Source organism: Patiria miniata, unplaced genomic scaffold (assembly GCF_015706575.1).
Source record: "Patiria miniata isolate m_02_andy unplaced genomic scaffold, ASM1570657v1 HiC_scaffold_7, whole genome shotgun sequence".
Lineage (NCBI taxonomy): Eukaryota > Metazoa > Echinodermata > Asteroidea > Valvatida > Asterinidae > Patiria > Patiria miniata.
The window spans coordinates 39,557,154-39,679,062 of NW_024037074.1; the positions used below are offsets into that span (position 1 = coordinate 39,557,154).

A 121,909-nucleotide genomic window follows, 5' to 3' on the forward strand; every position below is an offset into this window, starting at 1 on the left:
AAGGCTGGCGAGTGGAGATGGAAGACGCCCACACCGCTGTCATAGGCTTGCCCTTTGGCCTGAAAGACTGGTCATTCTTTGCCGTCTACGATGGCCACGCAGGCTCCAAAGTCGCCAAATACTGCGCCAAAAATTTGCTGGAGGAAATCACTTCAAATAAGGAGTTTAAAGGCTCGGACAAGCCGGGTCCTGGTTTCCATCCGACGGAAGACAATGTTAAAATGGGATTGCGGACTGGTTTCCTCAACATAGATAAGAAGATGAGAGACATACTGGCGAGAGATAACGACAAGAGTGGATCCACGGCTGTTGGGTGTATCATCTCACCAAAGCACATTTTCTTTGCTAATTGTGGGGATTCTCGCGCCGTGTTAAGTCGCAGCGGGGGCGTGTGCTTCTCCACGGAGGACCACAAGCCCAGTAAGCAGAATGAAAAGAATCGCATCGAGAAAGCCGGCGGAACTGTCATGATCCAGCGAGTCAACGGATCACTAGCGGTGTCCAGGGCCTTAGGAGACTATGAATACAAGAGTAATTTTGGAATGGGTTCGACAGAGCAACTTGTCTCGCCGGAGCCCGACATTAAAGTAATACCCCGGCAAGCCGATGATGAATTCATTGTTCTTGCTTGCGATGGAGTCTGGGACGTCATGAGTAACGATGAGGTGTGTCACTTCATACGGTCACGGCTAGAACTCACCGACAATCTGAAGGAGGTCTGTAACATGGTGGTGGACACCTGCCTATGCAAGGTTGGTAAAAAACAGGTTTACTGTCCGACTATTCTTCCAAATTTTACAGATGATATTATATTTCCTTTGTTTTCTGCTTTGTGGGTAACAAACATTTCATTCGTATTTTAAGCTTATAAGATTTTTGCTTGAAGAGCATCCATGTAAGTTTTTAATTCAGAAAATGCAGAGGGTATCTCTGAAGGATAATTTGTTTTAATACTATTAGTGTCTTCAACTTTTGGTTGAAATTTGCCTCTTTTTGACAGGTATTTTTTAGATACCCTTACTTTTATGGTTTTTTTTTTTGGTGGGGGGGAGGGGAGTTCAAACCACAGTGATTTTAAGATAGGTACTAGCATTACTGTGTGTGCAGCAATAAACTGTTCTGACCCAATTCCATTTTGTGTTTTCTATTCCTGTCCTGCAGGGGAGCCGCGATAACATGAGTATTATAATCGTCACGTTTGAGAACGCACCCAAGGTGTCGGACCAGGCCCTGTCCAAGGAGGCAGAGTTAGATCAACTATTGGAAGCCAAAACAAAAGGTACACTCACTGACAGATCCGGCCCGCAAAATGAGAAGCTATTACTGTTACTGTTAAAGTCGAGGCTTGGATTTATTCTGATAATCTTATTGGCCGAGTGAGCATAGTCCCCTTGCATCTGAGGTCACATCCGAGGACAGCGCTGTTTTTCCTCTTTGATAGGCAGAGTTGACACTTTTTATACTCGGAGATTTTAATCGGAATTCTGACATTTTCAAATTTCTTTTCCCAAATTACGATTTTCTAAAATCTTTCCCCTGCAAAGTCTGATTGTTTAAGTTAAAAGTTCAACAAATTGAATGAAAACGGCATGTCTGTTTTGTGAGCAATTTTAAATCTCTTCAACAGGTCTCCAGTGCACAGTTAGTTTGGTATAAGCACAAAAGCAAACTCTGACTGGGATTAACGGCTGGAGATAAGTTTAAGGATTAGCCTATGACGTCCAAAACTACATTGTATTGAGCTTCAAGGCTGTTTCCATGTGGAGATCGACTGCAGTAAAATCCTGCACTGCGTTATTTTTGGAGTTTTCAGATTTAGTAGTACAAAATGCAATGCTTTAAAAATCATGAGGATAATCTTGGGGATGGTGAAGAGGCATAAAATATTAATTTGAGTGGCAGTGGCCGGAAGAAAAACATGATTAACTCACTTGAAACTTTGAAACCATGAACATTATACAATTTGTATATAATAAAGAAGGTGGTGTCTGGAAATCAAAATTGGGCGTGAAGTTTATTGTACATATATGTACATTATAACTGAGGCATGTCCAAGTTTCGGACACATATTTTTGTTCCAACCCCCAGCCTATTTCCCCTCTCCCCCAAAAATAAAAGTCACAAAGAGTTTAATTCAGTGACCTGGGAGGTCATTCCACAGCATGATTGAGTGAGATTACTTTGTCCCCCAAAAGTTCCTGAAAGCAATTCCTGACAGCAATGAGTAGGCCTGCGGGTGGGTGTGTATGTGGGCTGGGGACTTCACCATGTGGAACAAGATCATCAATTGATGGAACTCCGGTTTTGTTCGTGTTTTCTTCAATATCCCTTAAAGCTACTTGTCTTATGTCTGGCTGTGTTCACACTTTTTTACTTAAACTGTTCCAAGACATTTTGTACATACCATTTTCAAAACACTGGAACTCGGTGATGCATGATCATTGGTATGCATCCAAGATATCAATGGAAAGCTTACTGCCAATGATAAAACCATACTATGTTCATAGTTTGATCATAATATCACTTTGTTTGTGGGTCACCTTTTTGGGGGAACAACCTGTATAACTCAATAATATTACTATTATTATTATGATTAATAAATTCAGCATGGTGCATTCAACCATCAGTCACATTTTTTGAACTTGAAAAATGAGGACATTAAGCCTTATTTAAAACCTATCTTGTCCATCATGACACAATTTGTTGTAGTGGTGCGGTGTTGTTTGCCGTGAATTAAGTGAATATACACCTACATTCAGCGAATAGGCAGCAGTTTTACAGCCAGTGTTCATAACAAACACATTGTAAATATCCATGATGAATTAGCCCAAAAATTGATATGCATGATATCCGAAATACCATTTTCATAAGTAAAGCCCTGATTTGTAAAAAAATTGAATTCAAAGTATACTGGTGTACTCATTTCCAATTTCTCCCTTTTTTTGATTGTAGAGATAATGGACAGTTTTGGTGAGCGGGTCGGCATTGATTTGGTGATGCATGTCATGACCACAACAGAAATTGAGGGGCTACCACCGGGCGGAGGGATACAAGCAAAGTGAGTAAACAGGCAGTTTGCAAAAACCATACAGTGTTTGCTTAAAGGTGCCTACACTTGGGCATTGATGCAGGTTCTAAATGTGTTCTATTCCATCCAGGAAAAGAATGGAAAAACGGGTGGGGTGGCAATGACTCCTTAAAAACATAAAACAAAAAAATGTTTTTCCGGACAACTGAGGGCGCTGTTGCTGGGTGTCATTTCAGAAAGACGCTCAGCTTATTGGTGCTGAAATAGCTGTAACATTGAAGTTTTTGCATGAAATGACATTACACTTTTACCATGAATATGGAAGTTGGCATTAGCATAAAAACAAAAAAAGGTGCCAAAATACCCTTTGTTAAGTCGCTGTTCAGGGGTACTTGTTCAAGGTTTAAAACAGTTCAGAGAGTGCATTCTGAATTACTACATAATGAGAAAAGTATTTCAGCGAGACAAGCAGCCCAAATAACGGAAGAATTACCACATCATTATTTGGCATATCATTACCAGGCAGTGGAATTAAAAATGAAATGTTTTTCCTCTAAACAGGAAATCCACCATTGAAGCTATTGTGAACAGACTAAATTCCGACCAAAAGCAGGACGAGGTAGGTTGTGAAGGCACCTTGCAGTTCTAGATAGCTAGAAGAGTAACATGTTCAATTAATTAACCCTAACCTCAAATCCTCCAAAATCCTCTTTGCAAAATTGAGGATTTTGCAGGATTGAGGCTATATGGCAAAAATGTGCTGCTGATTTTGGAGGATGCACTGTGTCAAGTTTGTTTATGCTCAGCCGTGCATAAATCTATGCGTATATTATACCTGAAGTCCTCCGCACTGCTCCAGGATGTCACTGGCTCTGCCTCAACATATTGACAGTGATTGCTGGAGGATTGTGCAGGATCGAGGCAGCGGTCACTCCTCCAAGAACCACATTCAAGAAATGAGGCTGTATGCAATTTTTACATGGAGGCAGTTGGAGGATTTTGCAGGATTGAGGTTGCGTCCTAGTAAAAACGCCTAGGGAGTTAAGGTTAATGATGCTTGAATGGCAAATTACAGTGTTCAGATGTAACAGGGCAGGAAACAAATTTCACTCTTTGGACCCTAACTTTATAGAATGAACCTAATGCACTTTGTGTAGTTCATGTTAACTACTTAAAATTCATGTTATTACTTAAAATTGGCTAAAGCCATTTCTAAACTTGCCATTTAATTTTGTTTTGTTTTTAAAAAAAACTGCAAAGTTGAACAAAGAAATTGACTGGAGTGGGATTTGAACTTGCGACCTCCGGATCGCCGTTCTGGTGCTCTACCAACTGAGCTATCTAGCCCTGTGTTGGCGATTCCCCAGGTTCAAACCCAACTCCAGTGTCAATTTCGTTGTTCAGTTTTGAAAAATTATTATAATTTGTTTTGTTTTGCATTTTTTTCCTTTTAGGAGGCCTCAGATGATGCATGGTAGGCCGCCTAATCGGTAGCTGGCAGACAAGCATGTAGATTTATAACGACTTGAGGAATTAGCGTAATGTCCAGCCCATATGATACTGATGGGTCAAGATTTATTCTGTAACGTGGAACTGGTGAGCATTGAGTTTCAAGTAACTTCACCTCTCCATGCAGAAACTCTGAAGAACCAATGTGATGTTTCTCAGTTGCACCCAGGCCTGTTGGAGCACCACTTGGCGAACGTGTGAATGAAAGTTGTCAAGACGTATTGACCTCTGGGCTACCTTCCAGACGTCAAGAAGACTGGGATGAAAACGGACAGCGTTGTTTTGTTGTCACTGCATTCTGTGAGTACATGTACAAGCAAAGAATGAGACATCTCCGCTGACCCACATAAACTTGTATACCTAACCACAAGAAAACCTAGATGGTTTTCGTGTGGTAGCAATGGTCGTGCTCATCACGAGAGTTACCACAAGAGTGGCTTGAGACTTGTACATATTTTGATCTGGGCCACACCTAGATGACGTATACTTAGTTTGCACCGTTTATTCTATTATAGTGTCGAGCATTGTGAGAATACGAGCATGTGCACTGTAATGAGCCATACGCCTGCTGTGTTTATCCACTTGTGTAGAAAAAATGTGTTTTTTTTAATACTAACAAGCATGTGTGAATAAAATTCAAACATTAAAAAAATTGTTTTTATAAAGTTAAGGGCAAATGTTTGTAGTGAAAATATAGGAAGTTTTTTTTTTGGTTTGATTTATCCCTCCCTTGCATAAGGAAAAAAATGGTAAAAAGTTGAATTTTAATGCGCAATATTTTGTTAATACGCCTTAAAGGTAAGAAAGATTGTTTTAATCTAAACAAATTGAATTTAAAAAGAAATAATGAAGTGACCCATTTCTGTACAATAGTAGTATTGTTAGGGTGTATCTACATGTATGTACATGATGAACTTCGTTATACAGTCATTAGTGTGATTGTCATCACACAACAGGCACCAGACCGTTATTGGTATCAGTCTCGGACTGTGTTTGACTGGTTCATATATACCTGCGCACCATTGTTATTTATACTAAAGCTTCATCCAAAAAGATTTAAAAAAAAAATAAAAAAATAAAAGATGGAAAAAAACCCAGTTTAACCAGTTCACGTCGGATGACGTGTATACATGTACACGCAAAGATTTTGCGGTATTCGGAACAGATGACAGATAAACACGCAAAGAGCAAGGCCTGAAATATCTGTCAGTGACCCGCTCGCAGCGAGCGAGGCCGGAAATGTCAGGGTGTGCTACCGGCAGATGACCGCCTGAACCCGTCTGGCATCGAGGTTCGTGAAAAACAATCCCGCGCCTGGGTCCAGTCAATGTCAAAATAATCCTGGCGTGAACTGGTTAAAGCTACAGTCCATCATTTGCAGCTATCCAAAAAGTAACTGACGTAATTATTGTTGAAAAACATATTGCTTGAAAGATAGTAAGGGGACTAAACTCCCTGTGAAATTATTCTTTATGGAAAGCTGTCATTTTGAAGAAATCAACGTAAGGCCTTTCCGTCTTAAAACGCACTGTTGGAAATTTCCGTTAGTAGTTCGTTTTTTAAGTTCGGCGAATTGCGCGCAAGCGTTGGCACGACGCACTCGCAAGCGCGGTTGCTAAAATTCGTCGGATCAGTGCGCGACATGATCACATCACGTAGCTGCAAACAGCTCGGTGAGAACGTGTCTCGGACGCTGAATTCAGGCCCAATTCAAAACATGATTCAGCAACTTTTGATTTGAAATCGAGATCCTAGAATGTTGTTTTTCTCGAAATATACAGCTGAAGCTGAGCTGAAACTTTTCTCAGGTTAGTTGTTCAGCACCCTTCTTTAGATTTTGAGCACGTTTGTTGCTTCGAACGAACAAAATGCACAAATTACAAATGATGGACTGTTCCTTTTGAACTTGTGATGGATCACAAGTAAAACACAAGTCTTAAACTCTAAAAGTCCAGTCACAAGTAGCACGATGAACTGTGACGAAGGAATGCCTTTGTCATAGTTCATTTGAATAGCTTGCGAGTTCTTAACTTGGGACTGGAGGTCTTGTGATGACTTGTGATGGACTCGACTTGATATCCATCACAAGTATTTTGACAACACCGGAAAATCCCTCAAGACAACAAGTTGCTGAAAGAATATCCTTTTGCTCAGCAATGTGATACTGGCTTTCTCCTTCGTCAATGGAAGTCTGCAAATTGATACTAATATTACCACATTCAGACTACAACATGACGGAATGTTACATCGAGACATATTATTTGAAGGGGTTGAAATTGTCATTCAGGTATTTGAAATGAACATTCCTTTACTAATTAAAAAGCAAAAGTGTTATTTACAGTAACATGTGTAATCGTCCTGACAATTCATAATACTAGATAATCTTTTGTGTGTGTGTAATGCAGCCTTGACTAGAAAGCTTAACACATCGGTACAGTTTCATTACTGCTTGCATGTCATGTGCCCTCCACAGCGTATGAACTACAATTTCCTCCACGTGGGCTAGCCCCGTGTCATGTGAATAACACTGGCCTGTGACTCATTTGTTTTGATTTTGCGTACATGTAAAACGAAAGTGAAGATTGAACATTTATTAAATTGTTCAACCAAACTTCCCTCAGCCTTATTATTTTTTTATTGTCCACGACACATGAAATTGCCCACATGTAGCATTTATACATGTACTTTGTGATGCAGCGGTACATACTCTTACCGTGACATATTTTTGTTCCGTGTGATTTGTTGAATACTCTTTTGAATACTGCTACTTTTTGTGTATTTTTTTTAGATCTTGTGTTTGGTTGTGGGTTACTAATCTTACTATAAAGACAAGCACATTCTGCAAGAATCCGACTTGATTTACATAAGCTTTTTTTCATTTAAACCCCCTACTGTAACAAAATAAGGGCACGAGATTTTCCAAACTTTTTGTCTGAAATCAGACTTTTTGAATCTGAGAGAGAGACATTATCAGTATAGAAAGAAATGCATCTTTCAGACCTATCACCCAATTTTCACACCATTTTGTTTGCATTGACAATCTCATGCCTAAACTTGGACCACACTAAAAGCATGTCCAAATTTTTGTACGTAATCATATTTCATTAGCTGAGAGATGTTTAACATTTCTGCTGAAATGTGAGTACGAGTACCTTGTCATGAGTATAAGTACAAGTACATTCAGATGAGTATAGTACAAATACAAAATTTGTACTGGAGTATGAGGACCAGTACGAGTACTTGTACTACAACGCTGTTTTTTTAATGCATCTGTGTTTACGTGTTAATATGCGTAAACAGTAAAGCAAGGATTATTAACTGTAGAACAACATACGTAAGCAGGAAATTGATCGTTAACTTGAAAAAATGGCCCGATTTGAACTGCTTGCATACAACATGTAGATAGGTGCGTATATCTTGCTTATTGGTTCGTTTACATCAACTACCGTAACCGAGTATAAAATGCCTAGTGTAAATAGAAGTGATAAACTGCTTGAATTTGTTCAGTCACTGACTCTGAAATTTATGCCTTTTTAAAATGACCTGATTAAAAAAAAAAAAAAAATGACTGGATCATTATTTTTATTGAAAGTTGACAAAAGTGTTTGAGGATTTAATCATACTCTGTATATTATTGATCGTTGGAAATATTTGTCACATGTATGTAAATGTAAAGTTCCAAGTAAAAAAAAAAATTATATTTTTTTTTTTTTTAAAGAAAATTACAGCGATTTGTCTTAATTCAAGACTGTATTTTGATTTTGTTCCCCTAATAAATGAGATCCCTGACAAGCGTGGTAAAGTTTGCCATTAAGATGAATCAGATCCAGTCTTGGGAACGCTTGCACCTGAAAAATTCTTAGTACACACCACACCAAGTTTAAGTTAATGTGTACGCTCGGAATTGAGGTATACATGTGAGGTACGCTTGGAATTTCGAGGGTCTTGAGTGCCAAAGTTCTGAAGAATTTGATTTGCTTCATCTTGGTATTAGCGACCTCTGTTGCTGCAGAGGCACGTTTGCCAGGGATTGAGGGCCGGGGAACAAAAATACAAACCCAGTCGTGAAGTAAGACTACAGATTGATCCGACCAGTCGTAAGCATTTGGCATCTAGGAAGCATTGGTCATTTGTCATATAAACAGTTCATGTATTGTGCATAACGCAGCAATGATAGTTACCTGCAAAACATACACGCACGATCCTGTGAAAATAAAAAAAATTTGGCAAACAGGAGCTCAGTGCTCGACATGGGTTTGCTTGACAATTATCTGGGACTAAACATTCACAATGAATGGATCACTTTAAAGGAACATATGCTGACAAAGGTCCAGCATCTATTCAAAGGATCATATTCTCCTCTTGAACATTTTAAGATATTGGCTCTGATCAAAAATTGTACACTGCTTTAACTATGTACATACAAGGCTAACAGTTCAACTGTTTTTTACCCATTTGCTTTCCATAGCATGAAACCATCTCCAAAGAAAGCAAAGTAAAAGTGCATTTTATAGTTTAACAGATTGCAAATGTGATTGTTAAAGCTACCAAGTTATCGCCTGTAAAATCCTGCTCAGTCCTGTCATGTACATAGAATTAGATCACTCAATATGCAACTGTAATCTGCTGACATAGATTGGAATGTGTACCATTGATGCATTAACGTCACTCTATACGGTCTTTCAAGCACATATTTGACGTTTAAAAAAAAAAGAATTTAATTTTGGTTATGAAAGGAAAGCTTTGTGCCCTGATGTTTGGAATTTTATCACTTTAGTTTTTACACATTTTTCGTACAACTGTATTGTATGTTGTAGATGGTAAAAGGTAGCTAAAATCGTAAAAGGAAGAATTCTGTTTGAGTTGAGACGCATCCAGCTTCTCATGAATAACAAACTGAAGTAATTAATAGCAAAAAAGAACCTCACAAAAATGATGAAAACACAGTTTTTGGGCCTGGTTCTGTGAGAAATCAACAACTGACAGAAATTTATAGAAAGATGTAAATGTTAACCGCTTTGAGGAAATATATTGTAGCATTTAGTAATAACGTTGGGAAAATACCTTTAAAAAAACACAAAAAACTTAACAACACGGGTTACGGTTTGGTTGATAATTTAATTTTCAGGAAAGGTATTTTCAGTTGGTTGAGATGTATCTAGAAATACCTTGTAGTGTCAATTGATTGTGATAGAGTAGAAACTATACACAAGTTACTAGCTCAGATGAGGGTTGTTTCAGATTCGTTATAATTCGAGAATCCAAAAAAGAAGAAGCCAATATTTCAATAGTCTATTAATGTGTACAAATCATATGAACACATTATGATTGCCATATAGTAACAGGGCAGAGAAAAAGAATGGGATCTGAATGTACAGTATTATAAAATGACGAAGAATTAATCTTAACATTTCTTAAGTGTAAAGGGTTTAAGTGTTGCTATGAACTACATGAATTTGTAGACTTGTTGGGATCCTTGCAAGGAAACTTTTCATGGTAAAAAAAAAAAAAAAAAAAGGAGGTTAATTTTTGCTTAATCTTGGCTGTTAGGGTTGTCGCCTTGCTCAACACCACCATGTTGAACTTTGTGTACTGGGTTGCTGTTGCTTCTGGACTGGTACATTTTTAAGACTTCAACAACACGACACATTGTTCATCGTGGAAATACATGTACTGCCCATCTCAGAAATAATATTGCCCTCTGAAGCCAACCCAAATGCAGTATATGTCTGTGTTGTAAAAAATAAAACACATTAAATGTATGTTGTACTTGCAGCTACATGTATACTGTCAACTTGCTTCAGGAATTGATCGATTGCGTTTAGCAGACATCTTGAAGGTGTGTTTTGTTATGTTAATTCGTTAACAATGAAGGCACAATAGGTTTGCTCATGCACACACCACCAAGATTGCCGCAGTGCAAACTGTCCATAGATCTACTGGCTACAAATCAGTATACATTGTATATACATGTATAAGTTTTATTGCCTTCTTAAATTGAACTTCAAAACGCCCGTTTCCAACAATGGTTAGAACTTGGTATTAATGTGCTTTGATGTTCAAGAATTCTTCAGAATATATTGAGTAATCTGTAGATAATGTACAATGATGAGAAATTGAAATCCACAGCGTTTTTTTTTTGTTTTGTTTCGGAAATTATAATGTATCTATTAACTGTACATGTAATGGTTACAAATTTCTGAAGTCAGGATTTTTTTTTGCTAAAAGCTGTCGACATTGTATTGGCAGTTTTATGATTGTGTTTTGAACAGTTTGGAAGATTTAATTGAAAATTAAAGGAAAAAAAATAGTGTGATTGCAATACTAATGTTGAAAAAATTGGCTTCTTTCTGTGTTGGATTGGTATTTTTATAAAGAGCCCAATAATATATATCTCTCATCCTATTCCAAGATGTGTAATGAATACCCCAAAACTGCAAGAAAACGACAGTACACAAACAGTCCTAGCCGCCTGTGAGCCAAAATTATACAGGGTGGATAAAAAAAAAAGAAACCGAGATATTATTGCTATTTGGAACAGCAGTAGGGCACATGTGAATCAAAGGGAGATATCCTCTGTTAGGGTTGAATCTCCTCTTTAAAATGACACCCTGATCATGTCATTACATTCATGGTTGACTGAGCAGTGACCAATTTTATGAAAGTGTCTTATTTTTGTGTTGTCATTTGTTAGAGTGAAAGGCTATGGTTGCCAATCAAGGCAGGTGGGGGAAAAAGAGATTTCACCATGAAAAGTGGAGCAAGCAACCGTGAATGTAAGGACATGACCAGGGTGTCATTTTAAAGAGGAGATTCAACCCTAACAGAGGATATTTCCCTTTGATTCACATGTGTCCTACTTCTGTTACAATTAGCAATAATATCTCGTTTTTTTTATTTTTTATCCATCCTGTATTTTACCTCTGGTGAAATCGTTTGGCCCTAAAGCTGTTCGCTTTTGAGTTAACTACATTTTTTTTTGTAACTCAAAGTTAACTGAGAGTTAACTGGGGGGAATGTTCATGTAGGCGTTTTGTCCTACTTATATAGTCAGTTGGATTATGGTGAAAAATCATCTCCCATATGCAATTTTGAGTACATTCTTTAAACATTTCTGGGATTATTAATGAAATACTATCAAACCCACATCCACTTGATGCCATTTTTATTCCTATCGCAGATAAGTGTTTTTCATGGTAATGGTTTGAGCCGAAATGAAAAATGTACAATTGAATACATGTACATGTACTGATTTTTCACTACTTCTTTGTGGGAGGGCGTCCATTTGTAAAACTTGGCAAAATAAACTCAAAGGAAGGGTCTTTTATCAAGACTTTTTGCAGCAGATGAAAACTTTGAATTGAGAATAACATGTTGAAACACAATTTTGGACAAACTTTCTCTTTAGGGGGCGGGGACACCTTTCATAATTTAGGGGTGAAAAAAATGAAATTACAAGAGGCTACAACATTAATCCAAACTCGTGTCAATTTCGTTTCTTCGAAGTTTTGCCTTATAAGACAAATTTCAATTTCGCTTTTACGAAGAAGTACAATTTTTTTTAAAAATATAAATGGGGAATGGTAAAAAATGTACAGTTTTGTCCTTCAAATCAATTTTGTTTTACTAAAATTAGAAAACTGAGCTGCACATATATATGTTGGAGCAATCGAGCACATAAATGAGAAATGTTGGGGTGGATTAAAAAAAAAAAGGAAGAGAAGGGACCAAAAAACAAACAAAAACAGAACACAAGTAAAGTCGATGTAGCAATCAAATTTAAATGTCAATTGTCAAATGAACATATATAGCAATTTCAGATACATTTACAAAGTACATTCAGGTGTACAGTAATATAAACTTATATTTTGCTGATTTCAGGGGTTTAAGAGGTTTCAGAGGTTTAAGGTGGCTAAAAACAGTGTTTCTAAAAGAATATGTCGGTCAAGGTCAAAACCAATATAAAAAAATTAACTCTCAGTTTATTTGGAGGCTCAGCATGTGTTGATTTCAACAACTCGGATACACTCCATCAACAAAATCGTGGATAAAAAAACCTGGATCCACATCTGAACACCCTATTACAATCATCCGTTGGGAGTTCACACTGTTCTCCTGTAGCGAACCGACCGATTCCCTATTTTATTTTCAAATTGCCCAATCCCAATATCAACTCTTCCCAAACAGTTTCATCTTCAGTGTCTTGGGCACGTATCTGATGGTGAGTGAAATGCGGCACGACCGCTCCAACCCGTCACCGAGCGCCCGGCCAGTCCGGTCGAGATTGGCGACTTTTTCCGTGACGACGTCGTCCGTTCTCTCTGCAATGCCATGGAGGCAAGACGTGTACATGTCATCCTTGAGGATCAGGAGACTGCGGGGTTGAAGGAGGAGTGAGAAGACAGGTTGCTGGACTGAAGCCTCGGATGGCATATCATGGTCCTATGGATGTGGGGTGGAATAAGGTTGAGATTTGAAGGTTTACATGGTGGAAAGATACTAAGACAAGATAAGTGGTTCTGAAAAGAGATTTATTCACATGGTGCTACCGCAAACTTAACTTGTCTTGGAATAAGGATGACAAAAAATAACGCTGACCCAAATCATAGATTCTTGCATCGAGGAGGTATAAATTTTAATGTTGTTTTTTTTCACGTAAGAAAAAATTCACAAGCTTGACCGAGTGGGGCTAAACCAATGGCCGTTTGTCCCTGTGCTTGGTTTTATGGGTTCTTCAAGAAATAAATACAATGTAATACAGAGTAATACAGTTTAATACAAGTACTAATGGGTTATAATGAACTCTATCCCATGTAAAGTTTTGGTTAGAAACTCACCTGGCACAGTTGTACTTAAAGAGTTCATTTGCATTTATCCCAATTTATCGGATTATTATCGAAAAGTTTACTTGGATTAAAGATCATACTGGTATTAAACAACCTGTACAATTATTCCATCTGGCTTGCTGTCATTTAGAAGAAATCAAGCAATGTAGGTGATTTTCAACTATCGGTCAACTGACTGAATTTTGGAATAAAGAGTGCAATTGACCAAATCGTGTTTCATGATCAAAAGGTTGTACATGGTTTTTCGCTGTTTTCTCAAATAGTGTAATATCCACTGAGCTGAAACTTCAACAGGTTAGGTTTTGAACTGTCTACTTTGAATTTTAAGAGGTGTTACTATTGAAACAAACGAAATGCATTAAAACCATAATTGATCCTATATGTCTTTAATCTTTGAAGAGGCATTAAGCCCCCAATATTAAGCAATATAGAGGCTGGGCTCTTCTTTCTTCCAATCCTACCAAGTCCTCATGTTAGATTTGAATAATAATTATGAATTTAAAAATGATGCCGCTTAAAAAAGCAAAGAATCAACACCTGTGCTGATTGAGTGATAGCGTCTCCGGCCTCGCTTGCGTCTCTGCGGTGTTGGTAGAAATCGAGGAATGTGTGGGAACCCAGACTGATCGTTGTGACTACTGGATGGAAGAGCGGGCCGTCCTCATGAGGCTGGAACCAAACCATGAAATGAGACACACAAAGGGAGAACAACAGATCCTTTCAGTCCTCGGGAGTTGGGTCTTTTGTTCAAAACGGTCCTCTGTAGTAGGTTCGTGTGCTTAGTCTATGGGAGAGTGTTATATTACAGGGACAAAGGAAAACACAAAGCATTGTCCTCGGGAGTATAGTAATTCAAGAGTGTGTGTTTATGGTGTAAATCGAGGATTTTTTATTAGTCCTCTTCCCTTTTCCTTTGTTTATACTCTTAACTTTTTTGCAACAGCTCTCATTGGTTTTGTACATGTTTTCCAACTGAGGAGTCCTCGATTCGGTTCCTGTCTTCGATTCATCGATGATGTTGCACGTGTGTGTCCTCGATTTACACCATAAACACGCACAGTCGTACATATTGGGTTTATGGGATACCACTATTGTCCACCTATGGGTACCAACTATTGTCCACCAACGCTATGGGTTTTCTGCTGTGGAGTACCAAGATATCTAAAGACCAAATATTATTGCACCATTATATACACAGAAAGAAAAAAAACCCCACAATCCTCATACCATAATGCCTTGGCCTGGTTGATACTCATTCACTAAGACGTGATTGGGAACCAGATCTCCGAATATTCTGAGCTCAGCAATTTTTTGACTGTACACTTCAAGCCACTGAAGAAAAAAAGAACGAAAAAAAATAACACTATTCGTTATTTTCATTCCACATCCAGTTAATGTTAAGATTCACTTCATCCTTTTTTGCCTGCACAGTAATAAATCTCCCCCCCCCCCAAAAAATGAATAAATGCAAACTAAAAATCCAAGCAATATCTATAGAAAGTGTATCTCCTTGTGATTAGGTAAAGACTGGTCTTATTGAAAGGTTCTACACATGCTGCACGTACACAATAATAATTTGCAATAATTTGATTTGGAAGTTGCCCATTTCAATATCAATGAGTTGGTTAGATACCTTAGGAAGCTTCTCTGCTATCATGCCTTTAGGGTGCGGTAGCCCTCCTGAAAATAAATTTACCGAAAATAATATTACCTTCCTTGTAGTAGTTATACTTTAGTCACTTCATTTCAAGGGATCTTCTGTGAGAAAAATCCACCCTCAATGCTTTGACTTTATAGAATAACAGCACAAAGTTGACAGAAGGCCCCTCCAAATGTAATGTGAGTTACGGTGGAATTGCCCATATACACGCACATACATGCACTTGTCCTCCTTCTGGGTCTCAAGAGTAGACCGCGTAGTTTCCATTTTGGTTTGAGTCAAGTGAAAAGCTAAAATGAAATATACTGACATTCCTTTGTCACTTCTTTGTTTTGTTGTTGTTGGTTTTTTTGGGGGGGGGGGGGGGAGAGGAGAGATGATACAGTGTCTTGTGTTGTCTCTCAGTAAATCTCAAGCTAGAGAAGGATAGTGTACTCCCCCAGTCTTGGTCCAATTTGGATGTTATTCCCTTCCTGCAGCTGTCTCCATCCTCTGCAAGCGCAATCAAGCCGCTGTGGTGGTAAATGGCACTATCAATAAAATAATCAATTTCAATCTTGGAAATGTTAGCACATGGGACCAGAGATATTCTTAGCATTCCTCATGTGTGCAATATTCAAGCTCAACTGTGTGTGTGTCAGCTTTTTCTCTGGTCAGAGTGCCAAAGTTCCCAAGACTGCATTTGAATCATCTTGTTGACAGCGCCCTCTTGGTTGCTTGACCGCACTTGTCAGGGACTGGTTCGCTCGCACCCCCTGCCCTGCAAACAGGACGCTGGGAAGGGCGGATCTCTTTGAGCTCTCATTGGATAGATTTTGCGTGACCTGTGATGTAGCATGCAGCACACGTAGCGTGCGCTAGCTGCATGCGAAGGTCATGATAAGTTACCCACAATGCTACCCCCACTTCCTTCACAAGATTCTGTGAAGCGGCATCAGCCCTTCCCAGCGCCCTGTTTGCAGGGCGGGGGTTACGAGCGAAAGGGACTTGCTGCAGTAAGGGAAAACACAATCCAATTCCAGCCTTGATCCAAGTCTATACTTACCCCAGTTTTGCAACCTTCTATTCGATAGTTGTTTCCATTTTGGTTTGGGTGCAGCATACACCTAAGACAAAAAGAAACCCAACCAGTACAAAATTTAAGTTTGAAGTTCAAACCTATTTATCAAAACACTTATGTTTTATTGTATTGTTTGTGAAGAATACACAGTGGTAAGGACTACAGTATCTCCACTGTTTTCCCCACTTTTTATTTTGCTGGTATGCTCATCAAAACACTTATGATTTCAGAATGCTGTAACCTGATGCTACTATAGTGATACGTCTTTGCAAATGGGTTGAAAAATAAAACGTTGGGACTGAGAAACATTTCCAATTTTGTTAGAAAATACTTTTAAAATGTTCATAATTCTTGTAGTCATGGACTTTGTAAACCACCACCAATGTGGCATCGGGATACTCCTCCATTCTTTTTGACAATTTATACGGAAAGAAATCCACACACGAACCTCATTATTTTTTCCCTGCAGTGACCTATCAGCCATCAGAAAGCGATAACATGTCCTCAAAAGTCAAATTTAGCAGGAAAAATATTGAAGCATTTACTGAGACAACGTTTTTCAGACCAGTTTCATAGGGTTTGTGCTTAGTGTGTCAAGTGATGTCCAGGTATGGTACTCTTTCCATTTATACTTTACATCAGATTTAGGCAACAATACAGAAAACTTATAAAATTGCTGATGCTAAAACTGCTTATCTGCTGCTTTGAAATGAGAAAAGCAGGGCCCAATTTCACGGCGCTGCTTAACAGTTAGCCGAAAAGTTGTGCTTATCATAGCAGAAAAATTTGCGAACCTTAAGCACTATTTCACGGCGTGGACGTGCTAACAGACGCGTGTGCATGGAGATTTTTACTGTTACGTCACTAAGTTAAGCAAACTTTTCCTGTGAAGTGAGCGTGCCTTTTGCTGTGCTTATGCTTACGGTCTCCATAAAATAGACGGAGGCTCTGTAAGCAGAAAATCATGTGCTTAGCAGCGCCGTGAAATTGGGCCCAGATGGCCAGTGAATCAAAACCTTGAAAATGTTCGATTTTCTGATTTTCTGCTGCTCTGACAAAAGATGCCCATTTTTTTTTCATCTGCCAGCTGAAGGAGAAAAAGTAAAATCTTCTTTTCAGGTACAAGAAAGCAGATATGCAGATTTTATTTAAATATCCAATCTGTTTTCTGGTAGCAGAAAACAGAAAAGTTGAAAAATGCTCTGACAAAAGATGCCCATTTTTTCATCTGCAAGCTGAAGTAGGAAAAGTAAAATCTTCTTTTCAGATACAAGACAAGCAGATGAGTAGATTTAGCTTAAAATATCCAATCTGTTTTTTGGTAGCAGAAAACAGAAAAGTTGAAAATTGGAAATATTGAAAATGTTCCAATGGCTTTTCTGCTATTTTGACAGCAGAAAAGCCGACACATGTCCTCTTTTTGTCCTCCATTAATATACCTGTTCTGTAAGGTATGTTTCTTCATCTTTGCTAATAAAATCTGGGATGTAGTATGCTGTAGCTGGAACCTGCGGGGAATTTAAAAAAAGAAAAGTGAAAGTACAGCTTAGGACATTCTAGAATGGAAAGGCAGCGTTTATCGGACTCAACAGCCCGCAATGTTTAAAAGTAAAAGGATTGTCTTGGAAGATGGTAGGATTTCGAATTGAGAGGGAGCTTATGGGGCAAAAAAGGACAACACAAAAACTAAGATGGTAATAAAGTGCAAGGTAAGGCCAAAAAGAAAAAAAAAAAGTTCTGCTTCCGATTACATGGCATTTGAAAATAGGGTAGGTAGGTAGGGAAATAATTTTTTTTTTCGACGGAGCCAAATTTTGATTTTCACATTTAGGCTTAGTTTGTAGGTTTTTTTTGCTTAAGCATACTCACCCTCTTTATAGGCTAATCAGACAGTGCTGCTTTTTTCAGATGTCTAATTTTTGTGAAATTTCATGTTGAAATTTTGATACGCAAACGTGTAAAAATGAATCAGGAAATTTCACGAAAAATATACATCTGAAAAAGGCAGCACTTTCTGATTAGCCTATAAAGAGGTTGAGTATGCTTCTAAAGCAAAAAAAACGTACAAACTAAGCCTAAATGCGAAAATCAAAATTTGGCTCCGTCGACACGATTTTTGTACATGTGGCTGTGTGGCCTATGTTTACGGAGGCAGTCCAGTAAATAGGCCACATTTATGGGGCTATCCCTGACCATGCACCTTATTCCTCCATGGACATACATATGGGGCACACTAGACCCGTGAACGTGGCGTTGTAGCCACGTTCACGGGTCTAGGGGCGCACTAGTGATTGCCTTTAATGATGTAGTACGCCAATGGTAACACCGTAATTTGAATGACCAAAATCCCCACCCTGGGGCATGAAAAACGTGACCAAATCCCGACATCGGACCTGGGGGGGGGGGGCATTTTATAGGCGCATTAGTGATGGCCAGATCATGCACGACATGCAGATGTGAGAATCTTTCCGATACTATAGGCAGGATAGGCTAGCTGTTTTATACATCCATGTATAGAGAAGGAGTACAGTTTACGTTCACTAGTAGTAGAACCATCAACCCACCATCTCTCCTACGTCACACCCCCGTCAAAAAATGAAAATCATCATTGAGTGGAGGAAAAGAAATAGGCCCCTACTGAGATACATCATACAGGCGCCTATAAAAAGGTTGCACTTGCAGTAACATGAGGAAACAGCACGACATCACACAATGTGTCAAAATAATAAGGAATAAACTTTTACCTTCTCAACTTTATAATGCTCAAGTTTCAATTCTGTCATTTTGGGGATTATGTTGTCAGAAGTTAATAAAACATAATTCACAACAACAGATCCATGCTTTGCGAAACTTGTTTCTAAATTTGTTATATTCCCCACAGTGACCCTGTTCGCGTAACCTCGTTCCTGTCAAACTCACTGGATATAGCGCGTGCTGCGCTATACAGTACCAACGCCATGTACGAGGTTGTACGGAAGCGTCTGAGTAGCAATTATTATTTTCTGCAACCAGGTATAGTCATTGATCACAATACCATCTTAAAAAAAACCATATAATAATTTAGCCGGTTTTAAACACTCTGTTTATGACAAGATGAAATTTACTTCCATTGAGAACTGGGACATAGTACACACTTACTGAAGCAGGATGGTGACACCGTAGAATGGATGATTTTTTTTTCTTCAAATGCTCGAGAGTATTAATGAATATTTCTTATCCGGAAAACGACGGAGTGTTTTTTTTTTTTACTAGGGCCATAAAAAGTTTTGCTTCCGATTACATTGCATTCGAAAATGCGGTAGGTAGGGAAGGGTTTTTTTGGTGGGGGGGGGGGGGGCATGTTTTCAAATTCAGCATAGTTAAATTGTTTAGTTTTTCATTTTCTTATTTTATTTAAATTATGTTTTCTAATTCCGTCACCGTGTTTTTTTTTTGCGGGTAAAGGAGGTCGCTTAAGTTACTGCTGCCTTGCCTGATTCTACTCCTATTATTATCTGTTCTGAATGAAATTGATAAAATCCACAAAACCTGCCTCAGATTTGATGTACCCACACCAGCATCCTGTAGTCCGGTGGCCGCCGGTTCAAAATTGAGCCCCACCCATCAGGTGGTCTGATAAAAAATCTCTTTTTTTTGCAGACTTAAATTTAATGCAAAACAGTTTAATACGCTACAGTGTATACAAGCTGGAAAGACATGTATTTCCACACGGTTATAATGTACTCATTTTTTCGTCTGCTCATCTTTTTTTTTACTAGCTCCTTCGTCCAATCAAATTGACTGGATTGCCTACAAGACACCACCCTAAATACTGACCAATGAGAAACAGCGAGCCACGCGTGCTACGTCATCTATGCCGCCTCGAATGCTTTCCCGTCTTACAAAAATAGGACATTTTTGTATGAAATTGTTGATACTCGATCTGGAAATGAAACTGTTCCTTCATATAATTTTTCCCTTTAATTTACAATATATACACAGGATGAACATTGTGGCATTCTGTAGGTCTGCGGGGACAAAACTATATACTAGGCGGAGAAATACATACTAAGTAGTTTGGCCCAAGGCAGCGCAAAGACCCAGGTGCACCAGCCTGTGATATAAAAGGGGACCTTTTCACCACCGAATCATTACGCGACATATCATTACCGAGCCCAGGCCAATAGATACCGGGTGCAGCTTGTAAACCCGCTATTTTTGGTCAGTCACCAAAAACATCTCGTCAAACTTCACAAGCAAACTGGAGATATTTACCTTCAAGTCGGCCGTCCAACTGCAACCACCAACCCGGAAACTCGTACATCTTACCATGGAGTCTTCATGTGCGCGAAAAAAAGTCGAATTTGGATGCTTGGAGTCTGGCAAGTTGACCAGAAAGCCGGCCTCATGTGACCGGGTCACTGCAACATTTCGACCCGCACAATGCTGGCATGTTGCGGTGTCATGTATCATGCATGTGCGGAGTCGTCGTCACTGACTTGAACTTTGCTGTAGGCCTACAGAACTTGTCATAAAAAACTTGTATTTTTCTGAACTAGTGAACTGGACTTCGCAACTGCATTCCTTTGAATGCTAATTTTGTGCTAGTGAACTGAATGCACACATGACATTTTTGTGAACTGATAATTTTGTCGAATGATCTGAATGACGATTTTGGAAAATACTGAAGTCAAGCTTTTGGAGTTCGTCGGGGGTAAGTCAAACCGTATTATATGGGAATATCGAGGTGAGTGAAAATTAGCTTCTCCTCTGGTCACACATAACAAACAGCTCCTTGCATCTTCAATATTATGTACCTGGTACCTGATATTTTCCCCAATTTTTTAAACCTCAACTGGCCATAAAGTCGAGCCAGAAAATTCCCCTCTTTGAACCCTTAAATCTTACATTTTTAACCAACATATTGTACTACGAGGTTGTGTCTTGCATTAGTTATATTGCACCATAACAATCTGTTACAGCTCCCGTAAATTGTATTTGCAATGTGTAGTGTATGCTTAGATGTTGTTAGCAAGAATATGCATGTGTACATTTTACCACGCCTGCATTTTACCAACAAAAATGTCGTCCATTCTCCTACATGGGTTTGTCTTTTTGCATTGCTGTACATTGTACGTTGAAATACCATTCCTGCAGTAGCGAAGGCCCTCTTGATTTAGAGAAATTTGCATTATGAATACCTGCCAATTTGTTTGTCAAAGTATTACGTGTGTAATGAGCCATGTCGCTTTTTGAAAACACTACCACGACGCGCCTAGCTCTGGAAGCCCGTTTCGGACACGGCCTAAGAGACTTCGCAACCAGTAGTCCAAGTGATATTTAGAATAGTCGACTAACTTGACTTATCCCATTCTCTAAATGGTCAGGTAAGGGCCACTAATTGGATTCCTCCGGATTGTCTGTACTTTGCAGCAAGTAGACCAAAAATTAGTTTCCCATTTTCTTTGCTTATACCCATTGCTGTGGTCAGGTATGGGCCACTGAATGAGACTTTACCTAATTAAGCCTAGTTATCCAGAAAGTTTGGCCCAAAATTACGTTTCCATATGTCTATGCTTGTATCTTTCATTACAGTGGTCAGGTAAGGGCTACTGAATGAGACTTTACCTACTTAGGCCTAGTTATCCAGAATGTTTGGCCCAAAAGTGCGTATGGTTGTATCTTTCATTACCGTGGTCAGGTAAGGGCCACATTTTCCCCTCGTTTCACCAAAATAACGGTCACTATTTTGACCAAGAACTGACTGTACATATTTACTGACTTAACCTAGCCCCGCTAGGTAGAATTGTTTTCTTTTTTTTGTAAGTCCATTTTCAGCCACTTGCAGTTAGATAATGACGACATGCGAGCCCGAGTGTTCCTGTCAGATGCGGAGGAACCGGAAGCAGGGAGGAAGAACTACGGATGACTGAGGACCCTGCTTGAAGGGCATCCCATTACTGCTTCCATGGGTAAAAAAAAACACGTTAATGATACTTTGCTTTAATTTCGTAGGCTGTCTTAAGTGGTTCTGCTTGTTGTGTCCGCAATTATTGATACCTTATAACGAAAAAAAAGATGAATCTACAAGTAAATAGGTTTAAAATTTTTTTTAAAGAACACTCACTTAACAATTTCAGAAATCAACATAGAAAAAGAAGAGCAGCGGGCGCTCAATACCAACACACATTTTCTTACACTGTGTTCCTTTTAATCTTCTGGCAGAGATGAGGGTCTACAAGATCAGATGTCATTCTGGACGAAGTTACGATCGATTCTAATTTCCAAGGAGCCGGAAGCAGGGAGGAGGACCGACGGAAGGACTGATGACCTGCTTGCAGAGCAAGTCTTCACCAATTATTGAGGTAATTTAGAAAAAGAGATTCAGAAGTATTTAATTTTCATTTTCAATTTTTGTCTTTGTCTTGTCTTCGGGCAATGGCACATCCATTTTTTTCATTGACATATCTGTTGTGAGTGCATCAATCTGATAGTTGGTCATGGGCGTCGCCAGGATTTTTTTCTAGAGGGGGGCAAAGCATATCCCCCCACAAGAAAATTCCTGTACTTTCCAGCATATTCTCGACTTATCATTTTTCAAGGGTGGGCAGGGACATTGCCCCCCTCCAACTCATTGAATTAACAGCAATATGACTTCGCGCCTCTTTTTTTTCATGGGGGGGGGGGGGGCAAGCGCTCCTCTCCCCCCCCCTCGCCACGCCCATGTAGTTGGTTTATGGATCGATTGTAAAAAAGAGAATCAATCAACATTTTGGTTTTTTTTATCTTTGCAGATTCCTCTTGCCTCGTGTAATAAGAAGCAGAAAGAGTGGCAATACATTACGGAGTGCAGTTCTTCACTATAGGCCCTACGGCAGGAATTAACACGAATTTTAAGCAACACCCCACTTTAAGTTTTACAATGGCTCTTGAACGTTCCCAGTACGTTTCTCTGTACAAATTCGAGGTGTTGAAATTGAGAACATGCATCTTGATCCTCACCTTCACCATTGATGTTTAAGCTGATTGACATGACAATTTCCCCTCTTAACAAGTCAGCAAATTAGCCTTGGTGTCATACCTAGGATAGCCGCTTGCGCAGAAGATTCTTAACATTCCAACATAAAAAGACGGTAAACTCGCAAATTCAGCACACGTTTTTGTTGTTGACATATTATACTGATGTTTGACACATTTACAATAAATTTCTCTACTAAATTTAAATTCTTAATCAAAATGTACGGAGCAACCTTGATTTTGCTGATTCTTTTTAAATATTGTAAAATTGTTTACATACAATCGTTCAGAAATGGTTTGAAGAAAACTTCGTTTATCGACAATTTTTTCTTTAAATTGAATACAAGAAAGTGCTGTACACCATTTCAACGTCTATAACTAAATATTAATATTACATTTCAAGTTTGAAAGTATTAAAACATTCTTAAAATCCCCTTCATTTTGATGTCTTCTTTTGAACAAATGTGTATTGTTTATAAGGTGTATAACTCAAAAGATATTCCTTACTATTGTGAAACTCAACAGACAAAAATACCTTTAGAATGTATCTGCTTATTTAAGAAACAATGTTGATGATGAACCATTTTAAGTAGCATCACCATCAGCATGTCTGTCTTTCTGTCCTTCCAACGCACTACAGCGACGTTTTTGTTTTGGATGGGTCGTCCAAAGACCTACATTCTGGCTTAGGCCAAAAAAAAAAGTCTCCGGTTTCTGGTATGCGCGCGCGTCGCCGTAGCCATGCGCGTCGGCAAAATCAAAAAAGTTTTTTTTTCAATGAAAAATGACGTCTCAAAACCGCCAAACTCACTGGTTTGACTGGAATCCTGCTGCAGCACAATTTTAACGTGTTTTTAGATTAGGTTATGGTCGAGAATAAGCTTTATGTGGCCTCTCTGGACTCCCATATATTTTCACTAAGTTTAGTCGGGCACCATTTGCAGTCATCAGCCGACATTTGAAGCAAAAAAGTCAGGTAAAAAAAAAAAGCCGCGTCGCCGCACCACTTTTTGGACAAGCTCCATACCAGAAACCGGAGACTTTTTTTTTGGCCTTACCAGCCGAAATGATTGTAAGTTTTTGTTTGATAATAATAGGTGCCGCTTAGTATGAAAAGCTGACAGACAAGGTTTTCAGATGTAACTAGGTCATACCAACAATTTTTCAGACGCCCGTATATAATTCCCATTTTTTACTCTCTTATTAATAGATACATGATATAAAACATGACAGCTACAAGTGGCGGTAAAGTACGATTTTACAAAATTTTAACCAGTCTAAATTCTCTATCACTCGCTGAAATCAATCCAGAAATTCATCGCACCTGCCAAAATATCAGTAAATTTCTAAATTATATGGAAGGAATTTATTTCAATATCATTATATATCGAGAAAAGTTGTAAGCTAAAACTAACTTGACTATAATGTTGCACAGAAATGTAAATTTCATATCGTCAATTTCATAAAATTACTATTCAAATATTCTGAATATAATGTACAATTTCGATTGTTGTGTTAAATGTTAAAGGGATTGTACATAATTGGCTTTTGCTGTAATTTTCAGAAATGAACTATTTGAGGGGTTAGTATAATAGCTCAAATATTGTTACACTGACATTTTTGAAGTTTTGTGTTCGAAAAGGTTGGAAAAACCAAGAAAAACAAAAATGTTCAAGTAGTCTGGTTCCTTGACTCCACAAAAGATAAAATGGATCAATTTTTAGATGATGGAAAATTATAAGGCAAGGGAACCAGTCTAGCTGGCCTGCACCCGTTCATGAACATGTAACCAATAGCAAACAAAATTTGGACTGAAAAAATGGTAAATTTGGAGCAGTAGTTGAAAAATAGTTAGGTTTTTCCAACGCTGGTCGGCCGACCAGCGTTGGAAATGTATACAAAACACAATTTTCTTGAAAATGACTTCACACCAGGTGCCATAATTTTACAAGATGCTTGAGACTGTCATTTACCAACATCCTAGCAAGGTGTTTCGTAAATACTTCATCGTAAAAACTTCATCGTCTTAATCAGCCGCGGTAAATCAGAATTTCAAAAAACGTCAACCGTCGTAGATAAGTATAATTATTCTCTGCCACTCTTTGCGGAGTTCGCGGAGTTTTCGACCGAGGAGAGAGGCGTGTCCTTGTCTGCATCGAAGTACACACCTCCGGGCGTTGCATCGAAATAATTGGGATACTCAGCCCGTGTGGCGTTGTTCAGTGTGCACATCCGACTGCAGTAGTTAAAGTTAAAGGACTTGCAACGCTGATCCATGCCACATTCTCGTCCGCAGATGAGAAGAGAGCGCACGGTTTTGGTAGAGTACGCGCATTCATACAGGGCGCGATTTTCTGCAGGATACATCATTTGGTGTTGGTGTGTGCTGCAACGATCACCAATGGTCACACCAATGACCATGCCCCAAAATATTACGGTTTCGAAAACACTGAGCCAACTTATTGGTTTTGCCATTGTTGAGTCCTGTAGTTTAGCGAGCTACACTAAGGAGTGAAATCAGGAAAAGTCGGTGTTTAGTCTCGAGTCTTCAACCGAAAATATGAAGTTTATTGTGGCGTTCAATTTCTGTTGATTGTTGCTCGTCGTAGTCAAATCCAACTTGTCTGTCAATTGACTCTGAATCTTGTTAACGTCCAAGTGTCATTCCATGTACAAGACGATAGAACTGCCGTGCGTCAAGATCGAAACTGAAACATGTACAGAGGCTGGCTTTCAGTAAGGGATGGTTCCACAGAATGTACACCTGTTTAGACCCAACCGCATTGGTTGTTCATGCTAAAATATAATCCACTGTGGTTTACTCTTAGATTCATCAAAAACAGTTACGTCATAGACCGTCACCGATCGTATCAAACCAACGTGTCGTAGCCCCGCCCACGATGTTGATACGTGTGATTTAAAGCTAATAGCTTGCTCATTTGCAAGATAGAGGAAATAAGTTGATTGCTAAAAGACATCTGTTAAAAGACGCTTGCTCGTAATGCTAAGTGGCTAAAGATAATTTTGCTCGTATGATTTAAAGCTAATAGGTTGCTCATTTGCGAGATAGTTGATTGCTAGAAGACACCTGTTAAAAAAGTCAATTGCTTCTGCCTGGAATGGCCCCGTGAGATGCATAAGCGAAAACTCAAGGTTATACGATAGTACTTGGTGTAATGAGTAAGCCATTTCCCAACCAGCAATTTCTAAAGGAAATTCTTCCCATCAAAGTAATAATTTATTTACAGGCCCATGTTTTGCCTTTTGTGCAAGTTATAGTCATGTAATTAAGGCTTAACGTCCAAGCCATGCATCTTTCATCAGTGCAAATTCACTTGCGTATTGTCTTGGTGTCCAATAGCAGTGGCGCGTGGGAAGGGGCCGTAGGGGGTATTTACCCCTCCCAACATCTGTTAATAGACGCTTGCTCGTAATGCTAAGTGGCTAAAGTATCATTTAAAGCTAATAGGTTGCTCATTTGCGAGAGTACCAACTAGGGGGCCTACTGCCATAAAAGACACAAAAATACCTGTATGTTTTTTAACGGTCGGGGGGGGGGGGCAATTGCTCGCGAAGGGGGATCAGGCCCAACAGCCCCCCCCCCTCCGCCCCACCACAATTTTATTACTAAAAACAATTCATGAATAAAATTCTATTCTATAGGAGGTTACATAGAGTATAATATAGAGTATCAAACTCATCTTCCGAAACCGATAACAAGAAATATTATTACTAAAAATAATTCATGTAAAACTTACATTCTATAGGAGATTATGTAACGTATTAAACCCAGTCTTCCTTAAACCAAATATATAATTCTTACTAAAAACAATGCATGAAAGAAATATATTTTAGGAGGTTCATTCAACTCAGTCTTCCTAAACCAAATAAGTAATATTATTACTAAAGCAATTCGTGGAAAAAAATATATTCTTAGTGGTTACATAATTGAGTTTAGGCTCCTTGAACCAAATACAAAATATTATTACCAAAACACTTCACGAACAAATATATTCTCGGAGTTATATACATGGAGTATTGACCCTAAAAGGGCCGGGGCGGAATCCGCCGCCCCCTCCCCCAATTTTTTCCGCGATAGCCTTGAATTTTTTTCCCCGACCCGAGCTGTTATGACTTTTTAGCCTCGAGCCTTGCGCATCTTTTGATACCAAAAAACATAAACATCGGACCACGGAGTGTACACAGAGCAGAATTGCCATTTGTACATATGAATAATTAATTAACCATAATTCCAAAACCCTTTAACCTATAGTCATGAAATGTCTTGGGTATGTTTATGATAAGTTGTTTTATGCACGTACCAAGTTTAATAATTTTTCGTCACTCGATGGCTGAGATCTTAGGGGGCGGAAATCCGCCCCCGGCTGAGAGATCGTCAAAATAACCCGGCCCTTTTAGTGTTAAACTCAGTCTTCCTAAACCAAATAAGAAAAATTATTACTATAAAACAATTCATGCAAAAATCATAATCTAAGAGGTTACATAGAGTATTAAATGTACACTTCCTAATCAAATAAGAAATATTATTACTAAAAACAATTAGGTTACAACCAAAATTTAAGTCAGTCTTCTAATTTTCCTAATTACTAAAAACAATTCGTGAAAAAAATTACATTCTTGAAGGTTTCATAGCGTATTAAACGCAGTCTTCCTTATAAACAAATAAGAAATATTATTACTAAAAACGATTTATGGTAATCCTTATATTTAAAGAGGTTAAACCCAGTCTTCCTAAACCAAATAAGAAACGCTACTACTGAAACAATTCATGAAAAAAATATATTCTAGGAGGTTACATTGAGCATTTAACTCAGTCTTCCGAAACCAAATAAGAAACATTATTACTAAAATATTTAAGGAAACAATATACATGTACTCTACGAGGTTACATGGATGATTAATCTGTCTTCTGAAACCAAATTAGAAATATTATTACTAAAACAGTCCATTGAAAAAAAACCCGATAGTCTCGGATGTTTCATGTAGGATTAATTTCAGTTTTCTCACACCAAATCAATATTTGTGATGCGATCAAGCTACATGAGTCGTTTGTCGGGAATTTTCATTTGGAGATTCAGGCCAAAATAAGACCACAATAGGACTTCATCACATCACTTCATCACATTTCTTGGTGTTCCGACTTCCATGATTTTTAAACTAAAGATGGTACCCGCATGCGGTTTTCACAGCAGTAATGCTAAGATTGTACTTATTTCAAATCTGTAAAAAAAAATTGACCAGGGTCGACAAACTACTTATTTAGCTTGATCGCATCACATTTCTTACTAAAATCATCATATGAAAATAATCCTCCCGGAGATTAAACTCAGTTTCCTCAACCCTAAAAGGGCCGGGCGGAATCCGTAATGAATTGCATCCCGAGGAGATTTATAATTAAAATTAAATAGACCCTACCATTCATTCGAAAATACATATGTATGTATCCATTTTCATATTACCGTACTTATTTAAAAAGAAGCAAGATTACGTTTTCCCAAAATAGGCACAATTTGTTATATTTGCTGGTTGTGAGTGCTTGCTTTATTTTCCTTCCCCTTCACGTCATCATTGGCATCTTTATCTGTGTACGAAGGAAACTTCCATACAATGAGCATGGAGCCAAGACATATGATCGCAATCCCCAATGCCGCGCCGTTGAAGGTGTAGCGGTACCAGACCTTGTCGTACAGAAAACATGCTCCTTGGCCATAACACGTTTGTTGCCATCCCACGCAGGCGGTGTCGATGAGGGCGCCAAACATATAACTAGCTGGGATAGTACCTAAGACAAAAAACATGTGGACAAAATAAAATTCGGGATTGAATCGGCTTTTGAAACATTTTCACATCTAGAACAGAGTAAAATTGTTTGTCAAGGTAAATTAGGTACACAGGTGACACCATTTGCAAAAAAAAAATGTTTTTTTGCCGATTCAATTACACATTCAACTCAACTCGGATCGCTCGCCCTCAAGGAACATCACAATTAATGGGAAGCAGAATATTAAAACAAGGTATCTTGTCGAAATTTAATTTCGGCTTTAGGAGACATTATACCATTTGAGAAAACTGTGACAATGCATCTTCCTTTTGTTCTCGACGCCAAGCATAGATTTCCATTCAAAGCGTGATGGTTTGGCTCATTACCATCGCGAGGAAAATGATGAGAATTCCTCTGTTCTCGAAAATGACAATATAGGTGCAGTGATTTCACAGGATGCTTGGTCCTATTATTTCCTTACAATCAAGTAGGATATTTCATAATATTTTGACAGATTCATTTTTGAATGTTTGCCTTTAATGTTCCATTACGGAGGACGAAAACCGGACATCTACTTTTCTGCTGTCGGGTAAAAAGCGTGTTCAGAGCGATTCTCAAAATTCAGACGAAAGCGCATGACCTTTTTTCAGAAGCGAATGAACATTTTAGGAAATTGGCCTGGAAAACCTGTATTGCGGGGTTTTTTTTTAGTATAAAAATATCCTCAAATCAAAACAACCTATGTGTTCGTACTCACCGAGTAGACCGGCAAGATATAGGATTGCCAGAGCCACAGGCCTTTCTGCTGATGAAACGCATCTTTAAAAAAACCCAAATATATATATATATATTTTTTATTATACAAAATATCCTCAAAATCCCTCAAATCAAAACAAATTAATTAACACTGCAAGTCGCTTTCTGTTTTGGAGTTAGAAATTTATACGAAAGGGGCCTTGCCCGATGAGTTTTCAATACAAAAAAAACTATACAAATAATGAATGTTTGTGAGTGCAATGGTAAAAATAATTTCCATGAGGCGAAGCCGAGTGGAATGGGACATTTCATCTGTCACCGAATGAAATTATTCTCTCCAATGCACGAACGTGAAACATTCATTATTTGTTTTATATAACGCCTAAATAAATCCTTGTCATTTGATCGGTTGACTTTTAATAGCCAATATATTCAGGTTAAAAACTGTTTAAAAGTTCGACAAGTTCATCATATTTAATTTATGCAAACTGTTCAACAGGTTGGGAATCATCATATTCAATTTTATCTCGATTTAAAACAGCGCCACCACCGGCAGCAGTGACACTGTGCAATGGAAGTTCTATTCACCATGCAATAGAACTTCCATTGCACTGTTCGCTGCGCGCCGCGCGCGCGCCGTGCCGTTGGTACGAAATAATTCAATGACATGTGATCAACGATCCACCAATCAGATGACGGGGATTTATTCAGGTGTTGTATTAAAAGTTTTCTACAACACCTGAATAAATCCCCGTCATCTGATTGGTGAATTGTAGATCACGTGACATATTATTATTCGGTATAATGCACGGTGCGACCATGCGTTATACCCATGCGTTATACCGTTTCACTTTGCGCTTGTTCCATGACGCGGTATTTGCGTGCAAAATGCATGCTGGTGTGCGCGTTCAGCGTAGCGCGTATTGTTCCAAAGAGCCAGCGCTACAGCGTTGGGTTCAAACATTTTCGTGAAGGGGTAGTTCAACATCTTTAAAATCAAACTAAATTGTAGTTTATAATTTACCAATCAAATGACGAGAATTTATTCAGGTGTTGTATAAAACAAATAACGAATGTTTTACGTTCGTGCGATGGAAAGAATAATTTCATTCGGTGACAGATTGAATGTTCTATTCCACTCGGCTTCGCCTCGTGGAATAGAACATTCAATCTGTCACCTCATGAAATTATTCTTACCATCGCACTCACAAACATTCGTTATTTGTATAATAGCGAATGGAAAAAAAGTTACCTCATGACGATATTAAAACGCATGAGCTGTGCGAACTGCGCAAACAGCAGTACTGCAGTCAGCAAAACCAGGTACGGTGCGTAGGAGATGCAGTGACTGTCACAAGCGCCCTCAACGCCAGAGGTGTACCATTTAGGTTGGTTGGTCCAGTGGCTAAGCATGAACAATCTCCATATTCCTGATTCTGCAGGCGAATGGGCATTAGTTGAATAAGGTATACATGTACAGGTAAACCGTATTTTTCCTCTTATAATATATCGGAAAATCAAATTTGAGCTTGTTGACCAAAAACAATGGCAGAGTCAAATGATTATTAGCCTATTGGTCAAATTCCCCTTCAGTGTCGGAAGCACAATCTACCCCCAGACTGGGAACTTAAGTTCTCAAAAACGATGCAAAAGATCAGGCCAACTTTACTCACTTTTTAGCCTGCAAATTTCTCCAAAACTTTCTTTGGGCAAAGAAAAGGTCCTCAGTATTTCACCAACCAAGTTTGAAGACTCAATTCAATTTTTGAAAGCGACTTTTCGTCAATAGTTGGCAGTGGCTTGCACATGAGAGGGAAGTCAAGTGATTTCAAATGAGGCTAAAGACTAGACTTGTACATGTCCATCATGGTCCAACTTTTTCGCAGGACTGACGTCGTCATTCAGTGTCATTAGTCTGGTGCCTGACTATGGAGAAATGTGTAGAAATAGTGACCTGGTACCCGACATCCGAGATATTTCTTTTGGCACAGTCAGCTGACAGTTGATTGATGCAGCACTGAAGAGTTGTTGGACTGGTTGTTTTAGATGTCAGTCTATTTTCTTGTTTTGCATGTTTTCAGTACCTTAAGTTGTGGGACTCTCATACTCAGCATTAAGAGTCCCAAATTTTTGGACTAAATCTACCCATACCTGCTCAGTGACGAGTTGGCATCCTGCGTGGCAGGCTGATATATAGGTGATCCCATGGCCATCGCATACAGGTGAGTACGCAGACAAAGAACATTCACAGTCTGAGTTGCAGGGCGCCTCTAAATCAAGCTGGCTGAAAAACAAGAATCGTGTACTATTTATTTTCAGACATGATCACACGTACTAAATCTGTCGGGTGCATATCAATGTGTTCCCCAAAACCTATGTTCCCCAACCGTTACCCTAACCCTAAGGATTTTGGAGAACAACATCGGGTAGACTCAAATCTGCCTATCATTCGTCATAGCCTACATACAACACTCATCATGACCTAATAAATTATACCAAAATGACTTTGTGTCGGCTACAGTTTACACAATTGTTACTAGCATACCTTTGTCCCTTGTATGGCGTGAAGACACCGGCAACATTCTCATTTGGGCAACCAATGAACAAATTCGCCGTGAGGCCAGCGACGCCGAGGAAAAGTGCGACGCACGAGAGGGAGACTAGGCCCCGGTATTGAATGTTGAATCGTTTGACGAGGGAACCAGCCAGCATGAAGCCGATGGCGTATGCTGGAGCTAGAAGACAACCTGATGAATGATGGATATAGGCCAATAAGTATCACAAGGTCTCGCCGTTTAAACTTGGTAACTGTAAGTGATTTCGTAATGTTAAATGTGAGTTGCGTAGTCCTTATCTTAGCCGCTCTCAAATGTGTATTTATTGTTCATATTGCCCAATGATTCCTTTCGTTGTTTGAAAGGAAAAAATGTTAATGTGGATAAATTTACTGTTGTAACAAGGTATTGCTTAAATGGTACCCAGATGCAATGTATTTTCCGTCATTTTCTAAAGTTCAACATTAATCAAATCTACAGTTACCGGAACATCGTCTTATTAGTCAACTTAGTCATTGAGAAAAGTGTAACTATTCTGAATATGTGTGATTGCGTTAAATAGTTTAAGAAAACAAGAGAGAGATAGAGAGAGAGAGAGACAGAGAGAGGGGGGGGGGGGATAATTTAACCTGTAATACTTCTTGCACTAGATGAATAGTCACTTAATTACGTCATTATTCCAAGAGCATTAGGCACCGTATTACATCATGATGTCATATCATGCTTTTACAATGGCGCGAATATATTGGTAAGTAAAATGAACACAACCACACCACTAGTGCACTGTGGTGAGTAGGCCGCCTAAACCACATGTTGTAGTTTCCACAAATCTACCAATGTCTGATGTAACTATTGCAGCCTTACCTGTCAGGATGTCGGCAAGTCGGGTTTCTACCTCAAACTGAATTTCCAGGTACTTGGGAACGAAGATACCATAGCCATACACAAGGAGGAAAGCACCAGCTTGGGACAGGCATGTCAGCATGCAGTCACGGTTTTTCAACACCTTCCACAACGTCGACAAACTACCTGTTTGGGGATATAATCGCGAAAATGAACCCCTCAAACACGTTTAATATTATACCATGGTATAAAAAAACAGTCCCTGTAACTTTTGCCATTGATCATCAGAGAGTTACAGACCATAATTAATCAGCGCAAACGTATTGGGTTACTGTAGAATAATATGTAAACATAATTATTTTCATTACCACTCGAAGTTTCTCCTTTGGGGAACTGTGCCCCACTCTTGTTTTCCGTGTCCCCGTCATCTCCACTGACGCTGTCGCTGCCTTCGGCGTTGGTACGGGACTTTCTCATCACCACGGGAAATCCAAAGAGGGGCAACGCTGGAAGCACATACAAGCCTGCAGCAACAAGGTAGCCCAGCCACCATGCTCCCACCCACGCCCTGTCCTCGGGAGTCACGGGCACGGCTGATGAGGGGGTTCTGTAGAAGTCTACCCACAGACCAAGAAATGCCGCAGTCGCGAAGATGCCTGCTACTGGTGACAGGCCACCCACAGCTCCCCAGATACCTGATTAAAACATGGTGATTGGAGAGAAACTAATAATCTCGGGCGATATTTTCCATTAATCAGTTATTATTTATACCGTGTGTATGAAAAAATTTCGAACAAATTACAAAATATAACGGAATGCCAGACGTAGAATGTTTGGCCAACTTTTTCATTGAAATAAAAGTTCAAATATGTCACATGACAAGGATCTATTGGCCATGTCAGTTATATAAAACAAATATTGAGTGGCTTCAGGGGCGTAAAATAAAAAAGCAGGGGGGGGGGTCGTACCATACTTTCGATGGGGGTGCTGTTCAAATCCGACGATTATTAACACTATATCACAGAATAATGTACGTATACCCCCTAACCAAGCTGGCTCAGTACGTATTTTGTGCCAGGCGGACATTATTACTAGCAACAAAAAAAATGGGTGTCGGAGCAGGGGGGGGGGGGGTTCGCATTTTCCCCCCAGGAATTTCTATGGAAAAATATTTTTGGGACAGAGCAGGGGGGGGGGGGAACACCCCCAAAACCCTCCCTCTGGATCCGCGCCTGGGCTTCAATAGGAGCAATATTATCGCTCGGTAAAATCTGGACTTTTCAGTTCACTCGGCTTCGCCTCGTGAAATGGAAATGTCCAGATTTTACCTTGCGATAATATTCCTCCCATTTCACTCTGAGCCACTCAATATTTATATACCATCACACTTTTAGATCGTAGCATACTGAAGAAAACATAAGGTAGTTCAATTTAGTTAAAATCAATGGCAGGTTTACATCTGATGAGATTAAAACACAGTTACCTGTATAAAAGGCCGTATTTTTTGGAGTTGTATTTTCTGAGATGTATGCGTACACTGTTGGGAACATGATCATGATACTTGCACCTTCAAGCAGTGTGCCTGACAGCATAATGTAGAAAGCAACCTGATTAGGAGACACAGTCTCAGCCGGCTGGTCTGTGCAGTCTGCCCCCGACTTGTCTGCCATGCACAGCATCTCTACCTGCTGAAACGCGCCCTCTGTGTCGTTGGTAGCCTCAAAACCTGCAGGAACGTATGGATCTTGAATGAACTGTGGGATGGTTTCTACAACAGTCGCAAGACCACTCATCAGGGAACATATTCCCAGTAGGCGTGGTCGATTGGTATCCGGCTTACCGAAGAATAAGATTACGAGCACGATGCCAAAGACGCCGCCTACGGAAAAGCCTGATAATAACAGGCCAATCTGACTGAGACTGAACTGATACCGGTGTTCAGTTGTGGTTATCGACCCCTGGATCACCCCGACGATAAAACTATCGGCAAAGAGGAACATGCTGACAACGACAACGAAGAAAGCCGGCCGTGCGAAGCGTTGAAGACACGGCGGTCTGACGGAGCAATAGCTGCACTCCGGAGCATCTTCGTCTGCGGCAGCGAGTTTCTGTTTGGGTTCTTCAATGACCATTGTTGACGACATCTGTATAGGGATAAAGGTTTACATTAATTTGTAAGAAACGGTTTATAATGGTGAAAATATAATAAAGACTCATAATACTATGCTGATTGGCTGGGTGGTGAGTGCGTCGCCAAGATTTTTTTTTGAGGGGGAAGGGTGGGGGCGAAGCACAATACCCCCCTCCCAAAAAAAAAAATCCTGTACTTTTTCAGCATATTATTCTCGATTTATCATTTTTCGAGGGTGGGCAGGGACATTTGGCCTCATACAATAAACAACAATATGACTTCGAGCCTCTTTTTCTGTCTCTCATACCCTTTTTCTTCTTCTTTTTTTTTTTTTGGGGGGGGGAAGAGGATACTCCAGCCCCACCCCCCCCCTTCGCGACACCCATATGCGTTTGGTTATCGACACACCGCCAGCCCGGCCGTATCCGCTGAAGTCAAATACATGTACCCAAGACACGTGGCGACTGAGGGTCGGTTGTAGGCCTTCATGAGTTACGCGTAGCACTTTGGACAGTGCAGTGGCACGCCGAGCAAGGGCGTCACTTCTCACAAGAATGAGGGGGGGGGGGGGGGGGGGGAGACATACCTTGATTAGAACCAATGCGAGCGTGAAGCGCCAAGCCTTAATGGTTGGCGTTCGGGGCCGGCTTAAGGGCCCCGACAAATTCGATCTGATTCAATTTCTGACTACTTTAATTAACCAATTTGGTTTAGAAAAAGATTATCACTTAAACATCATTTTTGAGATTGGAATCCTGAATCAGCTATTCTGAGCTATACACATGCTCCAATTTTTAGTCAGGGACGAAAAAACGTGAAAAAAACCCGATATGATAGCCCCCCCCCCCCCACTTTAAAAAGTGGGGAAACAGTCCAGGGGCCGTGAAACAGTTTATAGCCATTTTTTCATCTATGTCAGTTCTTCAGTACTGGACTATTAGTACGCCAGCCCAGAGCATTTTGGTCAAACGAACAAGGTACCAATGTCCGAGCACAGAATTGTGTAACCCAACATATTCAGATATGGATGTCTGCCGGGGACCCCCTGCTGCATGTGGCCGCTGGGGCCCAAAAGAAGGGGGAAAATAAGGGGCTGGATCAAACATTGGAGGTACCACATAAAACCAAGTTTAAATGAACAATTACACCCTACTAGGTATAAAATATCCATTGCCAGACAAATTGTCTGCTGCATAAGTCCCGCCAGACACACCCAAGGTGGATGGAGGAGGGGCGTGGCCGTCACCCCCTTCTTTTCTTTTTCGCTGATACGGTTGCAACATGATGATTGAGAAGAAAATGAAACTAGTTAATATTGATGCCTTAACACTTGTACAAAAAATGAAAATGTAACGTAAGAGTGATTTCAGGTCAGACTAATTAACTTAAGAGTGGGGCAAAAGCGCGAAGGGGGCGTGGCCGCCACCCCCTCTGTGTACATTTTCGCTTATATCGTCGCAATGCAATTTTTAAATCATGCCAAATTTCTCTGACAGGTGTGCTAATGTCTTGCAGTTATTTTGACACCAGTTGTATAAAATTGGAGCACACCTTCGTCAACAAATGTTCCAGAACAGGTAGGCCTAAGTTAACTTTTCCCATTGATAATGTACACGTATCATGCACATGTGCATTGAGACTAACAGATCGAATTGAAACTTCCCAGATGTATTACAAATTTAAAAGTATGAAAATAAAACCAGGTTTTATTGATGCCTTGGTAGTTTTAGAAAATTACATCTTAAGAATGATTTTAGGTTAGACAAATTAACTTATGAAAAGAGTGGAGGGGGCGTGGCCGCCACCCCCTCCATGTGCATTTTCGTCCATATCGTCACAGTGTGTTTGTTTTTAATTGTGCCAAGTTTCTTTGACATGTTTACTGATGTATTTCAGTTGTTTTGAAACCCATTTTATGAAAATAGAGCTCCCATGCATAATTGAACAACTTTTCCCATTGATAATGTACACACATGCACATGCATGGTAGTGCGCATGACAGTGGCAGATTGAATTCATTTGAAACATCCGAGATGCATTACAAAATTAAGAGTACGAAAATATAACCAGTTTTTGTTATGCCTTAATTGGTAGTTTTAGTAAATTACAATGTACCGGTTTTAGGTTAGACAACTTAACTTAGGAGTGGTGCAAAAAGAGTGGAGGGGCGTGGCCGCCACCCCCTCCATGTACATTTGTGCCTACATTTGTATATTGTCACAATGCATGTTTTGATCGTATCAAGTTTCTCTGTGATGTTTGCTTTACATTATAAAAGGTTGAATTGAAACTTACACTACAGATGTCCAGTGGTCCTTTTATTAGGGGAAGTAAAAAAAACACCTTGTTTCTCGTCCCGCCCGCTTCCTTTTTGGAGGCCGCCTGGATTTTTTTAATTGTTTTTTTTTTATGTTTGAAAAATGCAGTTAAAAACACCGAAAAAGTCCACAAATTCATTGGAAAATAAATGCTTGCGAAATATGTGACCAATACAACTATAAATGGCAAATATGTTCAGTTTTCTTGTCCAACTTGTCTTTCATTTTAAAAGTGTCTTTGAACAGTGGAAACACCAACGGTTGCAGGAAATTTTAAAATGGTGACCATCTTTCAAAAAATAAAAATAAAAAATAAAAAGCCCCTCTTCCTCCTTTTTTTTTTCAAGAACCCGGACGAGAAACACGTTTTATTTTTGCATTCGGCCTTATACAACTTTAAAAGTAATTACAACACACAGGTAGCAGGAGATGTTTTCTAAGTAGTTTTGGGACTTGAGTCTGAAGATGGAATTGAATCTTATTGAGCAGTATCGACTGTTAAAGTCGAATATCTTAAACAGTTGTTTACTTTGAGATCAAACAATTCGTATGGTTCTTCATACAATACAAATAATGATCCGATATGGAAAATTTCATAATTGACAGAGGTCATGGCTTTTGTATATATTGATAGATATTTATTCGACTACTACTAGTATTTAACTTGGGCAATTTTTTTTTCAAAACCCAATTCTAAATGCAGGTGTACTGTTTATGCTATGAAAAGAATTTTCGTACGCAGGGCATTTCATCTCTGACCTCTGGTGTGCTTCAAGAGGTCAATAATGAACTTAATGCCCAAGGTATTTAGTGATATCATGGGGTTAGAAATACCTCAATGGTGATATTAACCATGGAGCTGTGTATTAACTATGTAAACCTTACTTTTTCACGACCCACATCTAAACTCCTAGTCTTCTTGTTGCCATGATATGAATTTCCATATTATTATATGGACAGTTCATGTCTGACCTCTGGTGATCGACCTTTGAGAGGTCAGTGAACTTTGTATACCCACTTTTACTTCTGGTCATGAATTTAGACACCAAAGACAATTTTCTCACAACCTCTGATCTCCATCCTCCTTTTTAATGCTTTGTTTTTTAAAGCAGGTGCAAAACAATATTTATAATAGGTACTTCGGACAAACGTCGCATACTTACGATGACCAGTGGGATTGGTAAAGAGTTAAAACGTGGTTTACCCAAGTCGATCTGGATACTTAACTGGGTGTTATGGTAAATACTGCTATATTCCATTGAAAAATATGTTACAATGTGCTCAATATTGTACAAAATATTTGACCTTATCCGCCCTGCACTGCTGCCCATTAAGATTCAATTCCATCTTCAGCCCAATCCCCAAAGCTGTTACTGTTTTACGACTAGTCATCTCCTGCTAGTCCTGTGTGTTTCAATGTAATTACTGGTATCTAAATAAAAAAGACCACTGGACATCTGTGGTACATGTTAACTTTCAATTCAACCTTTCAAAATATGTTTAGTTGCCATGGTTAAGTCGGCACTCTCATGCGCACTGTCATGGACATTAAACATGATCATGGAAAAGTTAACATTAGGTCTCCCTCTTTTGGAAAATGGACATTTGGCGACGAAGGTGTGCTCTATTTTCATAACATTGGTTTCAAAGCAACTGAAATACAGAGGTAAACATGTCAGACAAACTTGGCACAATTAAAAACAAACACCTTGTGACGATATGGACAAAAATGCACATGGAGGGGGTGGCGGCCACGCCCCTCCACTCTTTTCTTATTAGTTAATTTGTCTAACCTAAAATCATTCTTAAGATGTAATTTTCTAAAACTACCAAGGCATCAATAAAATGCATCTGGGAGGTTTCAATTCGATCTGTTCTCTCAATGCACACTTAATTTCATCCACATGTGCATGATACGTGTATATTATGGGAAAAGTTAACTTAGGCTTACCTGTTCTGGAAAATGAACAGTTGTTGACGAAGGTATGCCCTAATTTCATACAACCGGTGTCAAAATAACTGCAAGACATTAGCACAACTGTCAGAGAAATTCCGCATGATTTAAAAATTGCATTGCGACGATAAAAGCGAAAATGTACACAGAGGGGGTGGCGGCCACGCCCCCTTTCGCGCTTTTGCCCCACTCTTAACTGAATTAGTCTGACCTGAAATCACTCTTATGTTACATTTTCATTTTCTACAAGTGCTAAGGCATCAATATAAACTATATTTTTTTCTAGGTTCATTTTCTTCTTAATCATCACGTTGCAACCGTATCAGCGAAAAAGAAAAGAAGGGGGTGACGGCCACGCCCCTCCTCCATCCACTTTGGGTGTGTCTGGCGGGCCCTATGCAGCAGACAATTTGTCTGGCAATGGATATTTTATACCTAGTAGGGTGTAATTGTTCATTTAAACTTGGTTTTATGTGGTACCTCGAATGTTTGATCCAGCCCCTTATTTTCCCCCTTCTTTTGGGCCCCAGGGGCCACATGCAGCAGGGGGTCCCCGGCAGACATCCATATCTGAATATGTTGGGTTACACAATTCTGTGCTCGGATATTGGTACCTTGTTCGTTTGACTGGATGAAAAACAGCCTTTCAACGCGACATGCAACGCTCCTACGGATAATAGCGTACCTGCTGAAACCCCGGAGGGTCACAGTCTGGCAAACACGCTCTTTTCACGCTCCGCCATAATGCAGAGCCTCGACCTGGCAACTTTACACAATGAAAATAGCCAGTTCAGTGATCGAAACCCCGACACGGGAATCACTGAACCGGCCATATCTATTGTGTAAATTTGCCAGGTCGAGGCTGTGCATTCCTACACTACACTGAAAAATTGCCTGGGTTAATTTTACCAAAGAAAGGGTGAACACTGGAACTATACCCAAACTTGGGTTGTTCTATAACCAATTGTTTAGAATTTATGCTAAATTCAACCAAATTTTGTGATCATTCAAGACCAAATTTAACTTTTGGTTGAATTTAACAGAAATTCTAACACAAACAATTAATTGGTTATAGAACAACCCAAGTTTGGGTAGTTCCAAGTTTCACCCTTTCTTGGGTAAAATTTACCCAGGCATTTTTTCAGTGTAAGCGTGAAAAGAGCGATATTGTTGCTTAAAGGCCAAACATTGATCCACAATTCCTTCCGTCTCGTACAGGCCAATTACTGCAGTATATAGGAGACTAGTCTGGAAAGTTATGAAAATCAAATGTACCATGGAAATCAGGTACAATATCCACAGGAAAGTGTTTTGTTGGCCTAAATTTGATCATTTTGACGCCTACCAGTTAACTCTATTCTCTCTCTGTGGAAAGTCAACCAACGATTAATGTTGTCTTTGTACCCAAAAAAACCCTCAATAATGTCACAATAATGTACTTCGTCCTTCGAGAGATTTGTGCAACTTCGAGATATTTGAATTTTTTTGTCAAAATGTTAGCTGGTAAACCTGACTGCCCATTCAGAGATCTAAAAGGCAGGCACGCTATGGTGGCAACACGTACAGTCCCTCCATCCATCAATCCTACAATCCTCAAACCAAGCCTGGTTATAACACATTTTAAGTCCTGCATTCAAATGTACACCTTTTTTTTCATGCAGGACCTCACACAAGTAATCTCACTGCATGCCGGGTAGCCGGGACCTCATCACCCTTGACAACAGACTGCGAACCAAATCACTCTTTCAACCTCTCCTCAAAGAAACAGACCAACCTTTTCAAAACCCAACTCTCGAAAACAGCCTCAACTGCATCATTTGCCATACCTTAATACTCAACCAACTGGATTGACACCAAGGGCGGATACAGAACACAATTTTTTGGGGGGCCAAAAAAAATTTGGTCCCCCAAAAAAGTGGGTCAAAAAAATTACGGCGTGGGTTCGGGGCCCACTTTATATAAGGGCCCCGAATTTTTTTTGGATTCTACATGCTCTGTGGTGCGATCTGAGGCAATTTCTGACCACTTTTTTGAGGAAAAGATGGTGGTGTACTCATTGCCTGCCTTTATTGCGATGTCACATAAAAAAAAAATTGGTTTCGTTTGGGGGGGGGGGGCATGGCCCCCTTTGGCCCCCCCCCCCCGGATCCGCCCTTGATTGACACACAAGATGAGTCCATCAGCGCTCTGATCATTTTTTTCTTCTGTTTTTAGAACAATTTTGAAATTATACGATGATTTTTTTCCTGCATCAAAGCAATACAAAAGTAATTGTTGGACCTTAAGCATTTCATTTATTGTTTTGGCCCCCATTTTACTATTGTAAGACCTTAGGCATTTCATGTATTGTTTTGGCCCCAATTTTACTAGCTTCAAAACATTATTTCTGCAAAGTATCTTTGTGAAACTTGTCAAATGCAAATATGCATTAAAGTCTTATTTTTAACATTAAACTCTCGCTTTCTTAAAATTGAAATAAAAATTTGTTTCCAAATAACATTTCCCAAAGTAGCCATTTTTGCACGGCCTGCACGAAATGACGATTAAATACTGCAATTCTGCCAGTTCACCCCTTTTGGTAATTCGCAATAAACTATAACAAAAACACAGCGTGGCAAAAGCTTAGGCCTAGAAGTAAAAATATTTTAAGTTTTTAGCGAAACTACCGTAGGCCTATTTTCATTTTTATTCATACACTAAATGATTGTTGGAAAAGCGAACTTGTCCAGTATTGTGTTTTAAAGGGGGTGTCAGTATCCAATGTTCCCCAATATGTTCCCCAACACCGATGTTTCCCGAAATCCTTAGGATTAGGGTGAGGGTTAGGCTGCTGTATCTGTTAGCTTCTGTACAAACGCCTGGTGTGGCCATCGCGTACAGCCTCGTGTATCTATGAGGATAACTGCCAGAAACACCGGGGCGAACCCCTTCTCTTAGTGCTGGGTTCTTTTACGTACATTTATACAGCACACAGGACCTACTTTACGTCCCATCCGAAGCACGAAGCAAAAATGGTTAAGTGCCTTGATCAGGGGCACAAGTGTCCGGGCCCGGGCTTGAACCCACGCCACTGTTGCCTCTGAAACACCAGAGCATGGGTCCAGTGTTCTTAACCGCTAGGCCATCTCACCTAAGCCTAAGCTTAGGGTTAGGCTTAGGGTCAGGATAGGGGAACAGCGGTATTGGGAACATATCGGGGAACATGCATCCGTTTGAAAGAACAACTAACTTCAATCGGGACCGAGTTAAGCAAGGGCAAATTATTATTAAACTAATGAGTTACCAAATTAATCGTCTTGGTATAAAATACATGTATTCGCGAGGACAGTCTTCCACCTCATGAAACATTAAAAAGAAAACACATACATTTTCTAGATTGATTTAACGACTCAGTGCACCGTTGCTATACAGTCGAACTCTGATAAGAGGAGCACTGTTAATACAATTAAGGACCTGCTTAAAAACAAGAACAATTCTAGGTCTCATTACAAGTCTTTGTTTTCCAATCAAGGTAATTTGTCAAGTCCCAATGTTCTTGTTATAAAGGTGTTCGACTGTAATTGTTGTTTTTTTTTTTACTACCCTCTCGTCTAAATCGATAAATCAAACTAAGTACTCGAAATAAATACACAAAAGGTTTAAAAAGGTTTACCCTACCTTACTACTGGCGAATATGAAGGAATTTGGAATTCTTGTTGGAATCTTTGATGTAGGCCAATTCGACTCTGGAAATAACTGCTAGCTGCTGTAACTGTTGGCAAACACCTAGCTTCTACTGAAATGAAGTGCTTGGCTATAGTAAAGGGGTACCAAGGAAATGGAGCAACAAAAGGGTGCATCAATTAGGTCTTTTAAAACCTCCCATTCTAAACCCATTCAGTGGTGGGTTGCGTGGCGCCGAAGGACAAATTTGGCTTTCAAAATGGATTTCCACGGATGGATGCAGCTTTTGCCCTGGGGATTTTTGACCGCCTGCGGGGCTGTCGGAATAAAATTCACCTCTGGTTGAAGGCCAGTAAATCGGTCCAAAATCTTTTTCAATTAGAAATTCGTATATGGGCACTGGAGGATGTCGTTCCACGTCTGAGTGCCTGACTTATAGCCTCACTCGTTTGTTTTCAGGCCAGATATCGAACTGAGAGAATTTTTTTCTCCCAATTCTGTTCTCCCAATTGGGGGGGGGGGGGGGGGGACTTTTTATGCAAACAAGCTCGCGTAGAAAATTGTGAACCCTCACCTTTCGCGAATTTATTGCGCCCGCTATCGGTCTAATTGCGTCATTCGGGTATCGTAATTATGTCTATAGCCCAGTACCCCCTCACCACCACATGAAAAATATATTATTTCTTAAAAATGTGCTCGTTTATTGAGAAATTCAATATCCAAACTGCTTAAGATTTTGAGCAATTATAAGTGTTGCTTTAAACGAAAATAAAATGCACACAAATATGGCAGAGTAAAATAAAATGAAAACTCTTGGGGAATTAATGTGTCTGGCAGTTTATCTTTTGGAAGAAATCTCTAAGTTTATCAAGAGTTTATTGGGTAACGCAATCCGGGACTTGAGTAATTGCCACCACTAATTCTAGCTTTGCTTCATTTTTCCAAAGATCTAAACCAAATAAAGAATCGTAAAAATGCATACTTCATTAGTTGTGATACAAGGCCATGAAAAGGAGGATGCTGGGCTTTTTAGTGATTCTATTTACAAAAGTAGGATCCATTTTTTTGGGGGGGGGGGTAGTGAATTTCTCCAACTGTGTTACACTGTTGGAGAACCACTTTAAATTTCAGACGTGTACAGAAATACTTTATTTCAAAAGTCAAGTCCGTATTTGAGTGTTCTATAAGTTGTGTGCAATTACTACGGGGAAAAAACGTTCGAAAAGTTATTTTTGACGTGTTTTTTTAACACATGCAGAATGAATCTTAACTCAAATGTACTGATATAGTAGATATAGGGGTTTGATCATAATTATTTCATTCAGGATAGTTCGTCAAACTCAAATGAAATAAATATACAATAACCACAACACAGTTGAAATTTGCAATTAAATTTTATTCTTTTATTTCATATACAGTAATTTATTGTAATAGCATATACAATTCTACCCCTTGTCTCCCTGGTGATTAACAAAAACTGTTGTTTCAAATGGTTATGAAAATTTACACAGATTTGCTGAAGACATTCATTAGCTAGGCATGTACATTACATGCCTATAGGCCAAGTAAAAAAATAAACAAGTTTCTTGTCCCGGCCTTCTACCTTTTTCCTGCCCGCAACCTTAAAAAAAAAATCATACATTTGCAATATATTTTGCAAATTTTGTAAATATATCGTCTTTTTGTTTCCAACTAAATTGTAGCTATGTAGAAAGGGTGACGACTCCTTTGATACAATTCGTATCAGCAAAGGAGTCGAGAAAATGGAAGAATCAATCCATCATCTTGGAAAATCTGCCATCTTTGGAGAAAGAAAATGGGGCCACCTCCTTCTTTTTTTCCTCAAAAAGCCCAGACGAAAAACCATTATTTATTTTTTTACTCCGCCTCATATTCAAACATAAGATTTTAGGAGACATATAAAGGTGAACCCCTCTTTTACTTGAGCAAAAGTAAAAGTAACTTCTGATGATAGTATAAAGAATGTTTTACAGAAAGAATGAAAAAAAAATTGACTGAACCAAGATTTAAAATTTGAGCTTAAAAAAGTGTCGGTTTCAATTGTGGTTCCATAAAAATACAATGTTTTTCCATAATTTTTTTCAATAGTTACTGTTAAGTCCAATTGATGAGTACACTATAAAACTGGCTTTCCTGATTTTTTGGATGAGTTTAGTTGATGTTTAATAAACATGAATATCTAATTTTTATATTTTTTTGTTTTAAAGAATGTACAACACATGGCAAAATCAAGACAGCCAAAGGGGCAGTAGATGATAAGGTAGAGAGTAGGATGTTAAAAATGAATTGAACATATTAGAGGCATTTGGAGTTAATGCATTGTTTTTTTCCGATAATAATACCACCCAAAATCGAAAGAATGTTCAAAACCTAACGTGTTGAGGTTTCAGCTCAGTGGGTATTACACAACTCGAGAAAACGGTGACAAACCCATGCACAACCTTGTGATCACAAAACAAGATTTTGTCAATAGCACTCTAGCAACGACCTTGTGTATGCGAATAAAGACGAGATTACTATTAAGTACTGGGTCGTGTAGTCGCATATGTTACATGGACAGAGAGCTGCAAAGTGTGGCTACGTTCTCCAACAAGGTCGGAGTTCCCAGACCAAATATAACTCGATATAAATCCAGCGACAAAACAATTAAAATTTCCTGAAAAAGATTTAAAGGTGTCCGTTCAGCACTAACTGAATCGCATATTGTAGCCTAGCTGCGTGTGGTTGCTGTTCGCGCCATGGGTGTTGCCAGGTTTTTTTTTTGGAGGGGGGCAAAGCACTCACCAGAAGCGAAGGGAGAAATCACCGGCCGTGGGGAAACTCCAAGCCCATGTTGTTAAACATACATTAAAGAGGTTGTGGAATGCTCGAAGACATTTCCGTCATTTTTTCGGGTATATGTAGCCCAAGGTGTGATGAGTCCTGTTTATTACGTCACGATTTACTATGTTTTGTTTGCCGCCCTCAACGACGACTTTTACACAAATTGCATGTTTGGGTCGAAACAGGACCTGAAAAAGAGCTCTCAAAAGTACCTTTTGTACTCATTTCATGACAGACACAATAGTCGTTTTTATTTCATCACACCTTAGGCTACATATACCCGAAAAATGACGGAAATGTCTTCGAGCATTCCACAACCTCTTTAAATTAACAGTAATATGATTCGCTTTTGTCTTTATTCATTTTCTTGTTCCTTTAGGTTTCTCCTTTTTTTGTGGTTGTGTGTTCTGCCTTGCTGCCCCCCCCCCCCCCAAGTACGCCCATAGTTCGCACTTCGTACAGTACATGTGAGTGCATGGAGCGCGGCTATTGGTTATTTTAGCGGCTGACCATCGATCATTGATCGGACACTGACCCCCTCCCCCCCTCCCCCCAGATATGGCACTACTTTAAGTCCTCTTGTGTACTGCATCATTTCTTCTTGGCTTTTGTCTTGGTTTTCTGTAGGTTGGGTGCAGACACCTTCACTTTGCCCGGTAAGTTCCTTGACAGATCAGTATCCTGTAAATATATACAAAAAGTTTGATGAAACTTCAGTGTAAAAAATTATGATAACTGCTCGCATCTTTACTTTGACTTTTAGACATGTAACAAAACTGGCACTCAATGAACAATTCAATTTAATTGAAAAGTTAGAGGTACATAGGATCACTTGATGTCTGTGCATTTCTTTTTTTATTTGAATAAACAAAATTGCCTGAAATTTTGGAATCTTAAGGAGAGTGCATAACAACTAACTTGTTGAAGTTCTAGCTCAGTGGCTAATATTTATTTGGAGAAAACAGAGAAAGTCAGGGGCGGATCCAGGAATTTTTGCAAGGGGGGTTTCATCAGCAAATAATTCTGAAATGTAGACAGGTAAATCAAAAACTGGGGGGGAGGGGGGGGGTTGGGGGCTGGTACCATATTTCAATAGGGGGCGCTGTTCAAATTCGATGATTTTTAACAACAGATTACAGAATGGTGTACAATATCCCCTATCTAAGCTGCCTCTGTCCGTATTTTGATCAGGCGGACATTATAGTAGTATAACTTTTTTTGTGCGTCAGAGTAGGGGGGGAGGGGGGGTTTGCATTATTTTTTAGAAATTTCTATGAACAAAATTATTTTTCCACACAGAGCTGTTTTTTTTGTTTTTTTTTACCCCCCCCCCCGGATCCGCGACTGAAAAATGCAAAATTTTGGGGTTTCTTAACTAGATTCTGTTGCTAACACACGTAAAACAGTGTGCCTGCAGGTACCCTATTTTGAAACCACCTTCAATGTTAGTTTTCTGCCAAATGAAACAATTGCTGGAAGAGTAATTTCACAGGGTATTTGGTACCACTCCTATCTTTACTTTGAGCAAGGTTTTTGTCATTAAATCACAAGTTACTTTTCCGGGTAATTGGAAATAAACCTACCAGGCTTTAAAAACAGTTCCCAGCAGAAGTGAATCATTTTGCAAAGGAATGTTACCCTTATCATCCAAATCTTTATTCTCCCCACATTGACATAACATTCTGAACACAGTTGACTTAGTCATAATGGCTGCAATGTTTATTTTTGTCGTGGGGCTTTATAAATGAGTTTCCTGTATAGGTTTTTCTTTCTCGAAAATCTAAAAAAAGGAAAGAAGGCCTCATCTAAAAAAGAATGAAGAACTATAAATTTAAATGGAATAGGCAAAAATATCAAAAAGAAGTCATATTTCAGTTTCAATTATTAGCAGTAATGTCTGCCTATATATACAGCTAGAAAAACCATAAACGTTTTTAAAAGATTATGAATACATGAGAAAAAGGTCTCTGATCGTTGCCATGGTTACCTTGACACTCTTGAAGAGATCCTTCTCTCGATTGGTTGTCTCCTTGGAGAACTGGAACATGCTCAGAGCAGTCTTGGCAGCTGGAATGCAAAATCATAAAAAATGGGCATAAAAACAAAAGACAAACAGATAATCCACTCTCTGCATCAAGAAAAAAAAAGTGTACGGATATTTACATAAGAAATAAATATGTGAGGCGTTCTGGCAAAATGAGACGAAACTGGGCACAGGCCATAGTGGAGAAAAATGCAAAAAACTGATTAGAGGTGATTTTTTTTCCCGATTTCCAGATTTATTGATATTTATAACCTTTGATATGTCTACCACACACATTTTAAAGAAATAGTATAAAAATCGTGGAATTAAATTGTTTTAAGGAAAAGCAATTGGCATCTTTCATTTTTACGACTACAAAACTGGAAACTTTAAAGACCTTTTTCTCAGATTTTACTTTTTGACATGTCGATAAGTACAAACTTTAAACAGCCATAACTTGTCAACGGAATGTCCGATTGAAGTGCAACAAACAGCATTGTAAGGAGGATTTTATTCTCTTTTCTAATACCTGCAAACCCTCATTTCAACCTCTGCTCAGTTGTGTCTCATTTTGCCAGAACGCCTCGCATTATCAGGTTGAACAGTGAACCTGCAACCACCAGACCATTGAATAGGTGCTCAACCAACTGAGCTATCAAGACCTATGATGTCTCCGATATTGTCGATAATTTTGTTCATCTATTCAGAGGCCATAAACGCATACGTGCTGTGTGGCAATAGATCACGTCCCAAAGTAACGATGCTCGCAAAAAGTGAAATAAAAATCTATATTTCTTTCACTTTCTACAAAGAGCCCCAGAAACAATAAACTTACTTTGTCGCCACAAGAACAGAGATAAGACACCAAAATAGTCTAAATTTCATGTGTGTGGAAACTACATGTACCACACAAAAGCTGTATACAAATCCCCTGAAGTAGCCTTGGAGTAGCTTAGAATTAAATAGTCGTGAGAAAAATACAAGTCATGATTTTTTTTTGGGAGGGGGGGGGGGGAGTGTTTAGATAATCACCTTTGCCTCTTTTTCCTGTTCCTGGAGTCAACTTCACCTTAAATCTGAAATTCAAATAACAAGGGAAGAATTTTCATATGAACTTAATACAACGTTTAAAACATGTTAACCAAACGATAATTGTATGATCACACCACACATTACAAATCTTTTACCGCTCCACTTTAAACCTTCAATTATGTTTTTGATTTCCACAATTAAAAAAACAACAACACAGAAAATCTTTCAAACTATTTTTTTCATACTTGGTACTTTGTAATTCATTAAAAAAATGACCTTATTAAGAATGAACTCAGAGCATTATTTATTAGTTTGGTAGGTTGTTTACTATTCATAATAACTCTTGCAGGATGACTGCACTAAGGAGTGCGTCAGAATTATAACATCATTGATGTCAGATGTAACAGGGACAGGAACACAAAAAGAAGAAGTGCACCCCAAGTTTATAGAATGACCCTTATCTAAACTCACTTGTAGTTGTGCATAACAGAGTATGGTGCACAAACTGGAAGACCAAATAATAACATATCCTCAGCATGAGGGCAGGCAGTTAACGAGTCCACAATGTTGGAGCTTTCCTAGAAAGATGAAAAACAAAAATAAACAGTGATAAGGGGACCTTAAAAGATGACCAAAAAATTCGGAAAGATTCCCATATCTGGCCATTAGTAATTTTGTAAAGATTCCCATATCTGGCCTTCACTTGTCACCCTGTGCACAAACCCTATGGGACTGGTCTGAAAATGTGTAAGTGTTTTCTCGGTAACAATTCAAAATTTGCACTGCTAATTTTGACTTTTTAGGACATATTATCACTTTCTGATGGCTGATAGGTCATTTAAGGGAAAAATTACTGATGGCCAGATATGGGAATCTTTCCAAAAATTCAACGCTAAAATTGACACTGATGTCACTTTTCATCCCATGCATTATTTCAATACAAGCTCTTCTTTCCTGGGAAATTCGTAGGCATAGACTCACTGTCCTTTCTTAAAGATGTACTGTCTGTGCTATTTTCAGTTTCACGCTAAAAAATCAGATTAAAAAAAACCCAAACAATGCTACTGTTTCTAGCGATACAAAGTTTATCCATTTTTGAAAGAGACATCTAACAATATACAAATATTGAGTGGCTTAGAGTGAAATGGGAGGAAAATTATCGCAAGGTAAAATCTGGACTTTTCCATTTCACGAGGTGAAGCCGAGTGAACTGGAAACGTCCGGATTTTACTGACCGATAATATTCCTCCCATTTCACAATTTTAAGCCACTCAATTATTTGTTTTATGTAACTGACATATAGATCCTTGTCATTTGATATATTTGAACTTTTATTTCACTACAAAATTGATGGGAAATGTATTTCTCTCTTCCAAACCACCCCTTCACGAAAATGTTTGAACCCCACTCTGTAGCGCTGGCTCTTTGGAACAATACGCGCTACACCCAACGCTGAACGCGCACACCAGCATGCATTTGCACACAAATACCGCGTCTTGGAACAAGAATGATCCCAACTGTTCAATAGTATTTCCCATTCCCCATGGGCGGATAGTACTCTTTTGAGACCCGGCGTGAATGGGAGTAATAACAATATCACGTGATGTGAGTTCCACCAATCAAATGACAAGGATATGTATGTTGGTTATACAAAAGAAACTAGCCCATCTTGGAATACGTTGCTAAATACTTTGCTAATGTAAAGTTATTAGCCGCCCAATAATAATTTAGTTATCTCAGGGTAGAATAGTTCCCACCTCCATCAAACTTGAGGAAATGGGAACCAGTCTACTCACAGGATGAATCTGTGAGTAAACAACCCCCCAAAAAGACTTATTTTGCAGAGGGTTGCAGATACCCAAAACAGAATTTTTTTTTTTTCTTTGTCATTAAGATGAAACTGACAAGATGAAGCTTTTTTTTAGGAGAAAATGTTAAATACGTTGAAGAGCACGGACATCTTTAAGATGTACAAAGCAAACTCTGATTTGTTTCTGACCTTCATGAGTTGTGACTGCTCATCTTGGAGTGACGTCTCCTTGTCTTCATCTGAAACCTGCATCAGGAACACAAGACAAAGTAAGTTGTTAATGGGCATTTCCACGCAAAGGTGGACACAGCTGAAAAAGTGAAAATCTATGAACTTTTCAGAACTACAAGCATTACAACCACTAATGTGGTATCGAATAAAAGGGGCCAGAAGGCCTTTCATTTGAGTGGCATGTGCCAGTATGATGGAATATGGAAAGTGTGTTGGTAAAAAAAAATTGGGGGCTAAAATGATGGAACCCATGACCTCCTGCTTTCTAGTGCAGATGTCTTACCACTCATGGGTTTGAATCCCACCCGAGTGATTTTTTCCAACTTTCACTCGGGAGGTAACACACTGAGTTATACAGTGTTTACACGTCGGTGAAGGGCAAAACCTAATATTGATTTACATCACCTCGACGCAAACAAAATCTCATCTTATAAGTAAGTCAATTACATGTTGCAAAATATGGTTTCATTATTTTATTCGGTGATATCAACTCATGATAAACTCATTGCAATAGACAAACTCTACAAACAATACATCTTTTAATTTAGCCAGCATACGGGTGTAACTGCAGTTTTTTCTTCTTCAGATTTTATTTCCAACCGACCAATCCTAAGTCAGAGGCAAAAACAATATGAGCATCACAGAAATAAAACGAGATGCCCTTACTTAAAAAAGAAGAAAAGTTTCAACAAAATATCTTGTTTGAAACTCACCTCTCCTGTACCCTCTTCTACCGTTTCCTTCTTGGATTTCCAAGCATGCTTGAAGCCCACCGGCAGCACTCTGTCTTCACCTAAACCATCAATTTCAGATCAAATTGTTCTCAATAAGTTAATGCATCAAAGATGGTATTATTTCCAAAGCCCAATCCCTTCATCACAAATGGGTCAACTGTTTATTGAAAGATGTATTAATTTCTCACTTCACTTGGTTTGTAAGAGACTGCGCCATACATGCGCAGACACCACTGTACGTGTTCTACATAACCCCCGAGGACCGACACACAAAGGGAGAACAACAGATCCTATCAGTCCTCGGGCGTTGGGTCTTTTGTTCAAAACGGTCCTCGATCGTACAGTTATGTGCTTAGTCTATGGGAGAGTATTACACTACTGGGACAAAGGGAAGCACAAAGCATTGTCCTCGAGAGTATAGTAAAACACAACTGTATAATTACTTGCGTGCATTGGCTTAACACGCAACTTTATATTACTTCGGGTTCCGATGGTTCCAATGATTTTTAATGCTACTCCGTGTGTAGTGGGTGTGGTTTAATTTAAAAAGACATCGCACTTATTTAGCGGATACCACCCCAAACCACCCCAAGCAATGTATGGTTTATGGATTCATTAGGGTACAAACACAATGTGATCAAAGGTATCACAGGTGCTAATGGGTTAAAAGCTCACATTTTTTTTATGGCAATAAAGAAAATATGACATTGACGGGCAAAACCCAATATTGAATTTGAATCTACTGTTCCTTCATATGGGCTCTGTGTGCAAACAAGAGAGAGGGTTTTTGGACACCTTTGACGCCCCGTGGACGGGAAGCATCATGTGCACCTACTGGTTTGTGCGTCTATAGCACGAAGTACACATGACTCATTTTATTTTGAGTACGTACAAAACCATAGCATCTTCGCATGAGCGTCAGATGTCATCAGCTGTGCATTCCAATGTCTCTCCCATTAGTCGCTCCCCAAAACTCCCTCTCTCAATGGGGTATTTGTACATTGGAGCCCATAGTTAAAAGCCATTGTAAAAGAAGGCGGAAAAATGAATGCAAATATTATTTTTAAATTGTATTCAAATAAAAATTCTGCACCAATCGTTTCAGACTGGAATTCCAGATTCGTGCTGAAACAAAGAGTATTAGGAGCAACTCGGGTCAACTTTTTGGTTTCAGACAGGCCAGTGTTGTAGTCTAGACCATCACAAGACCAGCCCCAAGACCAGCCACAAGTAACAGGGCACGAACAATGACAAAGCAATGCCTTTGTTGCAGTTCATTTGAATAGCTTGTGACTTGAATTGAGACTGGCGGTCTTGTGTTGGTCTGTGATGGTCTTGTAGGTGTCGACTACAACACTGAGACAAGCGAACTGTATGTACTTATTTTATGTTGACTAGAATCTAGAGTTGTTGACTGTAATCGTCAGACATGAACTTTATTCAAATCCTTTGGAATCATTTGCTTTAGTGGGGCTAGAGAACGCCAGTCTTCAATGGGTGTTACCTTGTTCGCTAGTCACATCCAGCCCTTTCATTTTCTCCTCCAGTTGGCCCTCTGTTTCCCCCATGTCCTCCCTTCCATGAGCCTTGCCGGCCTGGTTTTTCCTCTTCTGTTGCTGCTTCTGTTTCATCTGTTGGTGCTTCTCTTCCAGGAGTTGTTGCTTGCGAGCCTGCTTAGCCTTCTTTCCTCTCAGCTCCTTGGGTGCCCCGGCAGACTAAAAAACAAACATAAACGCATACAGTTGGCAACTTTTATACTTAAAAAATCAAACCATACAACTCTACCATATTCACAAGTCCATCGCGAGTCAAATCACATGCCACTCGCAAGACATTCAAAATCCTGGCAACTTTTGATGCAGAAATACCTGTAACATTTAGGTTTCTGCCCGAAATTACGTCACACTTTTGCTCATAAATATGGAAATTGGCATTAGCATAAAAACCCAAAAGGCACCAAAATGCCCTTGAAAATGGCAAAATGATCATTGATATAAGGTTAAATGGGACATTTTCAAAGATTGCATTTTAAAAATTACATTCAAAGGAACCTTTAATGGGTCTATTTTAGTTCCCAGCAATAGCGGACATGGTTAGAGTACTGAGACCACAGTGCCTCAGAGTGCCGTCCCTCTGGGTCTGACAACTCACAGCAAGGATCTCCATCTTCAGACGTCTCTCCTCCTCATCTTGATCCTTGTACTTCTGTTTGATTTTCTTCAGTTTGTTCTGAGAAAGAGAACATGCAAGTATGAATAAATGAAATTCTGTGTACACATAAGATAAAAGTATTCTGCAATAATAATAATAATAACTGTATTTATATGGCGCCTTTTGCCAGAGGATACAAAGCACTGGGGGAGAATGCAACCAAAGACAGGTAAATGAAGTATATGAACATATGAGACCCATTATGAAGCAACCTTTTTTGCTAGCTGCCACTGCCAGAAACACCGGGGCAAATTCCTTCTCTTAGCGACAAGTGTTACTGGGTTCTTTAACGTGCATTACACAACACACGGGACCTATGGCTTTACGTCCCATCCGAAGGATGAAGCAATGATGGTAAAGTGCCTTGCTCACGAGCACAAGCACCATGTTCCCAGGGTCAGGATTCGAACCCATGTACCACGGCACACGAGTCGAACACCGTAACCATTGGACCACAGCACCCCATTTCTGTACCAAGTCTTTTTTTCAAGTAAACCACAAATGGAAGCTGACTAGGTGCATTATAATAATTTTGATGTTGAACAAAGAAATGGTCGAAAGACTAGAGAGGGCTTTGATTCTGCAACCTCCTGATTGCCGTTCCGGTGCTCTACCAACTGAGCTATCCAGCCCTATGTTAGCCGTTCCCGATTTTGTCATTGTCTTTGTTCGAGGTGTGCTAGTCATAAGCCATATACCCGTATATGCCATGTAGCCAGGGATCATGTGCCTATTATTGCATTAGCTATGCTGCAAACCCTGGAGATAGCAGTCGAATTTCTGATTGAAAAAGATATAGCCAGAATTGTTTATGTTCTGTTGAAATACATTTACAATCACCTTAAGACCTATCAAATGGCTGCTTCATACTCGGCGTGAATGTGATAAGTATTTGTAACATTAGTTTAAGTATTTGCATGGGGATTTTCACAAAGTGAAACACATTTCAAGAAAACTTTTAGACATCAAAATTACTTCCCATCTTCACTGGCGTGAAGAATGAACCCTTAAATCCCCACACACATACCACTTACTGTGACTTTTTAATACTGTTAGAGGTGTCCCAAATTAATATTGTTAGAGGTATCCTCAATTAGGATGCCAAGTGCAATATAAAGATGTGGATATCCCCTGTTTATGGATAGTTGTAGGCAGTAGAGTTCCATAAGATAAGCCTCCCAAGAAACCCCCCCCCCCCCCAAAAAAAGTAAGCCACTCACCTTCTGACCACGCTTTATCTGTTGAGGTTGTGCTCCCATAGCCTGTCAAAATATACGAGAAAGAGAGAAAGAGAGAGGGAAAAAACAGCGTTCAGGGAAAACTTCAACTTTTCAACGAAGGAAATACAGTGGAACGCCGTTATGCCGAACACCGCTATACCAAACATTCGGCTATACCGAACATCATCCTTGGCTCCCGGTTTTAATGTACAAACGTACCCAACATTGTTGTTGTAAAAAGTCAACAGATTAACAAAAAAATCTACCAGATGCACATATTAAACACTATTTGGGCCACTTTTAATTTCCGAACATCAAATGACCCATAGTTACACCACGTTTGAATGTTGAAGAGTGATAGATGGCTATTATTTCCCCAAGGAATAGAAGGGAAAACCACTCGTGAGAAATGCCAGTTCACTATTGGTCAAAAGAGGGTACCGTCGGCTCAAAATCGCTATACTGAACGATTGTTATTACGAACACATTCTGTGGATCCAACGATGTTCGTTATAGCGGCGTTCCACTGTAGTTTGAAATTTTAACCTTTGTTAGCAACTCTAGGCTTTGACAGAAATGTCCCTGAAGCGAGGCAATGGTCTTGCGTGGGGCTAGTGCCCCCTGCACCCCCCATAGTTATGCCCCTGATTGCAAGCCATGTGATCCTGACATGCTTGAGCTCATGGGAGGCCTGACCTCTTTCTCCTTATCCTCTTCTTGCTCTTCTGTCTCTTCCTTCTCCTCATATTCCTCTTTTGTATCTAGGCCAGACGTTCTCACGGCATCCTCTGAAATGACTTCTTCATTTTCTGGTTCTTCTTTTCTGTCAATTTCTTCTTCGTCGTCGTTTGTGTCTGCGTTTGGTCTCCTTTTCTGTTTCTTCAGTTGCCTGAAATACGAGTTGTAATAAATTTATAACAAATCAATAATCGTCATAACTCAATCACTATACGATCACAAATCATCATTACAAAATTGTCAATCGCTATTCGATCAAATGTTATCATAAATGATTTGCTATTTAATTGCCAATCATCATCGCAAATCAAAAGTCATTTTAAAAGTTGTTTGTGACCTGATATGGGATTTGAATTTTCACTGACTTGCGATTGAATGGATACAATCTTTGTCCGAAATAACTGCAGATACGACAGTTACAATTGTAGCAATTTTTGGTTTTGGATGCTTGATCTACAAATGGGAAATTACAATGATTTAGTTTCGCAGCTCAGAAGGTCAACCAGAAACTCACTGTCACCCAAATTGCTCAATTCTTGACATAAAAATTACTAAAAAATTACAAATTGGCAACCCACCTTTTCTGCTTGGCTGAGAGGTACTGTTTTGGCATCTGAAAATGAAATATCCACACAGCGCGATTACATGAGCTGAACAACTTCCTGAGTATAAATTTATACTAATTCTTGCTGCACTTTGGCTTGGGACTGTCAGTAGTAGTAACACCATAACATCAGCACAGTTCCAAGTAAAAAAAAAATACATACTGGCCTGTTATCTATTCCTGTAAATTCCTCTTGTAAGCTAAGCATACAAGAGCATTGATGAAAACTGACAACTGACATTTGATTGCATCTTGTAGTTTTACAATATATACTAAATTCTGAGGACCTCAATTTGTAAGCGTAAGTGTGAGTGCATTTGCATGCGTACGTGACGTAAGCATGTCTGGTTTCCGTACATACCGCAGCTTGCAAGCGAGTCTGTTAGTGTCGTTGGATGAAAATGTTGACCGCAGTCAGTTTGGCCTAGTGCCTCAATTGCACGTGTACGGTACGTCGCCTGACTAATGGTTTTTGGAACAGCTGTTTTGTTTCCGCCAATGCGCATGTGCTGCTATTTTGCATATGAGGTCACGCCCTGTTGCAAAGCAAAATTCCCAAGACGTTCTTTGCATGCGGTTCGTCGACTGAGTCAGGTTCGTGAATGGGAAGTGAATGACGCTGCGCGGTACAAAGGCTGTACCGTCTATCCTGAACTATCCTATAAGAAAGTCTGGCACCAAGACTACACTGAGTATAGAGTGCTTATGAAAACACAATAGTGAAAGGCAAAACTTAATAATGAACCTATCTTTTGAAATATTTAAATGACTGAACAATTCAACAAATTATTCTCTGTAAAGACAATGCATGAGATTTTTTCTTATACCTGGCGGCGAAATTATAAGAAACTTTAATCACTAAGCTTACCTGTTTGTCGCTCTGTTTGTTAGCAGCAATTAGTATCGGCTGGTCGTCACCAAGGTAAATTTTCATTTCAGTTTCCCCTTCATTTGAATGGTAGCTTCCAGTGCTAAGAACACTTGACCCCCGCGACCTCTCAGGCTCCAATCTGAAATCAGATATACCAATGGTTAGAGATTACTCAATGCTTATATTTACTGCAGTGTTGTACTCAAGGTTCTTGTGAAGGATCCCAAGTCAATCACAAGTCAATCACAAGTCAATCACAAGTCCATCACAAGTCCATCACAAGTCAATCACAAGTCAATCCCAAGTCAATCCCAAGTCCATCCCAAGTCAACCCCAAGTCAATCCCAAGTCAACCCCAAGTCCATCCCAAGTCCATCCCAAGTCCATCCCAAGTCCATCCCAAGTCCATCCCAAGTCCATCCCAAGTCAATCCCAAGTCAATCCCAAGTCAATCCCAAGTCAATCCCAAGTCAATCCCAAGTCAATCCCAAGTCAATCCCAAGTCAATCCCAAGTCAATCCCAAGTCAATCCCAAGTCAATCCCAAGTCAATCCCAAGTCAATCACAAGTCAATCACAAGTCAATCACAAGTCAATCCCAAGTCAATCCCAAGTCAATCCCAAGTCAATCCCAAGTCAGTCACAAGTCAATCCCAAGTCAATCCCAAGTCAATCCTAAGTCAATCCCAAGTCAATCCCAAGTCAGTCACAAGTCAATCCCAAGTCAATCCCAAGTCAATCACAAGTCAATCACAAGTCAATCACAAGTCATCCAGTTCCAAGTCAACTCAAAAGCTATATTCAAATGAACTGTCACAAAGGCACTCTTTTGTCATTGTTCATCCCCTGTTATTTGTGACTGGACTTATGAATGGAGCGTGCAAGTCTCACCAGTTCACGTTAACTTTTCATGTGAATGTCTCAATACCCAACACTGACTAGTATAGTCACAGACTCCTGTGTTAGAATTTACCCAACAGTTATATGCGTGATCGATTTAACGGTAGATGACTTGAGGTGAACATTTTTCGTTTGATAATAGTCATCAATTTGCAACATTTTCAATATGTGTAATTTGTAATTTCCTTCACAGAACCCAATTATTGCCCTTGACTGGACAAGCCTAGTCAGGACACAAAACAAATGCAAAATATAGGACGTTACACAAGTTCTAGTTCCTATACATGGTGCTATGATGTTCTGTGTTCTCCTAAATAGGTTTTTGAGGTCTACTTGCTCGCTCTATTGACTTGTGATGGCCCATATTTAGACACGAGTCTAGTCCCCAGCCTGAGAGAAGTTAGGTAGACTTACTTAGCGCCCTGTACATGATGAAGTTGGATGGCAGTGTCTGGATAGGCAACATCCTCATCGCTGGAGGATCGAGTCTCATCTATCTCTGCCTGATCATCTTCTGGCTCCGATCCATCTTCATCCTCGACTTCCTCTTGCTCCTCGAGGTCCTCCACGGCCGGGCCTGAGGAATCAAAGACAAAGGTAATCTCAAGGAAGCTGCTTTCGCTGTGTTGCCATCTAAACTTGATTATTCAAGTTTGATTATTCATAAAGATGTTTACTATTAAAACAAATAATTTTTTTTAGGGGACAATGGCCCCTAGATCCGACCTACCTGGAGTCATGACCTCATTTAAATACATTAGAACAAAAAACACCCTTGAAGGTAATATACAACATTTGCTTTTGTTGTAATTTTAAGAAATGGATGGATTTGGGGGCTAGTATTTTACAGCAAATATTGTTACACTGACATGTTTAAAGTTTGGTGTTCAAAGATGCCAGAAAATCCAAGTGAAAAAAATGCTGTTCTTGTAGTCTGGTTCCCTGACACAACTTCAGCTGAGACGGAGCAATTTATAGACGTCTGAGAATTGTCAGGTCAGGGAACAAGACTAGCTGGCTTGCACTCGTTTGGCTTGTTACCGATTGGACACAAAATGTGGACTAACTAAATTTTGTAAATTCCCCCAATTTCCCAGTCAGTTTTTTTCCAACGATAACATCAATGGTTGGCCGACCATTGTTGGAAATTGATACAAAAAATTCCACTTTTCCTGAAAATGACAGCACACTAGGTGCCATGATTTCACAGGATGCTTGAGACTGTTATTCACTTACAGTCAAGTAAGGTATTTCAAAATAAATTTTGTTTTTTGTTGTTTGCAAATGTTGTAAATAGTTTGTTTTTATTGTCCTGTCAACTGCTTCTCCTGTCCTTCAATAACCTGGTGGGCAATTCCTTCCCCAGCCTGGAGTTTGGTTGTGGAAACTCTCACAACATAACCCAGGGGGCCAGCTACACGTGTATACACTTCTTAACAAAGACGTCCAAGAGGTCAATGACTTCCGTCTTTCCAAATTCCTTGGACAAATTAGAACATGTCCCATATTGTGCCTCTAATTTCTCCGTCAAGGACAACCATGCGAAGTACTGTCATGTCCCCAGTTTCCCGTACACATCATAATGACCACAAAATCATGCACGACTACAAAATTATTCACATGCACTACCACTTTCTCACTAAAGTAAAGTATTTCTCAAGCAATCATGCTGACAATATTTCTATTGTTTTGGGCAATAGTGACCTTGACCTTTGACCTGTCGGCCCCATGCTAAGTACTATCATGTCCCATGTTTCCCGTACACATCATAATTACCACAAAATCATGCACGACTACAAAGTTATGCACATGCACTACCACTTTCTCACTCAAGGGGTCTCCACATTTCAAATTGTACAGTGTTTGTTTGTAGTTGTGCCTTTCATCCATTACCACCTCCTCCTGCGAAGCGGGCGAGGCGGCGCCACCTCGTTACTGTTAAGATTCTGAAATTGTACTGACAGCAGTGCGCCTAGTAGTCTGATTAACCTAGTTCTTAAAGTACATACGGAATACATTAGCCTTTTTGGGAATGCATTCCCTTCAGGGTAGTGATTGGGCTAGAGACTTACCAGCTTGGTTGTCCTGTTCTGATGTCTTCTCCTTCCCCTCACTGCCGTCCTTTTCACTGCTGTCATCACTGTCACCTTCCAGTTGAATCTCTTCATCCACTGAACCATCCACCTGGACGGACAAGAAAACTATTTTATCCACAATGTGCTTTTCACCTGACGTAAATCCCAGGGGGGGGGGGGGGGAATGAGCCAATGGATCATCCCCCAAGATTTTTGTGGTGAGAAACAAACAATTATTTTCTAATTTTCCAACGGTTCAAATTTATCAAATAGTTGAAAAATGGGGAAAAAAAACAGTCTGCAAGCTTTCAATGCACTGTTTGTGTGTAAAGATAAGGATTGTAAAGATTCGCCTTTCAAATTTCCATGGTTGGGCAATTTTAGGATTTTGCAGTATGGTCATCCCCCACCCCCCTCACTTGCCAACACGTATTTACGCCACTGACTTTCCTTAAATTGACTGTTGGGGGAAATTTACACTGCGCGCAGTAACCGGATAAAAAAACAAACCAAAAGTTAAAAAATACCAATGGGGACAACATACACTGCGTGTGCACACACAATACTGGAATTTGTATCCTTGTGGAGACATTTCTTTGTTCTTGTGTACTAAAGTTTTTGAGTTTGAAAGTACAGTTTCAAAATGATCTTATTTTAACCAGAATTAATTTCCTTGGCTGAAATTGGGACCTCATATCCCTTTTCTAAAACTCTACCATTTGCAACAGATCAACATACCTTGGAAATTCCTAGTTTTTGAATAAAATCCATATATTTATTTCGTGAAAACCTTGTGGAGACGTATTCATCTATAGAAATTGCCTCGTGGAGACGTATACAATCTTTTGTTCCCTATTGTGTGCATGTTTCCAGAGGGCACGGTGTATCAGATCATGTGACGTGGTAGGGCAAGGAACTACTGTGCTTAGAAACTGGACAGAGTTTTCAAAATACTGTGTGATATATCTGCATTCTGATCAACTAACTGGAATGCTATGGAGCTTGGTCATGACTTTAATTTGCGTAATTTTACATAATTCGCCATGGTTTTTCTGCCCATGTACAAATGTTGACTACCACGGATTTGCCATTTTTTGTTACAATGTTTCTATGTAAATTTGCCCCTAACCCTAACCCTCCAGAGTATTTTGGCTAGAAACCCTGCTGAACGCAGCAACATGCAGCACTTGTCAAAATAACAAGCCTGCCCAGTGTAGCAAGATCCATCAGGCCAAAAATCTCAAGGCCAAACTGCCTCAGAGACCGTGGTCACCAACTGCAGCAGGATACAACTGTGGCATTGTTCAATGGGACTAGCTCTCATTGTTTCAGAATTTGTCGTTTATGCACTAGTGTTGATGGCTCAATGCAGCAAGGTCCCACAGACTTTTACACCTGATGCATTGTGTTGCATCTGGCAGGGTTAGGGTTAAGGTGCAGGAAACATCCTCCTTACCGTGGAGCTGTCGGCCAGGGACATCCCATCTTCCTCGATGCCTCGTACTCGTCTCTCCTCTTTATGCCTCCAGACGCAAGAGTCATCTACCTGCAATGACATCATCAAATGACACCATCGACATCACTTAAACATTCTATTCTCAACTATTGTGTAAGTTGTCCCTTCAAACTGACTTGTTTTGCTCCTAATCTGTACACAGTGATGAGCACAAACAAAGCACACAGACGTGTTTTACTATACTCTCGAGGACAATGCTTTGTGTTTCCCTTTGTCCCTGTAATATAACACTCTCCCATAGACTAAGCACACAAACTTACTACAGAGGACCGTTTCCAACAAAAGACCCAACTCCCGAGGACTGAAAGGATCTGTTGTTCTCCCTTTGTGTGTCGGTCCTCGGGGGTTATGTAGAAGACGTACATTTGTGCTGGTCTGGTAATACACACTCAGAACATGATGCACTGCCTCATTGTGCATATGGCAACATGCACATATACATGTAGCCTAACTTGACTTGTTCAAGTCCAAATGCGTGATTTTTTTACCCATTCACAGGTTAATAAAACACTAGCAAAATGAATCAACACTGTTCCTAAAACAGATAAATAAAGGGATTTTACAGAAAACTAAACAGTACATAAAAAAAACACCAAAGGCTGCTACTGCACGATACAGCAAATCAGCAAAACAAACTCAGAGAGAGAGAGAGAGAGAGATAGACGAACTTAACATGATTAAGCAAAATTTCAGAAGTGGCTAATCCCTCAGGATTGCATTTCATACCTTGAACAAGAAGCCAAAGCCCATCATGAGCTGTGCTGGCGGCAGATAATTCTTTTTACCTGTGGAGATAAAAGTACAGAAAATTGAAAATTTACCCACAACTTAAAATCTGCATGAATTGTGACTGTTAATGCATACTATGTGCAAGTTGAAATGAAATGTACTCGGTCTTTTAGTCTGATCAGCTTTTTTATATTTTTCCCTCCTCTCTAAAGAGGCTTTTCACTTTTATAAATAACTGTACTCATTCGTCAATAATATCAATGCCAGATCTAATCTTCAAAACATGTGTTTTATTTAACTGACCTCTTATCATGAAACTACCAGTTGTCAGGTACTCTCCGGTAGGTGCCGTTTTAGAAACCTGCAAATAGAAAGAATAAAAAAAATGTCCGGTCAAATTTTAGAACCAATGCTGATTACAGAGTAGTCTTGGCCCAAGACGCTAGTGATCGATAGATGACGGTGCATTGTGCGCCCTCTAATGGCACAACAATTAAACCAGCGTGCCTACTCGCACTAATGTCTTGGCCATTTCGTTTCAGCGGTTTAAAGTTGTCTTTATTTTCTCCCTAGGCTTTCCTAGGGAACCAATCAGCGATCGAGAAAAGGTTCAATGGCTCGTGTGGGATTGATATCCACCATCAGTGGTGAATGGTAGTTATCCCAGTACAGTGGAACGTCGCTGTACTGAACACCGCTATACTGAACATTATACAAATATAACATGGTTTGAGGGTGGACAGTCGATATTCGCTCCCCGAGGTATTGGAGGTTGACAAACTTCGCCTCGTGCTACACCCGTGCGTTTTGGCGATGTTGGCGCGTGCATACTAACCCGTGCGACAGTTCCAAGATAGCTTTGTAAAGCGCATGCGTAGTAGACTGTCGCACGGGTAACCCGTGCAACAGTCTACTACGCATGCATATTTACCCTGTGCGTGAATCCTCGCGCGCGTTTGGTAAACAGCAAAAATAACATCTGGCACGTGATGGTGAATTGACCAGTGAGAGTTCGGCTCTCGATCATGAATATATATGAGGTATAGTAATCGGCTATACCGAACATCGTCCTTGGCTCCCGATTTTTGTGTACAAAAGGTGCCTAACATTGCTGTTGAAAAAAGACAAAGCCACCCATTGCTGTACTAGGTGGGAAGCTCAAACACTGTGTAATTACATTATTCAATAGTCGGCATGTGTTCAAAGTCATCTTTCAGTAACTACCAGGGCGTGCAGGGTGAAGGACTGAAGGGCGCTTTTTATTGAAAAGTGAGTACCGGAGCACCGGCAGCTTTAAAATCGCTACACCGAACGATCTTTATTATGAACAATTTTTGTGGATCCCACGATGTTCGTTATAGCGACGTTCCACTGTATTCCATATTTCACCAGCCTTATCGACGAATCCTTCTCGACGCCTGTGATCACTGTACACTCACTAGGCCCCCTTCAATGGATAAATCACATTGTACACTATTGTACAAATTGCCTGCCCTGCAATGGATTATCTGAACAATAGCTAGCACAATGTTTTCGCCATTGAAGGGGGCCTTCGTGATAGCATTGCTAGCGTGCCTGGATTGGAGTTGAGAACGTGAGTTGCCAAACCCACAAAGGAGTAACCAATAGGGCTCGTTCAATTGACGTCATTTCCTACAGACCATCCACGTGCGTCGGCATTTTGAGCGTTAACTTGCATAACGCACATCAGCTGCGTTGTATTTCGAACACATTTTGAGCAATAAGCGCGTGTTTGGGACATTTTCAACACTGAGCAATGCGTGCTCGATTGCGTAAAATACGCAGTTGCAGTTCTCCTACAGAGATGGCCGTCATTAAGCGAGCCCTATACACCACCACTTCTCACCTGATCGTGATGCACCCACCATGCACTGGTAACCACCTTAGCATCCCACGCCACACTGTAGCATATGGCCATCACACCAGCTTCTTGCAGAGTAATGGGGGGTACCAGTCCACCGGTTGGATTCTTGATGATCACGCTACTAGCTCCGTGAAGATCGGCATGCACATATATGTCACCTTCAAAAAAAATTTCACAGTAAGAAATAAAAAATCCATACCCCTTTCCATACAAAACAAAGTGTAGTAAGTAAGCTTGATTTTACAAATGATCCATATATACTTCAGACAAAATGAAACCTATCAGAGAATTTTATTCAAAAAATATTTTTCTTTTACCATTATTGATATGATGTCATACCTTGTGATAGATACTTCTTGACGACGATTTCGTTTTGCTGTTGGTCTCTTCCAGCAATGATAAGGTAGTTCTCGGAGCTTACAAACCAATAAAACTTTTCAAACCTACACAAACAAAAACCAAACTCTAAAATGAAGAAGAAACAACACTGAGTTCATTTGAATCCTAATTGATGACACCACTTTAAATAAACTGGAAATGTTAGGAATTTTTTTACAACTGCTTCTGTTGAGCTGTGATTAAAATTGCACAATTTTGTAGAGTATTCATTGTACAAAGCTTTCATTAAAAATAAACTAGTCAAATGGGGTTACAGCTGTCATCAGGCACGCAACTTGGAATTAACAAAAAAACAAGGAAATTCCAATTTTTACAAGACTTTGTACAGTGTTTTTCAGTGTGAAGTGAAAAACGAGGATATCAGCTGATGCGAGAAAAGTGTCATGGTGTGTTATAACACCTCACCCACAGATTCTGTATCTTGATTTTTATGTTAAAACAGAAGTACATGTAACTGGATTTTGGTTTACAATTAATCAGTTATCTCTTAAAATCAAGCCGAATCTGTGCGTAAGGCATTATAAAACATATTGACTGCTTGAACTCATGTTGTAGTAACACCAGCCTCCCTCGGTGATCAATGGAGGGTTCCATCTCCCTTGGCTATGCCTCAGGAAAACAGAATGCTCCATGGATCACCTCGGGAGGCTAGTTTTACCACACCCCTTGGAGCAGTCAATATTTGTATAATATTCACATCAAAGCCATCTACAACACATGTCACTTTTACCTATTAACGAAACTTGGCCAATGGACAAATCCACTGATCATTATTCACAGAAATTTTACTGTTGCTATCTTAAATGGCGGGTAAGAAATGGCGGGTAACAAAACTATATATAGTTGTCATTGAAGCTTTGCATGTTGGAGATTACAACTTGAGAGATGTTGCCGATACACCATGTGAAGCAGATTTCTTTAAAGGTACATCATTTGCCATTTGTGAATTTTTTCGTTTGAAGCAACGAAAGTGCTTACAATCTGAAGACTGTAGTTTCCAAGACAACAATATTCTAGGATCTCAATTTCAATTCCAAAGTTGCAGAGTCATGATTGAAATGGTGCCCAGAATCAGCTTCTGGGACACGTTCTCTTTCAGCCAATTGCAACTACACAATGTCACGCACAGAACCGAAGAAAAATAACAACCGCGCGTGTACGTGTTCATCTTTTCAAACCATGGACGAAAAATACCAGAGAACAAAAGAGAACAATATCGTCCCCGATTCCCAGCATACGTCTGCGATTGGGGTCGTGTACAAAACATATGAGAGTCTTCCTAAAATGTTAGTACAAACAAAAGAGGGACAATAGGACCTCCACGATTGGCGTGTGTGCGTTATGTCTACCCTTGCGCACAGCCGTTCACAAATTTGTCCAATTACAAACCAACTAATAACGGAAATTTCCAAAAATGTGTCTTGACTCATCTTTGGAAATTGCCTTCTTTTATTGTTTTCTTCAAAATGTCATGCCAGAAAGAATTTCGCAGGGAGTTTAGTGCCATTACTATCTTTAAACCATGTGAGTTTTTCAGCAATAATTTTGTCAGTTACATTTTGGATAGCTGCAAATGATAAACGCTACCTTCAAAAGCAAAGTGCGTTTCTGAGAAAATCTACAGCTACCGGTATGAACTTGGAGTTTTGGTCCATATAGCACTACATATTTGTGTTTTTTCCGAAACAAGAAAAAACAATGGAAACAAACTTCACATCTCTAGTTCTTTAACAGTCTTTGAATTTTCTTAGTTTCCCCTTTTTGGCCAGTTATCAAGAACTGGCAAAAACATGACGAACTGAAAATGGTTGCAAATTATAAAGGAATAACAAATAATGGTTTTATACCAGTATGTCTTCCTTGTCTTGTTGATGCTTGCAACCGTTGCAACGTCTTTCAGGGCCTGTTTTGTTTTACGTTCAGCTGACTTGATAGCCTATTAGATGCGAGAGAAAACTCAAACTTCATTCTTGTGGTTTGTTTGATATTTACACCTGAAATACAAAAATTTCTGACTAAGTAACAAAATGTCATCGACTAATTAATCCATCCAACAAAAAATTGATTAATCTATAGTTTAAAATGAAAAAAAAAAAAATCTCCCCAAAATGTTTCAGTTTCTTTTCTATCATGTCACAAACCTTCTCAGATGCATCTACTGTCCGTTGTTCCTTCTTCTTTGAAAATTTCTTCTGTTCATAAAACCTGAACAAACGACACAACAATCACAGGAAAACCAAATGATAAGAAGATTATTTCCAACAAAAGTGTAGTGAAAAGGCAAACTGTGCAAGAATGTAAAATAAAACTACTGGGTGGTCCAAAAGAGTTCACACTTTTCAGACACAGATTTCTCAAAATTTGAAAGAGATGTTGATTTTTTTTTTTAGATATTCCTTAACTATAAGATCTTGGTGGTATCGGTGAAAACGGCAGTCAAAATGAAGCCTAAATAAAGAAATGGCGGCCATTTACAGAAAAATTGTCAAAAGCCAGTTTGTCCACACGCAAGTCCTCACAAATCCTCACAAGTCCTTACAAATCCTCACAAGTCCTCACAAGTCCTCACAAGTCGTCACAAGTCCTCACAAATTCTCACAAGTCCTCACAAGTCCTCACAAATCCTCACAAGTCCTCACAAGTCCTCACAAATCCTCACAAGTCCTCACAAATCCTCACAAGTCCTCACAAGTCCTCACAAATCCTCACAAGTCCTCACAAGTCCTCACAAGTCCTCACAAGTCCTCACAAATCCTCACAAGTCCTCACAAGTCCTTACAAATCCTCACAAGTCCTCACAAGTCCTCACAAGTCCTTCAGTCTCAAGCAAATTAAAATGACTGTGACACAGACGTTCCTATGTTATAGTTCATCCTCGAGTCCCCTTTTACTTGTGACTGGACTTGTGTACGGATTTATGATTTTCTTTTGACCGGACTTGCGCTGGACTCGACTACATCCCTGGTATATCATCGATCCTCCATATTCTGCACAGGTAACTCTTTGCAACACGTGCTGCCAACACAAATTACAGGCGAAATAGGATCGCATAGTTTTAAGAGGCCTGACAACACGTACCTTCTGGCGTTGGCATATGCCGACAAGCCCAAGTCAATATCCACATAATTGGCCTTGTCTTTCTTCTTCTGTTTCCTGCTGGATTCTTGTGAGTTCTCTCCTTCCTCCTCTTGCTGGTCTTCATAAGGATTCCTGAAACACAATGGTCCGTAAAAGCACGGTTACGTAAGATTTACATGTCAAGATGTTGCTTGCTTGCATTTAGAGGTAATATACAACATTTGCCTTTGCTGTAATTTTCAGAATTTGATGGATTTGGGGGGTTAGTATTTTATTGCAAATATTGTTACACTAACCAGTTTAAAGTTTTGTGTTCAAAGCCCAGAAAAAAAAAGCTGTTCGTGTAGTCCGGTTTTCTGACCCCACTTCAGATGAAACGGAGCAATTTATAGACTTCTGGGAATTGTCAGGTCAGGGAACCAGACTAGTTGGCTTACATCTGTTCGCGGATGTGTAATCGACTGCAAACAAAATGTGGACTAACTAAATTTGGTAGACTGAGGGCAGTATTTGAAAAAACTCAGTCATTTCCCAACGATGGTCGGCCAACCATCGTTGGAAATTGATACAAAAATTCCACTTTTCTTGAAAGTGACAGCACACCAAGTGCCATGATTTCACTGGATGCTTGAGGCTATTATTTACTTACAGTCAAAGTAAGGTATTTCATAATAATTTGGTAGTTGTGTTGTTTGATGTTTGCAAATGTTGTATATCACTTTAATTCCATGCTCATGCAGACTAAGGACACAGGATACACATACTTTGCGGTACAAATTTTTTTTTGGCCTCGGTGCCGCTAAAGCCTTAGAGAATGGCCTTTACACCCTACATCTTTGCGAAAACCTTAAGGACCAGTGGCTATGCCCTCAACAAGACTGGACTTGCCTATTTGAGCTAGACCAAAAGTTTCAGTTGAGGACATCATTTAAACTCAGTGAATCGGGCAGTCAGTGAGTCGGTCCAAGGACAAGATGCTATGAGCTCCGTGCGCTACCAAAAGAGGGCGCCCTTTCACCGAACAACCATGGGCGGGACATTTCGCTGGTTGACGCACACCGTTCCTTGTGTGTGACGCACGTACACCAGGGGATTTGTACTATTTACACGCAGTGACCGCGCTTCGCGGAAAATGAATTGCAGTCAGGCAAGATGGCGTCGGTCGGTCACCCCCAACTGTACTTCCTTTGCTGGTGAGGGGGTGCTTGTGAACAGAGCGGATAAATCCTTTCAGGTCCAGCACAAAGACAAAGTTTACGGCCGGTTGGGACTGACCTTAGCACCATAGTAATGTGGTTGGTATCCAACTTGAGGTTTTTAATGGCCGATGCGACGGGATCCTGCTGAGCCTGCGCTTCATGGATGATGTTATTAATCTCCGTCCAGTCGATCTGATTGGCTATCGCACTCCGCACAACTTTAATGGCCTGGTCCACCTGTTTGGAAACGATAATTGATTGATCCAATAACTGATGAGTAAACTAGATGGATATTCGATCTATGGATGCACACAATGAAACTTAGCCATTCTCCCTTCTGCATATCCAACAGACCCGTTGCACGGTGCGCCCTCACTGAGGGCAGTTTTGACTTATTTAAATTCAGTTACAATGAAAATACAAAGCGTCAACTCATATGTATCACAGTGGAACAAAGACCTGTCCTCGGATGTGAGGTCAGATACAAGGGGTCTGTTCAGCCGGAGCATGTGAAATTACTGAGGGCATCAACAGATCTCTTACAAGCTGAAAATGGAGAACTGTGCTGTCATTTACGATGATTTCTTTTGCTCCAACATATGTGCAAGTTATATTTTTTGTCTTCTTTTGGATTAAGAAAAAAAAAACCCCAAAGCACACAACAATCGGCAGGTAGACAACTTGGATACCATTGCTTAAACAGTTTAAGTACACAAGAAATTGAGACAATCAACCTACAAAAGTACTTTAGATGTAAATAAGCCATGTATTTAGTGTAGTTTGCAGGGTGTGAGGCTTAGTGGTAAGGGTTTGTGACTCATGATCAGAGTGTCAGGGGTTCGAATCCAGCTGCTGGTCATATGTTGTGCCCTTGGGCAAGCCACTACACCTCCACTTTCCTCTCTCCACCCAGAGGTATATATGGTTACCAGCATTAGCCTATTTGAGATGGACACAATAGGAGGGCGCTATTTGGTTTGGGTAAATACAAAAGACTTTACCCAAATAAAACAGAATCCTATTGTGTCCACCGTATCCATGAGCTGGGGAGTAACCTGCAATGGAGTGGAATGCCATCCAGGGGGAATAGAAATATTCCCAGTCGTTTCACGCCAAGGAACCTGGAGATAAACGCGGTCTGAGGGGCCTTATTGGCTCGTGACAGACCTTACTTTTAGTGTTATTTTCATTCAAAACTCTACAGTTCCTGCATGCAGGAATTCTTCACATTTCTGTTAGGACCCATCCGTTATTTGAACTACTTCTCTAAAATGCCAGAATTTTTTTGAGACAAGGAAAGAAATCATCAGTCATTTGAAATCTGCTTGGGGAAAAAAAGCATTCAATTCACACCTTGAAGACTTACCAGTGGAAGGTTCATCTCAATGAGTTCACCTTTCCTCATGTCTATCTCCTGCCAAAAGTAAAAACAAAAAAACTTAAAAAGCTAAAAATATAAAACAAGTACAAAATGCATGACTTGTCCAAAACTTTGAGTGGGTATTAAAGCGAGTGACAGAATGGGAATTCTACCTTTGGTATTCTGTCTAGCCCCATTTTAGGTTTTGTCATGAAATTCAACATCCTACGGATTTCAGAAAATCAATTAATTTTTCCCCTTAAATATCTAGGAATTGTTCAAAATGACATACAATTGCAAAAATAATATGTGTTCAAAAAATGAAAATGCAGAAACAACATTTTGTTTTAGTCTAGACCTATGAAGTAGTCAGTGACGCATGATGACATGGCATAAACAAGGATTGTACATGACTTGAATGTCCTTTCATTTTAAACGATTACTGTCATCCTTTTTTTTGTTTTCTTTTAATTGAAATAAATACTTTGATTATATTAATGTGCAAGTTTTAATAATTTTAGTTGACAAAGCAGAAACACCTGATGCTCAAACATGAATTGCCAAGCACGCCAACTGAAGAACCAAGTTCTGTTTGGTTCGATTTGAAAGTGCCATGTTCGGCAATTTCGATTTGGTCTGGCAGTTTGTCTAGTCATAACTCTACAGTTATATGGAATATGGATTACAGGAAATTGGCATAAAAAAAAGGCCATTTCATTAACACTAAACTTTCCAACTCCATCAAAATCCATCCCCCCATTTTGGGGGGATTTTGGTAGGCAAGCCATAAGTACCAAGTCCATCAAAATCCACCTATGGCAGTGATGGATTTGTGGTGGATTTCAGCGGATTTGGTCCTGAAGCATTATGTGAAGCAGAGTCAGTGACGGATTATGACAGACTTGGTCTTAGGTTAAAAGGGATCCAATGATTGATAAAAAAAAGAGTTGTAAAGTTGCGACTGCCTCACACTCTACTGACTCTAGATCCTCAACAAAAAAACCCCCAAAAAACATTGGTGTAGTTGGACCCTTTTTTAGCGTGTGCATTTAGCTGAGGCCTTATGTGCATGTACTTGTTTCCCCGCACTTGTTTGCTCCATAATAAACCCTTTTGATTCGGCCATAAGCTCTGCCCCCTTTGCACTTGGACAAAGACATGTGAGCAAGCATTGCATACACTATGTGGACTTGTGAACAATAGATGTCCACACAATGTTGGGTCTCGAGACACTGTGTGGACTTGCACAGGTCCACACAGCGCATTCCACTTTCTGAGAACCCCCCCCCCCACCAGTTTTACCAGTTTTAGAGGAATTTGGGTTAAGTTTATCTGTCGCAAAATGAAGTAGAACATGAAAGGGAATCAAGGTCATTCAAAAAAATTCTTTCAGTGCGAGTGGCAACGTTTTTAAACATGTCATTTCTAAACTACAGGAAAACGAGGATTATCCACATAGTGTTGTAAAACAAGCATGTGTATGTCTATGTGTGCATGGTGCGTTATCCAAGCATATCAGACTGTTATCTGAGCGTTTTGTTGTGTACTCACGGTTGTGATTGTGCACAACATCACGGGGCAGAGTTTACTAGATCGGTCTATTCAATAACAAATTATTTGGCCCTACTAGGGTTCTGTACCTGTGCTTTCATCAGCTGATCAAGACGTTTCTCGTGGTCTTTCTTCACATTTTCCAGCTTTTTCAGTGCATCTTTTTCCTGTAATCAAATAAAGATCATTTTAACATATATGTTACTTTACTAGAAAGCCTTTGCAACAATGTGTTTTCAGTAAGCAATTATTAGGATTAAAACGGGAGAACACAAGATCTAACACACGATGGCCAATTTCGGGCAGTCTGTTCTTGACACGGGTATTGTTCTTGCGCTCGAACGGCAGGAACACGATACCCACGAACACTACACTTGGAACAGGATCACACAACATCTAAATGTCAGGGTTTTGCAAGAACAACAATACCCATGTCAGGAACAAACCGCCCAAACTTGGCCCATAAGTCAATCTTGGGAGTTGCCCTTCCTGGATGCAATTTTTTAAAGCACTTGATTTTTTGGTTCAATTTCTAATACAAAATTCTTGAATTTGCTCATATCACAGATAAACAGAAAGCCAAGATAAGTATATGATAATGATGAACAGAAAGTTAGAATGTGACATGACGTTTTGGTTTTATTTTTACCTGTTGGAGAACCTTCATGTCTGTCTTCTGACTTTCCAGTTTGGAGTAAAATTCATCCACGGCCTGTAAATAAGCAAAGGAAGCAAATACTCAGAAATTTCATTTCTTTTTAGTATAAATTCTGCAATCGTTATCAGCAATTTAAGACTAAAACAAGAAAAGTACGGTGTTAAAAAACACAAATGCCCCGCAACCATGCCTATTTCCATGACATAACACCACTCTATTAACATCAACTTACCTGGGTCACATGGAACGTTCATTGACATCGTTATTGTTTTCTTTAGGTTATATATGTAATGTATTGATGCCTATGATCCCATAATGAATTTTTGTTTTTTGCTTTTCTGTTGAGAAGTCATTGTATGTGATTTAAGCAAACTGACTGGATATTTTCAGTCTTAAGCAAGACATTTCTCAAAGGCAAATCCTTTGAGCATAATTCTTTGAGCATTTACAAGGCCTACATGGAAATAAGAATTTTCAAATAATCAAAAGAAAACATGGTTATTTGAATAAGCTTGAGTTATCATCATGACATCATTTCTTTGGTTTTTAATAATGAGAACAGTTGGCCTATGCGGTCCGAAAGTGACTCAAAATCCTAAGAACAATCCCTGGAGCTGCATACCATGTTCATTTACATGTACTACGGTGCAAGTCTCAAGTTTTAGTGTTACATGTACATGTACATGTGTTTGTTGAGAAAACTTTTTCTGTTGTTTCAATTAAAAATATGACTGTCCAATAAAAAAGGGTGGAGAAGCCACATTGATTATACAAAAAGCATGTATAAACAGTGTACAGGCCCCTAATATATTAGTGAGTGATTACATTTGCACATGTATACTGGTTTGGTTAAAAAAAAAAAAAAAAAAAAATCATGGCCTTTGTCTTATGGGGTTCAAACTTATTCATTTTCTGCAAGTTATACTAGCAAGCTACCTTCATTGAATCCAGGTATACATGGACATACAATCCAGATATCGCTGTGGAACCAAATGCACACGCACACACACATACACTGAAATTTGTATCTATTGTGGAGACATTTCTTTGTTCTCTTGTAGTAAAGTTTTCGAGTTTGAAAGTGAATTTCAAAATGCTCTTATTTTAACCAGAATTAATTTCCTGGGCTGAAATTCGGACTTAGTCTCCCTTTTCTAAAACTCTTCCATTTGCGACAGATCAACCAACCTTGGAAATTCCTAGTTTTTGAGTAAAATCCATATATCTATTTCATGAAAACCTTGTGGAGACGTATTCATCTATAGAAATTGCCCTGTGGAGACGTATACAATCTTTTGTTCCCTATTGTACACACGTCTCCAGAGGGCACGGTGTATCAGATCACACACACGGACGGACAAGGCGGAAACAGCATGCCCCTTCGGCTTTGCCTGCGGGGCATAAAAATCCATGAATGTTTGGTTACTGAGTATTTTCTTCACAATTATTTGCGTCCTGACGATCTGTCTACTATCGCAGGGTACGGTCATTTATGCGCAAAATGAAAACCTTTTTTTCAGAGGGTTGCAGTTGCCCAAAATTGGAGTACATGTACATCAGGTTTTCCGTTATAACAAAACATTCAATTTGAAATTTGGAGAAATAAAAAAGTAATTCTTTTGAAGAGCATGGTGTATGCAACCTAAAGTAATAATGCTAACTATTAGCTTAAAAAAAATTCAATTATTTAAAATTTTCTGCTCATTGGTTGCTTTAGCTGCTTGGGATTGGTTGCTTTAGCTGCTTACAAATCTTAGTCTGTTCCCTGATTGTGTTATGAGGTCCAATTCTCTTTCTCTTTACATTGACACAAAGTATGACCCATCCCTAAGAACTGAATGTGTAATCTGCTGCCTGACTCAGTGATGGCTAATTTCATGCTTGAATTCAAGAACCGCATTTTAGAGCCAATATTACAATCACTGCTAAAATCTACCTGTATAATAACGCACAGTTGCAAGATCTTTTCTTGACAAAAGGAGAGTCAGGTCTTTTGAAGCGTAACTAATGGACTTTTGATTAAATTCTGCAACTCCACAGAATGTTTACATGAGACTCCATTTTTTGGTTCCTGCTGTTTTTATTATCATCTTCAATATTATAAAGCTATAATAGATATAATTAACAGACCTGTTTCCATGCCAACTTTACCCAGACAGATGAAAAACATCATTTGCTGATGAGAAAAATTGTGTTGACGTGGCAGTCAATCTGGGCTCCGCACAGGTATGACACGTAAGAGCATATTCTCTACACTTTGATGAAGGAAATTGACTTTGGAGTGACAAATATCGAGTAGGATTTGTGTAAAATGGATTTGGAGATACTATATCATTCTACAATCTGATAGTTATTTGTTTTAGTTTCCATTACTCAATCAATTTAATCAACTTGATATAATTTACAAATTGAATAACCAACTATGTATCTGGAGATGGAAAGCATTCTGTTTGGAGGTTGGCTTGCTGTGATGGTCGGTGTTTTCAATGCTGATGCTACCTGTATGAGTTGCCCACAAGGATGGACATACTACAATCATTCATGCTATATCAAGTTTATTAAAGTCAGAATCCCTTGGATTGAGGCTTACAAGAGGTGTGAAAGTCTGAATGCTCAGCTGCTGGTACTCAACTCCAAGGAAGAGACAGACTTTATAAGAGAAATAATGCAGCAAGCATTTCCTGGCAATTCAAAAGGCAAACGGCTCTGGCTTGGCTGTAAGGAGAAAGATGGGAGGCGAATGTGCTCTGATGATAACCAACAGCAGCTTGCAATGCTCAACAATGAACAGACATGCACAGTGCTGAAGCCCTTCACTTCAGAATCTAGAGTACATGATTGTTCTAACATTAAGCGATATATTTGTGAGAAACAAGAAAAAGTGAGCAGTTCACTTCGCTGCCAAGGTGTCAGTAAGCAAGATGCTGGCCCAATGACCACACCCTACTGCCTGCTGGGCCACGCCTACATGGTCACCCAGATCAAGCACCCGATACAATGCTGCATGGCCTGCTACAAGGATCCCAACTGCCGCTCCTTCAACCTGTCAGGGAAGATGTGCCAACTCAACAATGTCACCATCTCCCAGGTTGATGCTGACAAGTTTGTGACTACCGTGGAGAGCTGTGCCAACTACCAAATTGATTTGTAATCAGCAGGAAGTATAAAAGAATAAATCACACGCACTCTTGTCTGATACATGCAATAAGTGCGACCCAATTTCATGAATGCTGGCCCTACATGAGCTCAACACAAACAAAAACTTGGAACTCTTTACAAGCTTTCCCTCAACACAATCGCTAGTACCTGTATCTTAAACTCTCCAGTACATCAGACTGATGTTGACAACATGGAAACTACACCCACTACTGACTTGTTTACATCTCATCAGCTTTAAAATACCTTTCATTGATAGCTTTCGAAATGTTCTTCTTCTCAAAGGATTGACAATCGCTGAAGGGCAAAGACTTTAATAAAAAATATTTTGACAGACAGTGAAGATCTGAACTTCAATGTTTATGTGGCTGCTGCGGGCTGTGGAAACAAAAATCCACTTTCAATACGCCCTGCATATTGACAGGATGATTGAATGGATGACAGAAGCAACAACAGGTTGTAACTAGCTTCTAATGAACAGCGATCACCACATTTCTATGGATGATGAAATTCTAAATCTCAGTATTTTAATATGGCTGTCAGGTTGTGGCTTATCAAAACAAATACCCAACCTCAATATGACTGGCATTTGGATAGTAAGACAACAATAACAATCAAATGTCACTCTCAGTGTCAATTAGAGTCATCCGTCTGGAAATTATGGACAGTTACTGGCTCACTAAGGAAAGGCTTCGTATCATTTAAGGATTGGATGCCGACGGGAACACAGCTCGATCGCGTTAACAGATACAGCAGAGAGAGCTCGGATTGAGTGACCATTGCAAACTGCCTGCAAGGATTTACTCAGAATGTATCTGGAGATGCAAAGCATTCTGTTGGGAGGATGGCTTGCTCTGATGATTGCTGTACTTGGCACTGATGCTACCTGTACAAGCTGCCCACAAGGATGGACATACTACAATCACACTTGCTACATCAAGTATATTACAGACAGAGTCCCATGGATTGAGGCTTACAAGAGATGTGTAAGTCTGAATGCTCAGCTGCTGGTACTCAACTCCAAGGAAGAGACAGACTTTATAAGAGAAATAATGCAGCAAGCATTTCCTGCCACATTAAATGGCAAACGGCTCTGGCTTGGCTGTAAGGAGATAGATGGGAGGTGGGTGTGCTCTGATGATAACCAACAGCAGCTTGCAATGCTCAACAATGAACAGACATGCACAGCGCTAGTGCCCTTCGTTTCAAAATCTAAAGCACTTGATTGTTCCAAAAAATATCGATATATATGTGAGAAACAAAAAAAAGTGAGTGGTTCACTTTGCTGCCAAGCTGTGAGTAAGCAAGATGCTGGCCTGATGACCACACCCTACTGCCTGCTGGGCCACGCCTACACGGTCACCCAGATCAAGCACCCGATACAATGCTGCATGGCCTGCTACAAGGATCCCAACTGCCGCTCCTTCAACCTGTCAGGGAAGATGTGCCAACTCAACAATGTCACCATCTCCCAGGTTGATGCTGACAAGTTTGTGACTACCGTGGAGAGCTGTGCCAACTACAGACTTGACTGATTCTGATTCAAGGTAAATTATCTCAACAGTCTGCTTCTACGCAACATCATTTCATCAAACAGGGCCATCTTTTGACAGATACGTGAATCTGAAACTGTCAACACGTGATCTACATGATTTAACTGAAGAAGATTGCTTACTACATTGCCAAATTATACACATGTAATTCTTAATGACATTGACTCAACTTGTTAATGAAAACATGAACTAACTGATAACAAACTTGAAATTTTACGATGACTTTGCTACTCATTTAGTTAATATAACATTTCCAGATAAATTATTTTTTCTTGTTTATAACAGGTTTGGGATTAACTTTACATTCAAGATTTGAGTATTCAAAAAGGCTCCAGAAATTGCCGATATTGAAGCCTTCACCATAAAATGCCTGTGTATTGATGTTACTAAAATAAAGGGAGGACATCTGATCACGTATTGTAATTGTCACAAAGTACAGTGCCTTAGTAATTAATTTTTAGAAAATAAAACAATGTTGTTTTTGAATGCCTGAAAAGGTTATGTACATTTTGAAAAGTGATCTTGCACTATATTAGTGCACACAGTATAATATATAAGTTGGTATAGAAATATGAGTTGGTATTAGAGAAGAAAAAATGTGATAAATATTTTCAACTTATATAATATATTCTGCACTTATGTTGTAATTGTGAAAAAAGTAAAGTGTCTTTGAAGTTCAAAGTTGCATTCCCTGTGCTATTTTAAGTTTCACCCCGATATTTTTTTTTATGAGACATTGAACAAAAACAATCCCTGGATGTTTGGTTATGCACTTATTTCTTTACAAAATTCAAATTATTTGTGTCCTGACGATCTTTCAACTCTTGCCGGCAGGTTGAATTGTGTGCAAAATGAAAGCTTTTTTTTCCAGAGATTTGCACACGTCCAAAATAGGACGACAAAAGGATGTTCTGTTAAAACAGAACACTCAATTAGAAAATTTGTTTGAAGAAATAAAAAAAGGAATTCCATTGAAGAGCATGGGGTATGCAACGTTCAGCAATAATGCTAACTTTTCTTTAAAAAAATGTATTTGAATTTTTGAAAATTGTCTGCACATTTTAAACAATATGTATGTGAAATACGTTATTGCATTTGATGTCTTGTAAATATCAAGTCAGCTTGAGTTTTAGACGAGAAATTAATTAATATTCTTAAACAGAGAATTTTCTGTATAATAAAATATAACTCTGCATCTATGTAATAAGATGGTAGTTCTGGCTGTTGACAGTGTGACTTTTACTTATGGAAAGTTCTTCTATATTAATTCTTTGTGGTAGTTTTACGTAGACCCACACATGCAAAAAAATTCAGCATTTTGTTTAACAAAAAACTTTCTAATGACATGTATGTCTATTTCCAATATTGAAAGGAAAATTCTCTGACGTGTACTGCATTTTCAAACATTTTAATGTCTAGATATTAGTGATAAGTAAAAATTTCAAAGATGGACTATTTGCACTTTCAAGCCAATTTAACTTTATTCGCACTATGTCATGCTGTTTCTTTAGTGAACTTCAAATGAAGTTGTAGAAGACGTTTCATAATTTGATCCGATAACAACATTGTGTAGAACGTTGTGTAAAGTGCAAATAAAGGCTTGCCTAAAGCATGCATGACAAGACAAGAAAAGTAGTGTTAAAAAACACAAATGACCCGCGACCATGCCTATTTCCATGACATAACATCACTCTATTAACATCAACTTCCCTGGGTCACATGGAACGTTTATTGACATCTTTATTGTTTTCTTTAGGTTATATATGTAATGTATTGATGCCTATGATCCCATAATGAATTTTTGTTTTTTGCTTTTCTGTTGAGAAGTCATTGTATGTGATTTAAGCAAACTGACTGGATATTTTCAGTCTTAAGCAAGACATTTCTCAAAGGCAAATCCTTTGAGCATAATCCTTTGAGCATTTACAAGGCATACATGGAAATAAGAATTTTCAAATAATCAAAAGAAAACATGGTTATTTGAATAAGCTTGAGTTATCATCATGACATCATTTCTTTGGTTTTTAATAATGAGAACAGTTGGCCTATGGGGTCCGAAAGTGACTCAAAATCCTAAGAACAACCCACGGAGCTGCATAACATGTTCATGTACATGTACTACGGTGCAAGTCTCAAGTTTTAGTGTTACATGTACATGTACATGTGTTTGTTGAGAATTTTTTTTCTGTTGTTTCAATTAAAAATATGACTGTCCAAGAAAAAAGGATGGAGAAGCCACATTGATTATACAAAAAACATGTATAAACAGTGTACTGGCCCCCAATATATTAGTGAGTGATTACATTTGCACATGTATACTGGTTTGGTTAAAAAAAAAAAAAAAAATTCCTATTGTTTTAATCCTGGCCTTTGTCTTATGGGGTTCAAATCTTATTCATTTTCTATAAGTTATACTAGCAAGCTACCTTCATTGTATCAAGGTATACATGGACATACAATCCAGATATCGCTGTGGAACCAAATGCACACGCACACACACACATACACTGAAATTTGTATCCTTGTGGAGACATTTCTTTGTTCTCTTGTAGTAAAGTTTTCGAGTTTGAAAGTGAATTTCAAAATGCTCTTATTTTAACCAGAATTAATTTCCTGGGCTGAAATTCGGACTTAGTATCCCTTTTCTAAAACTCTTCCATTTGCGACGGATCAACCCACCTTGGAAATTCCTAGTTTTTGAGTAAAATCCATATATCTATTTCGTGAAAACCTTGTGGAGACCTATTCATCTATAGAAATTGCCCTGTGGAGACATATATAATCTTTTGTTCCCTATTGTACACACGTCTCCAGAGGGCATGGTGTATCAGATCACACATACACGGACGGACAAGGCGGAAACAGTATGCCCCTTCGGCTTTGCCAGCGGGGCATAAAAATCCATGAATGTTTGGTTACTGAGTATTTTCTTCACAAAATTCAAATTATTTGCGTCCTGACGATCTGTCTACTATCGCAGGGTACGGTCATTTATGCGCAAAATGAAAATCTTTTTTTCAGAGGGTTGCAGTTGCCCGGAATTGGAGTACATGTACATAAGCTTTTCCATTGTAACAAAACATTCAATTTGAAATTTGGAGAAATAAAAAAGTAATTCTTTGGAGAGCATGGGGTATGCAACCTAAGGTAATAATGCTAACTATTAGCTTAAAAAATATTCAATTATTGAAAATTTTCTGCTCATTGTAAATATGTTACTGCATTTGGTGTGTTGTAAATGACTAAATATCACTACAGCCTGAGGTTTAGACCAGAAATTAATAATTATTATTCTTAAACAGAAGTTTCTGCATTTTTTTTTTCATTTCAAATAAAAAAAATACTTAAAATATAATTATGCATCTATTTAATAAGATGGTGGTTGGTTTGCTGTTAACAATGTGACTTTAGCTCATTGAGAGTTCTTTATTTTTAATTCTTTGTGGTAGTTTCAGGGAAAACGCAGCCCCACTCAAAAAACAACTAAAAATCTAAACATTCAGAATTTTGTTGAACAAACAAGTTTCTAAGGGCATGTGTGCTTATTTCCAATATTGAAAGGAAAATACTCTGTCAGATACATTTTCAAACACTATACTGTTTAGATATTAGTAATAAGTAGTAACTTCAAAGATGGTCTATGTGCACTTTCAAGGCAATTTCTTAATTTTGTTCGCATTATGTCATGCTGTTTCTTTATTTAACTTCAAATGAAGTTGTTGAAGTTTCATAATTTGATCTGATAACAACATTGTGTAGAACCTTGTGTAAAGTGCAAAGGCTTGCCTGAAGTATGAAGAGAAAAACGCGGTTGCCTTTTTTTAAGTCAAGAGTTGTGAATGCTGAAACTTTCAAGGAAGCAATAGACAGCTAAGGAATATGACCACAATAGTACATTATTCACAATGCAACAAACAAATCTTTATGGTTGACTATAAAGCAGGAGGGATATGGTAACAAATAGAAATAGGGGAGGGGCCACCACCAATCCACAAGAGCCCAAAGGGATTGGTTGCTTTAGCTGCCTATACATCTTAGTCTGTTCCCTGATTGTTTTATGAGGTCCAATTCTCTTTCTCTTTACATTGACACAAAGTATGACCCATCCCTAAGAACTGAATATGTAATCTGCTGCCTGACTCAGTGATGGCTAATTTCATGCTTGAATTCAAGAACCGCATTTAAGAGCCAATATAACAATCACTGCTAAATCTACCTGTATAATAACGCACAGTTGCAAGACCTTGACTAGACAAAAGGATAGTCAGGTCTTTTGAAGCGTAACTAATTGACTTTTGATTAAATTCTGCAACTCCACAGAATGTTTACATGAGACTCCATTTTTTGGTTCCTGCTGTTTTTATTATCATCTTCAATATTATAAAGCTATAATAGATATAATTAACAGACCTGTTTCCATGCCAACTTTACCCAAACAGATGAAAACATCTTTTGCTGATGAGAAAAATTGTGTTGACGTGGCAGTCAGTCTGGGCTCGGCACAGGTATGAGACATGAAAGCATCTTCTCTACACTTTGATGAAGGAAATTGACATTGGAGTGGCAAATATTGAGTTGGATTGCTGTAAGATGGATTTGGAGTTATATCATTCTACAATCTGATAGTAATTTGTTTTAGTTTCCATTACTCAATCAATTTAATCAACTTGATATAATTTACAAATTGAATAACCAACTATGTATCTGGAGATGCAACACATTCTATTTGGAGGTTGGCTTGCTGTGATAGTCGGTGTTTTCAATGCTGATGCTACCTGTATGAGTTGCCCACAAGGATGGACATACTACAATCATTCATGCTATATCAAGTTTATTAAAGTCAGAATCCCTTGGATTGAGGCTTACAAGAGATGTGAAAGTCTGAATGCTCAGCTTCTGGTACTCAACTCCAAGGAAGAGACAGACTTTATTAGAGAAATAATGCAGCAAGCATTTCCTGGCAGGTCAATTAGGAAACAGCTCTGGCTTGGCTGCAAGGAGATAGATGGGAGGCGGGTGTGCTCTGATGATAACCAACAGCAGCTTGCAATGCTCAACAACGAACAGACATGCAGAATGCTTAAGCCCTTCACTTCAGAATCAAGAGCATCTCATTGTTCCAACAAATATCGATATATTTGTGAGAAACAAAAAAAAGTGAGTGGTTCACTTCGCTGCCAAGTTGTGAGCAAGCAAGATGATGGCCTGATGACCACACCCTACTGCCTGCTGGGCCACACCTACATGGTCACCCAGATCAAGCACCCGATACAATGCTGCATGGCCTGCTACAAGGATCCCAACTGCCGCTCCTTCAACCTGTCAGGGAAGATGTGCCATCTCAACAATGTCACCATCTCCCAGGTTGATGCGGACAAGTTTGTGACTACCGTGGAGAGCTGTGCCAACTACCAAATTGATTTGTAATCAGCAGGAAGTATAAAAGAATAAATCACACGCACTCTTGTCTGATACATGCAATAAGTGCGACCCAATTTCATGAATGCTGGCCCTACATGAGCTCAATACAAACAAAAACTTGGAACTCTTTACAAGCTTTCCCTCAACACAATCGCTAGTACCTGTATCTCTTAAACTCTCCAGTACCTCAGACTGATGTTGACAACACGGAAACTACACCCACTACTGACTTGTTTACATCTCATCAGCTTGAAAATAACTTTCATTGATAGCTTTCGAAATGTTCTTCTTCTCAAAGGATTGACAATCGCTGAAGGGCAAAGACTTTAATAAAAAATATTTTGACAGACAGTGAAGATCTGAACTTCAATGTTTATGTGGCTGCTGCGGGCTGTGGAAACAAAAATCCACTTTTAATACGCCCTGCATATTGACAGGATGATTGAATGGATGACAGAAGCAACAACAGGTTGTAACTAGCTTCTAATGAACAGCGATCACCACATTTCTATGGATGATGAAATTCTAAATCTCAGTATTTTAATATACCTGTCAGGTTGTGGCTTGTCAAAACAAATACCCAACCTCAATATGACTGGCATATTCATAGTAAGACAACAATGACAATCAAATATCACTCTCACTGTCAATTAAAGTAATCTGTCTGGAAATTATGGACAGCAACTGGCTCACTAAGGAAAGGCTTGGTATCATTTAAGGATTGGATGCCGACGGGAAGACAGCTCAATCCCGCTATCAGACACAGCAGTGAGAGCTCAGATTGAGTGACCATTGCAAACTGCCTGCAAGGATTTACTCAGAATGTATCTGGAGATGCAAAGCATTCTGTTGGGAGGATGGCTTGCTCTGATGATTGCTGTACTTGGCGCTGATGCTACCTGTACAAGCTGTCCACAAGGATGGACATACTACAACCACACTTGCTACATCAAGTATATTACAGACAGAGTCCCATTGATTGAGGCTTACAAGAGATGTGTAAGTCTGAATGCTCAGCTGCTGGTACTCAACTCCAAGGAAGAGACAGACTTTATAGGAGAAATAATGCAGCAAGCATTTCCTGCCACATTAAAAGGCAAACGGCTCTGGCTTGGCTGTAAGGAGATAGATGGGAGGTGGGTGTGCTCTGATGATAACCAACAGCAGCTTGCAATGCTCAACAATGAACAGACATGCATAGCGCTAGTGCCCTTCACTTCAAAATCTAAAGCACTTGATTGTTCCAAAAAATATCGATATATATGTGAGAAACAAATATATACTTCACTTCGCTGCCAAGCTGTGAGTAAGCAAGATGCTGGCCTGATGACCACACCCTACTGGCTGCTGGGCCACACCTACACGGTCACCCAGATCAAGCACCCGATACAATGCTGCATGGCCTGCTACAAGGATCCCAACTGCCGCTCCTTCAACCTGTCAGGGAAGATGTGCCATCTCAACAATGTCACCATCTCCCAGGTTGATGCTGACAAGTTTGTGACTACCGTGGAGAGCTGCGCCAACTACAGACTTGACTGATTCTGATTCAAGGTAAATTATCTCAACAGTCTGCTACTACGCAACATCATTTTATCAAACAGGACCATCTTTTGACAGATACGTGAATCTGAAACTGTCAACACGTGATCTACATGATTTAACTGAAGAAGATGCTTACTACATTGGCCAAATTATACAAAAGTAATTCTTAAGACATCGGCTCAACTTCGGTGTTCTCCACATGTAGGTTTTGGGAAGGCCGTCTTGCCAAAGGATTGGCCGCCCTTCCAAGAAAATTGATCGCCCTGCCAAGAAAATTGACCGCCCTGCCAAAAATTTTACAAATCATGGATGTTCTAACGATTTTTTTCACAAAATGTCATTTTATTTCAATCATAATTTTGAAGAAAAGTTGATGGAAATGGCAGTTAAAATCATCGCGAACGTAGTTTTAATCTTTTTCACCAGTCGTTATCGGAGTGTTTAAACGGTAGAAACAAAGGAGACAACACTGATCGGAGCCTTCTCCGGCTGGACAAAAGGTTACACATTGACAGGCGACATGGAAAAATCACTGTGTCGCACGTGCGTGCGAATATGCAATGGTACCAGCGCACCTACCGCACCGTACCGTCCGCTAGCACATGGCCGGTCGGGAACGGGTAGCCTTGTGAACGATCCAGTGGATAAAATCTTTATGTTGTGCGATTTTCGGAGGTTTCAGATTTAGTTGAACAAAATGCAATGAGATGATTATCTCGAGGATAACGAAGAGAGCATTAGCGAAACATTTCACTGGCATTTGTCGGAAGAGAAAGATATGATAATGCCTGATTTTTCCCCAAGTATGAATGCAAGTGGAGTAGTGGAGTTGTGTGGTTGAATCATGGACATAATTGAAGCACCATGAACGGTGCCCTTATCTTTCGGACTTTTCCCTCGACTTTCTCAAGTAAGAAGTGAACTCCTTTATTGATGACTCCATTATTGAATTACTCTAACCGTAATTCAGGCATTTTATGCAATGAAAACACCGATCATTTTTTTTTCATTGTAAAATTTTGTTTGAATTGAAAATAAAGCAGGAATTGGTGTCCGGAAATTGGGCATGAAGTGTATTGTACATACATGTACATGTGGGTAATGGCAGCGTGGCCCAGATTTCGGACACGTATTTTTGTTCGGCCTATTTTCCGATTTTTTTTGCCATATGCCAGTTCTCTGATGTATTATTATGCGAACTTAAAACGGAAGCGGACCAATCAGGAGCTTCGATTTAGGTCCCATTGATAAAAATGTGGTAAAAAAAAAACAAACGCTATTCGCTCGATGACGTCATACCGCCGGGCGCCCGTCCGATGACGTCATGCCGCCCTCCCAAGAAAAAAGTCTGTGAAGAACACTGAACTTGATAATGAAAACATGAACTAACTGATAACAAACTTGAAATTTTGCGATGACTTTGCCACTCATTTAGTTAATGTAACAATTTTTTACTCATTTATAAGTACATTTCCAGATAAGTTACTTTCTCTTGTTTATAACAGGTTTGTACGAAAGCCCATTAGAGCCACTGCAAGAATATATATTGCGGATTATTTAATTTGTTATTACGGATTACTAATTATTATTACAGATTATTTAATTCGTTATTACGGATTACTAATTCGTTATAACGGATTATTTAATTCGTTATTACGGATTATTAATTTGTTATTACGGATTATTAATTCGTTATGACGGATTACTAATTTGTTATAACGGATTATTTAATTCATTATTACGGATTACTAATTCGTTATAACGGATTATTTAATTCGTTATTACGGATTATTAATGTGTTATTACGGATTATTAATTCGTTATAACAGATTATTAATTCGTTATTACGGATTATTAATTCGTTATAACAGATTATTTAATTCAGTATTACAAATTATTTAATTCGTTATTACGGATTATTAATTTGTTATTATGGATTATTAATTCGTTATTACGAATTACTCATACGTTCTGAGTCATTACTCAGCATGTATGGCACACTGAGGAGTGCAAATGTTGTATGCAAAGATAGCGCCGCCTAGCGACGTTATATACATAGGCCCCTGGTCACGTGCTCTCCACGTGTGAAAACATCAGACTTAATTCGTAAAAACGAATTAATAATCCGTAATAACGAATTAAATAATCCGTAATAACGAATTAAATAATCCGTAATAACGAATTAATAATCCGTAATAACGAATTAAACAATCCGTAATAACGAATTAATAATCCGTAATAACGAATTAATAATCCGTAATAACGAATTAAATAATCCGTAATAACGAATTAATAATCCGTAATAACGAATTAAACAATCCGTAATAACGAATTAATAATCCGTAATAACAAATTAAATAATCCGTAATAACGAATTAGTAATCCGTTATAACGAATTAATAATCTGTAATAATTCATTTTATCACTGAAAGATAAAATACATTATTCTCCACAAATGCACAGTTGAGTCCTACACTTTCTTTTATCAGCTGATGGTTGCTGTGGTGTAGGAAAAGTAAACATATCGATTGGCCCAATTGCAGTTTGCCGCCCCTTGATGGCATGAAGCCAAAAACGGTGTTCTTGGCACAAGGATGGATGCTTTTTGCAGAGTTGATACAAATGTAATAAGTTCACGTGCGCGCATTGACGCGCTAAGTGCATTTGGGGCAAGAAAGGCCAGTTCGGCGTAGCTTTTTGAGACCGCTACATCAAAAATAAACCCACCTCCTCCCCTTCAACCGCCATATTTTACGAATATATAAATGGCAGTAAGGTCCTGGGAGCGACGGGCAGTGCCTCAATTCAAACTAAATAAACAAGTTGGGTATTTAGTTCTGAAGTAAGACTTGGAATTTGGACGTTAAACATTTAACAGGTTGTGTTTAGTCTTTGTAAAAAAGTACGCCAAGCACCCATTTGTACTGATGGGGCATGCCAACCGTAGCTACGAGCGGTGGACCAAATCGGGGTGCTTTTCCAATTTATTAAGTAATTTTTGCATATATTCAAGTCACGTGACAAAACTAAAAAACACTTTGGCTAGCACCCACTTGTTCTGGTGGGGCTAGTGAATGGTTGGCAAGCGTGCCAAGGTTTTGGGCCCAGTGATGCCAAGCATGGCAAGGAGGGACAAGCGTGCCCCGTTTTATGGCAAGCGTGCCAAAATGTTTAGGCAAATAACTTTAAGTAAATCGAAAGATATTTTTTATTGTTCCGTTATAGTTTATCAAGGTATTCACTGCCATTTAATCAAGTCAAATATTGACCATGGAGAAATAAAATAGCGGCTCAAAAACTATGCCAAAAAGTCAAGTCATTGTTTCAATGCGTGGTTTTGTGCGTTGTCTGAGAATAACGAATTAAATAATCCGTAATAACGAATTAATAATCCGTAATAACGAATTAATAATCCGTAATAACGAATTACATAATCTGTAACATATATACTTGCAGTGGCGCTAATGGGCTTTCGTAGGTTTGGGATTAACTTTACATTCAAGATTTGAGTATTCAGAAAGGCTCCAGAAATTGCCGATATTGAAGCCTTCACCATAAAATGCCTGTGTATTGATGTTACTAAAATAAAGGGAGGGCATCTGATCGCGTATTGTAATAGTGACAAAGTATAGTGCCTTAGTAATTAATTTTTAGAAAATAAAAGAATGATGTTTTTGAATGCCTGAAAAGGTTATGTACATTTTGAAAAGTGATCTTGCACTATATTAGTGCACACAGTATAATATATAAGTTGGTGTAGAAGTATGAGTTGGTATTAGAATAGAAAATATATGATAAATATTTTCAACTTATATAATATATTCTGCACTTATGTTGTAATTGTGAAAAAAGTAAAGTGTCTTTGAAGTTTCAAGTTGCATTCCCTGTGCTATTTTAAGTTTCACCCCGATATTTTTTTGATGAGACATTGAACAAAAACAATCCCTGGATGTTTGGTTATGCAGTTATTTCTTTACAAAATTCAAATTATTTGTGTCCTGACGATCTTTCAACTCTTGCCGGGCAGGTTGAATTGTGCGCAAAATGAAAGCCTTTTCTTCCAGAGATTTGCACACGTCCAAAATAGGAGGACAATAGGATGTTCCGTTAAAACATAACACTCAATTAGAAAATTTGTGTGAAGAAATAAAAAAAGGAATTCAATTGAAGAGCATGGGGTACGCAACGCTCAGCAATAATGCTAACTTTTCTTTAAAAAAATGAATTTGAATTTGTGAAAATTGCCTGCACATTTAAAACAATATGTATGTGAAATACGTTATTGCATTTGGTGTCTTGTAAATATCAAGTCAGCTTGAGTTTTAGACGAGAAATTAATTAATATTCTTGAACAGAGAATTTTTTTAAAATGTAACTTTGCATCTATGTAATAAGATGGTGGTTTTCTGGCTGTTGACAATGTGACTTTTACTTTAATATGGAAAGTTTTTCTATATTAATTCTTTGTGGTAGTTTTACGTAGCCCCACACAAGAAAAAAAAAAATCAAAAAAATTCAGCATTTTGTTTAACAAACAACTTTCTAATGACATGTATGTCTATTTCCAATATTGAAAGGAAAATTCTCTGATGTGTACTGCATTTTCAAACATTTTACTGTCTAGATATTAGTGATAAGTAAATATTTCAATGATAGACTATTTGCACTTTCAAGCCAATTTAACTTTATTCGCACTATGTCATGCTGTTTCTTTAGTGAACTTCAAATGAAGTTGTAGAAGACGTTTCATAATTTGATCCGATAACAACATTGTGTAGAACGTTGTGTAAAGTGCAAATAAAGGCTTGCCTAAAGCATGCATGACAAGACAAGAAAAGTAGTGTTCAAAAACACAAATGCTCCACAACCATGCCTATTTCCATGACATAACACCACTCTATTAACATCAACTTACCTGGGTCACATGGAACGTTCATTGACATCGTTATTGTTATATGTAATGTATTGATGCCTATGATCCCATAAGGAATTTTTGTTTTTTGCTTTTCTGTTGAGAAGTCACTGTAAGTGATTTAAGCAAACTGACTGGATATTTTCAGTCTTAAGCAAGACATTTCTCAAAGGCAAATCCTTTGAGCATAATTCTTTGACTTTGAGCATTTACAAGGCCTACATGGAAATAAGAATTTTCAAATAATCAAAAGAAAACATGGTTATTTGAATAAGCTTGAGTTATCATCATCATGTGACATCATTTCTTTGGTTTTTAATAATGAGAACAGTTGGCCTATGGGGTCCGAAAGTGACTCAAAATCCTAAGAACAACCCAGGGAGCTGCATAACATGTTCATGTACATGTACTACGGTGCAAGTCTTTAGTTTTAGTGTTACATGTACATGTGTTTGTTGAGAAAACTTTTTCTGTTGTTTCAATTAAAAATATGACTGTCCAAGAAAAAAGGGTGGAGAAGCCACATTGATTATACAAAAAGCATGTATAAACAGTGTACAGGCCCCCTAATATTTTAGTGAGTGAGAAAAAAAAAAAAATAAATCAAATCAAATAAAATCCTATTGTTTTAATCCTGGCCTTTGTCTTATGGGGTCCAAACTTATTCATTTTCTGTAAGTTATACTAGCAAGCTACCTTCATTGTATCAAGGTATTCACGGACGTACAATCCAGATATCGCTGTGGAACCAAATGCACACGCACACACGCACCCACACACACACGGACGGACAAGGCGGAAACAGTATGCCCCTTCGGCTTCACCGGAGGGGCATAAAAAAAAAACCCACCCAAAACCTGCTCATTGCAACAGGATCCAACTATTTTACATTTCCGTCAGATCCTGCTGGATTGAGCAGTAAACCCCTTGTATATATTCCTCTTGAAATCTTTTGGATTCAGCAGGCAACTGAAAACATTCATAGTCGGATTCTGTTGGGTGCTGGTATTAAAATAATGCCAATTAGTTGGACTTTGTTGGATTCAGCAGGTAACCAATATGGACAGTTGGATTGAGTAACCTGCTGTTGGATTCAAGGCACAGTTGGAATCTGTTGGATTGCGCAGGAATGTCACTTCATATTGGCAGGTACCCAGCAACTTGGCACGTAGGGATGTGTTGGGCTGTGTTGGATTGAGCAGGAAACTTATGAGTAACCGTCAGACTCTGTTGGATTCAGCAGGGTAGTCCTGGGGAACTATTAGGGTTTTTTATGATAACTTAAATGTCAGGATGGTTCACCTTGTTGAAGGAGTCCAGTTCGATGTGCGGGCTGGACTTGTGCTGCTCATACAAGAAGGGATGATACTCCGTGTACCTGCGACAAACAAAAATGGGCTCTACAGTGTTCTTTGGACTCTGCACAAGTACCCCGACATGTTTCATGTCCCTGTTAGGTACCTTGGTACGTTATAGTTTGCCTTTCAAGAATCATTAAGAATGACTTCAAACAATCTTTCATTTGTTGTGTAGGTAGTTTGTTATTCAAAATGACTCTTGGAGGATGACTGCATTAAGGAGTGCATCAGAATTATAAAATCATAGATGTCAGATGTAACAGGGACAGGGAAAAAGTGGACCCCAAATGTATAGAATGACCCATGCATTGACACGCAGGACAGTTTCATTGTAATATTGTCGGGTGCCCGGCAGAAGGGCATATGAACGTTCTGACGCAAAAATCATTTTAAAGAAAATTGCATTGAAAGGTCCCATTGTTCCCCCGCGCGTATTATGAATCCAATGCTCCCCCACACGTAATATAAATAATACGAATTTGAAATTTGTCACACGTATGAATCATAAGGGTTGGATCAACTTGTTTAAATTTATGGGGATAATGTTTAAATTTCATTAAAATGGTAGCCTTGGTCAAGGCGCTAGTTGTTATTCATCCGGCCATAGCGCGGTAAACGATATCTTCGCTAGCGCTATGCATGCAGTCATATGTCTATGCATGCAGTGCATTAAAAATACAGTGCGAACAGCGACCTCACGCGGCCACTATTTTTATGCAAATCAGTTGGACCCGATCTAGCGCCTTGGTTCAATCGTCCATGTGAGGTTTTGGGGGTGGTGCTCATTATGTTAATAGCCTTAGCTGACCTTAAATGTCGTTTTCTTATTGGTCGATCGTTGTGTGGAAACTTGCATAGTGAAACGTGGCACCGTACATAATCCATACACGTACACATTGTGTGTCTCTGCACACGGCACCAATGCACAAAAACTGTGGTTCCTGTCACGTCCGCAAAAGGCGGAATAGCTGCAAATAATTTGATGACGTCCGGATTTACCAAGGTGTGATTGGACACTCCACATATTAGCCCCGCCTACATTACCTGTATTCGCATACGAGGTCGTGCGCTTGAAATCTAGCGCAAAGTAAAGAAAAACATCAGCCCAAGGCTCTCGATCGTCCCCAACTGATTTGCATAAAAACATAGTGGCCGCATGAGGTCGCTGTTCGTGCTGTATTTTTACATGCATGTACATAGCGCGTGAGGATATATGCCGACGATTGACCGCATACGGGACGAATAACGACGAGAGCATTGACCAAGGCTATTAAAATGGAGGCAGTTTTCTGCATATGCCCTTTTGCTGGGAACATTTTGGTCATAACACGCTATGCCCTTCTAACGGGCACACGAGGATATTGACTTTGCCTTTCACCGAGGCATTCTAAAGGCAATAGCAAACATCGTAGTTGGTTGATCAAGTTTTACAGCTTGCTAGTGGTTAGTGGTTAGCTTACGTCAGGAGCTCTGTGTCATCGCAACCCTCAACAGCCGTTGGCTTTTTCTCTCTCTTCTGTATCACGTAACCCTGATTGGAATAACAACAGACATCATTAACACTAAAAGGAACAAAGGTGGGGGTTGGTGTGAGATAGGGCATCTTTCCCCCATACATTTTTTTCTGGAACATTGCCACGTGATTTTTGTTACATGCTGAGCCTTTAAGAGTTTGTAGAAAGATGTCTTTCGGATGTTTTGACACTAATTTATTAATGTGACCGGGCAAGGCTAGTTCAGGTGATTCCAAACCAATTTTGGTCCAAGGATTCTCATTTGAATTAATTTAGTCTGTGTTAAATTTTTGGGCCAATGTGAGGCTAAAACAAGTCTAATTCACTAGTGTGTGGGGGAGTTAGTCAGTCACACAGAGCTATATTAAATTGCTAGAGCGCTAACTCTTCATTCTTGCGCGCGGAGAAGCTTTGAAGCCGCTCTGGGCGTAGACATTTTGAATTTATGTGCGTGTTTGTAGAACACAATCAAAATAGATGGATTGAATTTTAAAAGTGTACTCCAAATGCAACGCGCAAGTAGAAGATACGCAAACAACTTAAGCGCGTCATGACGGTTCAAAAACATCACGGCGAAAAGCATATGCAGCAGAGGGACGCGCACGTATTGCACTGTTTGCATAGAGCAAAATAACGCGCTCATTTGCTGATCGTGCATTTCGGTTTTGGGCATATCAGCTTGGATGACGCACCGGTATGGAATACAAACGCAGGCATGCAAATAGACGTAAAAATACGTGCGAAATTTCTATTTCTCCATAGGTTTGTGTAGAAACATGGATGCGCCAAGCAGGCATCACTTTGTACATGAGTTAGTGCTCTAGTAATTCAATATAGCTCTATGATTCCAAACCATATTTGGTCTAAGGATTCTAGGCAGTCATCTGAGTTATTTTTTGGGCAAAAGTGAGGCTTATCAAAGTCTAATACACAAGTGAAAGCGACTCAGCAAGTCTAATTCACTAGTGCATGGGGGAGTCAGTCAGTCAGTCAGATAGGTGCAAAGAGGACTGTAGGCTGGCTCTTTAGGGACCAGCTAAATCATTCTTTTGGCCAACGTGAGACTTATGCAAGCCTAATTCCCTAGTGACAGTCAGCCAGTCAGTGAGTCAGGTGGGAAGAAGATTATAGGCTGCCCCTCTGAGACTTGCAAAAAATCAAATGAAGTATTAGCGCAAAATGTCAAATTTTGGAAATGGGGTACCAAACACTCTCTTGTTTTTCATTGATACAACACAGTTACAGTTACAGTCCATCATTTGCAGCTATCCAAAAAGTGACTGACGTAATTATTGTTGAAAAACATACTTGGTTGAAAGATAGTAAGGGGACTAAACTCCCTGTGATATTATTCTTTCTGGCATGCTGTCATTTTGAAGAAATCAAGAAAAGAGGGCCTTTCCAATGGTGCGTCTTAAGACGCACTGTTGGAAATTTCCGTTAAGAGTTCGTTTTTTTTATACAGTGAAGCGTGCGCAAGCGTTGACACGACACACACACACCTGCGCCCTCTATAATTCGTCGGATCAGTGCGCGACATAGCGTATCTACATTCGGCTCAGTGCGAACGTGTCTTGGACGCTGAATTCAGGCCCAATTCAAAACATGATTCAGCAACTTTTGATTTGAAATTGAGACCGTAGAATGTTGTTTTTCTCGAAAAAAAAGTTCATCAGCTTTAGTTGTTTATCACCAATCTTTAGATTTTGAGAATGTTTGTTGCTTCAAACGAATAAAATGCCAAAAAAACAAATGATGGACTATACCTTTAAATGTCCTCATTTGCAGAAAGAATACTAATGATCTGAGCTGAAAATTTGCATAAAATGAAAGTTTATACTAGCATGCCAAACTTTTTAAAAGTCAGTCACTGCATTACTTAACATCATCAAATGCTATCCAAAGTAGAGATTCATACCTTATTCTGTGAGTGGCCTGACTGTTCCATTAATTCTTGCGCCTCTGTCAGGGCCAATAACAGCCTCGGGATATCTGTAACCAATCACAAGCAGGAAAAGGACAGAGGGGTAAATGGTTTGTCAAAATCAAAACAAGGGTCATAAATCCAACAAGATTTTGTTGAAAACATTCAAAGGCAAAGCTGTGAGCGATTAAATCACAAGTCAATCAAAAATCAAAATTTAGAAGTCGGGGCACAAGTAGCAAGAGAAGAATAATGACAAAGAATTCTGTTGTTACAGTTCATTTGAATAGGAGACTTTTGAGATGTTGGTGGCAGGAAAACACACCGGTCCTTTTTCCATTGTTTGCGTCACATTGAGCATGCGGCTTCAGCTGAAACATGACGTAAAGAACTAAAAGTAAGTAGTCTATGGCAAAGTTCACGCAAGGACTATAGTTGACCAATGGTTAACTAACGTTTGCCCAAACTCTGTCTAGTCGACGATGGTTGACTACGCTAGTCGACTATTTGGAACCAGCCTACTGGGGTTGGTTGCTTCGCTGGTAACCAATAGCCGCGCGCATTCATAACGCTAGCAGAGAGCCAGGACCCAGAAGTTTTGCGATGACATTTTGACCAGCGTTTGACTAGAGACGTTTGCACGTTGCTACCAGTGCGCAGGCGTAAGGTACGTCACAAATCAACCACTAGTCGACTAATGGTCCTTGCCCGAATTTGGCCTATATTTGTACCTGTTTTTGAGCTAAACTCTTTCTCAAGTTTGACACTGGATGGGAAGCCCTGTCTCAACAAGCAATGCTCGATCACGGCAGGTCCAAACACTGAGGGGAAACAATCAAATCAAGAACGGACATTAATTTGTATTTATACAATACAATTCAGGCCGAAAAGTACAGGAGGAAAACAGAAATTTGAAACGCTACTGGTATACACGTCAATGTTTTCACGAAGTGACAAAAACCTCGATTTTAAGTTTTGCCTATCAATTTATTGCATTTGACAAAAGAAAGAATTTGGCCGAGTTTCAAAGCGAAATATTGTTTACTTTTGTATTTATCGTACACAAACATTTGACAAAATGCCTAAAATCCGTGTTTTCTGTTTTCACGAAGTGACACAAACTTAACTCGTTAGCAGGGCCAGAGGAATAAAGCATTTCTCTACACACACGTTAGGATGGGATTGGACGGGATTCGACGCGCACGCCGTGAACGAAGTCAATAAACAACAGACGCACGCGCGCTGCAGTGACGTCAGACGCGCAAATGTAACAATTTCGTAGAACGTTTTATGTTTTCATGAAGTGACAAAAAGTGTGTACAACTCAATGGGACAAAATAGTGAGGCCTCTGTGTTTTGCTGTTTTCACGAAGTGAAAAAAACTTTTATTGATCTTTATTAATGAATTACAGTTTAATTAAGAGAGACTCCTAATTAACAAATTTAAATTAGCAAAGAACAAAGCATACGTTACTTGACAATGCAAGAATTTCTTAAATCCATAACTAAAAACTAGTCGAAAAGGTGTTTTGAAAAAATGATCAACTTCAAAGGCGATTATCTCGGAATGACCTTTTTGCATGATATTGAGGTTTTTGTCACTTCGTGAAAACACCAAGTAAATAATGGATGTTTATATCCAGAATACGACAGCTGTTTATTGGTGGTTTGCATTCCAAACACTCTGTCTTCGTCAATCCTTTGACCGAACTTACCAAAGTGAGGATTGAGGATTTTCCGAATAGGGTCCCCGGGCTTGGCTGTTGCCAACATTTCCTGAAGCCTGAAAGAAAGCAGCAGAAAAAACAAAAACCAAAGCTTTTTAGAGACCAATTCCTATACTAAATATAAAGAGTTTGGACAAATTAACAGGAAAACTATTATGAATCGCATGCTGCTGTAAGTTTCTCAATGATGCTGAATGATGAACTTGAGGTTTCACCCTCCAAAACATGGCCACAAAACATTCTGAAAACAGCTAAGATTCACCCTTTATAGCCCACCTCCCTCCGCCCCCATGAGAAACAAGACAGAAAAATTAACCTGTTTGGTTCTGGGAGTGGCTCTGGCTTCTTGGCAGCTTCTACTGGGTAGGTTTCCCTGACAGCAAACCGGACATCTTCGCTGTCTGTCCGCGTCCTGAGAAGATTCAAGATGGTGTACTCCGAGTCTGTCAAGAAGATGTTGCCCTAGAAGATGAGGTGCACAGAAACAAATGTCATCCAGAGAACATCGAAAGCAACTTGGGAAGGGGCCAGGGGGTTGTTTTAACCCTCCCAAGTCTCAAAATTCCACCAGGGAGAGTTTGGAGATTTTTTCAGGATAGAGAAAGGTCAATCGCAGTCACTTTGAGTTTACATGGGCATAAAAATCCCCGAGAGATCAAATATCGATAATGTGTTATTTGTTGCCTACTGGAGGATTTTGGCTTCAGGAGGTTTCCAAAAAACACCATTTAAAAACGCCAACAACAGGGCACACCAAAAAATAAAGATAAGCAGGCAGTATCTCAAAGTTTGTCAAGGTATTACTGGGTACCTTGGGGTCCAACCTCTAGTTAACACCACTCGTTTAATTTTGCATTCTTTCCTAAAATGTGACATGAAATTAGGTACCAATTCCTCATACCCAAATATTCTCTTAATAAACATGTGCTGGACACATGAATGGCCCATCTTTTCAAAAGGGCTTTTCAAAAGGGCTTTGGGGATTTAAAGTGATGGTAAATATACTAATAATCTGGGTAACACTGCTAAATTTATTAAACTAATGGCCCTTTTAACTGTGATTTATGTCCTGTTCTTCTTGACGTAAGATGCATCAAGAGTTTGGGAGAAAAAACAACAGATCCAGACCCTACCTGACCCAGACCTGACTTAGACCCGACCCCAACCCAAATCTAGCTCGGACCTGGACCTGGACCAGACCCAGATCTAGAATCAGACCCTGACCCAGAACCAGACCCTGACCCAGAACCAGACCCTGACTCAGAACCTGGCCCAGACCCTGAACCAGAACCAGGCCCTGACCCAGGACTGACCAAGACATTGACCCAGAACCAGACCCTTACTCAGACCCTGACCTAGAACCAGACCCTGACTCAGACCCTAATCCAGACCCTGACCCAGACCCTGACCTAGAACCAGACCCTGAACCTAACTCAGACCCCGACCCGGAACCAAACCAAACAAAACCATTTGTCGGACATACCCTGTCATATAGCTCAACAATGAGATGATACGCAGCCTCATCCGAACCAAACTGCATGTCCACGACGCGGTCCATGCCCAGCTGATGCAGCTGGTTCAGCCGTCGGCTCTTCAAGTGCTTGCGAAGCTTCATACTGAAGTTGGACGGCATGTTGGACTTGGGCCAGTCAAAGTCCGTGCTGTTGATGCGGATGCCGGACTCGATCAGAAGCATTTCTTTCTTGTCAGTGCTGATTGGATGGCAAACGAGAGGACACTTTGTCTAACATTATAAATGAGAATGTAGCTTCACAGCCATGCCTACTTCTTGAAGGAGTAACTGATCAAGTTGTGGTTTAGATTTCTGTGTACCTAACTTTGATCTGCCAACAACCATGGAAGTTAAAGGTTGATTACTTTGCTCACAAGAAAAATAACAACTGTTTTGCTGATTTGGTTCATTAGTTAATGAAACCACTTTAAAGTGTCCATGAAGTGAATTTTTCTTAGGAATACATTTTGTCCATTTTCTACAAAAATATTTTGACATCCCCTTTTGGTGAATATTTTTGTAAAGTGCATTCTTTAAACATGTCAAATTGTCCATGCTTTTCTGGACAACTGAGGGCGCTGTTGATGTAATGTCACTTCAGGAAGACATTGCTTGGATTAGGGGTTTTCTGTTCAAATTGTGAACCCAAAATTTGCTCACTGAAAAGATTTGTGAGAAAAATTTGCTCAATGGCTGCCATGAACTGACAGCACAACGAATCACCAAAGAAAAGAATAGCCACGTCAACAAAATATCCAAACTTCTGCCAACTTTTGCTGCTGAAATAGCTGTAACATTGAGGTTTGTGCCTGAAACCACATCACACTTTTCCTCATGAATATGGAAATTTGCATTAGCATAAAATTAAAAAAGGCACCAAAATACAGATAAACATGCAACGAGCGAGGCCGGAAGTATCTGTCTGTGACCCGCCTGCAGCAAGCGCGGCCAGAAATATCAAGGTGTGTTACCAGCAGATAATGGCCTGAACCCGTCGGGCATCGAGATTCCTGAAAAACAATCATGCGCCAGGGTCAAGTCATTTCAAAATAATCTTGGCGCGAACTGTTAAGGCAAATCTTGTTCAGCTTACCCCTGTAATTTGATGAGGTATGTCTTGTTGTTGATGTCGTATATGTTGATAACTCGCAGACCCATTAGTCTGTGTGGAAAGAACAAAACGACAAAGAAAACTGAAGCATTACTCTTGATATTTTGATGGGTAGTTAAAATATCGAACTTGCTGCAATGTGGGGTCTCCAAATCTGGAGCATGGAGGGAAGAACTGTTTGCACCTATCAATTACTTTCCTCGCCTCCTATTCCAACGGTAGGGAGTCGGGAACTAGCTTGAACTGGTTTCCACCCATGAAAGCTGCCCTAATTCCCGACTCCCTATTATCGTTCTACTCATTCTCATAATCGATGCATCAGGCTCAGTAACAGAATCGCGCTCGGGATGCGGGGACCATCGAATGTACGCTGGGCATGAAGACCACATAGCCTTGTTCAAACATGAACACGAATCGGAAATTTAACGTGTTCACAATTGAGAGGGAAGCTCTTGGAATTGAACAGGAAATTTCACCTTTTATCCGGATCGTAAGTAAACTTCAGCACAAGCATCTTAATCATCGATGTCTACTTGTACCTCAGGTGGCGTATTATTACTCTCATGAAAAGTTATTACTCTCATGAAAAGTTTGTTGATTTTTTCAACCATGATTCTCCTAATTATTTCTCCCTCTTACATTTCAACATTAGAAGTCTGAACAAAAATATTGATAATATGAAAACATGTTTGCACTCATTAAGTAGCAACTTATCCGAGTGAAACCTGGCTGAATACCAACTGTAATCTTAATTTGAATATGCCTGGATACATTCTGGAGACCAGAAATAGGGAGGGAAAAAAGGGAGGAGGTGTAGCAATGTACTTATTATCGAGTCTTCAATATATTCGGAGGTCTGATTTAAATGATCTGGGTAACGACTCGTTGGAATGTATCTTTGTTGAAATCATCACCCCTCGTCAATGTAAGAATCTGATTGTTGGTGTGGTTTACAAACCTCCTAATGCTGACTTCAATCAATTCATCACTAGCTGGCAAAATTGATTCATCTAAAAGTACGCTTGGAATTTTCTTAGACCTCTCTAAGGCCTTTGACACCATTAATCATGACATTCTTTTAACAAAGCTTGACTATTATGGGATTAGAGGCATTCCTCTGGAGTGGTTTAAGAATTACCTTTCTAATCGTCAACAATTTGTGTCCTTAGAGAGTCACCAGTCCTCTCTTAAACAAATATCCCATGGAGTTCCTCAAGGATCAATACTTGGACCTTTACTGTTCTCTATTTATATAAATGATTTTAACAAATCATCAGATCTGTTTTCCTTCATTATGTTTGCTGATGACAGTAATTTATTTCTTAGTCATAACAACATTGATGTACTTGCTGATTTAGTTAACCAAGAATTACTTAAAATTTCTGAATGGTTTAAAGCAAACAAATTATCCCTTAATATCAAGAAAACAAACTGCATGCTATTTTCCGCTAAAACATGGTCCCTTTTACCTGATATATATATCGATAACATAAAATTGCCCTATTCTGATTGTGTAAAATTTTTGGGATTATATATTGATCCTACTCTCTCTTGGAAAATTCAAGTTAACAACATTTGTTCTATTATCTCTAGAAATATAGGTGTCATTAGTAAGCCCAAAGCCTTTTTCCCACAGGAAGTACTGTTTATGCTGTATAATACATTGATTTTGCCTTATTTGAACTATGGTATCCTAGCATGGGGGAATTCTGCAGCTAGTTATGTGAATAGAATTCTTAACCTACAAAAACGGGCATTGAGAGTTATTAATGTCGACAGACTTGAACATTCTAATCCTCTTTTCTGTAAACATAAAACACTCAAGGTCAATGACATTTATCCACTTCAGCTTGGAGCCTTCATGCAATTGCATCGTTTGAATAATAATTTACTTCCAAATCCCATTGCACAAATGTTCTGCAGAAACGAAACTATACATCACCATTTTACCCGACAACATAGAGAATTTCACTTTTCATTTGCAAGAACAACTGTTTAATAAGACAATTAGGCATGAAGGCCCTAAGTACTGGAAGTCCTTACATAAATCACTCCAGGGCACTTGTAGCCTTCCACTATTTAAATCCAAACTTAAATCGAATTTACTATCAAATTATAATAGCTCAGATTAATCTTCTTACTGGGTTACTACTCTGTATTTCTTTTTTTCTGATCAGCAATATTATGTTTTTCTGTGTGTTATGTACAATTTAAAATTTAAACGTTCAATTGTTTTTCATTTGTTTTTCATTAAATGTTTGTATTAATCCAAGTTAAAGGGGATCTCTACTCGACAAGCTCCGCTTTTTGGGGATCCCCTTCCACCATCTCTAATTAGAAAATAATGCGCCCAAAGTGTATAAATATATTTTGTAAAACAAGCTCGAACTTTATAATACCCAAAACTACATGTATGTATTTATGCCTTGTCACATAATGAAATGAAATGAGATGTGGTAAAAATAATAAAGAATGAATGAATGAATGAAATAGTAATTTGGAGGCCATTTTGAGGGTGGAATCTGATGTTTTAGTTGGGCAATGTTGGGCTTTGGGGTCAATGACAGAATTGTGGGAAAAAATTCCGTACTCGGACGTCACTTTTTTCAATTAATTTTCTAGCGCCAAAAGTTACATCTTTTATGGTTATTCCTCCACTTTCCCTCCTCTACTCTCACCCTCTCCTTTCCTTAATTTCTATTTATTAATCAGTCAGTTACTTCATCGGGATTCGAACCTCTGATGCTTGCTTGATACACGAGACTCTTAACCGCTAGGCCGCGCACGATCGCTGTTGCAATAATCAATCTTTGGACGTATTTGAAGTATCCATTGAAATAAACTAAATATTCATGAGAAAATAAATATTCATAATGACGTATTGCACTATCATTGGCAGGCTCATGCGACGTCATGGTTGTTGATGTCACGTGTATAACGTACCGCTGTCTTTCAGCCACTACAATCAGTTTTGACTGGCTGCTTCAAGTTAGTTCTGCACGACGTATGCATCCAAAATGTGCTCTAAAAACACATTTTGAGTAAATTGTTTTCACCTTTACACAGCTTCCTGGATTTCTCTTGGTTCAAATGACAAAGTGAGGTGACAATTAATATGTTTGGCAGCAGATAAAGTGACGTCCGAGTACGGAACTTTTCCCGTAGCCCAGTAACAGTAATATGGATTTGTTTCCTTGTGTTTGTGGCCTCTAGCATCCATCCTCCTGTCATGCCTGTGCTAGTCCGAGTAACTAGGACTCTACGGATCGCTGTTTAACATTTGGACATGGTCGGGCGACCATTCCAAATGTTAAAAAGCGATCCGTAGAGTCCTCCTAGTTACTCGTGACTCGTAGTCTCGGACTACTCCTGTGCATGGTTGTGAGACATGGAAAACTCAGTTCAACTTCAAGTTGAAGTTCAATGCATGATCATCTCACCTCACTCCCAACTCCGATATTGCGGCCCGCAAGTCGATTGTTGTGTACCTGGACTTCATGGCTTATTCTTTAGAGGGTTTGTTTCCTTACTTTTGTGAAATAGTTCTAAGAACTACTGATATGAACCGACATTGGCGACAATGTGCGAATCTTTCAAGCAGCCGGTGCGACCATCGACGAATATAAATTGCGCCCTCAAGCGTTCGTCGGGCAAGCTATCATTAATTATGCGCGAGGCAATTATTTTTTTTTACAGGTTTCAGCTTGAAATGACATCACGGTTTTGCTCATGAATATGGAAATCTGCATTAGCATGAAAGACAAAAAGGCACCAACATACCCTTGAAATGGCAAAACAAAAATTGAAAATAAGGTTGAATCTGACACAAAGGTGCATTTTCAAGGATTGCAATGCATTGAATACAATTACATTGCATGGGCACTTTTGTCCACGGTATATATATGACGTGCTTGCATCTGTGGCCAGTACAAATGGAACGGGAAATTAAATCAATTTTTTTTCAAGCAAAACTAGAAAGTTGAACTTTTTTTTTATTTACCAGCTCCATCAGTTGTTACAACACCAGTTTCCTTGAGGGTCCTGGGTTAAACACTAAAAATAGAAATTCAAAGGAACAATACGTGAAAAAACAACCAAATTAAAACATATGCCTACCGACAGTTAAACGAAAACACATTAAAAAGTACAGTGCTTCCGCATGATAAAAAAACGACTTGCAATAAAAATATATTATTTAAAATATGTATAAAGGAAGACACTAGATCAAAACAGCTAATATTTAGAATAATACCTCCCATAAAACAGTAAAAGAGAGACACGAAGTTAAAACAAGAACTTACTCACTGGAAAAACAGTAATATCAAGTAGGCCTACAAAAAACATTTGCTGAAAAAAACCCCAATGTTTTCAATTTGTACCAGACCAGTAAATCAGGTTGAAATGCCTATCCGGAGTTGTTCAACTCGAGTAAAATTCCACCTCACTTTTGTTCAACAAGCACTTAATGAGGCGCATTGATCCGGGCTTTGGAAAACCAAAAACAGCTCGATATATATTTTTACTGCGCCCCCCCCCCCCCTCTTTTAATTTTCCGCCAGATTGCACACCAAATACTTTTTATGCAAGCCCATGGGAATGGATTCAGGTTTTGCTTAGTATTTGCCAGCTGAGTACATTGACAAACGGGCAACAATTCTGCTTCATAATACAAAATCAATGTCGGCTGAATATATTGTGTGGCATATCAAGTAGGCTACGGGCCGTGACGAAATGCAAAAGAGTCAAGTTAGTTGCACCTGTTAATGTGTAACCGTGCAGCTGTATGCATATACGTCATTTAAAAAAAAATATAGGTATAACTACAAGTGAATCAATTTCATGGAGAGTTGGCCTCTTCTTGACCATTTGCTACACGAGAAAAACCTTTAAAAACAATCAGTTTACAAAGGTACAGGATTCAGAAACTTGCCATCACTGTCAACAAAGGACTCTAGAAAAAGCACCTTACTACATCACGAAGAATTGGTATTCCGGTAAGTTGTTGCAGTTGCTTCTATTTCAAGTTTTAAACCAAGCAGTCCTGTTATTAATCAATAGCTACGTAGCAGGGGCGGATCCAGTTTTTGGTTGAAGAGGGTGTGTAGCTGTCTAGGAAGGGTTTAGTAGGCATGTACTATTTCTTCTGCATAATTTTCCTATCTTTTTGCGGCCGGAGGTGTGCGTTTAAACCCCTAACCTCGGTAGATCCGCCATTGCGTAGGATTATTTGCAATTACCCGAAAACAACCTGCCGATTTAGTGACAGAAACCTTGCTCAAGTGACTAGGACTAGTAACGAATTCTTTGTGAAAATAATCCGCCTGAAACGGTTTCAATTGAAGGGAAACCAACATTAAAGGTGGTTTCAAAATATGGTACCTGCGAGCGCAATATTTTACGCGCGTTGACAACGGAATCCAGTTTAAGACACCCCCCCCCCCCAAGGCCTTAAGGATGGATCCAAAAAAACAATTGGGGGGGGGGGGGGGGCAAAAACACGGTCCCCCAAAAGTGAGTCAAATTACGGCGAGGGAATTCGGGGCCCGCTTAAGGGCCCCGAACAAAATTCGAATTTTAGATGTTTTGTGGTGCGATCTGAGGCAATTTCTGAGCACTTTAACCATTTTTGGAGGAAAAGATGTTGGTGTAAGCAGTAGGCCTACCTGCCTTTATTGCGACGTCACTAAAAAAAAAAAAAAAGGTTTTTTGGGGGGAGGGGGGCATGGCCCCAGTTGCCCACCCCCCCCGATCCGCCCTTGCCCCCCCCCCCCCCAAAAAAAAGTGCGTGTTTTTTCTTTGTTTTCTCGAAATACTATCCACTTCAACAGGTAGGTTGTTTTGCACGTTACATATAATATCGTATTCTTGGAAAGAAACGAAAAGAAAACCAATCTTTCACGCTTATAGTTAATGAATTAAAAAAAAATGATCCATGTTCAAAAGTGTTTACCGGACTCAATAAACATACGGGCGCAAATACATCAACTCGCTTTCAATTAACGGTTTATCAGAATATTTTAGACACATAAAGAATAAAATATCAAATTTACAAAAAGAACAAAATAATCAGTGGTTTGTGTTCAAAACTAAGTCAAAAGGGAACAATATCGCAATAAGACTCTTATTGAAAAACAACATTTTATGCAACAGTGGGTTGTTATTGTAAATCATTAGTTTATATATAAACTGAATTCATAATTCGGTTGAATTGATAAAAAATTTACTTTAGGTCGCTTCACAGCAAGTGACGTATTAGTCAGCCTAGTTAGTCAAAAATTCAAATTACAGATCCAAGTCAAATCACAAGTCAAAATATAAGATGAACAATAAGGGAATAAATGCGTGCTTGACCGGTATTAAACACTCTGTTGAAGACCGGTTGGAGTATGGAGGCTGATAATAACCCGATGGCCCCAGTTGCCCACCCCCCCCCCCCGATCCGCCCTTGCCCCCCCCCCCCAAAAAAAGTGCGTGTTTTTTCTTTGTTTTCTCGAAATACTATCCACTTCAACAGGTAGGTTGTTTTGCACGTTACATATAATATCGTATTCTTGGAAAGAAACGAAAAGAAAACCAATCTTTCACGCTTATAGTTAATGAATTAAAAAAAAATGATCCATGTTCAAAAGTGTTTACCGGACTCAATAAACATACGGGCGCAAATACATCAACTCGCTTTCAATTAACGGTTTATCAGAATATTTTAGACACATAAAGAATAAAATATCAAATTTACAAAAAGAACAAAATAATCAGTGGTTTGTGTTCAAAACTAAGTCAAAAGGGAACAATATCGCAATAAGACTCTTATTGAAAAACAACATTTTATGCAACAGTGGGTTGTTATTGTAAATCATTAGTTTATATATAAACTGAATTCATAATTCGGTTGAATTGATATAAAATTTACTTTAGGTCGCTTCACAGCAAGTGACGTATTAGTCAGCCTAGTTAGTCAAAAATTCAAATTACAGATCCAAGTCAAATCACAAGTCAAAATATAAGATGAACAATAAGGGAATAAATGCGTGCTTGACCGGTATTAAACACTCTGTTGAAGACCGGTTGGAGTATGGAGGCTGATAATAACCCGAGCCACCTTGGTGGACTGATTAATTATACTCTTGTGTATATTCAGTAAAACAAAAATGTCATAGAAACCCGTTCATGCAATCCAAGCAGTAATACATGAATTTATATATTTATTTTTAAAATATTTTTTTTTCATGCGTTTAATGACCGGATGCTGTTTTAAAATTGTCCTATGTCAATGTTTTTGTTTATTTATGTATATGTGAATATATTTGTTTACTGTTTGTATTTTATCTGTTGTCTGGAAATCCCTTTAAATAGTGATTTGTTTCGCTTTTGGGAAATCCTCTGGCCTGTTTGTTGTTAATATTTTTATCTTGTTTGCCCGATAATAAATAAATAAATAAATAAAACAAATACACAGAGATATGACGAATTATAAAAGAGTATGGGCTTTCCACTCATTCCAATGGGATGAGATTTACACAGCTAACTTAATGTACATCAGAGCGAAAAGCCTGGAAAAGGTCCATGACAATCGTGTGATATCACTAACTGTGTAAATCCAATTGGAAAAAACCCACAACCTTTTACAATCTGTTAGATCTCTGATTTGCATGAACGGATTTCCATGGCATTATTACTGATTAACATACACAAAAGTATAATTAATGGGCTCCGACAAGATTTTAAGTAGTTTTTGAGAAATTAAAGGGTATCTGCTTCCACAATTTTTTTCGGGACACCCGGTATGGTGGATGAAAGGGTGTTGCAAAGCCATAAGCTCGACTCACTTAGCCAAGAGAACAATTTGATTTTGGTTAATAAGAAAATAAACCCTTGTAATCTATTGGTGACGCAACGGACAGTATAGTAATTTTAAAACGGCGTAGGCATTTCCAACTGAGACAATCGCCACTGATGTTGGCTGAAACCCATTATTTATTTTAACAGATGGAAAATAGTGTGTACTTCAGCTGTGCTAATATTTGGAAAGGCAAGATATACTAGCCGGCGTATTGGAAGGTCCTAAAGATAACATTCAAAGTCGGCAATTTGTATCTTATATGTGAACGAATATATACTTTTTAATTAAAAAGTGTTTCGGGAGTCGCCAACCCTTCCGAAAAAGGCTTATTTTGCGTTACATTTACCAAAGAGAAAACTTCCAACCTACACTGAATTATTGTCGGGCATAAACGTTGGCCATTTTGTGTGTGTGTCATGCCTCTTTCACAAGTGGATAGCTAGAAATATCGAAATTAGAAACAAAATAAATCGATGTGGAACTCGAAACAAAAGCCAAGACAGTCATCTTTGAGTGATACGATTTGACTGTGCAAATATCTTTTTGAATATGCACCGTCAAAAACATCCACAAAATAATTCACGATCGATACGATTGTTTTATACCAGAGAGGTGTGTTCTGAACGATGGTCGATAAAGCAAATTAAATTTGTCAGACAGCAAACATGGCTCACCATCACTGACTGTCCAATAGGAAACCTGTCATCTGGTAACGTTCACGAACGTTGACACATAAATATTATCCTTGCATGCAGATTTTATGTAATTCTGGGAGCTGGCCAATCAGAGCTGACTTAGACCCTGGATGGACGAGCCTCCATTTCATAGACGTGGGCGAAATTTACTGCAACGTACGTCACCAAACAAAATGGCGGAAGTGTATTTCTCTTTCAATTCTTGAATATATTTCCACGGTTATTTTCCAAATAAAAAAAGAGAGATCATTCCTTGATTTAAGTTTGAGCTATCCGTCGCAAAATGAACAGGAACACTCAAGGAAATCATGATAACAAATTGGGTTAAAAGAGTGTTCACAGTGGGAGTAAAATTATTTTTTTCTCCAGTTTGTCTTAACTACACGATTACAAAGCAATGTCCACAGTAGGTAAGGGTGCTAGGATGTGTGCTATCGTTTGTTTATGTTGTCAATCGAGAACACGCACATGCAACATCATCGGTGAATCGAGGACACCAAATCGAGGACGACTTCGATTAGTAAACGTGTACAAAACCAATGAGAGCTGTTGCAAAAAGGTAAGGTACAAACAAACGAAAAGGGAAGAGGGACAAACAAAAATTCTCGATTTACACCATGAACAAACGACGTTGTGATTTAAAACAATGCATTGATCCTTCGTGGACATCCTACCCCGTTTTCTCCGTTAAAGATGCTCTACCTATCCTATTTTCGAGTTTCATCCCGCAAATATGAATTCGCTTTGAAATTGCCATGTTTTTCAAGCAATAAGAAAAGTTATATACTTTTGAATGAGACATTGATCCACAAAAAAATCACCCCAGCTTAGTAATGGAATAATACTTAGCAAATTTCGAATTACTGCGGCTAGAATTCAAATAAAGTGTATCTTTTTGTGCGTTATGGGCCCAAAGGCAACCCGAAATAAAAGCGTATTTTCAGGGAGTTGAAAACGTCTCAACTTGAAAAAAAGAAGCTTTTCTCGTTGATATAAAACGTACACACATTTAAAAGTGAAGAGTACGCTTGACAACTTTAAGCACCCATCTAACTAGCACAAATTATTTACACCTCTTGAATAGTTCAAACTGTGCAAGTGCATACGTAAACTTGTCTGTCACGTGTGAGTTATAATTAAGGGCGTGAATGCATTTTTATTTTGAATTTCTCGCTTTCCTGATGCATAAAACAGGAATACGTTAATCTCATTTTGCTCAAAGCGCGGCCGGTGGCGATACAAATGCGCAGTTTAAATTTTCAATATGATTTCGAATTTTTTTTTTTTACGTTTGGAGATATCAGGCACCATAAGACGCGCATCCCATTATGCACTTTGAGTTTGACCTCACTTCCAAAACTCACGAAGTATTTTCATGTATTAAGGAAATACATTTTATTGAAATTGCCAAGAAAAAAGGAATCGCATTGTTCCCCTCTTTCGTATCTATATTGTTGGGCCTTTAATTGACATGTCCCATAGGGTTTATCCACAACGACAATACAGAGGACCTGGTCTCAGGTCCTTGGGGATGTTGTTGCATCAAGTCATCAGTTGTAAAGGACAACCTGATGTATCGTTACACGATTATCGCAGAAGTGGACATCACCGGCCCAAATCGACCTTGGGATATAAAAACCGGTGAAGCGCCTTTCCTTTGACTCATCTACCACTCTAGCAGTTAATAATTAGTAGGGTATTAGCTCGCAATAATAAAAAAAATCCATTAAGAGATTAAAGTAGTTCTATAAAGACCATGAATAATTAACAAGAAATAAAACACAAGAGCTTTTAGCAGCTAACTTGTTTTTTATTCACTCATCTATTTCTAATTAATGGGAGAATAATGGTAATATCCTGCTGCAAAAATGCAACTTATAAACTTAAAGAAGCAAGGTCCTTAAGATCATTATTTAAACCTTGGGTTTAAAGCCAAAAAAAAAAGAGGCTTGAAAATCCCGCTATGTAGCGCAAGAAGAATTGAGTAATTTTTGAATTTGATAACTATGAGTTCGTACCACCACTTTTGCCTTTGTATCCAAGAATTCTTGTAGCAAATTGGTGGGCATGTCTTGTCAATTTCTTTTGGGATGAAAGCCAGCTTGTATAAGCGGGGTGGGGTGGGGTGGGGGGGGGTCGGGGAGGGCGGTGACTAAAGGGACTGCCACACTGTTCTAAAACATGCATACAAATGTACATACAAACGTGTACACGCGTATGGGCTCCGTGCGCCAACAAAGACGTCGCTTTACCTAGCAACGACGTCCCATGGGCGGGACATTTAGCTGGTTGATGCGTATCGTTCCTTGTGCGTGACGCACGTACACCAGGGATTTGTACTAATGGTCATTGATCTCCATATGCACAGTGTATATGGAGATCAATGTACATGGTATACGGCCGCGCGTCGCGGCAACATTGGAGTCAGGCAAGATGGCGTCGGTCGGTCACCTCCATTGATCTCCAACTCAACTTCGTTCCCCATGGGTACGATCTTGCTGCGCCATGTTGTTTCCCATCATGCCTTGCGCGATCGTTAGTGTAAGGAACGCGCACGCGCCCATGGAGTCGAGGCTGCCCCCAACTGTGCTTTCTTTGCCGGTGAGGGGGTACTTGTGATCGGAACGGATACGTTTACAGACTTTACGTTCATTCATTGCATAACAGACCTTATGTGAAGCGGCCATCTTAGAGAACATCCTTTATCTAAATTAGTACAGTAACAAAGAATGCACAGAAGATTCACTCATATATCCCAGCAAAACAAAGGCACTGCTCTCTAAAATGGCTGCTGCGCTTAATGGTCTATACGTATTGAATTTAAATACTACTCGAGCTGTTGGAATATCAAACTAACCGAGTTTTCGCACCAATGGCGGTCATATTGCATTCCAAGTACGCATTTTAGTTGGTCATGTGAACTAAATTCCCGCTTGATATGTTTGGGCTAAGAAATCATGTGTTTAAATAATAAAAATGCACATTTCACGTTTTAACACAAAACGACCTACCACAGATACAATTTTAAAAGCTTCATGCTAATCGGACGAAGTGTTCCGGAGGTACCGGAATTACAAGACGTTTCATGAGGGGCTCATTGCCCCCCGGCCTCCCGGGTCCGCCAAATAGTCCGAAGGTTCGATAGTCCGAATGTTTATTGATCCGAAGGTTCGATAGTTCGAGTACACACATTTCCCATAACTTGGGGTTCATTAGTCCGACTCGGTTCGTTAATCCCAGCATTTGATGCGATAGTCCGATTAAGGTTCGTTAGTCTAAAGGTTCCATAATCCGAAGGCTCATTTGTCCGAAGGTTAGATAGTCCGAATTTAGAACAACGTTAATTTAGGCCTATTAGTCCCAAGGTTCAATAGTCCAAAACGAAAACAAGGTTCAATAGTCCGAAAGCAGTAGGCCTATAGGCGCAAAAGTCCGAATAAAATTAAATGCTGTCAATACAGTTGAACCTTATTGTCGATTCGGACTATCAAACTTTACACAAATATAACATGGTTTGAGGGTGGACAGTCGATATTCGCTCCCCGAGGTATCGGAAGTTGACAAACAAGTTCCCGAGGCGAAGCCGAGGGAACTAGTTTGTCAACTTCCAATACCGAGGGGAGCGAATATCGACTGTCCACCCGAAATAAACCATGTTATATTTGTTTTACTATACCTCATACATATTCAGTTGCCGAATTTTGTTTTATTATTATGCACCTAAAACAAAATTCGGGGAAACTTGTACAGCTCACCAAAAAATTCAACTTCAATTACTAGTTCGGTTCGTTTGCAGTATAATACAGTTACTACAGTTGTAAATACAGTTGTTTGCAATGTGTACAACTTTCTTTTGTACAGGAGACATCTTTACACGGTCTATACATTTTCTCCAGTACGGCATCATTGAGCTCTGGAAATTAACATTTACGTGAACCATGCAACCGTGCATCTCTCCTGGGCGATGTTCGCGCGTGCGTACTGCACCCGTGCGACAGTTCCTCGATTGCTCTGTAAAGCGCATGCGTAGTAGACTGTCGCACGGGTAACCCATGCGACAGTCTACTACGCATGCGTATTTACAATGTGCGTGAATCCTCGCGCGCGCGTTTGGTAAACAGCAAGAATAACATCTGGCACGTGATGGTGAATTGACCATTGAACGTTCGGCTCTAGATCATGAATATGTATGAGGTATAGTAATACCATCTATTCGGACTATCGAACTTTCGGATGATTGAACCTTACATTTTTGGTAGGGCCAGTATCACAAATCCAGTGGTACCACTTGCGATAATTTATTCGTACATCAACGGGCCAGTATGTTTATTCGTGAGAACAGAACAATGATATCAAGAGCATTGTTGTTATTTAGTCAACCGTAACATTCAAGCATTTTTAAGAACGGTCGTCGTCGAGCTAGCCTAGTGGATAGCGAGATGAGCTATGGATACAAAGATCCTTGGTTCGAATCCACGTCGTCGCTGATCACCTTCATCGATTTTTTTCTTCTCTGAGTTTATCGTTGAGATAATTTTAATTTAAGGGGACAAGAGAATGAGAACCTTGCATGATGGAAAGGAAAATCATGAATTATCATAAGTGGTATATACCACTGGAGTTGTGATACTTGCGCTACCCATTTTTTACGGACTTATGAGCCCTTCGGATCATCGAACCTTCGGACTATTTAACCTTCGGACTATTGAACCTTCAGACTAACGAACCTTCGGACTAACGAACCTTCGGACTAACGAACCTTCGGACTAACGAACCTACCGACTATCGAACCTTCGCACTAACGAACCTACCGACTATCGAACCTACCGACTATCGAACATTCGGACTAACGAACCTTGGAGTAACGAACGAAGCATTTATTTAGTATTCATAAATACCTAAGACAATTTACGCATTCCTATTGGTCGAGAGCCCGTCACGTGGCCGGTCTTAAACGGATGATAAAGACATGGCTAGCTGGTCTTAAACCATTGATCTCCATATACACAGACTGTATGGAGATCAATGTCTTAAACACTTTTCCAGTGTCACAATAAAATGTGGACTCCTAAAAATCCAGTGCCTCTTATCGTTTCATTGGTTGAACGTTCACAATCCTCACGTAGGCTTGCGCAACACTACCAGGGAGTCAGAATTTTATAGTTCTAAATTCAAAACGCAACGCGCCAGGTGCGTTCAGCGCGACATCGCGCCCTACATGATACGCGCGCGTCAATCTCCATAAAAGGGTTGTTTACATCTTACTCGCCAGCTGAACACTCTCCATTATTTTGCAAGAGGGATGTTTCAAAAAGCATAAAGTGAATTTGTTGAACAAAATCGGGATGTTTTGAACGAATTATATGATTTTTTTTTTTACCGAAAAGGTATTTATGAATGGGAATAAATATGTACTCCGGCGGTATTTATCACTCTGTTTAAGACCACTTAGAGTCTGGGTGCTGATAATTACCCTCGCCTCCGGCTCGGGTAATTTCAGCACCCAGACTCTAAGTGGTCTTAAACAGAGTGATAAAAACCTCCGGAGCACACATTTATTCCCTTATTCTAAACATTATTTTCCGAGTTTTGTCACAGTCATGTATAGATTTCCACCAAAAAAATTATGTTTTTAAACATTATATTCTACAGTATAATTGCAGGTTATATACATTAGAATAAATTATATGAAATTATCAAACAGAAAGTACATAGGCCTATCGGGGCAAATATTTACCCAAAAAACCCATTCAGTATGAACACATACACATTTTAACTGGTTATCTATAATGTGTTGAGAAAATGCGTTCATATATGCGTTCCGCATGCTCTTCAACAAATCCACCCCCTGTTAATACATTTTTAACTGTTTTATTCTAACCCCAATCGATACTGATTGTGGGGCGGAAACCAGCCTACTCTGCGAGAACGGAATTATTGTCTGGCAGCCAGTAACTCGAAATCGAATAACGAATTCAATTAATACACGTGGTTCGATTTTCTTCGGTCGATGGCTCCAGAAAAGGAAGCTATTTTTCGGGATGAAACTCGAAAATAGCACGGGAATGCATCTTTTAATAAAAGTGCCAGCACTTCGCAACCAGTACACTAGAGTATGCACTACCAATATCTCCACTCCTTTTTATTTAAAGAACGAAATATCGCCCCACCTTCCATGGATGGGTCCAGTTTGGCCCCGGGAGAGGGTGGTGGGGGTGGGGGTGGGGGTGGGGGTGGGGGTGGGGGGGGGATAGCAGGCATGTGCTACGTTTTTCTGCATGATTATGCATGTTGTGCAATTGGGGAGGGGGGGGGGTAGACCGCCTTAATCCACGTACTATCCATCACTGCCTTTTCAGAAAAATTACCAATATGGCGCCCCGGTTGAAAAATCTGGATACGTTACTGGTAAAGATTTGGACAACAGAACACCGAAGAAGAACCAAATGGCCTGGGTGTGTTTGCCACGACATCTTCGTAACACTCGGAGCCCGTGTAGTCACCACATCCGTTACTGTACAGCTGCACATCGCGGTTAGGCACAGCGCTATAGAGCCAAGAGCTGGGTGGACGGTAACCGCTGAGGTAAGCAGCCTTCAACTCGGGTAGCGAACACGGGTGAGAGGCCAGTGCGGAGCAGCCCCGTGCTTGCCCGGCGACATCCTGGAGACTGTAGGTCTCACTGGTGATGATGGGGTACTGGGGGCTGAGCTGCGACCCGAGGCAACAGATGCCGGGGGAAGAGGTTGTCATCGGCAGGCCGTGTTGAGTGACTTCGTTCCCGTTCACCACCGCCTGGCTGTCCGGCACAGCGTACCAGATATCGGTGTCTGCCGGTAGTATAAGTTCGGCGTACCCAGCCGCGTAGGCCCGGTCCACTTCCCACAACTCGCAGAGATGCTGGTCGGCCGTTTGGCAGTCGGCAGAGGCCGATGCCTGCGTGTCATAGGTGCGGTCAGTCAAACCAGGTACCTCTAAAGAAAATATCAGAAAAGTTGGGTTTTTTTTTAATGGAAAAATCAATCATTTTATTTGAGCATGAAAATTGTACACACAATAATAAATAAATAAATAAATAAATAAAAAGCGTACTCTTTCTTATTTTCCATGTGTGCAGATTTCAGCAACTTAACAACAAATCGAGATTCTGTTTTTTTTTTTTTTTTTTTTTACATCTTCAGTGATTTTACAAAATCTCTCCGAAGTGCCCAACTTTTGTCAAGCCCCCCCCCCCCCAAAAAAATGTTGTTAAAAACTAGATGGTTGTGGACAAACACGTGGCTGTTTCGGAATTTAGTTGACATAAATTCAGGTCATGATATAGATTGATAGTTTGCACATCCCAATGTTGGTGCATGCATACCAAGTTAGCACCAAATCGAACCTGTACTTCTGTTCATGTATAGACGTTGTGCCTATACAGGGTGGATAAAAAAAAACGAAACCGAGATATTATTGCTAATTGAAACAGAAGTAGGGCACATGTGAATCAAAGGGAGATATCCTCTGCTATAGGGTTGAATCTCTTCCTTAAAATGACACCCTGGTCATGTCATTACATTCACGGTTGACTGAGCAGTGACCAATTTTATGAAAGGGTCTATTTAGAGAGTTGCACCACTTTTCAATTGTGGTTTTTGTGGTGTTACTTGTCAGAGTGAAAGGCTATGGTTGCCAATCAAGGCTGGTGGGGAAAAAAAGTGATTTCACCACGAAAAGTGGCGAAATTCTCTAAATAGACCCATTCATGAAACTGGTCACTGCTCAGTCAACCGTGAATATAATGACATAATAAGGGTGTCATTTTAAAGAGGAAATCAACCCTAACAGAGGATATCTCCTTTTGATTCACATGTGCCCTACTCATGTTCCAATTAACAATACTATCTCGGTTTCGTTTTTTTTTTTTTATCTACCCTGTATAAACTAATACACATGTCATGTTCTACTTTGAATGTAACGGTTACCTGGGGGTTTGGGGTTACCTAATTTGTATGTCCCTGACTTTGGAGATTCCAACTAAATATGAGTCGATGTTATGCAAACATTACATGGGCATCAAACTGTATGATATTAGGCCAAAGATGAGAGTCTTTTCATTTTGGTTCGAAAACTAAAGGTCAAACAAAATTGGTTTCAATGTTAGAAACGACGAAGACGGAAACGACGGTTACCTAACATTTATCAGACTGATCAGAAATATTTTGGTCTTGGAACCAGACTAGGTGGAAAGCAAACACAGTATTCACAATTTGGGCAGCTTGTAAGGAAAAATTAAGTAGGCCTACAGTTAAGACTTACCCCTGTTTCCTTTGGCTTTAACCAGTAACTGGAGCCTCGCAACATCAAGTGGCTGCAAGAGAAACACAAACACAGGACCATAAACATATTTAGCTGGCGCACGTAGTTGACAAGCGTTAGTTAGCCCCTTTGTAATTGTGATAACCAACCTCTGGGAGTTCCAAATACTGGTGCCAAACAATAGACCTAAGACATAATGACGTCACTCTCTGTTTACATGTACACTTTCCTATAATAGTCTATGTAATAGACCCATGGCAAATACCATGGGTCTATGATATGTGAACAGATTCGCTGATTAATTAGGCTAGCGGGCACTTTCCATATCGGGTCGTCATTCACCCGTTGCGCGTCATAGACAATGGATTAAAAAACCCTGCGTCACGCGCTCTGTATCATGTTACGCGATAATGTGCCCTGCTGTTGTTGCATTACAAAACACTGCGTTCGAACCGACCAATCAAACCATTTAGTCCTAATTTAGGAATGAAATGACGTCACGACTTTGTAAAGTCGACTCGGATTGGCTGGCGCGCGGCTTGCATATATGTATATGTCTAGACATATCAGAAGTTATACAGGGGTCTTGCTCTGTGGATAACAGGTGATACTCAGACTACTTTCCTACGGGAGCCATGGCCCAATTTCATGGCTCTGTTAACCACAGAATTCCGCGCTTACGATCACCAATAATTGTGCCAACAGCGGCTAGCAGAAAAATTCTGCGTTAACCCAGTAAGCACAGAATCCTTAGTTACGGGATGTACGCATGCACAGCAGTCAAAATTCCTCGCCAACCCATACGATACCCTTACCGTAAGCACGGAATTGTCTGCTACAGTAAGCAGTGATTCTGTGCTTACGGTATACAGAGCCACGAAATTGGGCCGGCTGTGGGAACGAGATCTACCAAGCTCCCAAAGGCAGGGTGATCGTAAGGTCATGGCTAAATTCTGCCAAATGGACTTCCAAAATCTGTCAGATTGATAAGAAATCTGCCAAGTTCCCAAGAATTACTCGAAATGCTCGAAATACACTATAAACACTTAAAATCACATGCACATATTGTCGTATTGCCTTAATTAAGGTTCAAAGTAATTGCAAACATAAAGATGTTATGGAATTGCGTAAATTTTAAACAAAACACTCGCCGAAGTCCAGTTCCCAGTGAACCTCGGCACCTAAACCAGCCAAACTGTCCCATTATGCAAGAGTTTGTTTGAAAAGATCAAAGCATTTGTAAACAAATGTACCTTTTTGTCAAATTTGCTATGTTTTTCTGTCAAATAACCATTTTTTGCAGAATTCTGCCAGAAATCGGCCAAAAAAAATCCATTCTGTCAAATTTTCAGTCAAACTTGTTTTATAACAAAAATCTGTCAAAGTTAGCCGAAAATCGGCTAAAACGGTCACCCTGCCCATAGGAAGGCGCACACGTAAACAAAGCATGATTGAATCTTCGCTCATTGTCATTTTGTGCTCAGTGATTCTGCACTTGGCCCAGGCCAGCCAACCCGAGGCAGCAATTCCATACCAAAAGAATGCAGTATCCCGCTGGTGATTTTCAACACAACTATCTGCGGTTGTGTGTACTTTGTTCGGGGAGTTGCATTTATTGATGAAACGAAAACGATCCATTGGATAAATTCGCAGTCATGCTTCTTTTTAAATTGTATACGTTTTGATGTAAAGACGTCATTATCCGATCCTTATTGTAATGCCTTATTATTGCCCATATCGTCACCGTTTTGACGAAGTGACGAATCTGTGCACACAGCTGCGAAACCAAGTTTTGAGAAATCAAATCGCATTTTCGCTTACATTTTCCCCCAGAATAAAAATATATATAGCTAATGCGATTGCCCCCAAAATATAATACTCATACATTCGTGAACGCAGATTCGTCACTTCGTCAAAACGCATCTAAATAATTATAGCACACGTTTAACATCAATGCGACTAAGTGACGAGTAGAGATTTTGCCACTTCTTCAAAACGAAAAACTGGGTGTGTCGCACTTTCCTTCAACGAACGATTGAATTTCGTGTCCTGAAGTGTGGTAATCATGTAGAGGACATCCTAAAAATGTTAATAAAGGCCGATCCCAAAATATCAGCTTAAAATCTCGGTTTTGGATGGATTCGTCACTTCGTCAAAACGGTGGAGATTTTGGCGTGCAGAAAAAAAACCCCAGATTCGTACCGCCTCCCTTATCAATGATATAGATGCGTCGGATAAAAAAAAAAAACACTTGACAGGGCAAACTACCTTAATATTGTGTATCAAACAAAATGCAACGGAGTAACTCTGACGAACAGAACTTTTTTGGTAGACAATTTGTGGAGGAAATGTAAGAAGAAAAAAACCCAGACCTGCATCATTTCCCGTCCATCTTTTGTGTTTTGCATTCATTTCTTACCTTTTCTGGCCCACAATAGTAGGCACCCGTCCATCCTCTCACAGCCAGCGGGAAACGCGTGGCTGAAGCCCCGTTCAGCTCGCACCGGCTCACGGTCCCGTTCCAGTAGTTGAACGAGAAGCAGCGGTCGTCCGACAGGCACTCCTTGCTGCAGTGCATCTTCGAAGCCCCCGTGAGGTTACGGAAGCCTTCACCGAGCAAGACCCGGTTCCCTGAGCCGTAGAAATACTGGTGCGCGCTCCGAAGAGCTAGAGAGCCGCTTTGCTGGGATGCGGCAGCCCGCCACGCCACACAGAAGGCCACAGCCAGACCCATCATCAGAATAGGAACTACAGACATCGTCAACGTCAAACTAACGTAAATCTTACAAGCAAGATCAACATGAATTGTATGTCTTCTTTTAGACAAGATTAAACTATTTCCTATATGAAACTGTTGCCAATTTCTTGTGATATAGCCTGGTATGGTAAAACATGATGTCGACACTGGTGTCTGATACTTATTAATAACTAATAAGTAGAACGATAACGGTGATCGTGACGCTGGATCACTTAATGCGTTTATCCATCAGCACTCTTCTTCCCTTGAATAAAACAATAAAGTCCTTGAAAACAATACCGTCTTGAGCACCTGTCTGTGTTGCTATGACAACCGCGGCATAGAGCCTTATTGTCATTAAGCATTCATGCTGATTGCCTTGAAGCAAGGATGAAATTGTCCGCCCTCTTCAATGCAATAAACGTGATATTCCTTCTGTTGATGCTGTTGCAAAACTATGGAAGGTCGACGATGCAAAAATAAAGAGTAATTAGAGGTTCGCGTTTGTTGAGTTACAAACGTAGAGTGGTTGGGTAGACATGGCTAACTCGCAAACGGCGATAGGTCCATTCTGTTCCACACGCACAGCTTTAAGTGTGTGAAGCGTGCGAACTAGAGTGAAGCAAACTAATGGCAGCTGACGTCACACTTCGGTACTCTTTTGGAACTGATCGTAGAAATAATGTGGAGATCAAGCATTGTGACATGTGCCTCCCAACTCGGTAGTCATGTAAATAGACCCTAGCCCTGGCGAAGACGGACATGGTCTATGATTTGTAAGCAGATTCGGCGAATAATTATGCAACTAGACTGCGTATGACCTCGAGAAACTGACTAATCAGCAGGAGCCTTCTATACGCGCGTAATGCGTAAGCATCACGCCCACGATTATGAGTAGCATTAACCATCCAGTGGTTATACCGGAGATGGGCTCCGTGGAGAATGAGTGATACTCAGACTACCAACTCGGAGGATTTCATTCGCCAAAAACCCCAACTTGTGGGTCTGTTTCGCATAGAGCCGGCTGGCTACATTTAGACCTGGTCCCATTGATTGGCAACTATTTTAGTGGTAGTTAGGGGAGGGGGGGGGGGGTAGGGGAATATAAAAAATATATAATTTGCGGCTGTCTCTAGTAAAATTGAAAAGAAAATTGTCTGAGAGGTCGTAATTCTTTAATTTCGAGTGAAAAAAAAACCCACCTCTCCGCCTTGCTTCTGAGCGCTACCAGGCGGCGCTTTTTTCTGTTCGGTTTGGTTTTCTATGAGGGCGTATTTGGTGGAGTGGAACCGTCAACGCTTGCAACCCATTCACGGATTCGCCCATCACAAACCAACTATAATTGACATTTTCAAAAATGTGTGACTTGACACATCTTTGGAAATTACCTTCTTTTATTGTTTTCTTCAAACTGAAACGCATGCCAGAAGGAATAAGTTTACAGGGAATTTAGTGTCATTAAATATAATAGTGTCAATAATTTAGTCAGTTACTGTTTGGATAGCTGCAAATGGTCCACTCGGCCTTTAATCTATTTTTTTAAAAAGATTTTACAAAATACTGATTTCAGTAAAATAAAAACAGCATAGATTGGCTCAGCAAAGAATTCAGCTTTTTCATAATACTTACTTTTTTATTTGAAAAAAAATTGACAATGTTACGGAACTGGAGGCAAAGTATAAAAAGTAAATAAGTAATAAAAATGAAAACGGTGTAATTCTACATGATCGTACAGATATGTCACCCGTGTGCATGCTATCTTCCCTGTTAATAGGACTAAGTTCCGTCAAAAACTGGATGCTTTATATTTATCGCTTATTCATAAATACCTAAAAGACAGTTTACACATTGCTATTGGTCGAGAGCCCGTCACGTGGCCGGTCTTAAACGGATGATAAAGACATGGCTAGCTGGTCTTAAACACTTTTCCGGTGTCACATGAAATTTGGACTCCCATGAAATCCGGTGCCTTTTCACGTTTCATTGGTTGAACGTTCACATTCCTCATGTATGCATGCGTAACACTACCAGTGAATCAGTATTTCATGGTCCGAAATTCACACTATATACCAGCTCAGCTGCGTTTTGCGCGACATCGCGCAGTACGCGCGACGCTATAAGGTAACGAGTTTTGGAGGGGCATTCCATTTTATAGTCAGAGGGGTGTTTCGTAAAACATAAAATAAAATTGTTGAACAAAATGGTTGGAAACGTCTAGTTGTTTAATTGTCTTAATTTTTGTTTGACCGAAAGGATATTTATGAATGGAAATAAATATGTGTTCGGTCGGTATTAAACACTCTGTTTGGGTGTTAAATACCCTCGGATTCGCCTCGGGTAATTATCACCCATCCAGACACCCACCAGTCTAACAGAGTGTTATAATACTTCCCGAACACACATTTTATTCCCTTATAAAAGAAAGATAACTGAAGTATGTAATCAAAGACATGATATAGAGGGGATGTTGGGATATGACAAAAGTATGGCACCCCATTCGTTATTAAAAATCAGACTCTTCGCTGTTGTCAATTTTAAGCCGCCATGAACAACGCTACCTAGGGGTGCAGACCTGTAAATGAGTCCAGAATTGCTTAAGCGGGCCAAATCCCAATTTCATTTTTTGAGCCACAAACTTGAAGGTTCGTAAAAAAGATGGGTGGAAGCCGTGCACAGAAGTGTGAGCTCGTATTTCTGTTAAAATTATCATGAATTTGCGCCCTAAAATTTTCAAAATGGCGATGGGCCACAGAAGTACCTTTCGGGGTGATCATCTTTGGATGGAATTTTCTCCCAAAAGTTATCAAATAAAAAATTGAACAGAAAATGAAAGATTATGAAATAAGCTTTCATTTGATGGTTAAGTCAAACACATTGGAGATTTGTGAGTATTTTTCAATACGTTTTTGGAAGTACGCGTAATTATCACTGAAGTCTATGGGAGTCGATTTGCAGGTCTGCACCCCTAGTGTCATATGATGTCAAGTCCCGTGGCGCCCCCTATTGTCAGGTGTCAAATGTCGGCACTTATTGGTCTCCCAATTCGTCGATCGTACCACGATCTGACCTATCTCAGTTTTTGCCATTTCGAGAAAAACGCGTTTGAAGTTGGGCCTATTTTGCATCCACTCTTTCAGCCAGAACACTAATTTTTGTTGACTCAGTTTTTATATATAATAAAGTTGAATAGTTGAATTATGATTTTAAATTGTTTCTAAGGCAAAAACTCATCATCACCAGGTGAAAAATAGGCGCGAAATCCATAAGTCACTTCGTGAAAATTTCATTTTCATATTTCATGCGCGCGAACGGCGACCTATCTAGATAGGTCACTTCGTGAAACGAACAATTTCGATTTCTCTGTAGCTGATAGTGACTTATGTCATATGCGCATGCGCGCGCGGACCTCTTCACGTTAAGTCATTTGGAGGTACGTTGCAATTAGAGATTAATAAGCTCTTACAAATTAAAACGCTGTTATAGTGAAGGAAATTAGAAAATGAATTCCAATATATACGGGGTGCATCGAAACTTGTCGAATACATTGTGTATACCTCCTAGTAATAGTTCTTGAACGAATTCATTGTAAAGGTGTACTTTTATTCCTTTATGTTAAAAAAATTGCTTACATTCATGCTCCAGGAATCGATCACTTTCCTTTCAACGAAGCGTTTTCAAAACTTCATTCAATTATGTAGACGAATGGTGATCTGTATAAACTTTTGGCTGCAATTAACCACTGAGACATCCACATTCTGTAACACAAACAAACCAAACCAATCACGAATCATAATATTCAAAAAGCAACCTTAGTTTGGCCCTTTTATTTAATAA

The 121,909-nt window shown here is 39.4% G+C and overlaps 4 protein-coding genes, 1 long non-coding RNA gene and 1 pseudogene across 7 annotated transcripts in view; 2 read left to right on the forward strand and 4 right to left on the reverse strand.

The window, feature by feature from the left end:
• LOC119744265 (protein phosphatase 1B-like) overlaps positions 1 to 5,593 on the forward strand; it is a 9,088-nt gene extending 3,495 nt beyond the window's left edge. For 2 of the 3 annotated variants that reach the window (XM_038220123.1, XM_038220124.1), the window contains exons 2-6: positions 1 to 752; positions 1,162 to 1,279; positions 2,953 to 3,058; positions 3,590 to 3,647; positions 4,483 to 5,593. The exon at positions 1 to 752 is cut by the window's left edge and continues 347 nt beyond it. In XM_038220123.1, coding sequence (XP_038076051.1) covers positions 1 to 752; positions 1,162 to 1,279; positions 2,953 to 3,058; positions 3,590 to 3,647; positions 4,483 to 4,506 — 1,058 coding nt within the window. In that variant the 3' untranslated portion in view covers positions 4,507 to 5,593. The remainder of the gene's footprint in view (positions 753 to 1,161; positions 1,280 to 2,952; positions 3,059 to 3,589; positions 3,648 to 4,482) is intronic. The other variant, XM_038220125.1, reaches the window with a different exon arrangement.
• Positions 5,594 to 12,293: 6,700 nt separating this feature from the next.
• Positions 12,294 to 19,035, reverse strand: LOC119746489 (alpha-ketoglutarate-dependent dioxygenase alkB homolog 6-like). The gene is made up of 7 exons (XM_038223460.1): positions 18,848 to 19,035; positions 17,543 to 17,611; positions 16,089 to 16,149; positions 15,017 to 15,063; positions 14,611 to 14,715; positions 13,921 to 14,052; positions 12,294 to 12,979 (listed from the first exon to the last, which is right to left on the reverse strand). Exons 1-7 carry the CDS (start codon positions 18,884 to 18,886, stop codon positions 12,707 to 12,709), a joined length of 726 nt encoding a protein of 241 aa, XP_038079388.1. The 5' UTR covers positions 18,887 to 19,035; the 3' UTR covers positions 12,294 to 12,706.
• Positions 19,036 to 21,523: 2,488 nt separating this feature from the next.
• LOC119744672 lies at positions 21,524 to 22,925 on the forward strand. The gene is made up of 3 exons (XR_005273583.1): positions 21,524 to 22,054; positions 22,308 to 22,447; positions 22,877 to 22,925. It is a non-coding gene; the product is annotated as an uncharacterized LOC119744672 (long non-coding RNA).
• A 5,402-nt stretch (positions 22,926 to 28,327) lies between these two features.
• LOC119718816 lies at positions 28,328 to 43,212 on the reverse strand (annotated as a pseudogene).
• Positions 43,213 to 46,197: 2,985 nt separating this feature from the next.
• LOC119745387 (nuclear export mediator factor Nemf-like) lies at positions 46,198 to 102,133 on the reverse strand. Its single transcript, XM_038221707.1, has 35 exons — positions 101,943 to 102,133; positions 98,485 to 98,553; positions 97,362 to 97,590; positions 96,195 to 96,340; positions 95,867 to 95,934; positions 94,883 to 94,972; positions 94,146 to 94,219; positions 92,174 to 92,244; positions 90,658 to 90,733; positions 72,760 to 72,822; positions 72,200 to 72,277; positions 70,566 to 70,613; positions 69,276 to 69,436; positions 68,001 to 68,132; positions 67,064 to 67,127; positions 66,770 to 66,858; positions 64,863 to 64,966; positions 64,506 to 64,681; positions 62,942 to 62,999; positions 62,636 to 62,694; positions 61,850 to 61,939; positions 60,391 to 60,502; positions 58,733 to 58,895; positions 57,417 to 57,558; positions 56,523 to 56,557; positions 55,903 to 56,095; positions 55,207 to 55,248; positions 53,927 to 54,004; positions 53,280 to 53,490; positions 51,755 to 51,834; positions 51,000 to 51,056; positions 49,472 to 49,578; positions 49,001 to 49,044; positions 47,933 to 48,012; positions 46,198 to 46,626 (listed from the first exon to the last, which is right to left on the reverse strand). Exons 1-35 carry the CDS (start codon positions 101,999 to 102,001, stop codon positions 46,537 to 46,539), a joined length of 3,438 nt encoding a protein of 1,145 aa, XP_038077635.1. The 5' UTR covers positions 102,002 to 102,133; the 3' UTR covers positions 46,198 to 46,536.
• Positions 102,134 to 113,297: 11,164 nt separating this feature from the next.
• On the reverse strand, positions 113,298 to 118,096 carry LOC119745167. The gene is made up of 3 exons (XM_038221392.1): positions 117,758 to 118,096; positions 115,339 to 115,465; positions 113,298 to 114,011 (listed from the first exon to the last, which is right to left on the reverse strand). The coding sequence occupies exons 1-3, from the start codon at positions 118,094 to 118,096 to the stop codon at positions 113,440 to 113,442; spliced, it is 1,038 nt and encodes a 345-aa protein (XP_038077320.1). The 3' UTR covers positions 113,298 to 113,439.
• Between the last annotated feature and the right edge of the window lie 3,813 nt (positions 118,097 to 121,909).

Coding starts and splice junctions, on each gene's coding strand:
- LOC119746489 (XM_038223460.1), bottom strand. CDS start 18,886: ATGACAGAATTGAAACTTGAGCATTATAAAGTTGAGAAG. Junction 17,612..18,847: donor AGCATTATAAAGTTGAGAAG/GTAAAAGTTTAT, acceptor AATTCCCCGCAG/GTTCCAGCTACAGCATACTA. Junction 15,064..16,088: donor TAGAAGGTTGCAAAACTGGG/GTAAGTATAGAC, acceptor ATTTATTTTCAG/GAGGGCTACCGCACCCTAAA.
- LOC119745387 (XM_038221707.1), bottom strand. CDS start 102,001: ATGAAGTCCAGGTACACAACAATCGACTTGCGGGCCGCAATATCGGAG. Junction 72,823..90,657: donor AACTGGACTCCTTCAACAAG/GTGAACCATCCT, acceptor GCTTATTTACAG/GCCGTGGATGAATTTTACTC. Junction 56,558..57,416: donor ACAAACAGAGCGACAAACAG/GTAAGCTTAGTG, acceptor TTTCATTTTCAG/ATGCCAAAACAGTACCTCTC.
- LOC119745167 (XM_038221392.1), bottom strand. CDS start 118,096: ATGTCTGTAGTTCCTATTCTGATGATGGGTCTGGCTGTGGCCTTCTGT. Junction 115,466..117,757: donor ACTATTGTGGGCCAGAAAAG/GTAAGAAATGAA, acceptor ACAATTACAAAG/GGGCTAACTAACGCTTGTCA. Junction 114,012..115,338: donor TAAAGCCAAAGGAAACAGGG/GTAAGTCTTAAC, acceptor TATTTTCTTTAG/AGGTACCTGGTTTGACTGAC.